Here is a 142,712-nt window from a genome sequence, read left to right as displayed (position 1 = left end):
AGGTATCAATCAGGAAACAGTATGAAGTGGGCTCCTGGCTCAGGGGAAGATACTTGACTGCAGGCCGTGAGTCTGTGGTTCAGATTCCCGTGCCCCTGTGAGCTTAGCTCATTGAGTACCGGGTGCTGGGTGGGAATCATTTGGGTCATTTCTTGGGAAGACCTGTCTCATCCGGCCCAGCAAGGCTCAGCTATGAGGAGTGGGAAACAGCTGAAGGTAGCAGACCAGGTTGTGTCTTGCACCATGTTTGGGAGTGTGGAAGGAGCCCAAGACCATGTGGGATCTGGTCACACCTTATTATTAATTAGTATGTGTGCTTGGGCACATCTCTTAATTATGGCCTTTTTTCAAGCCTGTAACATGTGGCACCACATTAAACCGGTGGTTTCTAATCCTGACTTTCCACTAGGATCAGCAACACGCTTGTTAAAAATAGAGCCCTTGGCTCCATTCCCAAGCGCCCTGATTCCAGAGGTCTGACCTGGAGCCCTGAGCCGTGTTTCCAGGAGGGCACTGCGGCTCTCACCACCTCACACACCAGAGGCTGCGATGGGCAGGCCAGCAGGGGACTCGTGACCCTAGTTCGGCCCAGGGGCCTTTGACTGACACAGCCAGAGCTCTTACAAAGGTGTCCTTGGCCAGGGTCAGCTAGGCCCAGGGGATGGTGAGCAAGAACGCCTTCCATCTGCGGTAGAGCAGGTCCCAAGGACCGACTGGACAGAAGGGACAGCTCAGTACCAGGAAGAGTGCTGGATGTGCTTGCAGATGTCAGAGCTCTCCTCAGACTGTCACAGCTGATGAGATTTTAAGGACAGATGCTCCTCGCCTGTTCATGTTCTTACTCAATGGCTTGGGATGTGGTTCTAGCTTCCTTTCCCTCAGTGGAGCCCACAGTCCGTCTTCCACCTGCTCCCCACTCTCTCTCACTTCTTTGTGCCACCAGAATCCTGCTCTTCCCCAGGCCCTGGCCAGCAGGGCAAGGCATGCATCTGTGAGTGTGGAACAGGCCCCAGGAGGAGCTCTAGGACTTGGGAACATGAAGCCTCAGGTCAGGGCCTCTGACCTGCAGCCCCAGAGGCCGAGCAGCTCTCCCATCGTGAGATACACGTGGTCCTGTTGGCTCAACTACCTCTATGTGAGGGACCTGTACCTTGTCACCTGTAAGGTAATACAGATCACCTGAGGGAACAAACATCTCCAGATTTAGATTGGGTCTATGTTGCCGGGGGGAACCTAGTAGTGAGGGTCCCACTTGTGATTAAAGGCTAGGTGCAGCAGGGGACACCCAGATTTGAACTGGGGACCTGTTGGTCTATACTCAAATGCTCTGCCAGTGAGCTATACCCTCAAGGACTAGTGTTATTACTTGGGACATCCCAGTCAGTTCCACCTCTGTGACCTCTGGCCTCCCTTCTGCCAGAAACAGGCCTTCTTCTTCCCCATCTGTGCACCTGGCTGAGGATGCCCTGGTAGGCTTGTTGACCCTTACAGGTGGGGAGACCTTTAAAATCATCTGGATAACCCTTTTTGGGCAGTTAGAGTTATCAAGCATCTACTGAGTATCAGGTATACTGGGATGGTGACGTACCTATGACTAGGTGACAGTGCCTTCTCCCACTGAAAGGAGGTTGGAACCCATGTCTGAAGGTTATTCAGTTACCTAAAATAATATTCCTAATAATTCATCTAGTGAAAAGGCAGGGTTCAAAACAGTGTGTCTGAGAACCGTAGGTGATTTCAGCTTTTGTATGTGTTTTTATTTAGGTTTCAACTTTTCCATACTGAGTATGTTGCCTTTGTTTAAAAAAAAAAGTTACTTAGGCAAAATGATACTCTAGAAGAGTTCCATGTTTGGGACTTTATCCTTTAGAAATACCCATGAGGGCACAATGACACGCACGCGTGGAGAGTCAAGGCAGTGTTTTTTTCTCCTGGCGGTAAACTGGACACCACCCAAGTACCCACCAGCAGGGAATAGGTTACACGCATGGTGCGGTCACAGGATGGGCATGACACGATGGTAGAGGGTAACGTCGGTCCAGAGCACTAGCGTGGAAAGACGCTTAAACGAAGCCAGTAAGCGACAGAGCACAGTGCATGATGTCTGTATGATGTGAGCTCATTGGGGCTTTTAAAAAGATACTACATATACAAATTATTATATAATAGGAAAGATTATGCACACATATGAAGATATTTATGTATAAACATATATATATAGATATATGCATGGAAATAAACCAAGTAGTTATTCCCAGGGAGTAGGTGGGGATTCTTTTGTTTTCCAGTCTACACATGTAATAACCCAATGTCTACACTTTCTCAGCCCTTCAGGTACTAAGTGGTTAAAAGTAAAGGAGAGAAAGCACTACAGATATTCCTGGGAGTCTTCCCTGCCTTCTGCAGCCACAGGCATGCTGATTCCTCCATTCCTCAAACCCCAGGCAGTCAGCTCCAGACCCAAAACCCCTCCTGGCCTTCCCTTCGTCCCTCGCCTCTGCCTCAGTGGTTCCCAGCCTTCCTCAGCACATCGCTCCGGGGTTGTTCCACACGCTGGTCGTGCACCCCCACGCCCCCCAGCGAGGATGACATGATGTTCTTGGTTGATCTGAGGGCAAAGGGCACTCCTGCATTGGGTTGGGGGCAACCCCAATGCCTGCAACCTGCACTCAGCACCGCCCTGGCCCCTTGGCCACCCCCTGAGGCAGCCACCCGCCCCCTGAGGCCCTCCAGAGGCCTCTGGACTCAGAGGAGCCGGTGCGTGAGGTGGTGCGAGGGCAGACCGGAGGAGCGTGCACCCTGCAAATAAAGAGGGCGGTGCGCACAGCCCAGGCCTGCCAAGTGTGACAGTCACAGCCACGACCACAGCATTCTTAACAGCAAAGAAAGATTTTCATATTCATACTTGCAGCAAGACAATCACAGAAGGGACAGCCACGAAATTACATACACGGCAGGAGAAATCAGCAAGGCCACTGCATGTGAGGGGGTGGGGACACTGGGGGCTGTCACTAGGGAACCCTGAGGAAGGGTAAGAAAGAGGCCAGTGCTGCTCTTGCACGATTCTGGCTGACCCCACGGGGAGGAGGGACTGAAGGCCTCTCTTCCTGAAATGGACCTACTGACCCCCAGCATGAGGGAACCCTGTCTTCTCAATCTGGAAATGCATAAATTGCCCCCCATAATGTGCCCATCATAGGGAGACTGGAGGGTTAAGGTGACAATAGTGGGGGGGGGAGGTCCTCACATCTGCTTGTTCGGGGCTGCAAGCTGGAACTCCAGGCATGAGGGACCTTGCCAGGGGGTGCCTCGGAGCCAAACCAGAGGTGGTAACAAAGACCCAAGATGCAAAGACCAAGGTGCAAGGATGGACGCAAAGAAGGCGGACAGATTTGCATTTCTCCCTGCCCCTCCTGAGGCTGGAATGCTGTCCCCTGCACAGGAAGAGGGTGGCCAGCAGCAAACACCTTTTGGGATGGCAAATTCCACTTTGTAAAAGAGAACTTGTCTCCTAGGGGCTAAGCATGCAGTGATGACTGGCTCCTGGTGTCCCAATTTGGCAGTCTGGAACATGCCAGGAACTATCTAGATACTGTCAGGATATAGAGCTTCTGGAACTACCTTCTCTCAGGGAGGCTGAGAGGGGTTTGGAAGAATTCAGTGCTCACAGGGCACATGCAGAGGCGGTGCTGGAGGAGACCCCAGTGAGGGCGAGAGCTTCTGGGACAGGGTTTGCATCACCTGCTTCCTCTTGGTGTGCAGAGGCCTCAGCTGGCCAAAGTTGAATTCCAGTGCCTGTGTCTGCAGCCAAAATGCACAGTGGGTGCCCTGCTAGAGGCAGGTGTGTGGCCTCTCCACCCACAAGAGGGAGTTTTCCACATCAGCCCCAGCAGGACACACGCTTCTTTGGCCTATTAACCAACATAAGTTTTTACTAGTGTGTCAAAATGAGGCGCATAAAACAACTTCTGCATCTCCTAAAATTGCCTAGATATCCAAGGAATACATGCTTACAGTTTCTCTGCATCTTCTCTTCTAACATTTCCCCTAATTTTCAATTTTTTATTTTTGTGAATGTTTGTGAATATCTATTTACGCAGCTATGATGCTGGGATTCTTGTTCTCAGAGTCGAAGAATGCACTTCGCAAACACTCAAGGTAGGAAAGCAAGGGAGAGGCTTTTATTTAGAGATAAAGTGAGAGGAAAGAGATCTTGGCTCATGCCGGGAGGGGACAAGAGAGTCTGTGGTGGTGCCTTGTCTAGGGGATTTATAGGCAGTTGAGGATGAATGTGATAAAGGGCTAGGGGTGCAGACCTGCCAAATGGTCCCAGAATGTTTATCTTTGATAAGACACTAAGTCTCTTTTCTCTTATCAGTTCTTTAGGTAACAGAAGAAACTTAGTGCTTTGTCATTTCTTTCTCAGGAGAACAGCTTCTTGGTCTGGGAGCATATCAAGACCGCCTGCCCAGTGCCCAAGGTGGGCTGAGTTATTGTCTGTTTGCTAAAGAGTATGTTAAGAATCTTACTTCTTAACTTCCTGGCTTTTAAAATGCAATCTTACCTTTAAGATAGAATCCTTCCTGTTTTTACTATGTTGTTTATGGATGGGCTTGCTTGCTACATCAATTGCCCAGGTTGCAAATTATTTGATTAGGGGCTGGAGAAGGAAAAGTAGCATATGAGTAAAGTTAAAAAAATAAGCTGGGCCTTTTTGCAGGCTAAAGTAAATCTTACAATGGCATGATTTAATTGACACAATGAAGACATGGGCTATGCTGAGATGTTTTCTTATCTAGGGAATATTCAAACATTCCGGGCCAAGTTACTCTTGGCTTTTTGAGCTTTAACTGATTAGCTCATCACTTTTGAATCTTTTCTGGCTTTCTAGTTTTAACTCATTTCACTGAAGAATGCCTACATTCTTAGTTTGATATTTTCACCTTAGAGAATTAATGTGACTCTGACTTTGCTTGATGTTTAACACTGGAGTTTCGGTAGAGGTTTCTTTGCACGTTGCTATCGGTGACACAGTCATGAGGAGGTGACAGGGAGGCTGCCACTAGAGGTCATTATCAATATCAGAAGGTGGCAAATGAGGGCAACAAGCAACCAGGCTCTAAGCCAAAGTTCCAAGTGTTCATAAAAATGGAAAAAAGTACTAATTAAGAATTCTAGTCTGTCATGACTGAAGGAATCAGCTTTAGTGAAATAAAAACTGAAGCGCATCACTGAAGATCAAAGATGATTTTTCAGGCCCTTATGCCACATGCTGATAAGAGAACTCAGAGGACGCAGAATCCATACCACTCAGGGAGTTAGACAAAGAGCTACGTGCCAGTTTACTGAGCTAGACAAACCCTCAGGAATTCTAGGCTGGAGGTGGTCTGTTGTGCTCCCTGCCATTCAGTGGAGAGAGGAGAAGACTTTCTTGCTGTCAAACAGTTTTATCATGAGAACCTATTTTTAGCCCATCTAAAGTCCAGACTTCTGTTGTTTATTAAACCTGGAGAACCGTGAAGTGTACTTTAGGTAGTTGTGAGAAAGGTCATAAAAGATAATTGGTGTAAGGGATAATACAAATCATGACTTGTACTTCTGAATTACATGCTGTATCTCTGAAGCCACAGTGAATCCTGAGACTGTCAACCGAAGTGCTTGGCTGGCTGTTTCCCAAACCACAGAAACCCATCACATTCTTTAGTTTTGAGATGGTTCTGCTTTCTGTAGAATTTACTTTTAAAGCTTAAAGAAGATATTAACTTGCCTTTAATAGTTACACAACCTGAACTTATTCTTTAACGTGTTGATATTTCATCCTCCACAAATGCTCGCAGCCCCAGGAGAGCTCACTCCCTGAGCCACGGGTCCTGGGGGTTTGCCTGGAAATAGAAGGCCGGTCCTACCCTGTCCCCCAGAGAATGCCTGGATTGAGAAGGGAGAAAAATAAAGGAAACTAAGAAATGCTGAAACAGCAGTTGCTCCTGGAAGATACCATTACAGTCAAGTTACAAATGAGGAACACTTAAGGATGAATGAAAGCCTTCCGGAACTTAAGAGGCCGGGCAGACAGAGGTGGGACAGGCAGCTTGGATCTGAGGCTTTCTAGAAGCTCTACTAAAGCTGGTTCTTTGCCGAGCTGCAGACTAGGAGCCCTGGGGAGCTTCTACTTTACCTTGGCTCCACCCCAAGTATTCTGATTTAATTAGTCTGGGGTGGGGCCTGGGAAATGGTGCTTTTATAGACTTTTCAGGTCATTCTAATTTACATTTGGAGTTAAGAACCACCAACTACCATGTTAAAGCTTTCATCATTTGCTGGTTCAAAAAAAAGAGAAGATTTCATGTTAGTGTCTGACAAGGAAGTTGAATATAAAAGTCAAAGTTACAACTAAAGAGAGGGCACCCAGATTTAAACTGGGGACCTGTTGATCTGCAGCCAAACACTCTACCCCTAAGCTACACCCCCTTGCTCTTTGGTGGGACTTGATTCCTCTTCATCATCTGAGGAGCCACACCCGGATTACCTATAACCCTATGAGAAACTACTTCAGGGCGGATCTCTCTTGGGAACTGCCAGGCCTGTTTTAGTGACCTCATCAACATGCAACAGACCCCCTCCTTAACGCCCTGCATACTGTGATCTCCTGGCCTACACCCCAAAGTGTGGGCAGCAGCCTGGAGCAGCTCTGACATTGGCTGTTAGAAGGGCCTTCAGAGTCAAATGCCTGTGCCCATCACAGCGGGTACCTAAAAAACAGGACCTCACCGTGACGGAAGTGTCTGTCCACACCCACCGAGGGCCTGACCCTCATGGATCAGCATTCAGTTCAAAGTACTTTCTGCTAAACTACAATCCAGGGTGCAAGGTGCCCCTCCCAACTTCCACATCCTCAGTTAATATAGATGAAAAATGATGGGGAAGATCCATTCCAAGAGTCAGAAGTAGGTGGCTGAGATGTAGGAATCTCCAGAAGCTTATCAGTCCTGTGCTAACAGAGCTCAAGGGCCAGGGAATGCTGCTGGAAAGCCCCATTTGGCCCAGAGGCTCTTTGATCCGTGGGCAAAGGCCTCTCACGTCCAGAAGATAAACTTTCAGTTAGCACCTTCTCATCCCCGCAGTCACGCCTCGGCCATTTCTGGAGCTGGAACAACTTCCTCTCCTGCAAATGGTCTCTCTGTCCTGTTGGGATTTCTCCTGCCAGCCTTTCCCCTGGAGCCCTGCAGCCGCCCCGGAAGCCAGCCCAGCAGCTTCTCCCCTCCTCTCCCGGCTGGGAAGCTGGGGAAAGGCTAACTTCCCCCATGAGGGAAGTCCTCTGGATTTCTCTTTCCAGCACCAGTGTGGTAGGTAAGATGCCAGTAAGACGGACAGGATGGGTGCGCCCACAGGAGCACGGAGCAGCTCCAGGACTAGCTGAGTCCCGGGGGTGAGGACTGATGGGGCGCAAGCCTGGGACAGCTCTGGGTTACGGGGGCCTGGAGCGTCAGTAGTGTGGTTCCAGGGGCAAAGCCTCAGGCCCACACATGGTGAAAAATCAGAAAGGATTTGTTTACTGTCAGGCTTGGGGAGTAATTTGAGACATGGAACCTACAGCAATTTTTCTTCTGAGTCTAGTTTTCCCCCAGCCTCATGTTTGTGAGATTCATCTGTGTGTGCCCACCGTAGCAGTAACTTGTCCATTTTTATTCCTGTCTAGCACTCTGCTATATGATTATGCCATCATTTACTTATCTACCCTACTGTTGATGGGCATTTGAGTTGTTTCCAGTTTGGAGCTATTAAGAGAAATGCTTGTCTGCACATGTATACTCTCCGGGGTGTGTATCTTGGAATATATTTGCTGAAGAGAGTGCTCATATTTTCAACTTTAACTGATAATGCCAGACACTTTCCAAAAGTGATGACACTAAATTACCTACTGCCACCATGAGATGAGAGTTACTATTGTTCCATATACCCACCAACACTTACTACTATCAGTCTTCAGCATTTTCACCATCCTGGTGAGAATAGGTAGTATCTCATGGTTAATCTGGGTCTTCCTGAAGACTAAGTTTGAGCCTCTTTTCATATGCTTACCTGTCATTTGTGTCTATTTTTGTGTCGTGCCTGTTCAAGTCTCTTGTTCATGTTTCTGTTGGGTCATCTGTATCTTTCTTGTTTTGTGCAAGGTCTTTATATATTTTGGGTATGAACACTTGCTCAGTTATGTGTACATAGGTCATATATGTACAGGGAAGTTTGGAGGAACCGTAAAACAGTGGAAGCTGTTTGGAAGGAAATGACCTTGCTGGAAGATGGGAGGGAGAGCGTGGAGCTTTGCTGCTAGTACTTGCAGAGGAAGGTGGCCCACTAGGACCCGTCTCAGCTAAGACCTTGTATGTTTCCACTGAGCCAGCTTAGTCCTGAGGACCTAACTCAAGTGCTGGAGTGAGAAAGAGAAAACCAGGACCACCTAGCGGACAATGCATTCCTCTGTTTGTGTGAGTTGTATTTTTCTAGAAAATTTTCCATGCCAGCTAAATATTACATTTTATTTGCAAAAGCCATTCATAATATAATCTCGTGATCTTTTTAATGTCTTTGGAAATTGTAATGATGTATTCTTTTAAGTTCCTCATATTGGTTATTAGTGTTTTCTCTTTTTGTCTGATTTGGGTTATCATTTTTATTATTTGTTTCAAAGAACAACTTTTGCTTCATCAACCTTATCTCTTGTGTATTTATTTTCTGTTTCATCAATTTATGCTTTCATTAATCTTTATTACTCTCTTCTTTATTTTTCCTTGAGTTTGTACTCTACTGTCCTTTTTATACCTGGGATAGACGCCTAGTAGTTTTTCCTTTGCCTTTTCACAATAAGGCTGTAAATTTGCCCTCTAAGTACTGCCCTGGTTGCAACTGACAAGTTTTAGTATCTAGTATTTTCATCATAATCTAGGTCAAAATATTTTCTAGTTCATAATGCAACTGCAATTTCTTTTCAGACCCATGAGTTATTTAGAAGTATAATTTTAAATTTCCAAATATATAGGGGCTGTCTAGTTATTTGTTGTCACGATTTTCAACTTAATTTTATTTGGTAGAATACATACTCTATGATTTAAATACTTTAGTGTTTGGTTAACACTTGCTTTATGTTCAGAATATGGCCAATTTTTGTGAATGTTCCATGTGTGCTTGAAAAAAAGTATGTTCTTACTTGGGAGCGTAAGGGTCTTTACACGCTGATCGAGCCAAGTTGGTAATCATGTTCAAATCTTTCACATCCTTCTGATAATTATATCTGCCTGTTCTATCAATTCACAAAAGAGGATTTTTAAGACATCGCACACCATTGGAAGTTTGTCCGTTTCTCCTTCTTATTTCTATTACTTTCTGCCTAATGTGTTTTGGGGCCATGTTACTAGGTACATCAAATTTAGAATTGTTCTACTTGCCCCATGAATTGAACTTTTTATCAATACAAAACAGCTTCCCATCAAGGATTGGCCAGCCCAGGACCTACCCACACTTTCCACCATCACGGGGAATGTGGGATGGCAGAACTACACATAAATAAGGGGGCACCTGGATTTGAACCAGGGACCCTTTGATCTGCAGTCAAATGCTCTACCCCTGAGCTATACCCCCACTACATGTATATGCTCCTAATTAATAGTTTTCATCTGTGTGGTAATATAGCCCTACAAAATAGTTATAGCTTCCCTCTAGGACTGATTTTTTTGGAAGCTGCCAGACCTGTAAGACACCTTCCCTCTGTTTTGCAGCTTTCCAGGCTTTAGTCCCTGGGTGGGGTCACCAGTGACTGGCCCTTTACCTTTCTTCTTCATCATCTAGAGCAGTTCCTGTAAGATGCCCTGTAGAGGTGGTTTGTGGGAGGCAAATTCCCTCAACTTTTGCTTGTCTGGGAATTGTTTAATCCCTCCTTCATATTTAAATGATAATCGTGCTGGATACAGTAGTCTTGGTTCAAGGCCCTTCTGTTTCATTGCATTAAGTGTATCATGCCATTCTCTTCTGGCCTGTAGGGTTTCTGTTGAGAAGTCTGATGATAGCCTGATGGGTGACCTTTTTTTCTCTCTGGCTGCCTTTAATACTTTGTCCTTGTCTTTGATCTTTGCCATTTTAATTATGTCTTGGTGTTGCCCTCCTTGGATCCCTTGTCATGGGAGTTCTGTGTACCTCTGTGGTCTGAGAGGCCATTTCCTCCCCTAGTTTGGGGAAGTTTTCAGCAATTATTTCTTCAAAGACACTTTCTATCCCTTTTTCTCTCTCTTCTTCTGGTACCCCTATAATGCGGATATTGTTCCGTTGCGATTGGTCAGTTCTCTTAAAATTTCTTTCATTCCTGGAGATCCTACCTTTCTTCTCAATGAAAATAGAAATGGACTCTAATCCAGACAGTGTTGCAGAGCTCCAATAGCTTGGGTTTGTAGGAAGCACTGCAGACTCCCTGTCTCCCTTGGAGTGACTAAACCCAGCTTTTAGCCTCCGAGATTGAAGCAAATGTGTGAGTGAGCACTGGTGTGAGAGAAACCAGTTTCCTAGAGGGAAATGTCTTATCCGACAAGGAGAGCCCGGATGGTATGAGATGTCTCCATCTCTCTGACCATCACTCTACTGTGCCAAACTGTTTTGGTGGGAAGGAGAAATGAGGCTGATAATTTAAGGTTGCTATGTATGTTGTTACTAGGAGGCCTGCTGTGTCTGCAGCTCTCTGGTCTCCCCTGCACCACAGTGTTCTGAGGACCCAATAGAGTTGAAAAAAAGTGGTATATAAAGAAGTGTGGAGGGGGTGGGAGCGAAACGGCAAGAGGAGGAAGGACACCCAGAGTATTAGTGTAGGATGACATGGGACAGGGAGTCCACTCCAGATAGCAGTTGTGCAGATAGACCTGTGGCTTCCAATTTCTGGATGGATCGTGGTTGGCATGGTAAAAAGGAAAATGGAAGGTCAGCAACAGCTGTGAGTAGAAAAACTGGCAGGAATAGAAACAAATCCTGAAGATTTGAATCAGGGCCCTCTTGATCTGCACTGATCATGCTCCACCCCTGTGCTATACCCCTACTGTTGTCACAGGCTAATCAGGACCTTTCACCTTCATGGTCACCCCTAGAACTACAATGCATTGAAAGCTTTATTTATTTCCAGAAAGCTGGCAAGAGCAGCAAACCTGTCCCTCCACCGACTCAGCCCAGAGGAGTTCTCCCTCAGTCCCCAGGGGTCCCCAACCCTACCCCTTCACATGTCTGCATCTCCCCCTTTTCTTCAATCTGTGGTGACAGCAGCAGTCTGGAAGAGCATCACCATTAACCCCTGGAAGGGCCTTTGGATTTACTTGTCTGTTTTCTTTTGTCTGCACTACAAAACAGCCATTTGAAGAGATCCTGACTAACCTCTTTTGGGACACATGCTGTCCTTACACCTGAAGATGTCTGTCCAGTCTGTGCATGAGTGCATTAAATCCGGAGGTGGCGGTGTCAGCAGATGGGGAAGTTAGTCTCCTGAAGAGGTTCTCCGGGATGGACGAGGTGAGTCTCCTGAAGAGGAAGTTCATCCGGGTTCTCCTGGGTGGGGACATGTGCACCTCTGAGTCCCCGACAGGGATCAGGCTGTCATTCTGGGAAGCATCAGGGGGACAGCCGAGCATGAGAACCACACAGGGAACTCTTGAGCTACAGAGAAAAGCTCTACTTGAGCTACACCTCCACCCCCAGGCCATGGATGTTTTTAAAGTTATACAGATTTTTTGTTTTTATGGAAGTAGCTAGTATAGTTATTTTTAAAAGTCAAATATTGTGTTTAAAGCTTATTACAGAGACTCAGTCCTTTCTATCTCCCTCCTGCCGCCCACAGCCAACCACTCTCTACCCAAAACCTTTTGCTGTTCCTTCTAGTCGATTTCCCTCCATGCTTCCAAATAATATAAATATCTAACTTAGATTTAGGCAGGAACTGACTGACGTTTATGATGAGGATTATAACTCATATGCCTTCTTCTCATTTTTCCATGATAATTATATCTCAACTTCTGGTTAAATAATTTTCTGTTTCTATGTTTAATATTTTCCTAATTCCAGTGTTCATAGGGCTAAGTAGAACTAAGAATTTGGGCAGAACTTCTGTTTTCCTGAAGTTAGTTGATGCCTCGTGTTTTGGCTGCTTAGCTTTCTTTGAATACCCAAGATTTTCCACAGCTCGTAATCATGCCATAAAATGCCTTTCAAAACAGCTTTCCGCACTGTGAACGCTGGTGAGTGACATTCCCACTTGTGTTTTCCAGGAACTGCTCAGCTTCCTGCTCCCTCGGGTCTGGTTGCCCCAGAAGGCCTGCTATCCCCTCACCAGGACGCTCTTTCCACCTCTCTCCTTCCTGTGTGGAGTCCTGCTTTCTGGATTCCAGGTCTAGAATGTTTCTTGGTTTACTGCCTTATTTTGGTGGAGGGCCTCCTCCAATTGCTTGCTGTGAAAGGTGAATGTAGGTAAAAATGCTAAGACCTTCCATGTCTGGAAATGTCTAATTCTACCCCCAGACTTGATTGGTAGTCTAGGTGGACAGATCATAGTCCCTCATATTGTGAAGGATTTTTCCTGGTCTTCTAGTGTCTAGTATTGCTGGTGAAAGGCCAAATGCACTGTGAGTCCCTCTCCTTTGTATGGCTCCAGTTCCTTCGCTCTTTGAACTTTTAAGAGCTTCCCTTTAGTCCTGCTGCTCTGTACTTACACCACGACGTACTTGGCGAGGATCGTGTTCTATTCCTCGTTCTGAGCACCCGGAGGGTCTTCGCCAGTGGAAGCCTATGTCCTTTCATTATCGGCAGCTTTCTTGTGTAATGTGTCCCCCATTGTTTTTTTCTTTCTGGAACTTTTACTAGTTGGTTTTTGCACCTTCTGACTTCAACTTCCAATTGTATGATTTTTATATCTTACTATCTTTTCCTTCATCTTTTTGTTTGTTTTATTTACTGGGAAACTGTCTTAACTATTCTTCAAACTATTGAATTTTTTATTTCTTCTATCCTTTTAAAAATATTTCGTAAGAGCCCTTTCTTGGTCTGCAGCCTCCGTTTTCACACAGCATCCTCTTCCTTCTTTTGCAGATGGGATATTTTCTCACATCTCTCAGTATATAAATTCATTCCTTTGATGCTTTCCTCCACTCCTGGCCGATAAACAAGGGAACCAGTGACCTGCGGTTCTGCCTCTCAGGGATGATGACTGCCAATCAGACTTTCTCTCTTCAATATATTTAACATAATTGGTGCAGAGAAGGGAAGAGGAGCTGAAAGCAGAAAAGACCTACCGAGAGGGCCCTATGGCACACGAGTGTGTTGAAATGATTCCTGCTGAACTATTGTAGGGGTGGGGGTGGAAGGACACTCAGGAGCCAGTGGGCAGGAAGGCTTTGGGGAGCCCCTGGCTGGGAAGGGGTGCCTTAGGTCTGAGCCCTAAAGCTGTGTCGATGGTGTCAAGAACCCTGACCCAAACTCCCTGGGCCTCAGGTACCTGACTACTCCGGATCCCCAGGAAGGGTCTCCTGTTTTCTTCTTCCATGAGCCCCCGCCTGTGATGGAGCCTGGGAAGCCCCCCTCCTCTCACCCAGCGGCGTGTCATCAGTGAGGCAGGCAGGTGGCTCAGGGGGGCCTCCCAGGCAGGCTCTCAGCGTGATCGCCAAGGTAAGGCTTCATCTTTCTGCAATGTTTGACTTGGATCCAGAAAGCCACAATTTGAAAAAAAATGAAAGTCATTTCACGACTATCGATTTTCCGGTCACAGGACCACTCACACTCCCTGACCGGGGCTCCCGTTTCTGCATCAAGACAGACTGAAGGTGGCTGGCAGCCCCAGGAGCTTTGGCCCACGCCAGGCGAGCACCTCCCAGCGCCCACCTGGCCCACGGCGGAGTCCTCTCTGGGGATATTTTGGTCCTGCTGAGGTGGGAAAACACAAATAGTGACTGTAAAACGCAGTCACTGTAAATGTTCCCAGCCAACCACCAGCAATTCATTAGGTCGCCATCCTGACAGCCCTCTGTGGTCCTGAAGACCCCCATGGTCCCATCATCGTGATTAAACGAAGTCTTTCCCGAGTCCCCTTCACAACACATGCCCCAAACCACCTCTTGCACCGGGTGCCTGTTGCAGAGGGACATGCCCGCCCACTGCTCAGAGGACGAGCTTATTCCCAAATGACAGCAGCTGCCGAGGTATCAGAAGAGCCAAAACGAAATCCGGAGAAACGGTTCTAGCTTCTCCAGCCCCTCTCCCCCTGGCAGCTGAGGTCTGCAGGGCAGAGGAAGGTCTGCTGAAAGGGCCGGTGCTGGGGCCACAAGGGGAGCCAGGCGGCTGCTTAGCAGGGGACAGGCCTGCTAGGACACAGGGAGCAAAGGATGAGCAGCAAGCAGCTCGAACCTGGGCCTCAGTTTTCAGAGAGGAGGCACTGTGCAATGACCAGGGGCCCTTGGGCAGCAGCTGACCGGGAGGTCTGCTTCCAAGTGCCCCTCATCTGGTTTTGCTTAAAGTCCATATAAATGGTTCTGAACATATGAGTTTGCTGCTGCCAGGTAGCCTGGTCCCAAAAGCCCAGAAAGAAAACCCCACAGGCTGGAAGCCTAACAAAGCCCTCCCCAGCCGTGGGGGAGCTCTTCGTGCCAGGCTCCCCGCCCCCTTGGGGCCCCTCGTGTGGGCCCTCAGCCTACACCATCTTTCACTTCCCATCCCATTGTAAGGCCCTGACCAACACAGCTTCCCACACACTCATGGCTTACCTTGAAAATACACCTACACGTGGGCCTCCAGAAATGAGGGTTAGTTAAATCATATCACCCTGTGAGCCTCTGGAGAAGAAAGGGCAGGTCGTCGTAGGTGTGATGCACCATCCCCCCACCCAGAGCAGAGTGCCCTGACCTCAGTGAGAGGGGAGAGTGGCTGCACAGGGCAAAAGGGATAAAGAAAAGTCTGCAGGGCTGTGAAGGACGGAGGGTTTCAGTGGACTGAAACCAATTTCTGAGAGTGAATATAAAACCCTTCCACTGGCCTCTTGCTGCCCTGGGAGCCCCTTCCCACTCCCTTCTCCCCTCCCTGCATTCTTTGGGAGGGTAGGCACTTGGGAAACCTCGGGAGGCACTTTACATCACACCTTTGCTTATACTCTGTCTCCCATAGCACCTGCCTGCATTTTGACAAGAGCCGGGGGGCTTCCTGGAGGAGGCACCAACTTCCTTCCATACTCATCAACTTGCAGAGAAACTGTCTTGCCCCTCACAACATAATGTTAATTCTCTCTTAGGTGAACGTTTTACGTGAGCAAGCAGATTGCAGGTACAATTATATTCTTACGGACTATTAGTATTCCCTCGTTTGGGGGAAAAAAACCTGCCAGGGATTAGGCAAGATTGGTTACAGATTTTTGCTTTTAGCTGTTGCTGTTGAGTCTACAGAGAGGGCAAGTGGAGGGAGAGTTCTCTTGGTCCTGAGTAAAAATTTCAAATGGAATAAAACATGGTAGTAAATGAACACACTGAAGCCTGACATAGCTCACGGGAATTAACTGGCCAGAGCCCACCCCATGTGTTTGTGACATGGGTTTACTGACCTGAAATACAAACGCCCTCAAGGGACACCTGGTCCCCACCTAAGTGCTGCACAAAGAATACCTGGGCCCCATTACAACAGACCGGAAAACGCTGCCTCTGCCAGCCTTCCTCCAGCCTCTGCTGGAATTTCCAGGCAGGTGCCTGGTCCTGCCCCAGGCGGCACAAGGTCTCATGGCGGGAGGAGCCACAGCCCCTCCCTGTATGGAGCAGCTGGTCCTGGCAGGCAGGGTGTCCTCATCAGATCCCCAGCCACCCTTCCTTAACCCTCGGCTCTGTGCAGACCCTGCACGAGCAGCTCAGGATCAGCGGCCGTGGGCACAGCCTTGTGCAAGTTGGGGGTGCACACAAGAGGAGTCACAGTCCCCACTCTCCTCCCACTGAGGTGGCCTCATGTGGTGCAGACAGGACGGACACACAGCATCTCAGAGGGAGACAGAGTCGGCCCTGGAGAAGTTCACCCAGCACTGCAAGAAGCCAGAGAGGTTTTCCCGCTAACATCTCAACTGTCTGTCCTCCCCTCCTTTCAGGAAGACTCAGTTGCACAGGACCCAGAGGTGCAAAGACTTTCCTTCAGTAAGTTAAAATGAAAGGGGGTAGGAGGCTCATGGGTGTGCACCAGAGACCCCCTGATCTGCAGGCTGCCCCCTGCCTCCCCTGTCCCCCTCACGTGTAACTAACTAACAAGCACCCTGGGCAGCCTCAATGCCTCTGTATCTTTAGTCAGCCGGTGGGGACAGCTGCACTACAAACTAAACCCAGGCCTGCTCACTTGTCCTTCCCCAGGTAGTTCACGGCCGTGACACTTCTGACATTTTCCTAGAACGGCATTTAGAATGCTCGAGAACAGCAGTTGCAAGAATGTGAGAATCTTCTGCTTCTATGATGTGGACGGATGCAAAGGAAGCAAAGTGCTTACTGAAATACAGTGCTTTTCAGACCCCAGTTAGACCTCACTAATCAGGAACTCTGGGGAGGAAAAGCCCACGGCATGTGCTTTAGGTTACAATCCCACGTGCAGCGCCACCTACACATCGGCTTAACAGGTCAGGGACCAAAGAACATTTAAGACTCCAAATCCACCCCAGGACAATACCACCTTGTGTTCCTCTCCCCTAACCCTTTAGCAACCACTGCACCCCCTCAGTTTCCGAAAGGGGGAAGCCAATCTCAGTAGTGTAGGCTCTAAAACCAAACATGTACAGGGGGCACCCGGATTTGAACCGGGGACCTCTTGATCTGCAGTCAAATGCTCTACCCCTGAGCTATACCCCCAAGCACTAGCAAAGGACTTAATGAATTCCTTTTCACCTGTGTTGCAATGCCCTCTCACCACTGCACCAAAATTCTTACTATTTAGAAAGTTTTGGAGATTTGGAAATTTTGCCTTACAGCAAATTAGCACCTTTTAGCCGCCTTCTTCTTCATTGATCTTCCCTCCCAACATTGCCCCCTGCCCCCAATCCTTCCCCACTCACAGTCTTGCAGTCTCATTTTCGTTAGTAGGGCTTTGAAGGCACCTGCTTGAAAAATCATTGCTAAGAGCTGGGCCACCCCGCTCTCTTCCTCCCCTCAGCAGCTCCATCTACTTTAAACGCGTCCCCTCGTCCGAGGCGCCGCTGGATGCACTGGGGCCTTTATGCCCGTCTCCTCCTCCTCGCTCCTCTCGCCACGGCAACTTCTGGGCTCTTGGCCGGATCTTGGCTGAGCTCAGACAAATTATTTGAATTATTTGGCCTGAGTGGCCACAATCCCCACTGGGCCACAATCCTGGGGCCCAGGAAGCCGCTCCAGCTGGAGCTGAGCAGGGAACCCAGATCAGACTCCCGGGACACACTCCTGCGCCAAGGCCCAGCCCTGCAGCCCTAGGAAGGGAGCCTTGCCACCGGCAGCACCACCACCGAGGTCAAAGGCCACGTAGATCTCCCCCCAAAAGTGTAAAGACAGCCGCCCGGACGAGCACACGCCACGAAGAATCGCCTGTTACGTGGTGCCGGGGGACCAAAACTCAGAAGGCACGGCGACTAACACCAGGAACAGGGAACCGGCCCCCATCCTTGGCTCAATTTAATTCAGTGACTCATGTTGATTACACAGGTAATAGATGCCTGTTGTTCTAAAAAATCAAATGCAGTGTCTCTGTATCTTTCTACAGTGCCTAACACGACATTGAGAAAATAGGTTACGCTATAAGTTTCTTGGATGGAAGTAAAGATAGCAAAGCTAACAAAGTATATAACTATAAAGTAAACACAAATTATCTGAGGTACCACCTGCCAAACGAACAGTTGGTGTTTCCGTGTTCGTTTTTCCAGACTTGAGCATCTCCAGTCCCCTGGGCGCAGTCACCGGTTTCTCGCCGGGAATGAGCCAGTTCACAGACACATGGTGCACGCTCGCTGCTGCTGCAGTTGCTGGTCTTCCGGCTCCCGCAGCAGTGTTCCCCTCTCTTACTGAAAATGAAAAAGCAAGGAATTAGAGGAATCTCCATTAAAATTCCTCTTTGTTAGGAGAAAAAAAGACTCAAAAAAAATCCATCTGGGGGGTGTCTACAAACAAACTCTTCAGCAACCATTGGTGCTGAAAGGGTATCTCGCCGCGACCCTCCTTACCCAGAACGACTCAGGAGACACTGGCTGCCCCAGAGAGGGGGGGGGGAGAGAGAGAGGGAGCAGCAGAGACAGCAGCGGGACAGAGAGACAGAGAGAGGGCAGCGAGAGAGAGACAGAGACAGAGACAGAGACAGAGACAGAGACAGAGAGAGGGCAGCAGCGTGGTGCCTTTTATTGTGGCGGATCCGCTAGGCCTGTTGCCTTGGGGGAGGGTCGGGATGTTTAGAGAGAAGGCGGGGGAAGCCCAGCAAGCCCCAGGCAAGCCCAGGCATAATTCTCACCGGCTTATGTGCTTGGGACCATGGGGCAAATGGAGGATAAATTACTATATTCTTAGATTCCTCCCTTTTGTTTTATAAGTGGTAGAGGATTTGGGAAGGGGTGCAGGTCAGTCTTCAGTAACTGCTTCCTGCTGATTAGGGGCGATGAAGTCCATTTTTGTATCGATGGGGGGCGGTCCTCAGATGAGCCCTTGGTCTGCAGTGGCGATGGCATTTTCCAGGTTCAATAAAGACCATCGTCTTTGGAGAGGGGTTGGTAATCCTGTAATATAAGCTGGTTAAGGTTTGGTTAGAAATTGTTTGCATTTGGGCTGATTGCTATGTTTACATAGGGTGGCTGAATTATAGCATTGATGGGGACCTATGTGTAGGCAGAAAAGCAACCTGTAGGGCAAAGGGAATCCTTGATGGTGCAATCTTTTGGACAGTTGGAAAAAGAAAGGGCTGGCATTGGGAAGATAGGTCTGGTGAGAGAGTGAGTGTTGAGACCAGGGTTAATAATCCTGAGGCATGACCCATGGCGGTTGCAAAGGAGGTCTTAGGACTCTCTGCTGGCAGGAACTTCTTCAGTGATGAGTGGAAGCGGAGATGAGCAGCGCGAAATGCGGAGAGTAAGGTCGCGTCAGGGAGGAGTAGGAACCTGTGGGAGATTTGGTGGGAGGGGAATAAGGGGAGACAAACGGTTTAAGGTGGGAGTTGTGCATCCAATGGAGAAGACTGGAGTTTAACTGCAGTTGGCGTGGAAAGGATTACTGTGTATGGTCTTGGAATGGGCATGGTTTGGAGAAGTTTTTTCCTGTCTATGGTAATGGCCTTGTAGCGCGGGGAGAGCTGAACTCCCAGGTAAGTGACCTGAGCAGCAGACAGCTGCACTTTGGAGGGTGAAACTCGAAAGCTGTGTTCTGAGAGAAAGTTTAAAAGGAGAATAGTATCCTGTTGTGAGGTTTGGAGGGAGGGACTGCACAGGAGAAGATCATCTACATATTGAAGGAGGGTGGAGCTCTAGAGTATAAGGGATTTGAGGTCTTGTGCTAGAGCCTGTCCAAAAAGGTGAGGACTATCTCTAAAGCCTTGGGGAAGGACTTGTTAAGTGTTCTCTGAATATTAAAAATTAACTTAACATAAGGAATTTCCGGCCTTGATTTCTCTGGGACACCGGCGCCTTGGTCTAGGAGCATATCAAAAGGCTGCCTGCCCAGCCCCCAAGGTGGGCTAAGGCATTGTCTATTTGCTAAAGAATCCTGCCTCTGAAACTTCCTGGGTGTTAAAATGCAATCTTATCCTTAAGATGGAATTCTTCCAGTCCTTTACTATGCTGTTTACAGCTGGGTCTGCATGCTAAGTTAATTGCTCAGTTTGCAAAATCACCTTGTCAGATCTGAAGGAGGAAAGACAGCACATAGGCCTGGGCCTTTTAGTATGCTAAAGTGAATCTTACACATGGATACAAATGATTAGCATATAAAACATGTGCTGCTCTTCTTTATCTGGGGAACATTAACTGATGTCACTGAAGAATGATTCTAGAGCTCAATGTTTAACATAGAGTTTTAGTAGGGGGGATTCCTTGCATGTAGTTACACTGCTCTGACTGCAAATATCCTGCCTTTCTTTCTCCAGAGGCTCTCACCTTATTCTAAGCCTATGGTCCCTGTCTCATTCTCCCCTCTACAGATAGAGACTCTAGCTGCTGCTAGGGAAAAGGGGCGATGACTGCTCTGGCTGCTTCATGCTGAGAGGGGGTGCAGTAAAGGGTGCAGCTAGGTCTCCATCAGTGGTCAGTTGAGAGGGCCTCAGAAGGTTGGCACGTCTATTCCGAGTTTCATTTCTATTATTATTTGCAGTTTTGTGGCTTTTAGGCAAGATAGAACAAATTGTTATTAGGTCAAGTAGCAACAACTGGAGTTGGATTTTCCATTCTGGAAGGACAAACTTGATGAGATTAAGAATGCATGGCTGAATATGAGAACTAGAAATATGAAGAGTCTAATTGAGAATCATAGCCAGGTATCATGGGAAACTAGAATTCTGGATCGAGTTTACATCTCAATGACTAGTACTAGGATTTAGTATAGATAAGACTGCATTATTGAAACAATACTTTTCTCTAAAATCACCCTCATTTTTATTAGAAGTAGCCAAATTTAGAAAATAATTAACAGTTGGCTTGATTATTTGCATACGTGCAGCAAGAAGAGTAATTGATTATATGGGATCTTTTAAATGTGCTTTGCTGGAACTTTTTGCAAGGAATTTCAGATTGAACTCTTAAGGGCTTCTTGAGGCCAAACAGCCAAGCCAGACTTGCCATCAGCTTGTGCCTGCAGTAGCTGTAGGTTTGGGTGAATTCCTCTCTTCTTGAGATTCCCAAGACATTCCTGAGGTTCCCGCACTTGCCAGGAAGTGACCTTCCTTACTCACCTGGTCTGGCTGCTGGGAACTCTGTAAGCAAGGTACCAGGCCAGTTCTTCCAAGGGGCTTTATTGGCTTTATAAAGTCGATCTTAGTTCCTTAAAGCTGTCTGTTCATATCTGAGTTTACACACGTGTCTCTCAGGTATGACGTTCCAGTCAAAGCCTTGGTAATATAACTTGTGTTTTTAATTGGTCCTCTTACAAGGAAAGCAGATTCTTATTGAACTTACGCAAATAAACATACTGCCATGAAATATAAAAATAGTCACTGAGAGTTTTTAAATTCTGGAAGGATCAGGTAGAGGGAAAGATAAAGTTTCAATTCTGCTTATAAAGGCAGTCATTTACTAAACTGTTGGCAGCTTAAGAGAAAAAGCTTAAAACACTTTATCAACAACATTTGAAACAAAAGCCACAAAATTATCTTCCTTAGTTTACTTAATCCTATGTAACTAATACCTGTTCTGCTGAAATCTAGTTTTTTACTAGTTTAGGAGTAATGAAACAGTGAGTATAGATGACAAAAGACTTACAAATGACAATGGTTAAAGATCTGATGAGAGCTTACTGTAAGACAGTTGTCAAGGAAATTTGGATATTTCTGTAACATAAAACATTTAGTAACAAAGTTTAGCATCATTCTCTGTGATAGTGCCTTCTAGGTAATTAAGCAGGTAAATAAGCCAAATTAGCCAAATACTTTCTCCAATGAGAAAAAATTCCTCTGACATGTTCCAGGGGCCCCCTGGAACATATCAGAGTTAACTAGAGGTAAAAGCACCTTTTTGCATTTGATTTTGGGAAGCTGTTAAAAGTTTTAAGGCACTTGCTTAAATAGTTACTCACATTAAACAAAGCTACACTTCACTTTAAGCATTTTTTGAAAGATTTAACAGATACTATCAAGTTAAATGACTTTAGGTAAACTTAGGCAGCTGATAACCATAAGGACATGTCTATTCAGTTCAACTTAAATTAGCATTAATGCTTAATATCTTCTATTAGAATTTTCTGGAAATTTTAGAATGCCCAATTTTTATAAGTGCTTGTCTTTAAATCAATTTTTATTAATACCATCCAGAGGTAGAAAAATATTTTTCATTTGCACACTTAGACACAAACATACAGATTGAGATGTAATGATACAGTGAGAGGACAGACAGAGCTCCTGGCATGAGCCAGGAGGGGACAAGAGAGCCCATGGTGGTGTGTTGTCTAGGGGTTTTATAGGCAGTTGAGGATATTTGGGAACGTGAAAAAAGCTTAGGGGTGTGGACTTTAAGGCGCATAGTAGGTGTTTAGGATTGCAGGGGAGACAGAGAGAGAGCTTGGTTCGGAGGTAGGAGAAAGCCTGGATACATGGGATCTCTTTCCATTTGCCCGTACGCTCACAGAAGTTGTATAAGTCGCAGAGAATTTTAGGATCTAAAGAGCCATTGAGAGGCCATTTAGACTGGTTGTCCAAGGGATATTGTGGCCAGATCTCATTACAGTAGCGAACAGGTTTGAGGTCTGGAGTGAGGTGGAGGGGCTTTAGATTATTGAGTAAGCACCCTAGCGGTGACTCTGCGGGAACGGAGGGGCCAGATCCCATGGTGAGAACGAGACTGTTCAGAAGTCGCCGAGGCGTCCCTGAGCGATTGAGAAGGTCACAGAGAAGACCAGGCACAGTTAGGGGGTCGTCACCACCTCTAACTGTGGGGTCGAGGCGAAAACGCCGGGGAGGCTCGGTACCTGGTACCAGGAGTTTTCGAGTCGAGTAGAAATGTAGATAAAGGGAGACCGGGCCTCAGTGGATGAGGATTCTCACCATGGGGAGGCAGAGAAGGGTCGACTATGGGGATCAACCGTGACTCTGAAAGTCGTGGTTGGGGGTGCCCCTGTCCCGGCGGAGCCCTTGGGGGTGCCGGACACTCAATGGTCACTTCCCAGGTTCCAAAGGGACATTTAAGTCGACCATGAAGGGGAGACTCACCAAATCGAAGGCCGGTGTTGGGCGAGAAGACGAGCGACCGGGGAAGTGGATGGTGAGCCCGTGGAGGAGGATCAGGCAGTGAGGGTTCCCAGAGCAACTCAGGTTCCCGGAGAAAGGGCAAAGTCAATGGGAGAGCCTCATCCGAGTCACGGCACCAATGAAAGGGTATCTCACCGCAACCCTCCTTACCCAGAACGACTCAGGAGACATGGGCCCACGCAAGGGACTTTATTATCTTTAAGAGAGAGTGGCTGCCCAGAAGGGGGGGTGGGGGGAGAGAGAGAGAGAGAGGGAGCAGCAGAGAGAGCAGCGGGACAGAGAGACAGAGACAGAGAGAGGGCAGCGAGAGAGACAGAGAGAGAGCAGCGAGTGAGAGAGACACAGAGAGAGAGAGGGCAGCAGCGTGGTGCCTTTTATTGTGGCGGATCCGCTTGGCCTGTTGCCTTGGGGGAGGGTCGGGATGTTTAGAGAGAAGGCGGGGGAAGCCCCAGGCAAGCCCAGGCATAATTCTCACCGGCCTATGTGCTTGGGACCATGGGGCAAATGGAGGATAAATTACTATATTCTTACAGGTGCAGTGTGAGAAGCCTTCTCTGGAAGACTGGAAACAAGGCAGGGATGCCCGTTGCACTGTTTCTATTTAACATTGTACATAAACCTGAGACAGTGTATTAAGGCAAAAAAAAAAAAAAAGTGGAATAGAAGAAACAAAACACCTATTATTCATGGATGCTATGATTATCTCTGTAGAAAATGCAAAATAATCTACAAGTTATTTGAATTATCAAGTTTAATAAATTGCAGGATAAAATATAAAATTATTGAAAATCAAATCTATTTCTACATACCAGTAATGAAAAGTTAGAAATGAAATATTTAAAATGATGTCACTTAAAGGGGGCGGAAGATGGCGGCGTGAGTAGAGCAGCGGAAATCTCCTCCCAAAACAACATATATCTATGAAATATATAACAAAGACAACACTTCCTAGAATAAAGACCAGAGGACACAGGACAATATCCAGACCACATCCGCACCTGAGAGAACCCAGCGCCTCGCGAAGGGGGTAAGATACAAGCCCCGGCCCCGCGGGAGCCGAGCGCCCCTCCCCCCAGCTCCCGGCGGGAGAAGAGCAGGCAGAGCGGGAGGGAGACGGAGCCCAGGGCTGCCGAACACCCAGCCCCCGCCATCCGGGCCAGAGTGCAGGGCGCTCGATACTGGGAAAACAGGGCAGCAAGAACAGTGAGCGGGCACTGGAGGCTGGGCGACAGAGGACATAAGAAAAGCGCGCGACCATTTTTTTTTTGCTTTTTTGCTGTTTTGTTTTGGCGAGCGCTTTTTGGAAGTCTTAAAGGGATAGGGACCCCAATACTAGGGAAACAGGGCAGCAAGACCGGTGAGCAGATGACTGAGGCTAGCGCCGGAGAATAAAGAAAAATGAGCGGCCACCTTTTTTTTTTTTTTAATTAAAATTTTTTTTTGTGTGGTTGTTGTTTTGTTTTGGCGGGTGCTTTTTGGAAGTCTTAAAGGGGCAGGGTGGGTCACTTAATCCAGAGGTAGGGAATCCGGGATCTCTGGGCACCCTAACCCCTGGGCTGCAGGGAGCAGGGAGGCCCCTTACGGAGATAAATAGCCTCCCAGCCGCTCCTGCTCCAACGCGACTCCACCACTTCGGAGCAGCTGCCCGAGCCAGGCCACGCCCACAGCAACAGCGGAGATTAACTCCATAGCAGCCGGGCAGGAAGCAGAAGCCCTGTCTGCGCGCAGCTGCGCAGCACAAGCCACTAGAGGTCGCTGTTCTCCCAGGAGAGGAGGGCCACAAACCAACAAGAAAGGAAGTCCTTCCAGCCGTCACTCGTCCCAGTTCTGCAGACTATTCCTATCACCATGAAAAGGCAAAGCTACAGGCAGACAAAGATCACAGAGACAACACCAGAGAAGGAGACAGACCTAACCAGTCTTCCTGACAAAGAATTCAAAATAAGAATCATAAACATGCTGACAGAGATGCAGAGAAATACGCAAGAGAAATGGGATGAAGTCCGGAGGGAGATCACAGATGCCAGAAAGGAGATCGCAGAAATGAAACAAACTCTGGAAGGGTTTATAAGCAGAATGGATAGGATGCAAGAGGCCATTGATGGAATAGAAACCAGAGAACAGGAACGCATAGAAGCTGACATAGAGAGAGACAAAAGGATCTCCAGGAATGAAACAATATTAAGAGAACTGTGTGACCAATCCAAAAGGAACAATATCCGTATTATAGGGGTTCCAGAAGAATAAGAGAGAGGAAAAGAGATGGAAAGTATCTTAGAAGAAATATTTGCTGAAAACTTCCCCAAACTGGGGGAGGAAATAATCGAACAGACCACGGAAATACACAGAACCCCCAACAGAAAGGATCCAAGGAGGACACCACCAAGACACATAATAATTAAAATGGCAAAGATCAAGGACAACGAAAGAGTTTTAAAAGCAGCTAGAGAGAAAAAGTTCACCTATAAAGGAAAACCCATCAGGCTAACATCAGACTTCTCGACAGAAACCCTACAGGCCAGAAGAGAATGGCATGATACATTTAATACAATGAAACAGAAGGGCCTTGAACCAAGGATACTGTATCCAGCACGACTATCATTCAAATATGACGGTGGGATTAAACAATTCCCAGACAAACAAAAGCTGAGGGAATTTGCTTTCCACAAACCACCTCTACAGAACATCTTACAGGGACTGCTCTAGATGGGAGCACTCCTAGAAAGAGCACAGCACAAAACACCCAACATATGAAGAATCGAGGAGGAGGAACAAGAAGGGAGAGAAGAAAAGAATCTCCAGACAGTGTATATAACAGCTCAATAAGCGAGCTAAGTTAGGCAGTAAGATACTAAAGAGGCTAACCTTGAACCTTTGGTAACCACGAATTTAAAGCCTGCAATGGCAATAAGTACATATCTTTCAATAGTCACCCTAAATGTTAATGGGTTGAATGCACCAATCAAAAGGCACAGAGTAACAGAATGGATAAAAAAGCAAGACCCATCTATATGCTGCTTACAAGAAACTCACCTCAAACCCAAAGACATGTACAGACTAAAAGTCAAGGGATGGAAAAACATATTTCAAGCAAACAACAGCGAGAAGAAAGCAGGGGTTGCAGTACTAATATCAGACAAAATAGACTTCAAAACAAAGAAAGTAACAAGAGATAAAGAAGGACACTACGTAATGATAAAGGGCTCAGTCAAACAAGAGGATATAACCATTCTAAATACATATGCACCCAACACAGGAGCACCAGCATATGTGAAACAAATACTAACAGAACTAAAGGGGGAAATAGACTGCAATGCATTCATTCTAGGAGACTTCAACACACCACTCACCCCAAAGGATAGATCCACTGGGCAGAAAATAAGTAAGGACACGGAAGCACTGAACAACACAGTAGAGCAGATGGACCTAATAGACATCTACAGAACTCTATATCCAAAAGCAACAGGATATACATTCTTCTCAAGTGCACATGGAACATTCTCCAGAATAGACCACATGCTAGGCCACAAAAAGAGCCTCAGAAAATTCCAAAAGATTGAAATCCTACCAACCAACTTTTCAGACCACAAAAGCATAAAACTAGAAATAAACTGTACAAATAAAGCAAAGAGGCTCACAAACACATGGAGGCTAAACAACACGCTCCTAAATAATCAATGGATCAATGACCAAATCAAAATGGAGATCCAGCAATATATGGAAACAAATGACAACAAGAACACTAAGCCCCAACTTCTGTGGGACGCAGTAAAAGCAGTCTTAAGAGGAAAGTATATAGCGATCCAAGCATATTTAAAAGAGGAAGAACAATCCCAAATGAATGGTCTAATGTCACAATTATTGAAATTGGAAAAAGAAGAACAAATGAGGCCTAGGTCAGCAGAAGGAGAGACATAATAAAGATCATAGAAGAAATAAATAAAATTGAGAAGAATAAAACAATAGCAAAAATCAATGAAACCAAGAGCTGGTTCTTTGAGAAAATAAACAAAATAGATAAGCCTCTAGCCAGACTTATTAAGAAGAAAAGAGAGTCAACACAAATCAACAGTATCAGCAATGAGAAAGGAAAAATCATGACGGACCCCACAGAAATACAAAGAATTATTAGAGAATACTATGAAAACCTATATGCTAACAAGCTGGGAAACCTAGGAGAAATGGACAACTTCCTAGAAAAATACAACCTTCCACGACTGACCCAGAAAGAAACAGAAAATCTAAACAGACCAATTACCAGCAACGAAATTGAAGCGGTAATCAAAAAACTACCAAAGAACAAAACCCCCGGGCCAGATGGATTTACCTCGGAATTTTATCAGACATACAGGGAAGACATAATACCCATTCTCCTTAAAGTTTTCCAAAAAATAGAGGAGGAGGGGATACTCCCAAACTCATTCTATGAAGCTAACATCACCCTAATACCAAAACCAGGCAAAGACACCAACAAAAAAGAAAACTACAGACCAATATCCCTGACGAATGTAGATGCAAAAATACTTAATAAAATATTAGCTAACCGAATTCAAAAGTATATCAAAAGGATCATACTCCATACCAAGTGGGATTCATCCCAGGGATGCAAAGATGGTACAACATTCGAAAGTCCATCAACATCATCCACCACATCAACAAAAAGAAAGACAAAAACCACATGATCATCTCCATAGATGCTGAAAAAGCATTTGACAAAGTTCAACATCCATTCATGATAAAAACTCTCAGCAAAATGGGAATAGAGGGCAAGTACCTCAACATAATAAAGGCCATCTATGAAAAACCCACAGCCAACATTATATTGAACAGCGAGAAGCTGAAAGCATTTCCTCTGAGATCGGGAACTTGACAGGGATGCCCACTCTCCCCACTGTTATTTAACATAGTACTGGAGGTCCTAGCCACGGCAATCAGACAAAACAAAGAAATACAAGGAATCCAGATTGGTAAAGAAGAAGTTAAACTGTCACTATTTGCAGATGACATGATACTGTACATAAAAAACCCTAAAGACTCCACCCCAAAACTACTAGAACTGATATCGGAATACAGCAAAGTTGCAGGATACAAAATCAACACACAGAAATCTGTGGCTTTCCTATACACTAACAATGAACCAACAGAAAGAGAAATCAGGAAAACAACTCCATTCACAATTGCATCAAAAAAAATAAAATACCTAGGAATAAACCTAACCAAGGAAGTGAAAGACTTATACTCTGAAAACTACAAGTCACTCTTAAGAGAAATTAAAGGGGACACTAACAGATGGAAACTCATCCCATGCTCGTGGCTAGGAAGAATTAATATCATCAAAATGGCCATCCTGCCCAAAGCAATATACAGATTTGATGCAATCCCTATGAAACTACCAGCAACATTCTTCAATGAACTGGAACAAATAGTTAAAAAATTCATATGGAAACACCAAAGACCCCGAATAGCCAAAGCAATCCTGAGAAAGAAGAATAAAGTAGGGGGGATCTCACTCCCCAACTTCAAGCTCTACTGTAAAGCCATAGTAATCAAGACAATTTGGTACTGGCACAAGAGCAGAGCCACAGACCAATGGAACAGACTAGAGAATCCAGACACTAACCCAGACATATATGGTCAATTAATATTTGATAAAGGAGCCATGGACATACAATGGCGAAATGACAGTCTCTTCAAGAGATGGTGCTGGCAAAACTGGACAGCTACATGTAGGAGAATGAAAGTGGACCATTATCTAACCCCATATACAAAAGTAAACTCAAAATGGATCAAAGACCTGAATGTAAGTCATGAAACCATTAAACTCTTGGAAGAAAACATAGGCAAAAACCTCTTAGACATAAACATGAGTGACCTCTTCTTGAACATATCTCGCCGGGCAAGGAAAACAACAGCAAAAATGAATAAGTGGGACTATATTAAGCTGAAAAGCTTCTGTACAGCAAAAGACACCATCAATAGAACAAAAAGGAACCCTACAGTATGGGAGAATATATTTGAAAATGACACATCCGATAAAGGCTTGACATCCAGAATATATAAAGAGCTCACATGCCTCAACAAACAAAAAACATATAACCCAATTAAAAAATGGGCAGAGGAACTGAACAGACAGTTCTCCAAAAAAGAAATACAGATGGCCAACAGACACATGAAAAGATGCTCCACATCGCTAATTATCAGAGAAATGCAAATTAAAACTACAATGAGGTATCACCTCACACCAGTAAGGATGGCTGCCATCCAAAAGACAAACAACAACAAATGTTGGTGAGGCTGTGGAGAAAGGGGACCCTCCTACACTGCTGGTGGAAATGTAAGTTAGTTCAACCATTGTGGAAAGCAGTATGGAGGTACATCAAAATGCTCAAAACAGACCTACCATTTGACCCAGGAATTGCACTCCTAGGAATTTACCCTAAGAATGCAGTAATCAAGTATGAGAAAGATCAGTGCACCCCTATGTTTATCGCAGCACTATTTACAATAGCCAAGAATTGGAAGCAACCTAAATGTCCATCGATAGATGAATGGATAAAGAAGATGTGGTACATATACACAATGGAATACTACTCAGCCATAAGAAAAGGGCAAATCCAACCATTTGCAGCAACATGGATGGAGCTGGAGGGTATTATGCTCAGTGAAACAAGCCAAGAGGAGAAAGAGAAATACCAAATGATTTCACTTATCTGTGGAATATAAGAACAAAGGAAAAACTGAAGGAACAAAACAGCAGCAGAATCACAGAACTCAAGAATGGACTAACAGGTACCAAAGGGAAAGGGACTGGGGAGGATGGGTGGGTAGGGAGGGATAAGGGGGGGTGAGAAGTAGGGGGGTATTAAGATTAGCATGCATGGGGGGGTAGGAGAAAAGGGAGGGCTGTACAACACAGAGAAGGCAAGTAGTGATTCTACAACATTTTGCTATGCTGATGGACAGTGACTGTAAAGGGGTTTATAGGGGGGACCTGGTATAGGGGAGTGCCTAGTAAACATAATATTCGTCATGTAAGTGTAGATTAGTGATACCAAAAAAAAAAAAAAAGGGCAGTTCCTGTGTGGTAACCTCCAATGAGTTCTACGCAAGAGTATAAAGGGCATATAAAAGTGTAGGCAAAGGGTCTGTTTGTGTTTATACAGAGGATCAAAGCCTAATTGGGCTACCCCGAAAATGAACTAAGATACGATATAAAAAAGAACTTCCAACATCAGCACTCTCTGGAAGACTCATGCCAGAAGATGATCATCAAAAAACCCCAACAAAGATCCACGCACTGCTACAGCTGTAGATGCACTCATCCCACCAGTTCCTGGACTTGCCATGGGAATGAGGAAGGAGATATCTAAGCTGGCCTGTGCATACAGTAAAACAACAAATTTGACTGGATCTATACTGTTGGAACTCAACCAAGAATTAGGAGAAGTGCAAATTGTAGCGCTCCAAAGTCTTACAACTACAGACTATTTACTGTTAAAAGAACATAAGGGATGTGAACAGTCCCCAGGAATGGGTTGTTTTAATTTGTCTGATTTCTCTCAGACTGTTCAAGTTCAGTTGGACAATATCCACCATATCATAGATAAGTTTTCACAAATGCCTAAGGTGCCTTAATGGTTTTCTTGGTTTCACTGGAGATGGCTGGTAATTACAGATATGCTTTGGTTACATAACTGTACTCCTATTATGTTAATGTGTGTGCACAATTTAATTAGTAGTTTAAAACCTATACATGCTGAAGTTACTCTACAAGAAGATATGTCACAGAAATAATCAATCTTCCCATGTTTTCTTCCACCTGCTACTTCTATAGCTTTTCTTCTTCCTTCCTAACTACAACCCTTAAATAGAATTCGTGCCTCATATCAAATTTACCGAGTATCATAATTCTTCCAAGTGGTAAAGATACCTCAAGACAAGTGCTGGGCATAGAAGCTACAGGGCATAAATATGCAAAGAAATAAAAAGCTAACCTTTTCAAACAATAAGGCTTCTCTCTCACTTACCAACTTTACATTTCCCTGTATGGCCCCGGAAGATGACTGGTTAGCCAGAGACGGGTAAGATTCCTCAAGGGAGGAACAACCTAAGACAGGCACAGTCTCCGGGGGGCCATCAGGTGAGAAATTGGGGATCAACAGAGGTGAGGCTTAGAACCTCACCCCCCCTGTTCTGAGAGAAATCTTCTGCATACGTGGATGTTTTATTGCCCTGGTCTAGCTTGGATTAACACATAGTCTACAGGCACACACCTGATCATCTACATTTGCTCTCTTACAACACTAAACTATGTTTTCTACCTTTATCTTGTATCTACCTACCACTTCAGCATTTTATTAAAAATAATAATAATAAAGAGAGAAATGTGTTATCCACATATAAATCAAGTATAAAAATCAAATGAGTATTCATATTTGAACTGACTGTTTATAGTTCATAATGCATGAGCAAAACCGAAGGTTTCTGTGATGACTGCCCTTGTACTGTTCACCATGTAAGAACTTATTCACTATGTAAGAATTTGTTCTCCATGTAAGAACTTGTTTGTTATGCCTCAGAAGATTGGAGACTGACGAAAATTAGGCTTGGAGTGGATTAATGATTGTGCATTGAGCATTGACTCCCCTATACAGAATTTTGTTGTTGTTAACAACCATTTGATCAATAAATATGAGAGATGCCCTCAGAAAAAAAAAAAAGTATACACTTCCAATGGTAAAATAATAAGTAACCGGGATGTAATGAATATAGTCAAGATATTGTAACAGCTTGGTATGGTGATAGCTGGTACCTAGAATTGTCATGTATATAAATGTTGAATCACTATGTTGTACACCTGAAACTAATGTAATGTAATACTGTGTGTCAACTACCCTTCAATAAAAAAAATTTTTTTTAATTAAAAAAAAAAATTGATGTCACTTAAAATAGTAACAAAAATACAGGGTCCTACCTCACACCATTTAGGATGGCCAACATCAGAAAGACAAACAACAACAAATGTAGGCGAGGATGCAGAGAAAGGGGACCCTCCTACAACTGCTGGTGGGAATGTAAATTAGTTCAACCACTGTGGAAAGCAATATGGAAATTCCTAAAAAAACTAAAAATAGAAATACCGTTTGACTTCTACTTCTAGGAGTTTACCCTAAGAAAACAGGATCACAGATTCAAAAAGGCGTATACACCCTATGTTTATTGCAGCACTATTTACAATAGCCAAGATATGGAAGCAACCTAAGTGTCCATCAGTAGATGAACGGATAAAGATGTGGTACAGATACAGAGTATATGTACTATCAGCCATAAGAAGAAAACAAATCCTACCATCTGCAACAACATGCATGGAGTTAGAGGGTATTATGCTCAGTGAAATAAGCCAGGCGGGGGAAAAACAAGTACCAAATTATTTCCGTCGCTTGTGGAGTGTAACAAAGAAGCAAAACTGAAGGAACAAAACAGTAGCAGACCCACAGACTCCAAGAAGGGACTAGTGGTTATCAAAGGAGAGAGATGGAGGAGGGTGGCTGGGGAGGAAGGAAGAAGGGGAGTGAGGGGTATTATGATTAGTACACATAGTATGTGGGGGGGTCACAGGAAGACAGTGTAGCACAGAGAAGACAAGTAGTGACTCTGTGGCGTCTTACCACACTGATGGACAGTGACTGCAATGGGGTATGGGGGGGACTTGATAGTGTGAGTGAATGTAGTAACCACAATGTTTTTCATGTGAAACCTTTGTAAGAGTGTATATCAATGATAAAAAAATCATTGTATATTATTAAAAAAATACAGGGTCCCCAGGAATAAATATAAGCTGTAGAAAACCTTTATTTAGAGCATTTTAATGCTATGTTTTTGGATAGGACAAAACAACAATTTTGCAAAGAGGTTAATGTTCCTCAAATTGATCTGTAGATCTAATGCAATTCCAATCAAAATCCCAATTGCAATTTTCATAGTATTTGACACATTAATGTTATGTAGGAAAAGTAATGTGGGTAAAGGAAGAGCTGGGAATAGCTAAAGCTTTCCTAAAATAAAAGTGTTAGGCAAGGAAAGTAACCCCATCAGATATGAACTTATTATAAACCTGTAAGACAGTGTAGTATTGGCACAAGGATAAAAAATAAGACCACTAAGAATGTAAATTAGTTCAACCATTGTGGAAAGCAATATGGAGGTTCCTCAAAAAACTAAAAAATAGAAATACCATTTGACCCAGGAATTCCATCCCTAAGGAATTTACCCTAAGAAAACAGGATCTCAGATTCAAAAAGACATATGCGCCATAGGGGATATGTTTATCGCAGCACTATTTACAATAGCCAAGACATGGAAGCTACCCAAGTGTCCATCAGTAGATGAATGGATAAAGAAGATGGGGTACATATACACAATGGAATATTATTCAGCCATAAGAAGAAAACAAATCCTACCATTTACAACAACATGGATGGAGCTAGAGGGTATTATGCTCAGTGAAATAAACCAGGTGGAAAAAGACAAGTACCAAATGATTTCACTCATATGTAGAGTATAAGAACAAAGATGAAGGAACAAAACAGCAGCAGACCCACAGAACCCAAGAATGGACTAGCGGTTACCAAAGGGAAAGGAGTTGAGGAGGGATAAGGGGATTAAGGGTTATTATGACAGCAGTGACTGTAATGGGGTATGTGGTGGGGACTTGATAATGGGGGGATGTAGTAACCATAGGGTTGCTCATGTGAAACCTGAGCGTAAGATTATATATCAGTAATACCAATAAAAAATAAATAAGTAAATAAGACCACTAAGGCAAAATAGAAATTCAAAAATGGACCTATTCACAGAGAGAAACTTAATATATGAGGGAGGTGGCACTGTAGAGAAGTGGGGGAAGGAGGACCTTCCAGTAAATTGTACCAGGACAGTTGGATAGCCATACACCTTAGAAATGCCAGGAGGAGTCAATACTTAAATATAAAAGGCATATCTTTACAACTTAAAAAAATTTTTTTAATTTTAATTTAAAAATTTAAAGTTTAGGTGACATACAATATTATACATATTAATGTACACATAATTGTATTATATTATATTCAACAGTTATACACATAAATGCTCACCACAGTAAGTGTAGTTACCATCTGTCACCATACAAAGTTATTACAATATTATTGACTATATTCCGTATGCAGTACTTTTCATCCCTGTGACTTTTTATTTTACAATTGGAAGTTTGTACCTCTTTATCCCCTTCACCTATTTTTAAACTTTTAAAAGAAACTATAAGAAAGCCTTTATGACCCTGGAGTAGGAGAGGATTTCTTAATAAAGACACACACAAAAAACCCGTAAAGAAAAGGATTGATACATTCTAGTTCATTGAAGTTAAGACCTTCTGTGTACTAAAAGTCCCCAGACAGAAAGTGAAAAGATGAGTCACATATCAGAAAAAAGGGATTTATCAATAATGTATCTATCAGTCAACAGACAGTCAGAAAACAGGAACTACACTAGGCATTTCAACAGAGAATTTAATACAGGAAATTAGCTAAATAGGTGTTGAGTAAATGGAAAGGCAGAAGAGAAGAGCAAGGTGATGCAGAAATAACCACTCCAGGAAGCACCTCTCACTCCTGCTGCCGAGAGATAAAAGGGAAGAGGTGGCAGTTATCCCCCTGGAGGAGCTGGGACTCCGACTTGTGGGGAGAGGGCACTGCCCAGCTGGCGCTGGTCCCTCAGCACAGACAGCAGCTTCCCAGAGGAAGAGCGCTGCTGATAAGGCCGGGTCTAGGGGCACCCACAGAAAGCCGGAGCCCAGAACCCGTGCTGCCAGGGTGGAGGACCATTTTGGGTCCTACCCCACCAGGAACTGGCGGAACAAAGGAAGTTCTGATCTGCTTTCTGGTACTACCGATTACCCTGCATTTTCTACTGTGTTATAACAATGGAATTATTCAGTAGGTACTCCTTTTTGTTTAGGTTCTTTCACTCAGCTTAATTTTTTTTTTTTTTGGTAGCGCAAACACAGTCCCCCACTACCACAAATATACAGTCGAATTTTCCACATTTGGGGGAATTGCAGGGGTCAGCACATCGGAGTGCAATGGATCTGCCTCGCCCTGGGAAAACCACGTTCTTGATCATGGCTTCATTGTTTAGGGATTCACCCATGTTCTTGCACGTATCAATCCTTGATTTCTTTTCACTGCTGAGTAATAATGTAGTGTATGGATATATTGTTTTGTTTTCCCGCTCACCACTCACAACTCACCTGTTTATGGTCATTTGTGTCATTTCCAGTATTTGGCTATTACAAATAAAGCTACTCTGAACATCCACATACAAATCTCTGGATAAAGGCTTTTATTACTCTTGGATAAATACCTCCAGATCGAAGTGGTTGTAACATTTTACATTCCAGCCAAGCATGTATTCCCACCAGCAGTTGCTCCACACCCTTGTCAGCACTAGGTATGGTCAATCTTTTTAGTTTTAAATATTTTAATATGTGTGCAATTATATTCGGTGGTTTTAATCTCACTGTGGTTTTGATTTGCATTTCTCTAATGACTAATGATATCGAGCACCTTCACCTTGCTAGGTGCAGCTGGATCTACTTTCCCAGAATCCTTTCCTAGTACAGGTTCAAGTCAGCCAAAAGAAGGACTGCGCTGACGTGAGGGAGGCGGAAGTGAAGCAGCAGCCATTACCCTCTGAAAGTTGTCGTGGGCAGGTGTTGTGACATACAGACGCAGATACAATGGATTCCAGCTTCTCTGGGCTCTCCCCTGCTGTGTCTAGCTTTTTCTCCCCAACCACCAGCTCTGTCTCTCAACAGCAATCCCAGTGTCACCACCAGATGGCTGAGGACCTACAGAAATGGTAGCTAAGCAGAAGCGGTAATTTTCTATCAGCTTTCCTGCTGGCAACTTCTTGGTCCCCCTCCAGGGGCAAGATGTGCTTGGCTTCCCACATTCCCTTCACCTCCGATGTTTCCGCTTGGCCATGCTTTAGAAAGGCTTCTAAGTGACTGTTCTTAAATCCTCCAACTCCCCCTTCTGGACTATCACTTCTCCCAGCTCATCATATAACTGTGCAAGGTCCTTCTTCTATATAATAATTCCCTTATCCAATAATACTTACAGTAATTCCACTCTTCTAATCAAGTACTGATCCGCACATCTCACTGGGGGTTTTTTTTTTTTTAGTTTTTCCTTCATGTATGAAACATACAAAAATACACAAATCATAACTGTTCAGCTTTATGAAAAATAAAAATAAATACACCCGTGTAACCGCACATCCAATTAAGAAATAGAGCATTTCTTGGAGGCAGATGGAAATGAGATGTAAGGGGTGGAGTAGGGGATGGTTCTTCCCTGAATACACATTTTTATATAGTCTCAAATTTTGAATCGTTTTAATGTTTTACAATTCCAAAATAACCGGTGTGAGGAGATAAACCTAAAAATAAATATGAACAAAAGCTTAAAAAATCTGATGGTATATATCACATTGACAGCATGACCACAAAGAAGAAAGCATATGTATATTCCAAGAAGAAAAAACACACGTTGAACTACAATGTGATACTGAACTTTACTTGGTAAGTTGTTTCAGCATACACCTTACAAAGCCTGTCTTGGGACTGGAATTACGTATTCACGTTGCTACTTATAATTCCAGCTCTACTCCGCGATTCTGGCTTGCCTTCCTTCATTTCGTATTTACATCTCCTCTCTTCCACAACTGGAGCTCAGCTTCACCAAAATATCAATATATTTAGTCATTTGCTCAAAAAACAGGCTTTATGACTTACATGCGTGTGCATGTTTCCTAACTCCAGCCTCCAAGAGGGGCTACAAACAATTCAGTTGCAATGAGTTCCAGAGCCCATACCGTGGTTATGAAATACTGTTACAGAGCACAGGCCAGCTTGAAGAGGCTCGGCACTAGCTAAATTTGGGACAATTTGAGCATCAAAACAAATAAAGGTAGGAATGTGTGATAGCTCACTAAAGAACCTGTGAATCTCTATCAGTAGTTTTTTTTTTAAGGTGGAGAAAGGAAAGCTCTTCTTCACAGAAAAGTCAACTAATAAATGTAAAAGAAATGATAGAAATACAGAATCACCATTTTATAACCATCTTTGTAATAACTGATTTAGGTAAGAATCCCTAATGGATGCTAAATCTGTAAGGTGACAAGTGTTGGGGAACAGGCTATAGAAAAACCTGGCAAACATCACTTTCACTGAATCATCGAACTCACTTCATCAACAGTGCTGCAAACTGACATCATTGCCTCCTGATGTAATGCACCAAGTACATAATATCATTTGTATGTAGTCATTTGACAAAATATTGAACTTTAAATGATGAGGTAACACTCAGACAATCCTTCTCCCCCAAAGTAGCCACTATCCTAATTTTTAACACATTTGGGTGGCTATTTTTAAACTTCACATATTCTTCCCCTCAACCTGATGTTTGTGGATCCAGCCATACTGTCATACCTATGTCGACTGCAGGGACAGCTCTGTCAAATAACTAGCTCAGACTCTTCAAAAATGACAGTTTTAGGGAAGAAAGAAGACTAGAGAACTAGTCTAGATTAAAACAATCTAAAAACACATAACAACCATGAAACAAACATATAACACAAACAAATACATGACCTTGGCTGGACCTTGTACCAGAAATAAAACACAACTATCAATGACATTACTGGGACAACTGAGAAATGAAGACTAAGGATCCTGTAATGGATGATCGGACTGTATCATTGATAAACTTCCTGGGTGTGTTGTGGTCATGCAGCAGAATGCCTTTTTCTCAGAAAATACATGTTGGAATATTTAGGAGTGCCAGGATGTTTCAACTAACTTTCTAACAACTCAGAAAAAAATAATATACATATATTTAGAGAGAGAGAGAGAGAGAGAGAGAGAATGATAGTAAATATGGCAAAATGTTAACAATTGGTGACCCAGGTAAAGAGCAACAGGATTTTCTTTGTACTATTTTTATAACTTTTCTATAGATTTGAGGTTTTTTTTAAAGTTAGAAGAAAATTCTTACTAGAATTTTGAAACAAAAAGAAGGAAAACATTACCAGCACTCAAGAAAACAACCCCCTTTGCACATCCTCCTAGTCATAATGTTCTCTCTCTAAAACTAACCACTATTCTAACTTCTGATGTTATTTTTGAACTTTATATATCTTCCTCCCTTTATTATGTCTATGACATCCAGCCATACTGTTGTAAGGATGGTTGGTCCATGTTCATTGCTGTATAATGTTCTGCTGTATGCATATTCATTACTTATTTATCTAGGCCACTGATGAAGAAATTGAGGCTATTGCCACCTCGGGGCTATACGAATAAACAGCTATGAAAATTCTTGTACATGTCTTTGGTGAACACATGTATGCATTTGGGGGAGTCCGGTACTTGGTTGTAGAATTGCTATATTATGTGTGTGCAACTGTTTCGTTTTGGTATTTAATGACATACAATTTCCCAAAGTGATTGTATGGACCAGTTTATTGGCCGTGTAGACATTGCCTTGCCTCTAGAGGGAGTGAAGCCCTGCTGACCCCTTGATTTCAGCCCAGTGAAACTAATTTTGGAACCCTGACCTACAGAGGTCTAAAATAATGAATGTGTTTTTTTTAAGCCACCAAGTTTGTGGTTATTTGTTACAGCAACTATAAGAAACCTTCTATAGGATGCTGAGTTCTTTTTATCATGAGCAGATGTTGAATTTTTCACATGCTGTTTCTGCATCTATTAAGATGATTATATGATTCTCCTTTATGAATGTAGATAAATTATTTGATTTTCAAATATTAAATCAACTTGAATTCCTGGAATACATCTGACTGGTCATGAAGTTTTTATCCTTTTCAATATTGTCAGATTTATCTAGTTCATAACAGAGATTGTCATATAATAATCCATTTATATCTTTGCAGGTTTTAATATTTTTCATTATTATAGATCCTATCTATGAACATTTGTTTTTTGTTCTTATCTTTATTATCTCCTTCCTCTAATGTCCTATTCTTTAATGTTATCTTGGCCTCATGAAATATGTTAGGAAGTATTCCCTATTTTTCTAATTGTCTAGAAGATTGTATGGAAGATTAGTATCACTTCTTCCTTACATATTTGGAAGAATCCAGCAATGAAGCCATCTGAGCCTCAAGTTTTCCTTCTGGAAAGGTTTCTAGTTATAGAGTCTATGTATTCGATGTAAAAGTACTCAATTTTCTATTTCTTCTTGGTCAGTTTTAATAAATTATGTTTTTCAAGGAATCTGACATTTTCCTTGAAAAGCTTGTCTTTTTTTTTCCCCCTTAGCATCAAATTGTTCATAGTATTCCTTTTATCTCTGATGTCTCAAGGATCTGAAGGGCTCATTTGTCTTTCCTCATATGACTCAATGGGCCTTCTTCCTTCTCTTAATCAGTCTTTCTGATGGCTTATAAATTTTGTCAGCTTTTTCACTGACCAACTTTGGCTTTGTTGATCCTATCTATGAACATCGTTTTTTGTTTATTATCTCCTTCCTTCTACATTCTTTGGGTTTAATATAGTGCTCATTTTCTAATTTCTTGTAATGGTTGCTTACATCCTGGATTTTTCAGCCTCCCTTCCCTTTCTAATATGTGAATGTAAGTATTAAATTTCCATCCAAGTATGATTTGAGCTGTAACATGCAATCTTTGCCTTTGTTCTGTTTTCATTATCATTCATTTCAGAGTATTTCCTAATTTCTTTGAGTTATTAGAAGTATATTAATTTCTCATCCCACCATGCTTCAGACATGCTGATTCCTGTCTGGAATGAATAGTCTTTGTCCCGCTTTGTCGACCGACCCAACTCCTACTGACCCTTCGCTGTTCAGTTCAAGTTACGTGCTTTGAAAAGCCTTCCTTGACTCCCAGGCAAGACCTAATACTCCTGCATTCCTCGAGGGAGCTTTGTGTTCACATCCACCCCTCTTTGTTGGGGAACAGGTCCATCACCCACGAGGCAGTGGGCTCTTTTTAGGCAACGACTGAATCGTTCATCATATGCTTGACCCCAAGTGATTGTTTTGAACAAATGAACTTGCCTGCTTGTGTTCTTGAACAGTTATCATTTTAGGTATTCTCTTTTATCCAGATGACTATAAATTGTCCCAGATTTTTCTATATTGGGGGTCCAAGTTACAACTCCCAGACTCTCTCTTTGCACCAATAAGTGACATAAAAATCTCTCATTATACTAAAATCCCTGAGTTTTTTGTTTAGAAAATATGGTTGCCTCAATTATATACTCTATGCCAACAGCAGGCTGCAGACCCGTCAGGCACTCAGTGTGGACTTGTTGACTAATTTCTATTGCGTGGGTTTTGTCTCTAGCCAAGCTAGAAAGGACTCAGTGCCCTATAAAATATTTCTGATTTCATCTGACCAGCCTTTGATGTGGCAGGCTCCCCCGGCACCCAGAAAGCCATAGCCGTATTGTATTCATTATAAGGTCATCAAAAACTGATGATTCAAGGGTCAGCCTTATAAAACTTCAAAATCTCTTGTAAACATGAGTCAGAATCTGAGTAATAAGCTTGTTTCTATTATAATTAATAACGTCACTGCTGGGGTGGGCCAGGTTCTACACCCCAAGTGTGCCTGAATACACATGATAAGAAATCTATTTTCTGTAACTATTTACAAATAACTAAGTGGACAACTTAGTTAAGTACATCTAAAAACAAACTCTGGATTTCACTTATATGTGGACTCTAAAACAAAACAAACTAACAAGAAATAGACCCATAAATACTGACAACAGACTGTTGGTTACCATAGGGAGAGATCGGGGGATGGTTGAACGAGGTGAAGGGGATAAAGAGGTACAAACTTCAAATTACTAAATAAATTCATCATGGGAATGGAAATACAGCATAGAGAATATGACCAATAATATTGTATGGTAATAGGGGGTAACTACACTTACTGTGGCAAGCATTTAGTAATGTATATGATTATTGAATCACTATGTTATACATCTGAAACCAATATAATACTGCATATCAATTATATTCCAGTAAAAAACAAAATGAACCTGGTGCTTATTTCATGTAAGTCTGGATTTTTCCACATTTGGAGTTTGCATAAAGGCCCACCTACATTCTTTTGCTGTACTCCTCAGCTTTCCTGGCTCAAGGTGACCTCACTTCTGCCCAGGAGAGTACAGGCCAGGGGGAGCCTTGAATGCTCTGGGGTTCCGTCCTTCATTCCTGAGGCACACATCTCCCACCCCAGGGAAGAGGCAGGGGCCCTGGGGTTGGATCACTTTCTAAGTTGTCATCACTCACGGACATCCTCAGCATGGGCAAGTTTTGACATTAGCATATCAGAATAACAGGCTTCAGAAGGTTCTAGAAAGCCTGAAGGACACTCATGGATGCCAGGGCACTGAAGCTTCCTCCACACATTTGCCACATGCCTCTAAAGCTCTGTAAAGCCACGTAGGGGCTTCCCTCCAGGTTGGCTGAGGATAATGTCATCATGGAAACTGAGCAAGACCTGAGCCTCCCCAGACGTGCTTCTCAGGCTGATGCACTGACCCTGGGGGGGAGGCCCCAAGTGATGAGGGGTGTGAAAGCAAGAGAGCGCTCTGGAAGCGTCCCATCACCAACTCTTCCCAGTGGTCAGTAAGTCAAAACAGTTTTTTGAAATTCGAACAAGCATGTTAGTGTTATAAAGGGACTACAAGTTTAGGTGGATGGCTAAAGTATGACAATTCAGTACGACTTCTGGCTTCTTCCCAGGGGCCACGTAAGGTAGCGTCCAGACCCGTAAGACACACACTTAACTTTCTCTGTCTTTGAGGGCTGAGGTGTTAGATGTGAGGCACTGATCTTCCTTCAGCTGATCCTAGAGACTTGCAGAGCCTCCAGGCAAAAGAGCTGAAAAGCACCCCCTCTGAAGCTTTCCCTGAGCCATGCTAGGAGCCGTCCTGGCCTTTGCCCTGCGGAGGAGCTGCGGAGCCGCGTGCAGGTTCTTCAGCACTTGCCACTCCAAGAGAGGAGGCCAGCGTTCTCTGCAGGAGCCCTTAGACAGTGCGTCCTTTCTCCTGGGTTGGAACGGCTCATGTGAGAAGTCAAGCTTGAACAGACACCACCTGGAGCCAAGAACACCTGCCCCCTCCCTGCCCCCCCGCCTGGCCAGCCTTCACCAAGTCTCGGCACCAGTCAGGATGGGCTAGGCTAAGCTGCGGTACCAATGAGCCCCCAGACTATGGGACTTACTACAGCAAAGGTTGGTTTCATGCTCAAGCTACACGCTCACCAGGGGTTGGCCGGAGACCCATTCAATGTCTCCTCCCCATAGAATGCAGGCTAATAGAAGAACCACTTTCTGAATATTCCTGGTCATCATTGAAGAGGGAAAGAAATCTATAGTTAAGTGGTCAGCCCCAGAAATCACAACTCATTGGCCACCCTCAGCCAGAAGAGGCCAGGAAGCACAATGCAGCCATGTCCCTCAAGGGATGCCAACTGGACATATGTGGTGAACAGCAGTAATGACTACCACAACCTTTTTGAAGGGCCTTGAACTAAATCTATAGTCTGTGTGCCTGGTCCCAAGGGAAAACTTCAGGCCTAAGGGAGCAGCTGGAAAAATGGAGGCACAGGCATACTTCTGCACATGCCCAAGCACAGGACATACCCACAAGAGCAACTGGGTCAGCAGCCCTACACGGAACAACCTGGATGCCATGAACCATGTGCTTCCAGCCCCTCTGATCCCCTAGGTTGACATACGGTCTCACGTTCACCAGTCTTCCCAGGCTCCTTCTGAATGAGCTGCAGATGCTCAATGGCCACCCACCTTGGACTTTTCTAAAAAGTGGAGGTAATGGGAGAGGCAGTGGTAACAAACCAGAGGAGCCTGATGAATTCTTGGGACCATAGTTTATCGCACTACATAGAACAATCAGGGAAGACCAGTACTAAGTAATTATTCTATGTTCTGTAAACCTACCCTGCCTCGGGCACTGCAAGGGAGAGAAGAGGGCTAAGAAATTGCCTCTGCTCTCAAGAAACTTATAATCTATGAGGTGAGTTAGGACATTATTACCTTGTGTTACAATTTTTCTCTATGTGCCAAGTGAACAATACCAATATTAAAGTTATGAGCTTGGCCAAGGCAGTTTGCCTCAGCCTTCATTGGAATGGAAAGGCTTTGTGGAAGAATTAGGGCATGAAGTGGTCTGGGAAAGATGGGGGCTTTGGGTGGGTAAGAGGAGGGGGAAAAATTGGAGGAAGGCACAGGTGTGGAAATTTTCATGCCTGCTAATGGCACATCTATGGATAGACTGGGCCAAAAAGTCGAAGATGGGGGGAAAGGCCATGGCAGGTCTTGAATAGCAATCTAAGGGGTGGTGTCTTTATTCTTTTTGCAAAAAGAGGCTTTTACCAGGGATGCTTTGCAATGGATCCTCGTACTAGGTGGAAAGTTGGGTGAGTCACCATCTCCCAAATTTGGCTGTGCCTTAGAGCCCCAGTGTCACCATGACCCCAACCTCTACTAAGAGCTTGTTAAAAATAGGCTTTTTTTTTCCAAATAGGCTTTTTATGAAGAATTACGGTATCATTGATATACAATCTTATGAAGGTTTCACAGGAGCGACACTGTGGTTACAACATTCACCCATACTATCAACTCTCTGCCATACCCCGTTGCAGTCACTGTCCATCAGCGTAGCAAGATGCTACAGAGTTACTACTTGTCTTCTCGTGCTATACTGCCTTCCCTGTGACCCACCTACATTATGTATGCCAATCATAATACCCCTCAATCCCCTTCTCCCTCCCTCCCCACCCACTCTCCTCAGCCCCTGATAACTGCTAGTCCCTTCTTGGGGTCTATGATTCTGCTGCTGTTTTGTTCCTTTTCAGTTTTGCTTTGTTGTTATACTCCACAGATGAGTGAAATCATTTGGTACTTGTCTTTCTCCACCTGTCTTATTTCACTGAGCATAATACCCTCTAGCTCCATCCATGTGGTTACAAATGATAGGATTTCTTTTCTTCTTATGGCTGAATAATACTCCATTGTGTATATGTACCACATCTTCTTTATCTATTCATCTACTGATGGACACTTAGGTTGCTTCCATTTCTTGGCTATTGTAAATAGTGCTGCGATAAACATAGGGGTGCATCTGTCTTTTTCAAACTGGGCTGCTGCATTCTTAGGGTAAATTCCTAGGAGTGGAATTCCTGGGTCAAATGGTATTTCTACTTTTAGTTTTTTGAGGAACCTCCATACTGCTTTCCACAATGGTTGACTAGTTTACATTCCCACGAGCAGTGCAGGAGGGTTCCCCTTTCTCCAAATCCTTGCCAACATTCGTTGTTGTTTGTCTTTTGGATGGTGGCCATCCTAACTGGTGTGAGGTGATATCTCATTGTGGTTTTAATTTGCATTTCCCTGATAATTAGCGATGTGGAGCATCTTTTCATGTGCCTCTTGGCCATCCGAATTTCTTCTTTGGAGAAGTGTCTGTTCAGCTCCTCTGCCCATTTTTTAATCGGGCTATTTGCTTTTTGGTTGTTGAGGCGCGTGAGTTCTTTACATATTTTGGATGTCAACCCCTCATCAGATATGACACTTACGAATATATTTTCCCATACTGTAAGATGCCTTTTTGATATAATGATGGTGTCCTTTGCTGTACAGAAGCTTTTTAGTTTGATATAGTCCCACTTGTTCATTTTTGCTTTTGTTTCCCTTGCCCAAGGAGATATGTTCATGAAAATTTGCTTATGTTTATATTCAAAAGAGTTTTGCCTATGTTTCCTTCTAAGAGTTTTATGGTTTCATGACTTACATTCAGGTCTTTTATGCATTTCGAGTTTACTTTTGTGTATGTTGTTAAATAGTAATCCAGCTTCATTCTCTTGCATGTAGCTGTCCAGTTTTGCCAACACCAGCTGTTGAAGAGGCTGTCATTTCCTCATTGCATGTCCATGGCTCCTTTATCATATATTAATTGGCCACATATGTGGGGGCTAGGTTTTTTATTCTTTTTGATGCAATTATAAATGGAATTGCTTTCCTGATTTCTCTTTCTGCTAGTTCATTGTTAGTATATAGGAAAGCAACAGATTTCTGTGTATTAATTTTGTATCCTGCAACTTTGCTGAATTCAGTTATTAGTTCTAGTAGTTTTGGGGTGGATTCTTCAGGTATTTTATGTATCATATCATGTCATTTGCAAACAGTGACAGTTTAACTTCTTTACCAATCTGGATGCCTTTCATTTCTTTGTGTTGTCTGATTAAAAATAGGCCTTCTTATTGAGCATTGACCCCCCCATACAGAATTTTATTGTTGTTAACAACCATTTGATTAATAAATATGAGAGATGCCCTCACAAAAAAAAAAAGTATATATATATATATATATATATATATATACACACACTTCCAATTGTAGAATAAATAAGTAACCGGGATGTAATGTATAGCATAAGGAATATAGTCAAAATATTGTAACAACTTGGTATGGTGATAGCTGGTACCTAGAATTATCATGTATATAAATGTTGAATCACTGTGTTGTACACCTGAAACTAATGTAAAACTGTGTGTCAACTACCCTTCAATAAAAAATAATTATCTGGAAAAAAAAAAATAGGCCTTCTTTTAAAATAGTTTTCCCCAGAATACTCAGGACCCATTCTCAAAGATTTTGATTCAGAAGATCTGGGATGGGATCCAGAAATCAATATCCTTCACAAGTTTCCCAGAGACTCTAATGGAGCTGGTCTGAGAACCCACGACCAAGAAATGGCCCTGGCACATATCAGGACTTGAATTTGTAAAACCACATTCCTGAAAACTAGCTCTGGCTTCCGATGACTTTGTTTCTGTTGCAGGTAAGCTCTTCCCTCAATCACACTCAGATCTTAGCCCTGAGTACCTAGTACCTGGGACCTTTATTCACTGTCCTCACATAACTATGCGTCCTGCTGGTTCCCACCTCTTAGTGCATGTTGTTCATAGCCCTCTCAGTTCTGTTTCTTCCTTTTTGTTCCCGCTCCTGCTTCATTTCATCAGAGCTTTTCTCACCTCATGCTTGGACACTTGCAGTAGGTTCCTAACCAACCTCTTATCCCTTTCAATCCTTCCCCAGCTCCTCCAGGGAAGTCTCGCCTAACAGCACCAAAACTAGCCTATACCCTGCCCAACCACAGTTGTCAAATTCAGCACCTTAGCCTGAACAAAGGTCATACAGCTTGTTACAATATGGCTCGGCCTGTTTTCCTTTGTGATTCAAAGTCCTAGCCAAATTGGGCTGTGTTCCTTCTAAACTTGCTTTGTACCAATTTTTCCCTAGGCTGTCCCCTAGCCCATGCCTCTGCTCTGAAATGCTCTCTACCTATTAAAATTCTGCCCATCCTTCAAGATGCACTTCAAATCTCATCTACTTTATAAAGTCTGCCCTTCTTTGAAAGGAAAAAAAAAATATATATATATATACAACACATGTGCACACATACACCTTATTACCAGTTGTGCGCTGAGCAGTTTGCAGTCTTGGGGAATATAAAAATGACCAAGCCCTGTGGGGGAGTGGGCTTTCAACCCTGCACACAAAGGGGCACCCACTATCGGTGGTGAGAACCAACCCAATCAGATCCATTTGAAGGACACACAGATGGTCACTTAAGCCTAGGCTGCACCCTGCCCTGCTCACATCCTCCACGAGGAACATAATACATAATATATCCCGTCATGGAAGCACAGGGTTCCAGAGGGGCCATATCACCATGGAGATACCATCTCTGTTTCCTTGGAAAGGATGATAGCCCTGTCTCCAAGGTAGTCCAGGAACTGACCAGCACATGGTGTCATGAGAATATAAGGAATCTATATGCAGAGTCACCAGCACATAGCCGCAGTGACAGCAGACACAGTGGTCTTCAGTTGCGTCCAGCGTCCATGAAGATCAGTGTGAAAGGAAGGCCAGTGCAGGAAAGTCACAGAACAGCCCTGTCCAATCTCCTCTTTGTACATATGAGCGAGGAGAGCCTGAGAGGCGGGCTGACTTGCCCAAGGACCAGGAACAGACCTTGCAGGGCTCCGATCCCCACCTCCTCCCACAATACTCTCAGTATGTCCCAGCCTGGCCAAGGCTCAGGTGTGTTCTGATGGCTTTTCTTTTTTAATCGGGGGTTTTGCCATCAAGCTTACAAAGCTTCAGAATGCCTGCCTTGCACCAGTTCTGTACCTACTTTTAAGTTTGTAATTTTGTGAAGTTTTTTCCTTAATAATATTCCCCAAATTATACAAGCTTCAGGCCCACCAAACATGGGTCCACCCTTGGCAAAGGGGAGGTGTTATCTGGGAGGGGAAGGAATCACCTAGAAGCAAAGCTAGAGGGAAAAAAAAAAAAAAGAAACTAACCTTGGGCAGGTTCAGGAAAATTCTCCTACAGTGACTGGGTCAACTCTGCCCTTTTAGGGATTTACTTGAAAAGGCAAAAGGGTGCCAGGGACACCAAGCCGGAAATCCCTATCTTCCTGGCTGCCCATCTGAGGGGCAGTCTTAGAGTGTTGGGGGACATCAGAAGACAGCTGGGCTAGCATGAGTGAGGAAAAATCAGGCTCAGGGATCAGACTACTGAAAGAGCTAGAGTGAAGTGTGCCCCATCACCACTCCTGGGAAGATCCTACATTTATACACAAAGAAGAATGCATTCGGAATGAGCCCCTTGCTGTGCAGCCCAGGCTGATGAGAGAAAGCAAAGGGCATGTTAAAATTCCTGCCTGCTGGACCCCCAACCCCAGCAGACGTCCTGGGCCCTGTGGGGCACAGGTTCCTCTTTGACCAGAGGAAATTCTGAAAGGAAATGCATATTTGTAACCACATGGGGGCCCCATTCAAAGGTTCCTTCCATCCTCCCCTTCCTTCCCCACCCCCATCACCTCTTAAGGAGTTTTTCTATTTATGTACTTAAATGTTCTTTCCTTGTTTAAAATGTTATTCTTGTTCACTACAAATGAAAACATGAATTGAAAAAGAGACAATGTATAGAAATGGTCTGTGGTCTCACTGTTAAAGAAAAACTGCTTATACTATGTTGATACTTTGAAATATATAGCATTTTTTTTAAAACCCAGATTCTGGACTTCTCTTAAAATATCATGAACATTCCCATGCCAAGTTATTCACCAAAATAATTATAAATGATGGTATTGTGTTCTATTGTTCATTCCATTTAAAAATATTTTTTATAAGTAATAAACACACTACAGAAAGTTCTGTGGCTAGCTACCGGGATTTACTGAGCTGTATTCCTATTGTTCGAAGAATTTGTTCCGTTTCAGACCAAAGTCAGACGTTGAGTTACAGCTGTCCAAATAAATATGCAAACAGCCCCAGTCGCCTGGCAGGACCTCGAGCAGCAGAGGCTACGTGGCGGTATCCCTGGGGGAAGGCTCGGGTCTCCCGGGGGCTCGGAGGGAGGGCGAAGGCCTTCGCGGCCGGGCCGGGCCGGGCAGTCCCTGCAGCCGGGAGATCCCTTTGGTAACCGAGTCCCGGGGGCGCGTGGGGTCCAAAGCCCGAGCCGCTCGCGACAGCGGCCAGTGACTGAGCGCGCGCCCGGCCGTGGACTGGGAGGGGTCGTCGGGGTTAGTGGCCAGTGGGTTCGGGGACCGGTGGCCCGGGGGATCGGGGAGCCCGGGGACTGAGGGGGCTGGGAACCCGCAGCGCCAGGGGGTCGGGGGGCGGAAGGCGGGGCGCGGCAGGGCGGGGCGGGGAGAGGTGGGGCGAGGCGGGGCGGGCGCCGCGCCTGCCGTTCGCCTCTCTGGGCTGCAGGTGGGGCTGTGCGGCCGCGCTGCCTCCAGGAAGCCTCACGGGCCTGCGCCGGCTCCCAGGATGCAGTGTGGACCGGCCGGGCGCTGACGGCAGCGGCGCGTCTGCGGGCGGAGCGGCGCGGGCCGGCCAGCGAGGAGCGCGGCGACGCGGACGGGGAAGCAGGGCCGGGCGGGCGCCGCCTGCGGAGAGGCCGGGGGCCGGCCTGCGTGGGGCCGCGCGCGGCGGCGGCGACTTCCTTCGGGCCCGGCCGGACAGCGCAGGGCCATGGCCGAGGCGGCCGCGGCTCCGGTAAGGGCGGCCCGCGCGCACGGACGCGCGGACTCGGGGCCCAGGCGGCCCGGGCCCAGCACACAGCGCCGCAGGCCCTGGGGAGGGGCTGCGGGGGCCGGGCCGGGCCCCCGGGCCTGGGGCTCCGACGAGCGGGGCGCGGGGGTCCGCTGGGGCCTACGGCACGCGCCGGCTGGGCCCCCTATTCCGGGCCGAGCCCAGCAGGGCGGAACCTGCCGGCCCCGCGCCAGAGGCCGCCCCACGCCGAGTCCCTGCAGCCCTCCGCGGCTTCTTGCCCCAGCCCCATCCGCCGGCCCCCCGGTCCCCGCGCCCCCACCCCGCGTCTCCTTTCTCTGCCCACCGCTCTGCCCTGCGTTCCCTGCCCCCCAGCTCCCCCCAGCGGCCTGGTGGCACCTGGGAGGTGTCCGAAGCGGCTAATTCCGCAGATACCCTCCGAGTGCCCAGCTCGCTGGGGGCTGGGGCGGAAGACAGCTGCTCGCGTTCGTAGAAGCAGGCGCAGCCACCCCTGTTAGGCATTATTTTGTCCTCAAAACAACCTATGGGGTAGGTCCTCGTTCTGTCTGTCATACAAAAGGACACCCTGAGGCCTAGAGAAGTTAACTTGCCTAGGATCCCACAGCTAGAAAGTGTGAGAAGACAGTCGCTCTGTGCCAAAGGGCACATTGTGTGTCGGGGGAAGCAGACAGGCACACTGGCAATAATAATGCAGAACAGAGGGAGGTGAGAGCCTGGCAGGGAGGTAAAGGTGGGCTGGGGGAGTGCGGGGGAAGGAGAGGGCAGGGCTGGCACCCCTTCTGGCCTGTGCTTCTGTGATGTGAGCTGGGCCTTAGGGAAGGCTAGGATTTCATCGTGCTGAGCTGGACTCGTGTAGCTGGTCAGGTCGGGAGGACGGCTTGGGCACGGAGACCTGCAGTGCTAGGCATGTTCAAGGACCAGAAAAGAAATCCTGCTCCTGGAGAAGGTTTTGGTAGGAGGTAGTGGGAGAGGAGGCTGCAGGGAGAATTGGGAGAGGCTTGAATGCCTGGACTTGGTCGTGTGGGTGGGAGCCCTTGGCAGATGTGGCACTCAGTTACCATCAGCTCCTCTGAAGCGAAGGGTTTCTGCTTGCCAGGAAGGAGGCTGAGGACAGCCTCGTGTCCACCCACCGTGTAACAAGGAGCTGGCCTTGAGCAGAAACAGTTGCCACCTCCCACCAAATAGTGTGATGGCCTTACACTGGGCTCCCTGTCCCAGTGGAAGTGGTGAGAAAACTGTGTGTGCCTTATTGTTTGTAAAGCGGGAGTTGGCACAGTTGTCCTTGTTCTGAAACTTGAGGACTGTAATAACGGAAGTCAGCCGTACCTGGAGGCTAAGTAGTATCTCAGTGTCTGAGGAGCTGGGTGATGAAGTGGAAGGTCATTTCTGGAGCGACTCTTGGAGGTGGGCGACATGGCGCTGGTCGATCAGAGAGGGTTGATCAAAGAGGAGAAACGAGGGAAAGGGAAGGCACAGCCTGGGGCTCTGGCAAGGCTGGCCTCTCACCCGGAGCCACCAGAGCCGGCCCAGCCTAGCAGGCCCTGAAGCCTCGGGCCAGAACAACCCACCTCTAGAGAGCAGGGGCCCCACCCACATCCACCTGCTCCCGGCAAACAGTGCCTCCCCATCCTGATACCTGCTGACCTCCTTCCTTTAGGTCAAAGGTCATCGAACAACTACAGAATCCCCCCGGGTTCCATCCTTGAGGCGTGGAGTCTGGCCTCTGCTCAGACCCTCCTGTCAGTGTTTCTGAGGTGTCCAGCATGCTACAGTTCTCAGTGACACCTCTAAATGAGCCCACACTGGTTCCTACTAGTCACTTTTTCGTTTTGCAAATAGTCACCAGCCATGTGTTCAGGAATAGTTTCCAGAATGTCATAAGAAGCTGTCGATCCTCAGGCACTGCCAGAAGAAGGCACAGATGCCAGGGCCTCCTCTCTGACCCATGGGTCCCACCTTCAGATGTGTGTGGGTCAGCTGGTCCAGCCCCCACCCAAAACAAAGTCACCCTCTCCTCAGGGTCCCAACTGCTGTTCATTCGAGTTACCTTGTGAACTTTCCACCAACGGGGAGGTCAGCACTTGGGGAAGCGCCATGTGCTCATGATCATTGCTGCACTTACAAAAGTCTAACCTTAGGCACATATCTTACCTTTCTCCCCAGTCTGTAAGATGTGTCATTGATCCAGGAGCAGCTACAAAAATGTCTGAGACCTTATTTCTTCTCTGAGGAGAAGTAGGAACAATGAGAGAAAAAGTCAGAATCCCATGAGGCCCAGAGGCCTCATGTTATATCAAAAAGTCTAACTTTCTGCAGTAAATTTTGAAGTAAATTTACAGTAATGGTGATTTTTAGTTGGGGAGGGAAGAAATCAAGTTGGGGGAGAGGAATTAGCCATTAGATTTTTATTTTTATTTAAAAGTGGCATGAGATGCTTTTTAAGAAAAGCAGTTGAGCAACCCTCGTGTTTGTGCCATTTCAGGGGAACCAGCCGTGTTTTTGGCTTGCTTGTGATCAGTAGACTGTTCTGGGCGATTATGATGGAAGGTGCTGGCTAGGCTCTAGTAAATCTGCAGTTTACTACTCCACTAAAATGCCCCAGCAGTGCTAAGTCACTACCTAGCAAAATTGCAGGGTGCCTACCACCGGCCACACTCCGTGTTGTGAAAAAATGCAGTACCACCTTCAGAGACTCGTAGGGGTGGATGGAGGAGATGACTGTGTAGGGTGAGGGTGACGGCCATGACTGGGGTCTGCGCCATGTGCTCAGGTCTGGGGAAAAGGCACCCACCCAGATATCTAAGGTGCCCAGAGGAGCCGACTGCTAGGCTGTGATTTGGCCTGTAGCAGAGGACAGCCCCACTTCCCACATGTGACCTCCTGGCTCCCAGCCCAGCTCCCCGATGCCCAGGGGAGGAGATGGGCTCAGGGAATATGGTGCATGGAGTGAATGACGCTGGTCTTCTGTCTTTGTTTCTGAAAGATCTCTCCGTGGACAATGGCAGCTACGATTCAGGCCATGGAGAGGAAGATCGAATCGCAGGCTGCCCGCTTGCTTTCCCTGGAGGGTCGAACCGGGATGGCTGAGAAGAAGCTGGCCGACTGCGAGAAGACGGCCGTGGAGTTCGGGAACCAGCTGGAGGGCAAGTGGGCCGTGCTGGGCACCCTGCTGCAGGAGTACGGGCTGCTGCAGAGGCGGCTGGAGAACATGGAGAACCTGCTGAGGAACAGGAACTTCTGGGTCCTGCGGCTGCCCCCGGGCAGCAAGGGGGAGGCCCCCAAGGTATCCCCGGGGCACCTGGGGTGGGACAGCCCGAGGGGCCGTGCCTCTAAGTGCGTGGGTGAGTGTGTGGGACTTGTGGTTCCAGGTGCCCGTGACCTTTGATGACGTGGCCGTGTATTTCTCTGAGCAGGAGTGGGGCAAGCTGGACGAGTGGCAGAAGGAGCTGTACAAGCACGTGATGAGGGGCAACTACGAGACGCTGGTGTCCCTGGGTAAGGCGTGATACTCACTTCTCTGTCAAAGGTGATTTTAGGCATTCTCAAGCCTCTCTCTTCGTGCGAGGTGTGTTGGCTCAGAGATACATACATCACTAGAAATCCTGACCAAGCAAAGCGTTACCTCCTCTTACCAGAGGTGAGCGCTGGCTGACTGCGGGGAACGGCCTCCTGCTGCCTGGTGACTCCATGGGCTGCGGGACAGAGCAGGGTGGCGGCCCTCTCCTGACCAGGCACGGAACACGCGCGTTTCTGGTCTCCTGCTGAGATTTGGAGTGGAGAAGCCTCCTCCTACTCTCAGATCCGAGACATAGCCAACCCCGCTCTGAGGCAGACCTGTTCCTGTAGCCTTCTCTTACTGTGGAACATGGCCTTGACTGTGACACGCCTGCAGGTCTGTGGAGAGTATGGGCAGACCGTGCTTCTTGTGCCAGCACTTCCTCGCACCCCAAGGCTCTGCTCCCCCAGGCCCTGGTGCTGCTGCTGGTACCCACGTGAGGCCTGGGCTGATTCTTCCTGGGCATATTTCCTCTCGGGGTGGTTTCTGTGTGACCCCAGATGTGAAGGCATAAGGCATGAGGGTGGGAGCCCGTGCAGGTGTGACATTTCAGATTAAAGAAATGCACTGCTCTTAACATAGAGGCCCTCCCGGAGTGTCTTCACCTGGGCTCCGGCATTCTTGGGGCCATCCTGCACGGTGTGCAGTGTTGAGCAGTGCCCTGGCCTCCACCCACCACCCACCAGGAGCACCTCACCCCCAGCCGCGACAGTCAGAAGTGTCTCCCAACTTTGCCAAGTGTCCCCTGTGGTTGAGAACCAGTGCTGCCAGTCTTGGCTTCCCAGGCAGCCTGTCCCCAGCTCTGAATGGAACCACATGGCAGAAGCTAACTTTTCTGTGTCTCCTCAGACTATGCCATCTCCAAGCCCGAAGTCCTCTCCCAGACGGAGCAGGGGAAGGAGCCGTGCGGCTGGCGGCGTGCTGGTCCCAAAGTTCCGGATGTTCCTGTGGACCCCAGTCCAGGTGAGGGGGTGGGAGAAGGCCAGGAACACACCAGGCAGCCAGACGGATCAGAAAAGTAAGGGGCCAGGGAGGCTGTGCCCTTCTCCCCAGGAAGAGCCGAGGAGAAACATCAAATTTGGATGTTTTAAATCCAAGATCTTTAGTTGATTTATGACCTGTAGGTGGTCCAGCTAACACTCTAGGAATACTTCCCAGCATGGACACCTAGTCTTTTAGAAAAGAGACAGAGACGGTGGCACATAATGAGGGGAGGTGGGAGGAGGCACTGATAGAGAAGATAGGAGGCTATTAAAGACAAAACGTAATTCCTTCGGTTTCACAAAGAGTCAGCCTTGCCCCCATCCAAGAACCAAACCTTGTTTAAGTCCACTAGTAGTTTCTGGACACTAGCCCTTTGGTTATCCACATTTCAGTATGCTTGAGGCACAGATTTATTTAATGTGATTCTGGACAGCTGGTGTCAGTGACTCAGGTTTTCCTGGAGCCGCTCAGCACCTGTCAAGTTATGGCAAGGACAGGTGGATGTGTGAGAAAAGCCAAGCAGAAGTGAGACCCTAACTGGGTGGTGGGGTGAGTGACAGTCTGTCACTCGAGGGAGACTCCGCCTCTGCAGGCCCATGCCTGTTTCCTGCACACCCACCTTGTCTGTCCCACCTGCCTGGGGTTTCCCTGTCTCCCGGCACCTGTGTTACTCAGCAGCCTTACTCTCTTTCATTCGTGATTAATGAGATGTGTCTTCTGTGTTTGTTCATCGCTGTTAGATTTTCATTCTGCCAAGTGCAGACCATGTCAGGACTGAGCCCTTGGTCATGTTCAGGGAAGCGCTGCCCAGTAGGAGAGCCCACCACCGGGAGCCAGGACAGTGCAGAGAGCCAGAGGACGGACAGATGGCCAAGAGCAGTGTGCTTTCTGGTTGCAAAGGGCCATCATAACACCGGGGGCTTCTAGCCTGGGTGGGAGGCTCACAGTGGGTTTATTACAGTCCTAACAGCTATGTGGAGGCCTTTTGTTCCCACACCGTCATTAATGAGAGTGAATAGGGGCCTGGAAGTACGGTGGCTGCTGCCAAGACCCCCACTACTCCTGTCCCTCCGGCACCCATATCCTTAGCTCCTGGCCTTGAGCCCTTTAGTGGCCTTTATCCCCACCTCAGTCTAACAAGCCTGGACCCCCTGCTTGCCCCTCAACCCCCTGGCCTCAGTGCATCCCCTTGTCAGACCTCCTCTCCCTTTCTGAACTCCTAAATCTCCCGCTGAACTTTGTGGATCTCAGTCCTTAGCGAGACCCTGAATGCTCAGCTCTCCAGAGTACCCCGGCCTGTTCTTGCTCAGCTGAGACCTGGTTCTCCCCAGGGGCACTGCACCCTGCAGGCCACCCCCTTCCACCTCATCTTAGCCCAGCTGAGGACTCATTTGTTGCCTCTGTGCTGGTCTCCCCATCTTCCCTGGAAACCCCCACCTTTGAGTCAGATGCCTCGTCTTTACCACCTTCTGCAGACCTCTGGTCCTGCCCGCCATCTCTCCCCTGCCCTGCCATCCTCGTCAGTGGTGGAAGGATCCGAGGATGGTCTGTCCAGCACCCTGGCCTCTCCGTTCCATTGCCTCCCACCCTCCGTGCCCTCCTGGCCGCCCGGCCGGGGCTGTTCCCCGACTGCTGCACCCCTCCTGTCCTTGCAGGTCCCTCTTCCTAACACCCTTCGGCACCTGCTGCCTTTTTCCTGCCCAGCTGGCCCACATTTCCCCTTTGCCTCCTTGGGTTCTGGGTCCATGGGCCTCATCCCTGCCTTGCACAGGCCCTCCATGCCCTCACCTCTCCGAGTTCATTCGGTTCACCTGGCAAAACCATAATCCTGGTTAAAGCTCTCTGGATGTGGCTGGAGAAAGCCCCGCGAGGCCTCTTTGGCTCACCTGACGGTCAGGTGGGAGTCACTGCTGCCCTGCAGTCTCTCAGCCCAGAGTTGACAAACTGGTCCACGGACCAAACCGCCCGTGTGTGTTTTTGGCTCACAAGCCTAGTGTGGTTTTCATTGACAAAGCATTGTTTAACTGAAAAACACAAAATGAAACAAAACACAGCCCTCGCCACCCCCTGCCTGTCAGCCTTCACCTTTGCCCCGTTGGCTGTGTTCACTCCTGTCACTGCAGTGAACGTTGCCCTCTGATCAAGGGCCTGCCTCCCCCTAGTACTAGGTGCCCCTGGGCCCCCTTCACCAGCTGAGGTCATTTCCCCACAGAGCCCACACGCCTGCCTCCGCTGCCCAGTTCTGCTCCTCGTGCCTGCCCCCCGACGTCCCAGCCTGATGCCTCGGGTCGTCTCTCCCCACCCAAGGCCCTTCCCCCATGACCTCCCTGGTGCTAGAGGTCTGGTCTCCCTTGACCCCACCTGGTCTCATTGGCCACCGTTGGTCAGTGTCTCCATAGACTCACTTCTACTGATGGGACAGCCCTCTAGGTCCTCCTCCTGTGACACTCGCTCCCTTGCCTTTGCTGTTCCCTGTCGCTCTCTCTGGCCTTTAGGCGTTGGGGCCCCGCCTCCCTCCACGCCCCTGGAGGGCTCCACGGAACCCCTGTGCGCCGACCCCTGCAGCCTGCCCCACGTTCTGCACCTGACGCGGCCTGGCCTGTCTCCACTTGGATGTCTGCTGTCTGCTTTGCGCCGGGCGCGGGCCAGGCTAAGTGCCCCATCCCCCCTCAGGACCCTTCGCCCCGTCCGCAGCAGGGAGCCGCTCCGTCCTCACAGACCAGCTCAGGACCCAGCTCTGATCCCCGCTTTCACACCCCCACCCACCCATCGGGAAATCCTCCCAGGACCACCCCCTCCAACACCAGTCCAGGCCCCTTCTGCCTCATCCCCTCAGCCCTGCCACCCAGGCCTAGCTCCTCTCCCAACCAGCTGTTGTTCATGCAGCAGCCACAGTGATCCCTGCATTCTGTCCGTACCCCTCCCTGGCTGTCCACCTGCACTCATGCCCCTGCTCCTCTCACTCCCTGCTCAGCCTCCCAGCCCCCGCAGTTGCACTGCCCTCTGCCCGGAGTGCTCCCCAGATGTTCCCCGGGTGGTGTCCATCCCCTCGCTCAGGTCTATGCACAAAATGGACCTTCCGCAGTCACCCCAGTGAAATCGCAGCCCCTGGCCCGCCTGGGATTTCCAGTCTCCCCTTCCTGCTGGTCTGTTCCCTGTCAGGTATTAGCATCTGTTACAGGTATTTTGTATTTGTAGATTATTACATAGAAAAAATATTTACAAATGATACAGATATTATACAGGTCTTCCTTGACTCTCAGTGGGCTTATGTCACGATTAACCCATCGTACGATCAAAATACCGAAAGTCAAAAATGCAGTTAATGCACCTAAGCTGCCAGATGTCAGAGCTTTGCCTGGCTCAGAACACTCACATTAGCCTACATTTGGGCAAAATCGTCAAACACAGTGCATTTTATAATGAAGTTGTTGAATGCCTCATGTGATTTACTGAGTCCTGTTCTGAAAGTAAAGAGCAGGATGACTGTCGGTGGGTCAGTCATTAACCTGGTGATTGCGTGGCCGACCCGGGGCTGTGGCTCCTGTCCTCCCAGCATCATGAGGGGATTGACTTCCATCACCGGCCCAGGGAAAGATGCAAAATCAAAATTCAAAGTAAGAGTTTCTCATGAATGCCTATCGGTTGCACAGCATTGTAAAATTGAAAAATTGTAAGCTGGGGACCATCTGTATAATGATGGTAGATACTACATAAGTTTGATAGAAGGAGATTACATTTCATATTTATAGATTTGTGTATGTCTTCCCACCCCATTAAGATGTAAATTTCAAGAGACAAGAACTTTAATCTCTTTTGTTCAAATAATCATTCCAGGCACCTAGAATACTGCCTAGAACAGAGTAGGAATTCGGTAAATATTTGTTGAATGTATGCTGTTTTCATAATATAACATGTGTGTATATATGCAATAATGTATTTCTGATACAATTTAAATTCCTTCTAGATCTTCCTGTCTCATTCCTTCTAGATCTTCCTGCCTCATACCTCCTCAGGGTAGCTAGTTGTCCTCAAGTTGATGTTTATTCTTTCTATCCATATTTTAAAACTTCTATTAATGTATATACATAGCTGTAAGCAATATATAATAATGGTTTTGTGTGTTTTGAAAAATTACATAAATGTCATATTGATCACTCAGTATTCCATATTTCAGATGTTTCTCCTTTGATGCATATAGGTCAAGTTCATTTATTTTAAGAGATGCTTAATATTATAAAAACAACTTTATTACCAATTATTATCCATTCCTCCACTGAGTTGCACTGGAGTTGTTTCTAATTTTGCGCCATCACAAGTGGCACTGCAGTGGACATTCTCACCGGTGTGTCTTTGTGCCCACGTGCTGATGTCTCCAGGGAACAGAGCCGAGGTGGATGCCTGCACTGCAGGGCAAGCTTGTCTGCCCCTCTGCCGTTGCCAACTGCTCTCCCTGGTGGCCCGCCAGCTCCTGCCATTCCCACAGCTGTGAATGAGGACCCGTCTGACATCCTTACTCACTTTCAGAATTTGGTTTTTGCCAGTCTCATGGAGGTGAAAGGGCATCTTGTTTTCATTTGCATTTCCCTGACTCTTAGTGAGGTTGAGCCTCCTTTTCATATGTTTATTTGGTCTCTTCTCTAGTAAATTCTTTTTCTGTTTTTCTACCGTTGTTTTTCATTTTCTAATTGATTCAGGACTTACTTATGTAGGTTCTAGATACTAACACTTTACCTGTGATTTGCATTACAAATATCTTCTCCCAGTCTGTGGCAGGTCTTTTAACTTTGTGGTTCTTGTATAGAAGTCTTAATTTTTTGGTGGAGGCAAACCTATCAGTCTTTTCCCTTGAAACTGTGCTTTTTCTATCTTAAGATAGGCACCCCTGCCTCCTGCAGGTCAGAAAGGCATTCTCCTGTATTTTCTTTAAAAAATTTTTTTTGAAGTTTTGTTTTTCTTATTTAAGTCTTTAATTCATCTAGAATTATATTTGTGTATGTTGCAAGGGAGAATTTAAACTTCGTTTTCTGACTTTCCAACAAAGTTTGCTGAGTATTTCTTCTCTCCAGTGATTTGTAATGCCAGTTTCGTCGTGAGCTAGGTGTCCTTACGTGCATGCACGGTTGCTGGGCTCTTCATTCTGCTTCTTTGATCCACTGCCTGGCTCTGCCTACTGCGCCCACGCCCACCATTCCAACTGAATGATAAGCCTCGATATCCAATAAACTGAGCCTTGCCTACTTGCTCTTCCAAGCTTTTCTTGGCTATTCTTGGACTGTTGTTCTTCCAAGTAAATTTCAGACGTTTTTGTCAAGTTCTCAGAGAACCCAGTTGAAATTTTGATTGGAATTGCAATTAGCTTTATAATTTCATTTCTGGAGAATTGCTCTCATTACAATATTGGGCCCCTTTACTCATAAGTAGACTTATTTATTCAAGGCCTCTGAGTGCTTGCATAAGGTTTTACAACTTTCTTCTGATAACTTGTTTCTGTGTGACTGGGATTTTTAACTAAGTGTACGTTTTAGATAGTTATTACAGGTATATGGCTATGCTGTTGACTTTGTTTAGTAAAAGAAAAAATTTGCTCAGCTCTCTTCTAATGACTTGTCATTTTAGACTCTCTTGCATTTTTTTATACAGATAACTGTACCCTCCACAGATAACACAAAGTTCTCTCTTCTTTTAAATTTTTATAGCTTTTCTTGTTTAACCATCTGGCTAGGACACTGTTGAATAATAGCAGTGATAGCTAGCTAGCATCCTTGTCTGTGGAATCTTCTAGACTTTCAGCATTAAGGATGATTTTTGTCATAGACTTGAAGATCCCCTTAGTTTTAAAAAGTTTCTTTCCACTCTCCCTCAAGTTTTTATTATGAACAAGTGTTATATTGTATCAAATATTTTTTTCTTTAAAAATATTGTGTTCTATTTCTTTAAACCATTGTTATCATATATATACATAACATAAACAAAATGCATGCAGAGCAAAATTCAAATCAAGTTTAGAGAATGATAGTAAACATCCGTTTTCCCAAAATCCCAGCATAAGAAATAGATCACAGCCAGAACCTTCTAAGACCCCACTGGCCCGCCCAGCTCCCATACTCCTTCCATCCTCTTACAGGTAAACAGAAAATTCAGAAACATGTGATCAGTCCCTTGTTTTTCTTTACATTTTTATTCCCTGTGTATGTATTTCTTAAATAACACTGTGTAGTTTTGCCCGTTTTTTATCTGTGAATGAGATCGTAGCATATAGTCTTCTCTAAATTGCATTTTTCATTTGCCATGTTGCTGAGTCATCCATGTTGACGTAGTGCAGCTGTAGTTAATTTTCATGATTCCCTCCACTTTACAGCTTCCTCTTCCGTGAGTATAACATAATGCATTTATTCCTTCTGTTGATGGGTGTTCGTGTTGTTTCTAAATTTTTTGCTTTTAGGAACAGTGCTGTTGTAAAAATTCTTACGCATGTGTAAAAGTTTCTCTAGCTACCTACCCTGGAGTGGAGCTGCTGGGTCATAGGAAAGGTGCGTGTTCGACTTCCCCAGGTAACGTCTGAGGTTCTGTGAAGCACTGGTACCAGTCAGCTCTCACCAGCAGTGCCCAGGGTGCCCACTGTACCTCTTCCTCACAGCCCTGGAAATGCCTTATGTTTTAATTTCTGCGCATCTAGTAGGAGTGAAATGGTTTAAAATCTGTAATTTAAAACTTGCCTTTTCCTAATGAATGAGATTAAACATGTGCTCAGTTTATGGGCCATTTGTCCTTCCTTTTCTATGAAATGCCTGTTATGTCTTCTGTCCATTTTTAAGTTGTTTTCCCTTTACTTACTGGTTTGTAAGGATCTCCACGTGTTTTGCACGCTAATCTTTCCGTCATGTGTGTGTGTCGCTGATGTTGTCCCTGTTTATGGTATGTCTTAAAGGGCAGGTGTCTTTAATTTCAATGTACTCAGTTTCGCTAGTTTTTACCTTTATGGTTTGTCCTTTTTATGTCTTAAACAACTAAGAAATTTCCCCTACCTCAGGGTCGTAATACATACTATCTCTTATTTTTTTCTGAAAGTTCTGCCTTTCGTGTTGATGTTCTTATTCCATCTGGAGTGGATTTTTATGGTGATGGGAAGTCAAGTCTCAGGAGCACCGTGGGGCTGCTTTGTGCCTCAGGCAGACCGGCTCCATGGGAGACCCACCTAGGACTGTAGTTGGGATTGCATTCATTCTGTGAATCATTTTGGAGGGAACTGCCCCCTTTACTGTTTTTGAGGCATGTGATTTGTGAGAATCCTAAGGCCTTCCATCTAGCTCATCTGTAATGTCTCAGTGAAGTTTTACAATTTTATCCCAAAAAGGTCTTGTACGTTTTTTTGTTAGATATATTCTTAGGTCCCTTGTGGGGTGTTTTAATCACTGGTCTCAGTGGTGCCTTTTCCTAACCTGTTTTCCATTTGTTGCTGCTGGATGCTGGAGTCCCCTCTCCTGGTGCATTTTCTCGTGCGGCAGAGAGGGGCTCAGCTGCGGAACTCCCCTGTCTCTTGGCTGGCCCCGGGAGGCACTTCACCAGGGGCCCCACCAGGATCATGGCACTTGGGGGAGCTTGGAAGCGAGGGCTAGACAAGCACAGTCCTTGCCCACCTTTCCTCCCTTGGGCAGCTGGCCACCTCCAAGGTCAGGCAGTCTTGCTCCGCGGAGGGCAGCCTCCTTCCCTGGGGTCCAGTGGGTGACTCCCTGATGCTAGGATCCGTCCTAGGAATCCTCTTGCTCACAGATAAAAGCTGCACCCTTACTTGTCAGGAACACACTGGCTTCCTGTAACGCAGCTGCCTTCTTCTTTTTCTCTTTAAGATCCATGACAGGGAAGAAAAATGGTAATTGATGGGCTCTTTTAAAACACTAAAAATACACAAAATTGCAGTTGTCTTTCATTTATTGATATTTCTGTCTAGGAACCTTGCTAACACTCTCATTAATACTAAAAACTTTTCTCATATTTGATGATTCTCAGATTTTCTGAAAAGATAATCATATCCCCTTCGAGCAATAGGAATTTTTTGTTTTCTTTAAAATCTTTATGGTTTATTTTTCTTTTGCTTTATTGTGCTGGCTGAGAACTCCCAGAAAATCCTTAAACAGAGGTAATAACAGGTATCCTATTGGTTCATCATTTTAAAGAGAATGCTCTTTAATTTTTCACATTCAGTCTAGTATTTAAGAGTTTTATTGCTCAGTGCCCTATATCAGGTTTAAAAAGTTTCCTGTATTTCCAGTTGATTAAATGTTTCTAAATGAGTAACTGTTGAATTTTTATAGAATGCTATTTTGGTGTCTGTTGAGATGATTTTATGATTTTTCTCCTTTAAGCTGCTAACATGGTAAATTATGCTATTTTCTAATGTTGAACCATCCTAGCAGTCTTATAATAAACCTAACTTAGTCATGATTCATCATATATACTGCTGGATTTAGTATGAGAATTATTTTGTTTAGGATATTTGAATCTTTTTGTTCATGAGTGAGACTGCCCTGTAGTTTTCCTTTCTCAGGCTGTCTGGCTAGTTTTGATATTAAAGATTTAAGCTATCATGTATTCCCTCTTTTTATTTGCTCAGAGAGTTTGTGTAATATTGGAATTATTTACTCCTTGAACATTTGGTAGAAAACACCAGTGAGGCTATCTGGGCCTCAAGTTTTCTTTGTGGGGGAGATTTTTGGCTATTGATTTAAGTTAATTTATAGGTAGAGGACTGTTTCATTTTCCTATTCCTATTTGAGCCACTTTTGGCAGGTTCTAGTTTTCCTAAGGAATTTGTCCATTTCCCCAGAGTTTTCAAGTTATTTAACATTCATACTAGTCTCTTTATGTTTTTAACCTCTGCTGTGTCACATGCCCCCTTTCCACTCTGCATATTGGTCAGTGAGGTTTTCTCCTTTCCTCTCCATAACCTTGCTAGGGATATACTGGCTTAGTATTCTCCTTAAAGAACCAGCTTTTGCTCTCTGCAGTCTATCTTTGCTTTCTGTTTTATTAAATTAACATGCTCATATTATTTACTTTCTGCTTTTTAAATGGTTTTGTTGTTGATGTCATTTCTTTTCTAACATCTTGCATTTACTGCATGACCCACTAATTTTCAACCTGTCTCCTCTTTTTTAGTATAAATGTACAAGGCTGTAAAATTTCCACTAAGTACTGTTGTAGATACAGCCCACACATTTTGATAAATAATATTTTCATGAGCATTAGGTTCCAAGTATCTTCTCATTTTCATTGTGGTTTGTCCTTAGACCCTTGTATTATTTAGAAAGGAAATACGTATATTTTAAGTTTTCATCTTTATGGGGAGTTTAGATATATTGTTATTAATGTCTAACTGAATAGTGATATAGTTAGAAAATAGGTGTGTAAAATACTAATCTCTTAACATTTACTGAAGTTTGTTTCATGTCCTAGAAAGTGTTCATTTTTCCTTATTGTTCTTTGGCTTGAAAAGCATTTGTTTTCCTTGTCTTTAGATTTTGTTTATATCCATTTGATCAGGTTTGTTAAAAGTGTTTAAATTTTCTATAACCTTTAGTCAGCTAGATATATCAGTTACAGCAAGCTGTGTCCTCTCTGCCCCCAAAAGTGGATTTGTTCATTTCTCTAGAGTTCTGTCAGTTTTGCTTTATGATTTTGAAGCTATGTTATAGATTAAAAATTTAGAATTATTTACCTTTGTGGTCCATTTACCATTAAGCAGTGATCCTTTTAATTTCTGTGAATATTTTTCCTTTTAAGTTCTGTTACACATCGACATCTTTTTTTCTAAAAATTTGTTGTGGCCTAGTGTAACTGTTGTTCCCTTACACTGCCTTTGCATCCTTCTGTTTTAGCTCTGTCTCTTGTGAACAGCATACAGCAGGTCTCTTGTTTGGTGTAATCTAATCATCTTTATCTTTCAAATGTCCAGAACAGTAGGCACTAGCTACATGTACCTAGTGAGCACTTAAAAAGTGCTGTAAAGATGGAGTACATGTGTATTGAAATGAGCGTTTTGGGTATATTGAGTTCAATAAAGTCTATTGTTAAAATTTTTTTTTCACTTTTTTTTTTTTTTGGTTTCGTTAATGTACAATTACTAGAACAACGTCATGGTTACTAGACTCCCCCTATTATCAAGTACCCCCCACATACCCCATTAAAGTCACTGTCCATCAGCGTAGTAAGATGCTATAGAATCATTACTTGTCTTCTCTGTATATACTGCCTTTCCCATGTCCCCCCCTACATTATGTGTGCTAATTGTAATGCCCCTTTTTCCCCCTTATCCCTCCCTTCCCACCCACCCTCCCCAGTCCCTTTCCCTTTGGTAACTGTTAGTGCATTCTTAGGTTCTGTGAGTCTGCTGCTGTTTTGTTCCTTCAGTTTTTTCTTTGTTCTTATACTCCACAGATGAGGGAAATCATTTGATACTTGTCTTTCTCCACCTGGCTTATTTCAGTGAGCATAATACCCTCCAGCTCCATCCATGTTGTTGCAGATGGTAGGATTTGTTTTCTTCTTATGGCTGAGTAATATTCCATTGTGTATATGTACCACATCTTCTTTATCCATTCATCTACTGATGGACACTTAGGTTGTTTCCATTTCTTGGCTATTGTAAATAGTGCTGTGATAAACATAGGGGTGCATATGTCTTTTTGAAACTGGGATCCTGCATTCTTAGGGTAAATTTCTAGGAGTGGGAATCCTGGGTCAGATGGTATTTCTATTTTTAGTTTTTTGAGGAACCTCCATACTGCTTTCCACAATGGTTGAAGTCCCACCAGCAGTGCAGGGGGGTTCCCCTTTCTCCACATCCTCACCAGCATTTGTTGTTGTTTGTCTTTTGGATGGTGGCCATCCTAACTGGTGTGAGGTGATATCTCATTGTGGTTTTAATTTGTATTTCTCTGATGATTAGGGATGTGGGGCTTCTTTTCATGTGCCTGTTGGCCATCTGAATTTCTTCTTTGGAGAACTGTCTGTTCAGTTCCTCTGCCCATTTTGTGATTGGCTTATTTGCTTTCTGTTTGTTGAGGTGCGTGAGTTCTTTATATAATTTGTATGTCAACCCCTTATCGGATCTGTCATTTATGAATATATTCTCCCATACTGTAGGATGTCTTTTTGTTCTATTGATGGTGCCCTTGGCTGTACAGAAGCTTTTTAGTGTGATATAGTCCCACTTGTTCATTTTTGCTTTTGTTTCCCTTGCCCAAGGAGATACTGTTCATGAAGAAGTTGCTCATGTTTATGTCCAAGAGATTTTTGCCTATATTTTTTTCTAAGAGTTTTATGGTTTCATGAGTTACATTCAAGTCTTTGATCCATTTTGAGTTTACTTTTGTGTATGGGGTTAAACAATAATCCAGTTTCATCCTCTTGCATGTAGCTGTCCAGTTTTGCCAACACCAGCTGTTGAAGAGGCAGTCATTTCCCCATTGTATATCCATTGTTAAAATTAATTTTACCTGTTTCTTTTGACTATTTTAATGTAGCTGCCTGACCTAAAATTAGAGAGGTATCTCACATTGTATTTCTAATGCACAGAGCTGCTCTGGACCACTCAGGTTGATGTGGTCACCAGTGCGGTGGATTCTTACCCAGTGTCTCACATTGGGCTGTCAGACCCTAGTCCTGCCTTTTCTGTGTTTCTTTATTTCCTACCCCACCCTTGAGAGTTACTCATGTAGATTTTTTTCCTCCCCAAATTACTATGTTTAATTGGTTCAGAAGCTATACGTTCTATTCTTTCAGAGGTAACCTTAGGATTTTTTCTTCTCCAGTACCTCCTTTAGTAGTTGTTTTTTGTGGGCTTGTTGGTACCGAATTCTCAGGGTGTGTGTGTGTGTATGAGTTTATATCTTTCTGAAAATATCCTTCTTCTATTCCAATATTTGAAGGATATAATTCTCATTCGATTGTTGTTTTCTCTCAGGCCTCTGAAGATAATCTGCTGCTTTTGAGAAGCCAGTTTTCGGTCAGGCCGCTGTTACTCTGTGGGAACCTGTCTTTTCCTCTGCCTTTTAGGTCTCTTTCTGGTGACCTGCAGTTTTCCTACGGTGTATCTAGGTGTGGGCTTCTTTATCCTGCTTAAATCACTGATAGTTTTCAACACTTTGGGAAATTTTGCAAAAGTTGACACTTTGAATATTTGCCTTGCCCCAATTTTCTCTTTTATTCTGGAACTTTTTCATATTAGCCTCTCTGACTTTGAAAGTCCCTTCCTATCTGAGCTCTGTCTCTTTGCCGAGTCCTGAATCACTTCTCCTGAGCCCTCTTCTGGTTAGTTCTCCATTCTCTGTTCAGTTGTTCCCATTCTGTTGTTTAACCTATAGATTGTTTTTCTAAATTCCAGTTATTTTATTTTACAATTATAAAGTTCATATTTTATTCATTTTCAAAATCTGATTGGTCAGTTTTGATAACCGCTTATTTATCATACTGACTCCCCCTTTCTATTTCTCTAAATATATTAAACTTTCTCATCTGTATCTGGTGATTCCAGTATCCCAAGTCTTTGTGGGTCATATTCTGCAGTCCATGGCTTCTGCTGGCCGTCGGAGGCGGCTGGTTTTCTTGGTGAGGTGGCCCATTCACGCCTGCAGGCTGCGAGCGCTGGCCCCGAGAGCGGTGTCGGCCTCGGCTACGCACAGTGCCCGTGCGGACCCAGGGCTCCCTCGGAACCTCCAGCCACCCCGCAGTATGAGACCTGGTACAAGACCTTGAGCCCCAGCCTGTGGTATGTCAGCACCCAGGGGAGACTGTCCTCCCGCCCCAACCTGCAGCCCAAGCCAGAGTGGGCACACTCCTTCTGCGGGGCCAATTTTCACTTTGGTTTGAAGTCGAGCCCACTGGGAATGTTGCTCCTTGGGGTCCCAGGTTTATGTGTGTTGGGGAGGAGCTTCCAACCCGGCCCCCCGCCCTGCTTGAGCCCCAGACTTGCCATGCTTCTTCACCCCAGAAGTGCCTGGTCCTTCGCATCCCAGGCAGGAGGGGAGCAGGAGCTGCTCTGTTGACCGAGGCTTTCTTACAGTGTCAGCTTCTGTTTTCCTTTATTTCTAGGTCGTCCGTGCTTTAAAGTTTTCTGTATTTTTATACTTTTGCCCAGCATTTTTAGATATTCCATACAGGGAGGACTTTCTCTGCACATTCAGCCAGCTGTATGCCAGAAATAGAGGAGCTGAGTGCCACTTCTGCATCTGTTGAGATGATCATATTGTTTTCTCCATTAATGTGTTAACTTGTGTGTTATATTACTTTTATTTTCTAGGATTGTTTTGATAAATCTAATTTGTTCATAATGTATTATCTGTTTTTTTGAAAATACATTACTGGGTTTGATTTGTAATTCTTTCATTTAGAGTCTTTGCATATCTATTCATAAGTGAGATTATTTTATAAACTTCTTTAAATACTGTTCTCTCTTTTGTGCAGTCAAAATTATACTTTCCCTGGGAAATGTATAATTGATATTTCCCTCAATGTTTTGAAGATACTCCATAATCTCCTGATACTGTACTTGCTAATGTGAATCTGCTGTCAGTCTGAATGTCATTTTTTTCTCTTTGGTACCTTTTAAGATTTTTCTCTTTGTCTTTGCTATTATTCCATTCACATGAATGTTTAAGTTTATATTCTTTCTTATTTTCTACTTAAGAATTGGTGTGTTCCTTCAAACCAAGGGCTCATAATGTCTTCAGTTTTAGAAAATCCTTAGCCATTATTTCTTTCTGTATTCCTAAGTACCCATTTCTCAGTTCTCTCCCTCTGGGATTTTTACCAGCATGTTTTGGAACTCTGCCCATCTTCCATGTTTCTTCACTTCTCTTTCATTTGTCATTTCTTCATCTCTCATTGCTGAACTCTGGATTATTTCCCCAGATCTGTCTTTCAAATTACTTATTTCCTCTTTAGTGATGTTCAGTCTGTTGTTCAGCCATCCATTTCTGTGACTGTTTTGTTTAAATAGAATGCCTATTTAGTTCTTTCTCAAATCTGCCTTGTTTAAAATGACACCCTGTTCTCACTCTAGGGATTCTGTTCCTTCCTTTACTTCTTTGAACACTTGAGACATACTTATGTTACCATATCGTTCAGCTTATTCTTTTTTCTATAGTTCTTGGAAATGAATTCTGCCATGACTCTCGTGCCATTTGGATCCAATCCTGGTTTGTAAGATTGGTTTTTTAAGTAGGGGCCCCTTGTGGCCTGCGTTATGGGGTGATGCTGTGGGACAGGTTTGCATCTGTCTGTGCAGGGGACCTCCTCGGGTGCCGTGGTTCTCCATTTTTCTACGAGTTTCTCAGCTTAGGGTCTCTGCATGTGGGTAGCATGAACTCAGTGTGGTCATGGGATCCCAATTTTGGGTGGCTTTCCCACCCAATGGCCCTGGACGCATGCCAGCTTCCTTAAAGCTCCTCTCAGGTAGATGGGGTTTTCCTGGCCCGCATCTCACAACTGGGACAGAGCTTCAGGGCCCCTGGCTTCATGCAGACAGCCCCACGCTGCTCTCAGCTTCACTTGGACATCAAAGCCTGGCCCCTAAAGCCTGCATCCTGTTCCAGCAACTCCGTGGGTCACTTGGATCCTGCTTGAACTCTTCATTTGATTTTCATTTGCTTCTTTGATTCCTATATCTGGAATCTTTCTTGCACTTGCTTAAATACATGTGGGGGTAAGGTTTTGGGGGAGATTTGGAGTTACATTTTATCTAGAATTTCTGTGTTTAAAGTGAGAGCAAGACCTCCCCAGGGCAGCTCAGGATCCCACGGACCAGAGGTCTAGCCCTGAGAATGTGTTTGCATTGGTGCATTCCTCACCCTTCCCCACCCTGCCGGTGTGCTCAGTACCACGTGGCCTCCTGCTCTGCCTGGAAGGCCCTGCAGGCCTTTAGATCTGGGGCCTTCCCTTCCCACCAGGCTCTTCTGCCATTTGACCTTTGCAACGCCGCCATGTCCATTTCCTTAGAGGATGTGTGTCCGCCCCAGGGCTGAGAGGCCCTGATGCTCTCTATACTCATGCACTTTTCCTTTCTTAGGCTCAGGGCCGCCAGTTCCTGCCCCTGACCTCTTAATGCAGATCAAGCAGGAGGGCGAGCTCCAACTCCAGGAGCAGCAGTCTCTGGGGGTAGAGGCATGGGCAACCGGGCATCCCGATATCGGAGAGGAGCCATGGGGCCTCAGCCAGCTGGACTCCGGAGCAGGAGATGTCTCTACAGATGCTGCCTCCGGTGAGTGGCAGATACTGGGAGCAGACAGAGAAAGATGTGCCAGGGCCAAGGGCCCAGCCTGGGGGAAGGAGTTCCTGGAAACATCATGGTGGGCTGTGGGCTCTCAGACAGCTGGCCTGACTGGTTGAGAAGTTTCCCACCTTAGGGCAGGGACTGCACCAGATGACATCTCACGGGCCCCTCCGGGTGTGTGATGCCCTAGTCCTGGTATTTCTCTGTGCTGCTGCTTGCCCCTAGCGTCGCACATTTAAATCCCCAGTAGCCTCATATTAAAGAGGGGCTATATGAAATAGATGGGTGACATCCAAGCTTCCTGGTACCTCAGAGAAGGGGGCAAAGAAAAACTGGTGCCAGGAGAGGGGTTTCTCAGGGTTTGCCCACTCTTCCTCTCCAGGGGCTTCCGGCCCCTCTTTCCCTAACACGTGGGCTCTGGTCTCTCTCCACTGCAGGCGTCCACTCCAGCTTTTCAACCACTATCCCTCCCACCTCCTGGCAGGCGGATCTCCCTCCCCATCACCCCTCCTCCGCATGCTCAGATGGGACACTGAAGCTCAACACAGCAGCCTCCACGGAAGGTACAGGGTGACAGAGAGGATGGGGACACTGATGTCCGCCTAGGGGACTGCCTCAGCCCGGTCCCCTCATTTTTATTGGCAAACTGCCCTGACCCTTCAGCCAATGGACAGGTCGGTGTCTGTGGTGTTAGGACGCATAGGGTGTGTCCTTCATCTAGTCCTTCCAAAGTCTTTCTTGGGAATGTCCGTGTTTCCGACTGTTCCTGTCTCGCATTAACAAATCAGTGCTGATACGCTGACCCCTTGAAAGGGTGAGCACCCTGCCCAGACCCAGCAACCCTGGCTCCTCTCTGGGACAAAACGAACCCAGACCAGAACCCTTCTTAGGTATCAGCACTTCTCAGCACAGGAGTGTCTGAAGACCAGCATTGAGAACAACTTCAAAATTTATGTATTAATTTTCTATTTACTACTGTTTTCAAGGCCAGTTATTTGTTACTTCAATGAATACTGTCCTACTTTAGCACCCAGAAGATGGGCTAGAAGCCTAGATCCTGGATATAAAACTTCAGGATGTAAAATTCAAGTACATTTACATAGAACCAAATGCATTTTTACTATTTCACTAACACTTTTATCATTAGCTGGCTACATTTATTGAATGCCTGCTGCATGCCAGATAGCATGCTGAGTGCCCTCAGATGTGTTACCTGGATTAATGTACACATAACCCTGTGTAATAGGGTATTCACAGACGCGCTGTTGGCAGGAAATTTACCTGAATCCACAGCTGGTCTGTGGGGGAGCCACAGAACAATCTCAGGTCCACTTGAACCCCAACCCTGTGCTTTCTCCCCTGGCTTACATAGCCACCAGTGACCAGAGTTCGTTCCTTAGGATGAATTCGTGACTGGCCTTTCAGCCAAGGTGACAGGGGCCCTGGGTGAGTGGGTGCAGTGGTGGCTTTATCCGTGCAGAGGGCCCTAGAGTGTGAGTGTCCCCGAGCATGGCTTGGGCAGCTGCGTGCGCCCCTGGGGGGTGCCCTCCTGAGCTTGGAGACTAGGGTACAGAGTGGTGGTCGTGGAGCAGGGAGCTGCCGAATGTCCAAAGAAAGTGTCAGATCTTCACCTTCGAAGTAGGTGAGGGGACAGAATGATGCCTGGTCTTTCTGTCTTTCTCAGCAGATGTAAAAATCGTGATAAAAACAGAAGTCCAGGAAGAAGAGGTGGTGGCCACACCAGTGCATCCTACTGACCTAGAGGCCCACGGAACCCTGTTCGGACCAGGCCAGGCCACCAGGTTTTTCCCTAGTCCTGTCCAGGAAGGAGCCTGGGAGAGCCAGGGCGGCTCCTTCCCCGGCCAGGACCCTGTGCTGGGGCTGAGAGAGCCCGCCCGGCCTGAGCGGGACCTGGGTGAGCTTAGCCCTGCCGTGGCCCAGGATGAGGCCCCTCCAGGGGACTGGCTCTTCGGGGGGGTCCGCTGGGGCTGGAATTTCAGGTGTAAACCTCCTGTGGGCCTGAACCCCAGGACTGGGCCTGAGGGGCTGCCCTACACCTCCCCTGACAACGGAGAGGCAGTGCTGGACCCCAGCCAGGCCCCAAGACCCTTCAGTGACCCCTGTAAGTACCCTGGCCGGACAAAAGGCTTCAGCCACAAGCCAGGCCTGAAGAAGCACCCGGCAGCGCCCCCGGGCGGCCGGCCTTTCACCTGCGCCTCGTGCGGCAAGAGCTTCCAGCTGCAGGTCAGCCTGAGCGCGCACCAGCGCAGCTGCGGGCCGCCTGACGGGGCGCCCGGGCCCGCGGGGGGCGCGCGGGACAGCAGCGCCCTGCGGTGCGGCGAGTGCGGGCGCTGCTTCACGCGGCCGGCCCACCTCATCCGCCACCGCATGCTGCACACGGGCGAGCGGCCCTTCCCCTGCACCGAGTGCGAGAAGCGCTTCACCGAGCGCTCCAAGCTCATCGACCACTACCGAACGCACACGGGCGTGCGGCCCTTCGCCTGCACGGTCTGCGGCAAGAGCTTCATCCGCAAGGACCACCTCCGCAAGCACCAGCGCAACCACGCGGCGGGCGCCAAGGGCCCCGCCCGCAGTCAGCCCCTCCCGCCGCTCCCGGCCGGCCCCCCGGACCCCTTCAAGAGCCCTGCCTCTAAAGGACCCTTGGCCTCCACAGACCTTGTGACCGACTGGACTTGTGGCCTGAGCGCCCTGGGACCCACCGACAGCGCGGACCTGTGAGGCGCCCTGATAGCCGGGCTGCCCCGGCGCCCCGCCCCCTGCAGGCCGCAAGTGTAAAAAGCCCCGCTTCCAGCCGTCGGTGTGGTGGCCCAAGCTTAGAGGCAGGAGTGGAGACTGGGAGAGGCCAATTTCCTGGTCGCTGAACTGATCACTGGAACGAGAAACTATCAAACAGTGCAGCTTCCACCTCTGAACAAAGTAGAATTCTTTGGTTGCAAAACTGAGCAGCATAGAAATTTAAGTAATTTAATTATGAAACTTTTTTTTTAACTCTTGAAGACAGCTGGAAAGTAGTAGTGGCCCCAGTTCAGACTTCACAGCGTACTTTTGGTTGCCCGAGCGTGTGTCTGCGGGCTGGGTCCTTATCAAGTCTGACTGGGTGCTGAGAGGCTGGTCAGCTGGGGGTGCGGGCGAGCAGGGACCTGGACCTCCCCTGGCCCCACTGACTCCTAGGGATGGGCTGGTCCTAGCACACAGTCCCCCAGGGCATTGAGCCTCCACCTTGCCTGGGGCAGGGCTAGGCCTGGGAACAGCCTGGGTGCTGTGGAACCCCAGCCCCCATCCACCGGCAGCCAGTCCCACTTTCCAGCCTGCCTCTCAGAAAAGGCCCCCAAAATGTGCTGGCCCTGTTTGTGTTCCCCCGTAACTGGCCGTTTGCTGCCCTCTGTGGGAAGGGAGCTTGGCAGTGTGGCCCTTGGGACCACACTGGGACCTTGCACGTGACTCTGGGACCTCGTAGAGTTGTCTGAAAACGGGGTGGGGGCTGCAGAGAGGACGCGGCTAAGGCACGGGTGATGGAAGCCTTCAACATGAATTGCAGCAGAGCCAGGGACAAAGCCCGGCCTGCTGACCCCACGTGGGCAGCGTTCCACTCCAGCAAGATGCTTCTATTTCCTTTTCTCTCTGTAAAGTGTTTCTTTTCATTGTCAGAATGCTTTCACATCACATCTCGTTTGATTGTTACCGTGACCTTGTGAAGCACGCAGGGCAAGTGTTCTTGCTTGTTAGAGATGAGGAAATAAATTACTGAAAGGGGACATCTCTGGGCCTCGCACTGCAGGTGCATGGTGGCACCAACAGTTGGGGAAAGCCCCAGGTTAGACACGGCCCCTCCTCCTGTAACACCAGTTTGGGGGAGGAAAGCTTTTTGTTTTTGCTCTCTTAAAAGATGGGTCCCACGTGTACAGGGGCAGAATTGTCAGGCCTCAAGCTTTAGCTGAGCATTGGCTCCTTGGTGTGTGCGCTTACTGGCTGGGAGGGCGCACAGCGGCGCAGTCCAAGGGGCTGGATAAGGGATATCCCCCTCTGGGACATCTGAGGGGTGGAATTATAGATGGGCCAGGGTTTCTTGATTCTACCCCAGTGCCATCCCTACCGCACAAGTGTCCATTCTGTTTTGTTGAAGCAGTCGCTGTTCCCTTATCCAGAACGGGTAACTCGTTCTCCCTGCGGAGGGAGAGACCGTGGCTTCCATTCATTCAGCTCCCTCATGCATACTTTTATTAGGCAATAGACTAGTTAAGATAATTGTTTCTATGTACTGTATATTTTGTACCTGTTTACACTTCTAATATTGATATAACAGATATTTTGAAAAACAAATGAAAAGGAAACATCCTGTTAAAATAAAACCTAACCAGCACCGAGGTAGTTTGGCGAGTCCCATTCTTAGACCTGTGCCTTTCGTGCTGACGCATGCAAATACATCCCCCCGGAGCCACATGGTCGGCTTCCCCAGCGCCGCCTCCTGCGCTTGGTTGCCTTGGACCCAGGGAGGCGACAGTCCCTAAGGGCTGGGAGGGGAAGACTCCAGAGAAGCTTGACTGTGTGGAGACAGACTAACATTGGGAGGGAAAATCAGAGTGCGTCCGGTCACTTTGCTTCAGAATATAATCATAGTTTATGTAATTTAGGTTTATGTAACTTGATTATGAAGGTAGGAAGGTCTGGAAGGAAACAGCAGCATGTCCAAGAAAAGCAGGTGCTGGCTGTCTCCTCCTCGCAGCCTTTCTTAGCTGGGCAGAGGTGGAGGGAGGCTCGGCGAGGCCTGCAGCTGTACTCCTGGCCCTGGAGTGAGGTCTGCCCAGTGGCGCCTAAGCCGGCCTGACACCAATATTCCCATCAACCAGAGTTAACAATTAGCATTTTAGCTCATGTTTTCAATCTTCGTTTTGATCATTGTCTTTTTAAGAAAATGAAAATATGAAATAAAACCTGCTTTAATTTACCCTGAGGGTCTGGGAGCAGGACACAGGGAAGGGGCAGGAGGAGGCCCCATCCAGGCCCAGTGTGGCGAGGATGTCTCCTTCCTTGGCTGCCTGACCTCTCCTGCTCTTCTTGCCCATCTTCCCCTCTGGATGTGTCTCTAGCACTTGGACGTCCACCAGGGATGCTTCTGGCATCCACTCACCATACCTCCCCCCCCCCTTCCCGTCCTGGTGGGCGCCACATGCCCTCCAGCCACCAGCTCTGTTAGCAGAAATCTTGCGACTCATGCCAGTTAGTGGTTCACTAACTGGATGACCCCTAAGGTTCTGGCCCAGGTGCACCCTCTGAGAGAAGGCAGGGAGACGATGACTCCCATCCTACCTGCCCCACACCAAGGTTAGGAGTGCGGGTTCAGGTTGAGTTCAGTTTCAGACATCCAGAAAGGTGCCCACTCAGTAGTTCAGGACACCAGACAAGCGCTGTAGACTGGGGGCCTCACCACTGCTCACAGACTCCCTGGGGACCCTTGCCCTGCCACTGCTCCAAAGCATCCTGCTCAGGCCAAAGCACACGGTGCCTTCTGGTATTAGTGCCCTATTGCTGCTTTAACAAATTTCCACAAACTGGCTTAGACCAACACAGATTTATCTTACAGTTTTGGAGGTCTGAAGTCTGAAATGAGTCTGATGGAGCTAAAATCAAGGTGTCAGCAGGGTTGCATTCCTTCTAGAAGGTCCAGAGGAGAATCCACTTCTTGCCTTTTCCAGCTTGTAGAGACCACCTGCACTCCCTGGCTCTGGGCTCCTTCCTTCACCTTCAAAGGAAATCACTCCAACCTCTGCTACTATCTTGCAGTTATATGGGGCCATCCAGAACCACCTCCCTCGGAAGACCCCAATGTAGTCATATCTACAGAGACCCCTTTGCCACGTAAGGTAATATTGGCAAGTCCTGGGGGTCAGGATGTGGACATCTTTGGGGAGGCTGTTACTCAGCCCACCACACTTCCCACATCTCAGGGCAGGCCTCAGCACCTCTCTGAGGCCAGGCCAAATCCTTTCTGGGATGCTCAGGTGTTCAGGCCCCAAAATAGCTTGTGCCTGTGTGAGAACCTTAGAGTTTCACCACTCCCAGCCAGTCCTTCATCTCGGCTGCCCTTGGTTCCCATCTAGACCTGTCCGTCTGCTGCCTGCCTCCTCTTGACATATTTCTTTATCTTTTGACAACTTTGTTCTCTTATTCCTGATGCTTCCAAAGATGGCCCCCATCCCTTCAGACTCTCCATTGTTAAGCAGTGGTGCAGCTTCATTTGTGTTCACAGACAGACAAGACCAGCGGTCAAATGCGCCTTCATCGTTTCAACAGCATCACAATATCTGCAGGTGTGCCAACCCCCGGCAACTGTTACTCCTTCCGGTCTCTGTCCTTGGAAAGACATCCCTCCTCCTTTGAGGTCCCGTCACCTGCCCGCTCTCCTGTCCTCATTTACCAGGCTTTCTTCCACAGCACTGAAGGCTTGCCAGATGTCCTTCTGGGCCTCAAGTTCGTGACTCCTGTCCTTCCTGCCCCACACCATCCCTCACACTGATCCAGGGTGACCTCACTGGGAGACCTAAACACTTGCACTCCCTGCCTTAAAGCCCTTCAGTGACTCCATCCCCTGCGGCTGGTATCCCAAATGTGGGCACAGCATGTCCGGCCCCTCGTGAGGTGGCTCCTTCCTCACCTGCATCTCCTGTAACTTGCACCCCACCCCTCATCCTCGAGGTGAACACTACCACCTGCCTTCCCTGAGCACCGTGCTGTTCCCCTGCACACAATGCCCTCATTCCCCTTGCCCAGTCCACCTGGTGCACCCTTCCTCACCCCTCAGGTCATGGTCATGCCTCAGCATCACCCCGCTGTCCCTGATCAGCAGGTAAAAGTGATGTCTCCCTTGTTTCTCCACAGAACCTTGCTCAGACTCCTATCATCTTATCTGACTCTCCCCTACTTTTATATAATGTGTTCCTAGAAAAAAGGGTGTAAAGGTGTGCGTATAAAAATGAGGCAGTAGACTTACAAATCATAAGGAAAGGAAGGCCCTATTCCCTGACAGCTGTAAAACAAGTTTCTGGTTTGGTGTCATTGTCAAGTTCCTTTTAACCCTGAGTATTGTACAATTTATGCATGATTATCTAAAAACATTGAGAACACAATTTAGACATCAGATTTTATACTTAAACAATTTCTTTCCTAAACATTTTTGATCAAAAAGTAATAAATGCAAATACTGTGGATTGTATACCTGACCATACTCCTGATACAAACATCTGGAAATTCCATCGGCTATAATAAACGTAATTTTAAGTGTAGAGCTAGGAGAGAAAGAAAGAAAGGGAAATCCTAGTGTGTGAGAAATGAAGACAAAATGGAACACCTAGGTTAGAGCACGTGGGCAGCCGCTGCACCGAGCCAGAGTAGAGGTGAGGAGCAGGGCACGGAAGACTTGAGCCCATGAAGATAAGAAGTTGGAACTGCTGCCTTCAAATAAAGTCCCTTAACGGCCTTGTCTTCAGAAAACACAAGGTTCAGAAAAAAAATGCATTCCCACCCCAAAAGATGATGTGTGTGTTAGCTGGGTCCCCAGGATGCAGGTACTGAGCCATAGTTTGAAGTGCAAGAGGTTTATTAGGGAGTAATACCTATGAAACGTAAAAGGGAGAAGCATGGTTTTGAAGGAAAAGTCTCAGACCAGGGCACAAGATACCATTCATGAAAGAAAAGAGGAGAGGAAACAGGACTGGATAACAGGAGCAGAGCGTGATACGGTTTTGCAAAGTTTCGGCCAACTGAACAAAGGTTCTAGAGCAAATACTGCCTGTTAAAGGAGTTCTGTGTTGGACAGAAATAACCTGGCCCTAGGACCCCACCTGCTCACTGGTGGAGCTGCCCAAGAAAAGCATGGCTTTAGCTTGAAAGCTGAGGTGTTTCCTGAAGATGTTAATAACTGGAGCTGTCAGCCAACCGTACTGTTTGTAGCTGAATGGTAAGTTCTTGAACAGAGATCTCAGTGGCATAGCTCTGTGGCTGCCACAAGTAACAAAAAGCTTATCTGTCTCAGGCTGGGCTCTGGGTGATGGTGGTGGATGGGGCTCTATCTTCCTTGGAATCCAAAACCACAGCTAATACTTTATGGAGTTTGGGATTCAAATTTACATTACCCATAGGGCTGATGGATTGATATAAAAACTGGACCTAGGCCGATGATAACACCTGAGGTTTCCAACTGAAGGAATCTCAGAAACAGGAGGAACTATCCCACAATCCATACCAGAAGCCTGGCTCAGTATAAGCTCACAATCACAAGCTGAAAAACTCACAGACACAATCCACCAATTAGTGAGAATACGGCGAACAGCAGGATCAGAATCCAAGAACTTGAATTCTGTAAAGATCGTCCAAAATATAAAGTACTACATATTTTGTGAATACTTTTATAAGATACACAACTAAGAGCAGAAAGTGGAAGAAAAAAGCATGGAGAAAAGGAATCAAACCTTGAGAAAAATCAAGATAATATTAAAAAGAAAGTAACATTTGAAAAGGAAAACAACAGAACTAGAAAAAGGCACTGAAATTAAAAAACTCAATAGACTGGTTAAACAGTGGGCACAGCTGACAAGAATTAGTTAAATGAAAGACACATGAAGAAAGTACCCGGAGTGAAGGAGAGGTAAAATGATGGCTGGAAGCATACAGTAAGAGCATAGTCTAGGACTACCTACCATACATCCATCTTCTCTGATTTTCTCATCTAGAAAGAGGTAATTAGGAGATTAGGAGACATACATTTTTGAAAAGAATGGAGGACAAGCATCAAGAATTGATGGAAGACATAAATCCTCAAATTCAAGAGGCACAAAGGAATATCCACACATAGAAATACTGTGCTGAAACTAGAACACCAAAAATAAAGAGTAGATCCTAAAAGCAATCAGAGAAAAAGACGGGTTGACCTCAAGAGAAAAGCTAGTAGATTGATGATAGACTCTTCTAAATAAAAACAGAGCTCAGAAGATAATAGACTAGCCCTGCAAAGTGGTAAGGAAAAATAACTGTCAATTTAGGTTTTATATACACTGATCAATTATTATACATGAGCAAAACCAAATAAAGATGTTTTCAGAAAATAAAGCCTGTGAGTGTACCATTCATAGATACTCACTAAAAACAACAGAGGACTCCCCTTTGGGAAGAAAAAATTTGAACCCAGTAAGAAAGAGAAGGATGTAAGGAGAATGGTGAACAAAAAATATTTAGTAAACATGGTTAAATCTTTACACCCACTGACTTTATAAAGCAATGTTAAAGACAAAGTTGGGGGATACAAAACAAAGTGGAACCAAAATGCTAGATGACATGTAAGAAGAATAGAGCATGATTTCCTGGTGATTTCAAGAGAAGGGCAGAGATATCAATTACATTTAGACTTTGCAAGTCAAACATATGCATTTAAAATGTTCATCATTGCCTCTAAAAGAATAGAAGTAAAATGCTTCTAGCAGAGGGAGAAAAGGTAAAGAAAGCTTGATTAATAGAAAGTAGGCAAAGGGGGAAAGAAGCAAAATTAGGGTAAACAAAGATCACAAAATAAGATGATGGAAAAAAATCTAAATATATCTATGTCACTAAAAATAGAAAAAAAGCTCTCCAGTCAAAAGACAAATTGCCAGATTATAAAACAACAATCCAGCTCTATGCTTTGAGGTTTTCATGAGAAAGTTAACTCATTAGGGCATAAACATAAAACAGTTTCCTTTCTCTAGTGACGGCCCTGTAATTGTGTTATGTCAACCCTTTTTCTCTTACTGGATGTTTGGTACCATAATGACATCTTATTGAAATTCTAAAATGTTATTACAATTTCTTGTTATCAGAGAAGTCTCATTCCAGCCTCACTCTGAACCATACTTGACCTTCGGTGTCGTACTCAATGAGCGCTGGTGTACCCTCCACCCTGGTTTGGGCCAGATCTGGCTGGCTGGGGTGGAGAGAGCGCATGGTCTGCTCCTCAAACCCTCTCTCCTTTGCCTCTCTGGTCTTCCCAAGCTGCCTTCACCCAGAGCTGGCATCAGCCTTCACAAAGCCTCCCTTTTGTCCAAGGCGTGGAGAGTTCAAACAGGAGGTGAAGGGAGACATGGCCATGTGTGTTGCTGTAGAGCCTTCATTCAGCCTGGCTCTCCCGGGGACTTCGGGCCTCTGCCGGCATGGGGCGTTTCCAGGTAGGTGTATGTGAGGTCATCTCAGGGTAGTGCTCAGCGTCACTCTGCCCACCTCTGACCTGGAGAATCACTCCCAGAGGGGCAGCCAGAAATGTCTGCCCCAACTCTGCCCAGGGGTAGGCACCCACCTCGTGGCCTGTGGCTGTATGGGCACGTGGGCAGCCTCAGAGTTCCCACTCGGCCCTTCTAACCACTGTGCTCTTTACAGGAAGGTAAGGAAGCTGCTCAGGTCTCATTTCGGACCCCTGAGTTTGGTGGGGGGCAGGAATGGGGTAGGAACAGCCCTGCCATTTCCCTGTGATGCTCTCAAGGCTTCAGTAATCTCTGTCTGAAAAACCACCTGTCTCCACGTTCAGCCTGTGCCCACAAACTTCAGGGGATACAAATCAAGTGCCTGTCTCGTCTTCTCTGTAATCGAAGAGGGAGACTGGAAAAGGTCAGTGGGTCGCGCTCCTGGGCTCCCTGAAGGGAGAAAGGAGACTGAGGACTCTCTCACGCGGTAGAAAGGGGAGGAATGGCTGGAAGCCCCTTCTCTCTTGGCCTCCTTTTATGTGTCAGTTCTGAGCCTCTTAGCAAGCTTGGTAGGTGAGTGATGTCCCAACTCCTTCTGGCCACAGGAAATTAAAATGTGGGGTAGCTTATGCCTTTTGTTCTCAACTCTGAGCCTTAGCTTCAATTCCCAGACAAGGGCAAGATGACATCTGACATCTTGTCACATGCTGTTTACAAGAGATAGACCTACAACTTAAGGAAACACTAGAGTTCAAACTAAAGACTTAGGAAAAGAAGATATACCAGCAAACAATAACCCAAAGAAAATGGATTAGTAATAATATTAGACAAAACAGGCTTTAAGGAAAAAGGCATTATTAGGATAAAAAGTGTCAGTATATTCTGAAAAAAATAAGGTACAATGTACCTGATAGCATGGTCTCCAAATATATCAAGCAAAAAGTGACAGAATTATAAGGAAAATTTTAAAAATATCACAATGGGAGATTTCTATATACCTTTCTCTGTAATTGATAAAACAAACAAAAAATACTAAGAATATAGAAAACTTGGAAAGCATATTTAACAAATTTTATTCAGAGATCTTAATGTTTTTTTCAACTGCACAGGGAAATATTTGCAAAAACTGGTTGTAAAGCAAATTACAACAAATTTTAAATAACCAATTTTATTTAGACCTTTTTTATAACCACAATGCAAAAAATTGGAAATAAATAATAAATGATATACAAAATGTTTTTAAAAGAAAATGACCATTTAAGAAAAAACAAGGCAGTGTTTCATTCACTTCATTTTAATACAGCTTTACATGTTTGTATCTTGCAACAACTCCTACTGTAAAAAGTTCATAAGAAAAATTTTCACCTGATTACAAAATATTTATGTGTCAAATACACAGGTGGTAAACTTAGGGGGAAAAATATACCAAGAATATATATAATTATAGAAGTAAATTTGTATTGAACATGCCAGATATAAAGTATATTTTATTATTCCACTTTTTATATATTCTAGAAGATGAAGAAAGATAAATTCAAATCAGTTAATTAACTATTCAGGTGGTTGAAGTCTTTCATTTTATTTTGGTAACAAGAAAATCCAAAATTATTAATATTGAATGCTCACCACACATCCATCTGTAAAGAATGATCATCGATTAATCTAGGTGCTTCTTAGCGGGCTTTTAGCTGTTTAGCTGACTTCAGGGCTCCATCAAAATTCTAGCTAGCTTATTTGCAGAAATGGACAAACTGATGCTAAAATTCATATGGAAGTTTAAGACATCCTGAATAGCCTAAAACAATCTTGAAAAAGAAGAGGTTAATTGGAGGACTCACACTTCTTGATTGTACCATAACATGTAGAAACATAAAATGTATGCCAACAATAGCACAAAGGGTGGTGGACGACTTGTCATAAGGTTAGGGGGCCATAGGTGAAGTGGTATAATTATATGAAATAGCGTGTTAAAAATTTAAGATCTCTATTTTACAATTTAGGGCAACCACTAAAAATGAGGCATAATAATAAATGAATGGTGAAAAACAAAATTATTTTTAAAATACTCTATCCAAAAGCAGGTCAAAAAAAGGAGGTGGGGAGAAAAGAGTATCACTGAACATCTGGAACACACAGAAAACAACTAGTAAGGTGGTGGACTTAAACGCAGTCATATCAGTCAGCACATGAAGTGTTTGGGGATGGGATTAAGATCCAGAATATGTTTTTTAAAAACACTTTTAAACCAGTAAGAAAAAGACTTCACAACAGAAACACTGGCAGAAGATATGAAGAGGAAACTCAGAGGAAGAAACCAAATGTCTAGTAAATATGAAGAGATGTTCCATTTCCTTAATAATTGGGGAATTACAAATACAATACAAAGTAAAACAACGAACCACCATTTCACATCCATGGGGCTGGCAGAGGTTCCAAGTCCATTATCGAAAGTGAAAACAGGCCCCCCTGCACAGCTGGTGGGCGTGTCACCAGGTGCCCCTCTCTGGTGAGCAGTCTGGCAAGTCTAGCGAAGATGAAGATGCTCCTGTCCCCCAGCACTGGGGGTCTCGGCGTCTCTGGGAGAGAAGCTTCCACAGGGCGCACAGTGAGACGGGTATGTAGATGTTCCTGAGAGCAGGTTTGTCTTCCTTCCTCTTCAGGGGAATGGAAAGTAAATTGGAGTTTATTTATTCAATGAAATACTGCATTTCAGTTAAAATGAATGAACCAGATATACTTGTTTGAATATGACTGTGTCTCAAAAATGATTCATGGGGGAAAAAAAGCAAGCTGCAACCAGATATGGACTGAATTATATCATTCACATAAAATTTTGAATCCCCAAATCAGTGACATGCACTGTTTACTGATACCAGGTTGGAAATGCACCCAGACTGGGGAACTCTAAACTGTGGGAAGAAAGGACGCCCTTCATGGCGCTGGCCTTATCTCTGTCCATAACTTTGCATTTTAGAGAGAGGCTGGGGTCCTGCTCCTGTTGCCTGCCGAGGCAGCCTCATCCCTGACCTCCCTGGGGCCCCTTTGGGTGAATAAATATATTCTACTTTTTCCCCTCTAAGTTAGTTCCAGTTGGGTTTTCATCACCTGTAAGGAGGAAGCCTGCTTGTACTCTTTCCTTTTATTTCATTTCCAGTTCTTTCCACCTTGTAGGTATTCCATAAATATGTGTGTACAAGTGGACCTGTCCAGGAAAGGAAGTCGCCAACTCTACGCTCCTCCATTCTTTGGGGATCTCTCGTGGTTAGAAAGAGCCTCCATACGGGAGACGGAAACTGCAACGTAGGGTAAACAAGTCACTTGCCACTCGGCCTCAGTTTCCTCCCAAATGACGGGCCTGGCCCCTTGCGGCCCTGGCACTCTATGATTCTCGGAATCCCGGCCTTTCATGTCAAAAACAACACTCGGGCATTTCACAAAAGCACCCAGCCCCCGTGCCACCCTTGGAACCAGAGCCCGCTTCCCTGGAACCCGGACTGCACAGAGCCGGTCACATGAACTCCGGGCTCCCTTTGGTGTGACGGGTTTCTTAGATCCCTTTGTGAGCGCAGGTTTTGAAAGGCAACGACCCGGGTTCTGGGTTTGAGAGGAGCAGGGGGATCCGGCGGGAGGAAGGCTGTCGGACCAATCAAGCCGCCTCCAGACCCCAGCACGTCGCCTCGGCTGCGCGCTTTCTTTCTCCGCGGCTCGCCCGCCTCCCGCTCTCGCCCCAGGGTGCCCGGGGAGGCGAGGACCCCAGGTGAGAGGCCGGGGGGCCTGGGGGCGGGAGGCCCGTGCGGTTCGGCCCGGCTCCACGACGGGCTGGCCCGGGGCTCAGGGCGTGTCCGCCGCCGCCTGGCTGCTCGCTCGACACTGTTCGCTCCTACCGGCTGTAGATGGAGCTGTCTGGGTTCCGGCAGCCTCCGACGAGCCTCGGAGTGTTTCTCTTTAAACGGCCTGAGAGGGACATGCCTCCCAGGATGCAGTTTGTATCAACATGGCAGCTGCTGTGCAGCTCCCCTGCTGAAGAGGCGCCGGGACGGCAGCGCAGCTCGCAGCCGGGGCCGGGGCCGGAGCCGGGGTCGCAGCCGCGGCCGCACAGGGGCCGCGCGCGGGCCGGGGGCCGGTGCTGAGGGCCGGGGCCCAGCTCGCGGCCGGGGCGCAGCCTGCCGGGCGCCCGCACCGCCGCGCGCCCCGCTCCGACGCCGCCGCCGGCTCGGCCGCTCCGTCCCCGCCCGCCCCGCGCGCCCCGAGCAGGCCGGGCCCGACGGCCGCGCGAGCAGGGCGGGGAAGCAGGGCCGGGCGGACGCCGCCTGCGGAGGGCCTGGGGGCCGGCCTGCGTGGGGCCCGCGGCGGCGGCGGCTCCGGGCCGGGCGGGACAGCGCGGGGCCATGGCCGAGGCGGCCCCGGCTCCGGTGAGGGCGGCCCGCGCGCGCACGGACGCGCGGACTCGGGGCCCGGGGGACGGACTGCGCGTGCCGGGCCCCGCGGCCCGGCCTGGGGTTTCGGTAAGGGACAGAAACGCTGCGACGCTGGTGGGGGGCGGGGGCCGTGCGCCCCTGGGCGGAAGGGGGTTGCGGGACTGGGAGCCGGCCGCCGTCCGGGCGAGGCCGCGGGACGCCAGGGCCTGGCACGCACGCGGGCCCGGAGTTGGGCGTCCGAGGCGGCGCGCCTCGCTCCCCGCGGCGCCGGCGCTGCGTCCGTCGGGGTTGCTGCCGCACGTTTTCCGCAGAGCTCGCCCCCGCCGAGCCTCCCGCGGCCGGAGCGCGGCGCCGACGCGGCTCTTCCCATTTCGCAGAGCGGAGACACTGAGGCACAGACACCTGGCGGCGACCTGCCCAGCCGGCCCCAAGGTCACGTAGCGAGCCATCCGTGGCGCGGTGGCCGCGTCCCCAGAAACGCCCGCCTCCCGGGCTGCGGGCCTGGACGGGGAAGGGGCGGCTGTGACGGCGGCCTTCCCCGGGGTTAGGAGCCTGGCCAGGCGCGCGGTGGACGCGGCCCGTCGGTGGGGAGGTGACGCCATTGGGAGGCCGGGCAGCGCCTGCGTCTCCGCCGTGGGAAACCGGGGACCCTCGGTCTCAGGCGCCTTGGCCTCCAGCCTCTGCGTCTGGAGGGCCCCGGCCACACTCAGGTGGCCAGACGGATGGGGTCTGGGGAGCGAGCTACCGAAGGTTTGGGAGTTGATGTGCCTCCTCAGTGGGCCATTCTTAAAAATCGGTCTTAAATATCCCCGCCGACCTGCTCTTTGAGATGCAGCAGCCGGGCAGGGGAGGATTGCTGCGTGGGAGTCAGTAGCCCTGAGCCTCAGTTTCCTGTTGTGTACAGGAAGGGGTTGGGATGTATGGCTTTATAAAGAGCCTACCAATTCCTAAAAAATAATAATAATATAAAAACTCTTGGAAAAATAAAATGATTTTTTAAATGCCGATCTCTGGGCGTAGGTCTCCAGGGCGCTTGAATAGTATGTAATTCTGGGTGAACCACACTGGGTTTGTAACAAAATATCATGGCTCCCTTGGTAAGTCAAATATATGTGTTTATGTATTTTTCTACTAATGTGGCATGAACCCTGGAGACCCCGTCCACTTAGGATACATGGGTAGGGAGGGTTGGTTAAATCCTGTGAAATATGTTTCAGAAGAATTCACCCCCTGCCCCCAACAATTTGAGAATGCAAGTTTATTAATCGTATATATTGTATTTACAGCTCCATCCCTCTCTTTGGCATTTCATTGTGCTTAGGGTAAAATCAAGCCACAGATTACTGGGACTGATGAAATTATAGCGAGGGGCTTTTATTTTGGGGCAGGGGAGGGGATGTGCTCCTGTGGTCCCTCCTCTGTCTACAGCCGTCCAAACCCAGAAATGGAGAGAGACTGTCTAATAATAGAGAGCAAAGAAGTGGTATTTTCCTTTGAGCTTTGCTTAGACTAGTTGGTAATGGTGTCTTGCCCTTCCGGCTTTATTTACTGTACTGGAGCTTTTTTCATTGTTTCGGTTAAACCCCTGAGTAATACAGAGTATAGAGACTAACTGGGCCTCTGGGGATTTTCCCTTCTTCCTAACTCCCCTCTGAGGACAGGGCCCTAATGTGCCTATTGTGTTACATTATGTTAGTCATTTCCATGTGTCTGAGGCTCCTATCCCAGAGGGCTGTCCAGCCTTGTCCCCCTCACCTATCGCCTATGAAGAGTTTAGAGGTGGCTCAGTTGTTGATGAGCCTCAGGTTTAGGGGTCTGTGAACCCCTTGACAGTGTTTGCAGAATTTTAAGTATGTGCCCATGTATATTTTTTAGGGGGAGAATCCATAACTTTCATTAGGTTTTCAAAGGGGTCCCTGATTCCAGCTTTAAATGGAAATGTGCTTAATGGACAGGGTCTTCCCACAAGTGTTTGTTTAGTCTCCAAGCCTCTGGATTTTAAGGGTAAAAGGATTCAGAACATATACTGGCCAGCTGCCTCAGCTGACAGATGAATCTCAGAGACGACCTACAGTGCAGGCTGAAAGCCCAGACCCTAGAGCTAGACTGCTGTGTGACCTTGGACAAGTCACTTAATCTGTCCATGCCTGCAGCATCTTCCCAGGCTAAGGGTGGGTAATAATTCTAGTAGCCTCTGTTTCATAGGGTTTTGTGAGGATTAAATGAATTAACCCTTTAAAATGCTTAACATGGTTCATGGCACCTAATAAATGCCAAATAATTGTGAGCTGTTTGCTGCCTGATTAACTCACATCTGGTTGACCCCAGGCACAGCTGTTGGAGCATACTACCTCAAAAACCTTTTGCCTAAACAAGATCTTACATCTTCAGTCCTTGGCGTAAGAGTGTGATGCTGTCTCAATTAAGCCACCCGTAAGTCAGTGATGAACAAATAAAAGAAAAAAGTGTTAGAAGATATAAATAGGTTTAGATGGCCTTTGATAGATATGAAGGACCTTTGTCATTTACCCTAATAACTTCTTTTGCAACCCAATAATTTATACTATGCATTCATTCAGCAGACAGTTGTTGAGCACATACTATATCAGACTGGACTTGAGGGATGTGCTAATTTTCAAAGAAAATGGGAATTTCAGTTACTTTAAAGATCGCTTGTATATGGCACATCAAAATTGGCCAGTCAGCAGAGTCATCGAGGAAAGGGACAAGCATTGTTAGAGAGGAAATTCTATTCAGTTCCAATAAAGATGTTCATTGTCTGGGTAGGTAAATACAGAGCAGGCCTCTCAGAAGACCTTGGCTTTGCCTCCCTGATGACACAAAATTTCTCTAAACATGGATGTCCAAGGTGGGGAAGAGGGAGAGCGTGGATAATTGAAATCCCAAAAAGGATCATCTTCATTTTGGTTCAAGTCCCCACCAGTCTTGACACAAGCCACAAAACTGGCTGCCTTCATCTTTGCCTCCAGGCCGCCTTTTCTCCTCGTTCGCCGCCTCCTGATCCACACGGAGGAACGCAGGCTGCCAGGGTACGCCTCCCGCCGTGGGCCAGCTGCCGGGGACCGCGGCTCCCGCAGGAGTGGCTGAATTACCATCCCCTCGCCTGGCTCAGGCCCTCTCTTCTCTGCTTCATAGCAGAAGCCCATTCAGCCTCTCCAGTAGGGCCTGGGTCCCTATGACTTGTCTCAGTGTCAAACCCGTACCATATAAATTCTTTGAGAGATTTTATTGGTGAGTCACCAGTTCAGCTTTTATCAAAGTGTCTGGGAAACAAGGTAATTGTGTGTCCTTACTGTTGGACAAAGTGAGGGAAAGAACATGTCACTGTGACTGCCTGATGACAGAACTAGAAGCAGTGGGGCCACATGTCATGGTTACCTTCTAGGTAAGTCAGTTAAACAGCTCTGGCCCCCCCAGTAACCACCACCCATCTCGAGGGGGCCTTGGGAGAGTAACAATGCCTGGCATTAACAAAATTCTGCTCTATCATTTTTCAAGGTCTTATTTAGTGCTGAATGCTCGACTCAGGGAGGTATCAAGTGTGTTAGATATTGTTATCTTTATTTTATGGATAAGAACACTGAGAACAGAAAGGTTGAACAACAACCTGGCCAGGGCGATCAGGCAGCAAATGGTGTAGACCGGACTGAAAGCCACGCGTTGCCATTTGAGGCCAGCACCCTTCCTCCGTTCCTACACTACTTACTGTTCATGAGATGATTGCTGTGAGACATATGTTGTGAAAAAAGCAGGAAGTGGCTCTATAAAAAGCAGAAGGTGGTGTAAGCATCGTTTGTTATTAATAATTGTATTATAATTTGTTAATTAATAATCGTTTTATAATTGATGTCTAAATCACTGCTAGGGTCTCAAGAAAAGATTCGTGTCCATGGCCTATATGTTAGTACCCCCAAACGGAAGCCCTTTTCCTGTGGGTGCTTGTCTTTGGCGTTTATGTTGCCAGCTGGAGACTCTGGCCTTCACTCCTGTCCTTTCCTTTCCCTCCTGGAACACAGGTCCAGCAGCTGGACATGGAGACCCAGCGCTCGTCACCTCTGTCATTCCCCGGAGTTTTGCCCGAAGAAACCCCACGTCAGGCCCCTGCTGGCCTCCCCCGAGAGACTCTGCTCCAGTCCCGCGTTCTTCCCCCCAAAGAAATCCCTTCCTTGTCTCCCGCCGCTCCCCGACAAGGCTCCCTATCCCAGGCTCCCAAGCAAGAGACTTCTGGCCGAATGCCGCCTGTTCTCCAGAAGGGACCTTCACGCCTGTATCCTGCCGCTTCTGAACAAGAGACTCATTTCCGGGGCCCCCCGACTTCCCCAGAAGAGACCCAGTATCCACCCTCGGCTGCTGCTGAACAAGAAATCTCACTTCTCTCCCACTCCACCCACCACCAGGAAGCCCCCCTCCACTCCCCGGAAGTTCCTGAGAAGGACCCCCTGACCCTCTCCCCAACAGTTCCCGAGGCCGACATGGACCCCCTGCTCCAGAGCCCAGTTTCCCAAAAGGACACCCCCTACCCGATCTCTTCTGCAGCCCAGAAGGACACGCCGCTCCCGACGGCAGAGATCACCCGCTTGGCCGTGTGGGCTGCCGTCCAGGCGGTGGAGAGGAAGCTGGAGGCCCAGGCCACGCGGCTTCTGACGCTGGAGGGCAGGACCGGGACAAACGAGAAAAAGATAGCCGACTGCGAGAAGACGGCCGTGGAGTTCGCGAACCATCTGGAGAGCAAGTGGGTCGTGCTGGGCACCCTGCTGCAGGAGTACGGGCTGCTGCAGAGGCGCCTGGAGAACATGGAGAACCTGCTGAAAAACAGAAACTTCTGGATCCTGCGGCTGCCCCCGGGCAGCAATGGGGAGGTCCCCAAGGTAACTATCCCAGCTGGGGCTTCCCAGTTAAATTGGCTTGTGTTTAGAAATTTATTATGAAAGAGGGAGAAAGTGACAATTAAGGAAAAAAAAAAATCTAGTTGCCAATACAGCTTCACGAAGAACAGGACAGGCCAAAAGCAGGTGGTCGCTCCCATTGATAAAACCATAGGTTAGCAGATCAGAGAAACATCCCAGCGATAAAGAATTGCCCACTTAGAAGGATGTGCAAGGCCATGATGTCTGTGAGGATAAGGCAAAGCAGAGGCCCAGTGGTGGAGACGTAGGAGGCTTTGCAGTCAGTCACCCGTGAGTGGGGGTGAGTGGTTTGCCGTGGGGTACGGGAAGAACTCTGAAATGTTCCAGGGCTGTGTTCTGTTCAACGTTTTCATTAGTTGATTTGTAAATCATGTTGATGCCAGTAAAAATGTGATTTCAAGGGGTATCCTAAAAAACTAGAGAAGCTTTAGGTTTTAATAATATTTCCCAGAAGATTCTGAAGGAACTTGAATGTTGACTGGTTAACTTTGTAATTTTTTGTGCTACTACCATTTTTCATAGCCTTACATAGTAAAAAAGCCTTGGACTGTATCCCCCAGGCCAACTTCTCGAATTTTATTGTGTAGTTGAAATGCTGGGGGGGTCTTACTAAATGTAGAATCTGGCTTTGTGGGTCCAGAGGGGGCCTGAGAGTCTGCATTTCCAGTAAGTTCCCTGGTGGCGCCATTGCCGCTTGTCTGCAGACGTGTTCTACCACAGTGGGGATTATTGTCCTGACAGGAAGGGGACCAGGCGGGATGAGCCCTGAGGCTCTGGGTTCGGGTGGTGGCTGCAGCCCCGCCCAATTCTAGTCACGTCCTTGGTGAAAACCCAACCACTGTGCCTTTGGGCCTTTCCCACGGTCCTGAGAAGAGGTATCAAGCCAGGACCAGGAGGCTGGAGCCATTCACTGCCTCAGGATTTGGCGGCCAAGGGCCTGTGACTGCCTCCACCTGGTCCGAGCTGAGCTTGTTGTGTGGTTTCAGGTTCCTGTCACGTTCGATGATGTCGCTGTCCATTTCTCGGAGCAGGAGTGGGGGAACCTGTCCGAGTGGCAGAAGGAGCTGTACAAGAATGTGATGAGAGGCAACTACGAGTCTCTGGTTTCCATGGGTAAGGAGAAGGTGTGACTCGCTGGTGGCCTTCACACCAGCTTGGAGTTCACTTGGAACCTGTGGGGGTTCTGAGCTCCGGTACTACCAGTGATCAAAAGCAAAGAGATGAACCTAGAGAGCACGACAAATTAGAGCAAACACCCTTATAGGCCCACTTACGTCAGCGCAGCACAAGGTGGATGCCTTGTGAACAGATACCACTCCGCAGGGAGGCCACTGGGGCAAGCGGGGAGAAGACAGAATTAGACGTCAGTGATCTCTCACCTTTATAGAATATCCTCCACGGCTCCTATACAGTTAGTTTGTCCAGCAAACTATTATTAAGCAGAATATGAGGTGCTTTGCAAAAGTCCCATCATTTAATCCTCAGTCCTCTCCTGTGAGGGGGCTGGGACAGGTGTCGGTGCTCCTGTTGTACCATCAGGGGACAAACATTGTCATTGGCTGAGGGCTTACGTCCCCAGGTTCTTGTTACAGTTGTGCAGAGGAGGCTGTGACCAGGGAGGTTACATGTCTTAGGTCCCCAGCAGAAAGTCACACATTCACTGAGATCTCTCTTACTCCAGAATCTGTTTTCATTGGTAAGAGTATTTAAAGATGAAAACCTGGGAAAATATACTTTAGTTTCATGTGTCCTTTTCTTTGATATGAAACTCTTTGGACACATAAGAAAGTTAGACAAACGTTAAATATGCTATTGCATAGAAACTTGATTCTTGCTAGAATTAATACGCACACATACCTCCCTGGTAGGACACCTTTCTCTTTTTAATATGTTTTTTCTTTTCTTTTTAAAGGATATATATAATTGTGAAAGTTCAGCCATTTAGATTCATATAATAAAGAGCAAGCACCACCCTCCCACCAGTTCCACTCCCCAGATGTAACCACCGTGAACCTTTAGCCTATGTTGGTTCTCATTTTTCTGTGTGCATATGCAAACATACACTTGTGCACAAACAGTTTGCTGTTTGCACAAATGGGACCGTACGCTTATCTTACCTAACGGTAGGCCACAGATAACTTGCCACATCAGCACAGGTAGGTTTGCGGAGAAGGACAGGGCAGCTGTGCGAGTCAGCAGCAAGTCCTGCCTGTGCACTGTGGCAGGGGCTCTGCGTCTGTACCCAGACATGAGAGCACCTCAGTAGGGCAGAGTCCCAGATGCAGGCTTGTGGAGTAAAGAGGGTGCGTGTTTACATCATGGCCACTGTTGTGGCGCCCTCCAGAGGCTTGTGTGTACTTGCAGAGGCGCATGGCAGCGCCTTTTCTCCATACCCTGGCCAAACTATCTTCTATTTCAAAGAGTTGTCTTTTCCAATGGGTGAAAAACAACAACTCCTTATTTTAATATGCTTTTGTTTGATGATAAGTGAACTCATCCATCTTTTCCAGTGTTTACTGGCCATTTGCATTTCCTCTATGAATTACCTATTCATAGTTCCACTTTTTTTTTTCCCACTAATTGTAGAGGCTCTTTATATATAATTAAGAATATTAATCCCTTGCCTTATGTATGACAAATGTGTGTGTATGTGTGTATGTTTCCCCCAAGTTTCTTCATCTTTTATTTCCAAAAGCTTTAAACTTTAACATAAGGAAATCTGTCATTATTTGGCTTTATGTTGTGGAGCTGTGTTTTGGCTCCTAGGTTTTATCAGGATTAGTTTTTTACTCTATAAAATTTCAAATGTCTTGTGCCTTTGTCATGAAAAACCCGAGCAGGCGTTGGTCACCTGTGACCAGCAGGAGCCACAGATGTCAGAAGGGCCAGCCTCCATTGGCGGGCACGCAGTGAGCGCCCCCACACTGGTTGAAACACACGCCCGTGTGCGCACACACAGCGGGCCCTGATGTAGGAGCTGGACACCGGCCGTTCCTTGTCCAGTATTGCCGGCCATGGGAAGGGCAGCTGCACCTAGTGTCACATTCACACAGGTGACACCTTTGCCACATCCAGTGTGACCTCACCACATAGTGTATTTTCTTTCCTTCCTTTTTCCCAGACTATGCAATTTCCAAACCAGACCTCATGTCACAGATGGAGCGCGGGGAGAGGCCGAGCATGCAGGAGCAGGAGGACTCCGAGGAAGGCGAGGCGCCCACGGACCCCAGTGCCGGTGAGTGGCTGCCACGTGGCCCAGCGCTCTGCCTCCTGGATCTTTCAGCCTTCTGGAGGCCTGGCATGGGGTGTTACCATCCCAAGTAGACCCTGGAGGGATATGTCAGCAGGCTGTGTTGCAGGCAGGAGGCCTGTGGGGACCTGCTTGGGGCCTCCTATATCGCCAGTGGCCCAAGTCCAGATAAATCAGAATGCCATTGGGTCCGTTGTCTCGGGGGGTCTCTGACATGATGCAGTGGCACTTGGCTGTCCGCAGGGAACAACGGGACCCGAAAGGAAGGCAGCCCCTTGTCAGTGTGCTGGTGCTTGTGCGCCTGAAGCACCCCGGAGGAGGGCCGTGCCAGTCACTGGAAGGCGAGGGGTAGGTGTGGACTTTACCCGACACATCCCACAACATGCAGGCCGTGTCTAGACGAGGCAGCTAGATGGAGGCCGCAGGTGCCAGGCTGGACTGGCCACGTGGCTCAAGGGCAGACTCCGGTGTCAGGCTGCCTGCATTTGAATCCTGGCTTCTCTGCTTACTAACAGTGTGTTTTCAGTTACTGAGCCTTTTTGGAGGCCTACTTTCCTCACCTATAAAACAGGACAGGTGCTGCTATCTAGGGTCTGGGATGGTGACTGGTGTGTACCAGTGGCCCAGTAAACACCGTTCCTGTCATTCTGCATGGGATGTTGCCCCCTTCCACGGTGGCCACCTTGGGAGCCTACACACTGGCCCTGTGGGTGCTCGCGTGGCGCGTAGTTCATTTTTGGAGCTCCTTCTCTGATTGCCTTTGGACTTGCATCACTTACCTTGAAGGTCTTCAGTGGAAGCAGATCCTTGTCCTCTGTAGCCAAACATCATTGGGGATCATGTCTTGAAAAAGGGGCATAATCTCGCAGAACTCACTGGGGCCATGCGATAGAATGAGTTATAAGAAATACACATTTAGTCATTCAGATGACCAAAAATATATTCCTCCGCATATAGATGGTCTTCATCCACAGTTGCTGAAAATGCTTCGGAGCCATAAAGGTGAAATGGTCTCTTGTTATGTTAATGAGAGACTCTTGGACCCCACCTAGGGTGCGGGGTGGTTGCCAGGGGAACGAACCTTTTGAATGGAGGGTGGGAAGGCTCAGCCCCAGCCCCCAATCCCTGGGAGGGGAGAGGGCCGAGGGCTGGAGGTTGAATCAGCCAATGGCAGTGAGTCAGTTATGACTGCAGTAAAGCCGTCACAAAAACCCAAGAGCATTTTGCTCCCTCTCGTCTCTCTTTGCCTCCTCCTCCTCCCTTGGAGAAAACTTCCACGCTTGGGGAACTGGGACCAGAACACTTCCATGTCCAGGCCAGGCCCCAGGCTCCATGAGGACAGAAGCTCCTTTATTTGGGGCATGTGATCCACTCTAGCAAATTAATGGAGCCCAAGGGGGAGACCGTGGGCACTTCCCCTTTGTAGCTGGTGGGTCAGAAGCACATGTAACAGCCCCGGGCTTGCAGCTGGCATCTGAAGTCGGGTGTGGGGGGCCAGGGGCTGGAGCCTCCACTGTGGGATGGAGCCCTTACTTAACCTAGGGAATCTGGTGCTGCCTCTGGGCAGATAGCGTCAGAATCGAGTTCTCGGCACTCTCTCGGTGCTTGAGAATCACCTCTGCCATGCGTGGGAACACACACGTTGGAAATGGGTCCAGGAAGCTGAAAGGAGTTGGTGTGGAACACAGGCAAACAGCCAGCTTCTTGTTGTGAAATAATGTCACTGATTCTGGGACCTATAAACTGGCTCCCAGGAGGAGGTCCAGAAACATACTGAGTGACATCAGCCCTGTGGACTAAGAGCAAAGGTAACTTACCAAAGAGACAGAGTCCTGAGGGAGAGTAAGTGCTGGCCTGTTTCAGAGGATCCAGGATCTTTACGTTCTAGAGATTTAAAGTGAGGGGAGAGGCTGATCCTGAATTCATTTTGTCAGACAAAAAACATGGGTTCAAAAGCAGATGAGAATGGGGAGCTGGGGACAAAGTGTGGCAGGCGGCATGCCGACTGGAGGAAGAGAAGTCTGGATCTGAAAGGCTTGAGGGGCTCCATCCAAAACAACGGTCAAGTGGGAATAGAGAGATTCAAAGTAGGAGGAATAAGAAAGCAAGTGTGGGAGGCAAAGAATGAGAATATGGGAGAGGCAATTTGTGGTAAAAATCCTGAAATCCAGTCTGATGTTCCAGTGGGTTTGTGGTCCAGGCGCTACTCTTCTAGCATCTTCTTAGAAGCTCTAGGATGAGAACGTCAGTACTCCCCGCCTCTGCCTGTTCACACTGTCATCATGGATGGGCCTGCCACAGCGTGGGGCCAGAATAAAAAAAAACAGATAACTCGGCCCACTCTGCCCCAGGCCGGGTTTGTTCTGGCACATGCATGTCCGCGGCTGAGCCTCCACGGGGAGAACAGCCTCACAGAGGCCGCCTTGTAAGGCTGGAATGTGCCATTTGTTCCACTGTCCATCTCCAGCCACTTGGAGCCTGGACTGGCCGGAGGACAGGAGGACGTGGGAACCACTGCCCCAGAGGGCTGGCCTCGAACTCACGCCTCTCTGCGACCCAAAGGCTCGGCCTCTGGATAGCAGGGTGGTTCTGTGAACGTGCAGTGATCAGCCCCCAGCACATGAGCTGTAACCCGTGAGTTCACTGGATTTTCCCATAGAGGGTGACCACGAAGCCAGACCCACGTGTGTGGGAAAGGCTAGATAATTCAGCATTTTCTATTTGCAAATACACTGAACGTTAACAGTTTTATGACCTGGCTCAGTAAATCCATTCAATAAACTATTATTTATGGTATGGATTCCTAAGGCCAAGGAGATCCAAAGGTGATTCAGATACCGACCCAACTCTCAAAATACTCGGAGCATGGGCTTCCTTTCCCGGTCCTGTAAGGGTGGCCATAGAGGCTTAGAGAAGCCAGATACCATTCCATGTAATAAATGAGCAGAGTAAAGCAGACAAACCAAATGGCATGGCTGGAATCCAAGTTCTCATACATCGTATGTAGTTCCAGTCTTTTAAAAAAGCAGTTTGGTATTTTCTAGTCTTAAAGTGTTTTAAATATTTAAAATGTTCATATACTTAATAATTTCCTTTTTGAGAGTTTATAGTATGGAAAAGAATCCAAAATATGGATTAAATACAACATTACGATAGACTATTATACAGCCACTAAAATCATGAAGAGTTTTTATACCGTAAGCTTCATTGTAGGTTTATTATTTAGATCATCAGATGTTTATGCCAGGGCCTGAGTCAAGAGCCTTATGTTATCAACCAAAATGCCCCACATATATAGAAATACAGTCACCATGATAGTGTGTGAAGACAAGCATCAGGCCTGGGAGACATAAAGCGTGGAAGACTTACTGAGATTGGGAGATTCAAAAAGGCCTCTTTGAGGAAGTGGGATTTTTAGCGGCAGCCTAAAGAACAATAGGAGTTGCAGTTGCTCGGAGGAGAGACAGGGGCTGGGAGAACAGGTGGAGGCTCTTACTGTGGTCCGGGTGGGAGACTTCAGCAGGGCCCAGGGAGAGGAGCGGGTGTTTGCAAGCTGTGTTGTGGCCCAGGCCTGGAAAAGACTGTGTGATTGTGGATGAGGAGCGTGAAGGAGATGGAGGCGCTGAGGGTGACTCCCAGGCCTGTGACTTGAGTAAGAGAGCAGGTGGAGGACAAAAGGGAGTTTAGGTCTGAGAAATGACAGCAGCACGTTAGGTCTGAGGTCTCCATGAGGCCTCAAGGACAAGGCGTTGAGAAGGCAGCTGAATAAAGGAGCCTGGAGTTCAAAAAAGATCTGAGCTGGAGTCGGACACCTGCGCATTGGCACCACAGGCCGGGCGAGCTCCCCCAGGCTGCCGAGGGGGTGGAGAGAGCGCGGGCCGGGCCTTGTAGAGCAGCTTTGGAGATCTGGAATATTTTTGTCGGGGTGGGGCATGGGTGTTGATATTTTCTAAGAGCCTCCAAGAATGATTCTCATGAGCAGCCACGGTTGGGAATTTTTGTTGTTAGGTTTGAGAAAAACAGGAATGAGAGGAAGTGAAGGAAACAGGAGGAGCAGAAAGGCAGCAAAAATTAGCATCGTGCATCATTGGGTATTTCAAGAGAAGAGTGTTTCCAGAACGAGGGAGTGTGGTCAGCGGCACTGAATCCGCAGTGTGGTTTAGTAAGGCGTGTCTGGTGGATCTGCAAATTGGGAACGTGAGTGAGCTTCGCACGAGAGATGGTGGTGGTGTGGTGGGGTGGAGGCCTGCGAGAGTCGGTGAGGAGTGAGTGGGAAGGGAGGAAATGGGGAGGGACAGACACATCAGTTGTTCGAGTTTAGCAGGGAGTGGGGAGTGGAAATACGGGGCAGCAATACGGGGTGGGTCCTGTGTGCTTGAGATGGGGTTCACTAAAGCCTGTTTGGAATGTTGATGGGAATGAACCTGTTGATAGGGGGAGTTAATAATGTAGAAGCAGAAAACGTAAATACAATATGAAGTCAACAACGTGAACAAAAGATAGAAGAACATTGAATGGAAACATACCAAAATTATATTTCTCTATGCTTTGTAGTGAGCATATATTATTGAGTAAAAATAATAATAAAAGAACAAACATATGGACAAAGACTTCAAGTTAAGGATGGCAGATTGAACATATGTTTACTCCTACTTCCCAGACTCCCCTAAAACAAGAGTAAAGGTACTTTTAAAAGAAATGGACAAAGAGACAACCGCAACCAAAAATTGAAAGCCCGAAAACAGATGGCTGGGTAATTCCTGGTTTAGAAATTGGTAATAGGAAAGAAAGCTGAGGAGAACCCAGTTTTCACTCCACCCCCACCCCCACCTACTCAAGACTCTGGAGTCGGCAGTACCACAGACTGTAGGTGTCTTTGGAATTGGGGGTGAAGGTGAGACTAAAAACAGAGGATTAGCCGAACATCTTTTAAAGGGACATTTAAACACTACCGCTTTCCCCAATCCCTACAACTGGCATCGGCCTCTCCCAGCCCCGGCAGGTGACCAAGGCTCACTGGAGAGGGCAAAAAAGGGGATCTCTGAACATGGACACCAGGCACCGTTGAGGGTGGGGCACCATGTTGCAAATACGGGGCCAAGTGAAACCTGACGTGCGAGCATTGAGATCTCCAGCCTCTTCCCTAATTTGACTCCCACAACGATGCTGACATCCAGAATTAAAACCTCAGAGCAGGATATTGGAAGAGTCTTATCTGGAGACTTTTGGGACCCGCCCAAGACGTTTCCCACTGAGATGAACTAGTCATATCGTCCTACCGGGAAACCCATTGTTAGCAAGCTCTACCTGAATGCACCAAACTTTAAATTCTCTTATTCTGTGTTTAAATCTAAACGGACAACCAAGAACCATGAGACATTTTGGAAAAGCCTCTAATATAGAGACCAAAAGAAAAAAAAGTGGAAAAGTAAATTTCAAGGCTACAGACACCATGCAGAGAGGGGAAAAAAGTAGGGTTAAATGCATAGATACACATCTATATAAGTATAGGTATATACCATATATATATATATTTTAATATTCCTTAGGTAAAAGGAGTGAATGATCTCTGATACAAAAGTGTAATGCTTATTTTAAAAATAATAGAAAGGAACTCTTGGAAACTAAAAATACAATAATACAAATAAAAAGTTCAGTAGCCATGTTGGAAGGTATAATTGAGCACACTTCCCAGAAAATAGAGGAAAAAGACAGAAAATAGGGAAAGAATAAGAAAGTTAAAGGTTGGAAGTCCAACATCCAGATAATAGGAATACCAGGAAAAAAAAAAAACAGCAAAAACAGGGACAAGGGAATTAGCAATGAAATAATTCAAGAAAAATTCAAGCAAGATTTTTTTTTTTTAATTGCCAAAGCTTTAAAGATCTAACAGAAAGTGCAATGAGGAGGTTGGAAAGCCCATGTCAGCACTGGAAGACACAGCTTTCCAGACTGAAAGAGCCCACCAACTAGTCGGAACAATGCATGAAAATAGACCCCTGTCTTCGGTAGTTCAGCAAGAAATTTCAGAGACTTGTGGACAAAGGAGATCCTACAGGCTTCCAGAGAGAAAAAACAGGTTCATTCATAGGAACAAGAATTAGGATGGTTTGGAGTTATCAACAATATTGGAAGCAACAAGACATAGAGCAATGCCTTTAAAATTCTTTACATTTTAAATTTAGGAAATAATCTTCTAGCCATTCTAGAATTTGATATCTAGCCAGACTATTCTCATTAACTATGAGAGTGAAATTGAGATATTTTGAGATGTTCACAGTCTCCTATGCACCTTTTCTCAAGCTGTGGAGGGAGCTTTGCCAGAATGAGGAAGTAAACCCAGAAAGGCGTTGGGAGGTGAAGGGAACCCCGGAACTGCCGAAGGGAACCCACAAAGATAGCCGTGTGCCTGGAGACAGTCGGACTGGAGCGCAGCACCAGGGCCCAGGAAATTTTTCTTCAAGTAGAGGAAACTGAAAAGTTCCCATAAGGTCTGAATGTTTTGAGAAAAGGTTCATGGAACAGGGTTGGGGAGAGTTTGAAGCCAACTTAATGATAGTTGGTAGTAAGGTAAGCAAAAAAAAAAACAAAAAAAACTATTAGCTCCAGGGAAAGCAAAAAGGTTTACAGGCATAGAAAAGTCCTTCTCGTATACTGCATGATTCAATTTTAAATAATAATCCCTAATCTGATAATGTAAACCCAAGGTTAATCCAGCCAGAATTGCTAGAAGAATTGGAAGTGATTGCCTCTGGGGAGCAGGAAATAGGGGTGGGGGTGGAAGACAGCTTTTCAAAAACTAGTTTTGAAGAACTGTTCAGCCCTTGGCCTATGCACATAAGTAACTTTGAAAGCAAGATTTCTTTTTTTAATTGCTAAAATTTTAGAGATCTAACAGAAAGTGCAACTGGGGAATTGGAAAGCCCATGTCAATCATCATTTCTCTGCTTTGGGCTGGTACAGAAAGTTAATGTAGCAACTGGTTTTTATTCTACAATAAAACTCAGAAGTTTCATCAGCATAATTCAAAAAGAAAAAATAGTGTGGAAGTCCTATATAATTGTCTCTCAAGAGAACATTTATTCCTCCCAATTTTTGTGTATACAGAAACACACAGTCTTAATTATATTAGTAATACATAAATACATTCTCGTTTAAAAAAAAACAGTATAGGAGTACATTGTTTGGCAACTTGTTTTCAATAAAGTATCTCTGACATCTTTACATGTCATAACATATAAATCCTTTTTTCTAATAGCTGACTATAGTATTATGTGTATTGATTTCATAATTTATTTAAATAAACTCCCACTGAGGTACATTTAGAGTATTTACAACTTTCAGTGCTTCGTTAAAGATCCTTCATAAGAAAGTCTTTGTGCACTTCCCTGAAAGAAACTTACTTAGAAGTAGATTTTCTGGGCCAAAGGATATACCCATTTAAAAATTTAATAGATTTTAGCAAATGCCCTTCAAAACAATTGTGCCAATTTATACTTCTTCATTTGGCATGAGACTACCTGTTCCCCACACCCATGCCAATAATAGGGGGTATTATTATTTTTTATTATTATTTGCCAAACTGATGGGTAGAAAAGACAATATTTTGGTATTTCCATTCAATTTCTGTAAAAGTGATGCTGAGCATATTTCCATACTCTTATTGATCACAAAAATGTCTTATTTTATGAATTCCGTTTTGCCTTTCATCCTTCTTAGATTATTTATTTTTTATTATTGATTTGTAAAAGCTTTTTAAATATTAAGGATATTAGCTTTCATCTGCCCTATGTATGTGTTTCCAAGTTGGTTTACTTTTGTATATTTGTATGTGTGTGATAGAGCTGTTTTAAATTTTTATGTGTTCCCATGTATCAGTTTTAAACTTGTATATTCAGATTTACTAGTAATTTTCTTTGTATTTTCTGGGTTTCATATAAAGTGTAGGAATATTTATGCATCCAGTTTCATTCAGTAAAGGTTATGATCACAGGCCTTGGGCCTATGAGCTTTTCAAAAATCTAGAAATATTTGGAACCTGAAGTACAATATCTTTACTTCAGGAAAAAAAAAGGCAGAATATAAGTAATTAAATGTTTAAGTGTCTACAAATATAACATTCTGTCACCTCCGCTAGTTACTAAATTTAATGTTCACAAACATTTAATACGTCTGAAAACAGACTTTTTGTAGGACAGATTTTTCCCATTTCATGAGTTCTTAGGAAGAAATAAGATTACAGAGATTAAAAACCAAGCACAAATAAGTTTCTTATTGCCAAACAATCTCAAGGCAAAGCTACAAAAATTCTTTTGCAAAAAATAACAGTTGATGTGTATTGGGCACATTTAGTATGTTTGGTATGACTGATCGGCCAGTCACCAAAGGAATAACTGATGTCCCAAAGGTCTAGGAATAGCCTATTTCTCAGCTCAAAGTGGTTTAAAAAAGGAGGGGGGGGAATGAGAGAAACAAAGTTGTGTTCTTTAATACTAGTCTGGTTTCATTGTCCGAATTTTTGACCATTAGTAATTTAGCTTGATGTGAGACGTGTGAAGGTAGTTTTGGGATTTTCTTTCTAGTTAGGAAGCCAGTTGTCACCACTCCATTTATTTAAAACATTTTCCTGCTGGTTTGAAGTGCTACCTTTGGCCAGAAACTATATTCCCACAATATATGTGTCTTTGATTAATTTTTCACACAGGAGAACAAATCACTCCTAAATCCAATCTGGTTGTCAGTACTCTTTCAAATTTGTTTGGGGCGGGGAGACCTTCTGGTGGGAAACAGCTGGCTTCCCTACTGTCTAACAAATGGGGGAGAAGCATGAAAATGTGTAAATACCGCACATTTTGAGGGACAATTAAATGCCACAGAGACCAGCAGTTTCATCCAGCTGAGAGCATTTAAAAAGTTTGGTGGAGATGGAGAACAGGGTCCTGGAGTAAGGGGCTGACGGTGGGAGGCGGTGGTCTGCGAGCTGGAATACCCACACCCTTGAGGGTTCAAGACCTTCCAAGAGGTACGTAGCACAGACGGCCTTGAGGGCTCAGTTGCCGAGCCCTTAGTCCATCTGTTCTCAGGCATAAGTGCGTCAGCAGGAGCGCACCTCACAGGCAGCCCCTGTAATGCTGCTCCTCATCTCCTGTGTCTCCTGCTCTTACTGAAGAACAGGCCCCTCCCGCCATTCCTCTGATCATGGAGTGTTTCTCTGAAGTACAAAAAGCCCCCTGGGTCACAAGACAGACAGTCTTGAATGTTGGGGTACATGACCAGAAGCGCATTGCTCTGGGGCCTGTGGCGAATTCTTTTGCAAGTTAGATTGTTTGCAATACTTTGCTCTCAACAAAATTGAGAGAGAACCTAATTAAGTTGTCAGCTAATAGGTCATTAAGAACAATTTTTGATGATATGTTAACCACAAGCTTTAGTAGCATTATAATTCCAAAGAAGTTCAAAGAATTGAGTGGTGATTCCATAAAAAGCTCCTGCCAGCCCATCTACATATCCATGTAAATGAACTTTCCCAATGCTTGTATTTATAAAAATGAAAAATAGGAATAGATTTTGTTCTGAACTCTGTCTCATTCATGCAGTAAGAATATTCATTCTCAGATAAGTGGATTAATTGGGGGGAAAAAATACCTGTCCATCCTTATAGGAGATACATTTCCAACAAGTTTTTTGTTTCCTGTCTTAAGTAATTGTTTATCATTCTATAGTAATAATAACTAAGAATAACTTAAACCAGGAGAAAAAAAAATTAATACAGCCTTGTGGTTATTAGAAATGAAGCAAAATTACTCTATGTACACGTTTTCTGGCAGAGTGGCAGATGAAGTAATCAGTAAATGCTTCTGGGCATAAAAATATGTTCTATTAGGATAAAATTCTATGGGCAAAGTGGGGATAGAAAATTTCAACTCTCAAAGAACTTGTTCATGTACTTTGAAGTGAATAATAGTGGGTTTAAAACAGGATTCCTAATCCCATTGGCAATATTAAAAGCTGGCGGAAAAGTTTGTTTTAAATTATCAATATTTACAGTATTCCAGAAATTATATCTTTTGCAGTTACTGAAGGATTTTATATGTTTATTCAAAAAGATGCAAAGGGGTACATAGTTTCAAAAAATTATTTTAGGGAGGAGGCAAAGTATTTTAAGGGAAGATGTTTTTCTGATGCTGGAGTCATGGTCGTGCTTGTGAATCTAGTGCTGAGATGAGGGTTGATGATAGAGAAGAAAAGCATGCATCTGGTGGAGGAAAATGGGCCAGGGAAGCAGGCAGGGGGCTCGGCAAGAAGAAAGGGGGGCAGAGTGGTGGCTTTGAGCCAGAGCGTGGAGTAAGTTGAGGATTAAGCGCCAGTGACTTACCTCTTTTGTGGGAAGGAGACTGGGTGAAGATATCTTTGGAGACAGTTCTGAGGGAAAGTAGCCACGCTTTGCAGTTAAGGTCGTGGGGAACGCGACCTGGGAACAGGAAGTCTGCTGGATGCTCTGCGCCCAAGCAGGAGTGAGGTGATTGCCAGGCCTGGGGGAGAACCCCGGTTTAGGTCCGACGACATTGGCTGGTCTTTCTCAGCAGTGTGGTCCTCCTGAGGCCGGGAATGATGGGTGCGGTGGTGGGAGAGCAGTGGGGAGGCTTCCCACCGCAGGGACTGTTGGCTTTGTTCACTGGTTCCCTGCTTTCTTTTCTTTTTTCCACAGCACTTAACACCTTCTGCCATAGGATTTACTAGTTGCGTCTATTGCCTTATGTAAGATGAATGAGAGCTCGGTTTTGTTCACAAGCCATCAGAACACCGCATGGCACAGCTGGTGCTCAGTAAATATCTGTTGACATTCACTGAATGAATGACTGACTATGTTTGTGCATTACACATTTATGATTTCTTTAATTGACAGTAATTTTCAACCTGTAAGTGGACTTATGCTGGCATAATTCTTCCCATATGGATGGAAATAAAGCTGAACCCGTACCTCACACAATACACAAAAATAAATTTCAGGTGGAGTAGAGCCGTAAATGTAAATAACAAAACAATAAAAACCTTGGAATAAAATCTAGGAGGAAAGGTGAACCATCTAGGGCCAGAGGAGAACCTCTTTAAGAGAGCCCAGAAGCCATAAAAAGAAGGAGGGACATACTTAACAATATGAAAACTTTGAGACAGTTGTATGATAAAAGGTAACAAAAGCCAACAGACAAAGGATAGATTTGGGGGAAGTATTTGAAATGCTGACAAAAAACAATGGGTTATTATTATTTTTTTTATTATTTTAACAATGGGTTATTTTTAATATAGGAATAAAAGGATTCTTACCAGTTAACAAGAATAGAACACAGTTCACACAGAATCAAATCTAAAAGGCCAATAAATAAAGTTACTCTCATCAGGGAAGTAGAATTAAAGTATCAGCAAGTTACCATTATATACCCATGGGACTGAGGAAATGTTAAAGAGCAGTGTGTCTGTCGCAGGCGGGGATGTGGGGGGACAGCGTGTGCTTGTGCAGTTGATAGAAATAGGAATTGTCACAGCCTTGTAGAAAAGCAGTCTGATGACATTTATCAGAAATAAAAATACGGACACCTTTTGGCTCTGCATTCCTATTCCTGGGACTCGCAGAAATAAACCTGTTGTATAGTCAGAGGTACACATAAACAAGTGTTTACCGCAGTATAGTTCACAGCTGCAGAAGACGGGACCAAAATGAATTCTCCAGGAAGGGATGGTCTGGCTCATCACAGGACTTTCTCACTGTGGAATATGTAGCGCATTGACAAGGAAATGCATTAGCCCCATAGAAACTGGTTTGAGGGGATTTCTACAAGATACTTGAGTGAGAAAAGGAACACAAAGGACTATATTTAAGGCAATTTTAGTTTTTTAGAACCAATGGCCAGAAAATGAAAACATCAATGTAAATGTGTTGTAATATATAACTACGTAAACATATGGGGAAATGCCAAGTTACAGGGAGTTGCCTGGGAGGCACATCTGTGAATGGGAAGTCAGGCGAAGGGCAAGGCCAGGGGGAAAATGCTGCACTAAAAAGCAGAAATGTGTGCTGTGATCCCATTTAGGTAAATGATATGTGTGTAATGACATTTGAAATTCACCCACACACCTGTAGGCAAGTCTTAAAAATGCTCAGGACAGTGTGTGTAATCAGATGCTGTTTAAGTAAAAACAACCCCAAAGCACTGTTGTACACGCGTGCATGCTTGTGAACGTGGGCAAGGAGGGGGCTGGGTGTCGGGGCTGTCGGTGGCGCACACCTGGCGGGGTGGGGGCTGACAGGTGCAGGTGGGGAGGAGGCAGCAAGCCTTTCCTTTATTCATCCTGATGGTGAGGGAGAGAGAGGAGCTGTCTGGTAACTCTGGCTGGCCTAACCTGGCAAAGGCAATTAGGATTTCTTTTTAAAATACGTCACAAAAATAAATTGTGCATATATATATTAACTTTAATCCAGTTTGTACTGATGTTCAGGACTACAAAATGTCCAGAAAAGTCTGTATCTACTCACTGCCAATTCAGTATTCTATTTCTTCAGGGTCCTGAAATGAGAATTTTTGCAGTGTAAATTCTAGGGCTGCAGAAACCTTGGCAGGTGGAATGAACATATTTTGATTCTTTGTCCTCCCCACCTACCCCTCCCGACCTCTCAGCACACGATGGGATTGTGATTAAGATCGAGGTGCAAACTAATGATGAAGGCTCAGAAAGTTTGGAGACGCCGGAGCCCCTGATGGGACAGGTGGAAGAGCACGGCTTTCAGGACTCGGAGCTGGGTGACCCGTGCGGAGAGCAGCCAGACCTGGACATGCAGGAGCAGGAAAACACATTGGAGGAGTCCACGGAGGGCTCCAGCGAGTTCAGCGAGCTCAAACAGATGCTGGTGCAGCAGAGAAACTGCACAGGTCAGTGAGGGGCAGGTGGGGGGTGGGGAAGAGGGGCTGCAGGCAGGTCCCTGCCTGGCGGGCAACTACCTTCGGAGAGGTAGTTTGACACTGATGGGTGGACAGAACCCCAAGCATGGCTTCAGGATTTATAAGAACCCATTGGGGCTAAGAAATAAGGTATTACAGCCAAAGACTAGGTCAGACGAAGACCCACAGGGACTTGGAGATCATCTGTCCAACCCCCCTCCTTCACCAAGCAGAGAAGGTCAGATCAGTTGCCCAAGGTCACAAGATAGTGGCACAAGATTTTGATCCTGATGTGTCCTTGATCATTCTTATGTCACACTAGAAGCCTCAACAGACTTAAAGATCTCAACCCTTGGAGAGCATGTTTTTTAAAATAACCAACTGATTTGTCTTTTCTGGGTAGAATCTAGGCATCTTTTTAAATTATATAATCTCAGGGTCACCATTCTGCAGACTCCTGCTGCTTGTGTGAGCACGAGGAGCACAGTATGGAAGTGGGCTTGCAGCGGCCTGATCCTGGGACTTCTCTTGTGGTCAGTTTTCTGATCCTGAGCCATCCTCACAGTCCTGAGAAAAGCCCGACCTTATCGTCATGGTGCAATTTTAAAGTACACTATTAGGCTTAACTAGCAACGATTTTACTTGGGAGTTTACAACCACATTCATAAATGAAGCTGAGTTTTTCTTAAATCATCCTCTAGTTTTGAAAACAAGATTAGACATATCAACTGAAATAGAAAGTTTTTGCTCTTTTCCTATATTCTGAAATAAAAAGTGAGAGAAATTGTGTTCCTTGAAGATTTGGTAGAACTCACTTGGATTTTGGTTTTTGTTTGGGTGTTTTATGTGCAGAAGAGTCATTACCCATCATATCAGACTAATTTATTCTTAGAAGTGTATCCTACCCATTTTATTTGGGTTATCGAAAGTATTATGTTGATGATTTTTTTAACCAACTGACAATACAACTGGTTATTTTAAAAAAACGTGCTCTCCAAGGGTTGAAATCTTTAAGTCTGTTGAGGCTTCTAGTGTGACGTAAGAACGATCAAGGACACATCAGTTTTCTCATTTTATCTGTAGATGATTCCTTCGCAATTTGCCTTTTTGCACTTCGTAACAAAATATCATGAACATCCTTCTTGGTCAAAGATGTGGATCTGACTCCTTATTTTTAAATAATTACATGATATATTCCACAAATCTTCTTAATATACCAGAGTGTCTTTCATAAAAGAATAGTGAAAGATGCAAGGCAAATTGTGAGTATATGCTAAATTGGAGCTTCATAACAGAAATTCCAGATTGCCCTTTAACAGTCCATTAATTCTAGTAGAACCTTGGAAAAAAACAAACAGCACTTTGGGATTTTGAATCCTGAATTTAAGGGCCAGCTGTTTCATTCTTATTTCATTAAAAAAAAAAAACCAACTTAGTCAAGGAGAGTTAAAATCTTCCCAGGCCCTTATTTCCCTTTCTGTCTTCCATAAACACCCTTATTTTCAGGATAAACACTAAGGCAATCAGTTTCCAATCTCTGAAGCTGCTTCCTCCTTCCTGATCTTTTAAGCACCATGTTCCAAGAATGTTCTGGGTTACTTCCTGCTGAGACTCTTAACAGTGCCAAGGCAGCACCATCTCATGAGAGGCCTAAGCTGGGATTCGGCACACCTGTGTTCTAAATGTGACCCTGTCGTTTACTGGGCTCAGAGGAGGATTGGAAAGCACTCGGGCCTAGCGGTCACTAACTTACCAGACCTTGGCCAGGCCACTGCCAGCTCCAGGTCCCCTGTCAGTTATGGGGTAGACTAGATGTCCCTAAATTGCAAGCTCTTTATTGTAAAGGCCTGACTTGACTTTATTTGGAAATATATCTCAGGACCCAGATGCCCCATGTCACTGAAATGGGGTATTCTGTAAGAAGATACTGTGAATATGAAAAGAGAACAGGTGTAACATGCTCTGAAAAAGTTCTCTTTGGGTGCTCTTAAGAATTCCACAAATGCAGACTATTATTGCATCTTCCATCTCACAGGTGGGTTCAGAGAAGTGAATGACTTTCTCGTCACTGACACAAAGTCACTGACTAAAAATAGAGTTCCCCAATTAACAGTGTTTAAAGAGTGCCAAAAAAGTACAAGACATCTGAGAAAATTCAGACTTGCGGGACACTGTATGGTAGCTAACATCTTAGGTCCTAAAGAGCTGGGCTGGACTAGGGTAGAGGGTGGGGAAGGAGGAGGACGTCCAGCAGGTGGGGTGTTCGTGGGACACTTACCGTGTGTGTGGCACTGCACACCAGAGCCTGTGGGAGAGGCCAAGGGAATCCTGACCCCCCAGCTTCAGGGTTGCTAGAGACCGTGCAGATGAGTCACCCACCGTGCAGGTGAGGTGCCGCAGGAGAAGGCTGAGGTCCTGGTCCATGTGCTGCGAGCTCAGGAGGGGCTGCGGGTTGGAACCATCAAGGGAGGTTCGAGGCAGGAGACAGGAATGGAGCTGGGTGTTGAACGATGGGTACGATTTTCAGACATGGAGGGGAGGAGAAACGGCCAGGGAGAAACCTCCAAGGGAGTTCAGGGAAGAGTCAGACCAGTGAGGCTGAGCAGGGTGCAAGTGCCGGAGATCGTGGGGGAGGAGAGGTGGAGAATGTGATGGGTCCAGAGCCTTTTGGTGCAGGTGGTACGTCCCAACCTTTAAGTAGCTTAAATGAAAAAGGGGTGTCGGCGGCTCAGATCATTGGCAGGCCCACCATCATGCCAACCTCGGGCGCCCTGGGTCTGGGCACCTTCCAGGAGGGCTCTGCCTGCCGGGTTCCTTATCTCCTGCTGCCCGCTGCTCGCCAGCAGCCCAGGGAGGTGGCACAGCCGCAGTTCCAAGAGAGGGTTCCGACTGGCCCACGTCAGGGCTGCGCTCACACCCCAGCCCAGCCCGAGGAGGGGGCCGCGGCAGCAGAGGGCGGAGAGGGGTGCTTTCCCAAGAGGATCGGGGCCCAGAGCAGCTGTGCCCCGCTTGCGGTGAGGATGCAGCGACGCTCACGTGCGTCAGGGTCGGGGGCGCCAGGCCTCGGCTCACATCTCTGTCTCTCTCCCTGTCCCCGGAGCAGAGGGGATCGTGATCAAGACGGAGGAGCAGGACGACGAGGAGGAGGATGACGACGAGGACGAGCTGCCGCAGCACCTGCAGACCCTTGGGCAGCTGTCCAGCAGGTACGAGGCCAGCATGTACCAGACCCCGCTGCCGGGGGGGCTGTCCCCCGGGGGCGAGGAGAGCCCCCCGGCCTTGCAGCTGGGCAACCCGGCGGTGAAGAGGCTGGTGCCCGCGGCCCACGGGGAGCGGCACCTGAGCGAGGGCCGGGGCGCGGCCAGCCAGCAGCAGCGCAACCGGCGCGGCGAGCGGCCCTTCACGTGCATGGAGTGCGGCAAGAGCTTCCGGCTGAAGATCAACCTCATCATCCACCAGCGCAACCACATCAAGGAGGGGCCCTACGAGTGCGGCGAGTGCGAGGTCAGCTTCCGGCACAAGCAGCAGCTCACGCTGCACCAGCGCATCCACCGCGTCCGCGGCGGCTACGTGTCGCCGGAGCGCGGGCCCGGCTTCGCCCCGAAGCACGCGCTCAAGGCGCGCCCCAAGTCGCCCAGCTCGGGCAGTGGCGGTGGCGGCCCCAAGCCTTACAAGTGCCCCGAGTGCGACAGCAGCTTCAGCCACAAGTCGAGCCTGACCAAGCACCAGATCACGCACACAGGCGAGCGCCCCTACACGTGTCCCGAGTGCAAGAAGAGCTTCCGCCTGCACATCAGCCTGGTGATCCACCAGCGCGTGCACGCGGGCAAGCACGAGGTCTCCTTCATCTGCAGCCTCTGCGGCAAGAGTTTCAGCCGCCCGTCGCACCTGCTGCGCCACCAGCGGACTCACACGGGCGAGCGGCCCTTCAAGTGCCCCGAGTGCGAGAAGAGCTTCAGCGAGAAGTCCAAGCTCACCAACCACTGCCGCGTGCACTCGCGCGAGCGCCCGCACGCCTGCCCCGAGTGCGGCAAGAGCTTCATCCGCAAGCACCACCTGCTGGAGCACCGGCGCATCCACACGGGCGAGCGGCCCTACCATTGCGCCGAGTGCGGCAAGCGCTTCACACAGAAGCACCACCTGCTGGAGCACCAGCGCGCGCACACGGGCGAGCGGCCCTACCCCTGCACGCACTGCGCCAAGTGCTTCCGCTACAAGCAGTCGCTCAAGTACCACCTGCGGACCCACACGGGCGAGTGAGCGCGCCCGCCGCCCGGCCAGGAGCGCCGTCAGCGCCGCGGCCCAGTCGGCCTGACGCCTACCGGCCTGACGCCTACCTGCCTGGCCGCCGCGGGGCCGAGTCCAGCAGGCGGGGCGCCCCCCAGCCCCTTTGCTGTGAGCCCCCCTTTCTCCCTTCGTCCCTCCTCCCACGGACACGGGGGTAGTGAGACCAGGTCGCTTGCTGCCGTGTTTACCGGGCCCCGGGGGTAGAGCGCGGACCTGGGGAACCCCTTCGGGCTGTTAATTTCCTTGACAATAAAGTGGATGAAACCAATCAGCACGGGGGGAGTGATTTGGCCGCCGGCCACTCGGAGGGGCGGTTCAGGGCCACTTAGTTGGGGATAGAACTTTATAATTACCTTTTGGATACTGTGGTTCTATTTGATAATAATAGAGTAATTTTTAAAAGACGAGCGTTTCCTGTTTGCCGTTTTTGTTTGGTTTTGAAGGGGAGGGGTTGAGAAGGTGGACGAGGGACATGTGCCTAGTGTCTGTTGACAGGCCCCGTTCAGCCCCTTCTGTGCGCTCGCTCATTCCCCATGTTGGGTGCCGCCGGTTGTAAATGAAGGAGAGACAGGACTGCCGGGCTGGAAGCAGGGAGTGAGTCTCGGGAAGGGTAGAAGCCCCTGGCTGTAGACCCCACCTGTGCCCCGGTGTGGTGGGCCTGGGAGTTCAAGACGGAGTGGATTCCAGCTGACTGATCAGGGAGAGTGAAGGTTTGGAATGGACTGGAAAGGGGATCCTGTGACAAAAGTTGGGTGCTTCTCTCAGGATCAAGCATGGCCAAGGGCTCAGGGATGGGTAGGGAAGGGGTGCAGAGTCCCTGGTGCCAGTTGGGGAAACCACACAAAAGGCACCAGTCAGAATATTTTTTATTTGTAGTCGCACCAGAGCTGTTCTCTTTAGGTTTGTAGATGCACGAACGCACCCTCCTTTTGCTGGGCATTCATTCATTTCCAATGGCCTCCCAGTGAGGGGTACAAAGAGAAACTACAGGCACGCTGTGCTGCCCACAGCAATTTCCTCTCACTCTGCTGTGGGCTTGGCAGTGAACCAGAGAGAATTCAGGCAGTTTGAAGGGACAGCTCATGGAGGCTAGCAGAGTGCCCGGCTCTGCCCGTACCTGGGGGGCGTCAGCTTCTGCTGACAGGCTAGAGCTGCTGAGGGAGGCAGACTGTGTGAGTCTGGGGGTGGAGAGGAGGGTACAGGAAACTGAGGGGGCTCAGAAAAGGAAGTTTGAGGGAGGTGTCCCATCACTGGCTCTGAAGTCAACCCCCTTCTCTCCTTCACAAAGTTGCATAAACTGAGGTACAGAGAGGGAAGGGGTGCGCATGATCCCACATTTGAAAGCATATGGCCTCAGTTTACTCGGAAAACGTTTTGAGGGTGGTTGGACATCACAGCAGGCAGCCAGAGGAGGGCCCGAGGCCAGGACTGGCGTGGGGGGCTGGAGACACCAGCCTGGTGCGCGGGACCGGCTGCACAGGAGGCAGATCCAGGACAGCAGGCTGGTGTGCGGGGTGCAGTAGGCCTCGAGCCCGAGACGTGCTCTGCTGGCCACAGGAGGGGCCTGGGAGTGGGAGGGCAGCTCCTCCGTGCAGGCGGAATCCGAGCACATCTGCCAGCTGGGAGAGGTCCATGGATGGGAGGACGGAGGAAGGCCTTCTAGGTGGGGGTATTCTACAAGGCAGGGGTATGGAAAGTGGGCTCCAGGGATTGATTAAAGTCACCGACTGCAGCAAGGCTTGTGTAGAAAAGCAAGGTCAAAAAGATTGGCCCGGAGCAGCCTTGGATTGCAGAGAGGGTGTTGGATCTAAGACTTCAAGACTGTGGAGTTTGAGTCGATCTTGTATGAGAAACCATTGAATATTGCTGAGCAGGAGATGGGCCTGGTGGGAAGGGGAGCCTGCTGTAGTCAGGTGTGGGAGAGACGGCATCCTCCAGGGACAGGCCACTGATGCTGGGGCTGGGGGCTGGGGTGAAGGGGTGACAGGAAATGATTCTTTTGAACACCAGGATATTTGGCTCCTGGAAGGGATATTAGCAGAGGTGTTTTGGAAATATGTGATGGAGGATCTTTACTAGGCCTGGAACCTGAGGACCAAAGAGCTGGAGATGTTTAGACTTGAGAGGCGACTGCGGTGGTTCGTGGTAGAACCACGTCAGGGCTGGGGACGTAACTTGTACGCAGTTACCAGGCCATCCTCAGAGCACCCATGGGCTCAGTGGAAAGGTGCTTGTAAGGGATTACATGTAGGCAGGACAGGTACTTCTCCGTGGAGCTGGGCTGGCAGCAGCTCTCTGGGGCTCTGCCTCCCCTTCCTTGGCTCTAAAGCCTCTTCGTGCCCCTTCCTCCGAGGGGCCCAGTGCCTGGACTCCAAATCGTCCCCCCTCTTGTCCTGACCCCCCACACCATCATAATTCTCACCCTCCATGATCTCCCTAGAGTCAGAGGCCAACATCTATTAGAGCACGGCCCTAACGTGTAGACACTCTGGAGTCAAACAATGGGGATTTAACTTGGTAGTGTAGCCTTCAACAAGTTAACTAACCCAACATCAATTTCCTCATCTTTTCAGTGGGACCAGTAAAGGTCCCACTGTTCTGAGGCTTAACTAACAGAATAAACACAAAGCAAAGACATTGGTATACACTACATTTCAATAAAAGTATGCTAATTTTATTATTAGCTTATAGGTATTGACAGCCTAGTAAAAACAGAAGTTCTGGTAGGGCAGTGGGCTAGGCTAGTGTTACATGCTAAAAGAGTGAATCTCTGAGAAGGAAATTTTCCCCAGAGGCAGAAGCAGAAAATTACTTTGGTGTGAAGAAGTTCAAATCGAACAACAGAAGCAACCGCATCATGGCTGTGATGTTGGTGCGGACGAGGTGGAAACACCTTTCAGCCACAAGCCAGAGTCTGCAGTGGGCAGTACCCCAACTTCCTAGGTATCTGTTACTCTTTCGTTGTGCTTTTCGAGAGTGCCCTTAATAGGATACTAAACTGTCAAAGTCCTCCATTGCTGGCTCCCATAGGCCCCATGGAACTGTGTACCAGAAGGAATAGTTGTCATTTATTGAAGGCTTCACACCTTTGAAGACTTTGATACATAACTCTGCATCTGCATCATTATACTCCTTTGAAGCATGAGGAGCTTCAGTAGGCCCAAGTCACCCAGCAATGAAGTAGTAGAGCCGAGGTTTGAATTCATCTTTTTACTCCAAAGCTCTGTGCTTGGCCACGTAGTTCTTCCTGGGATCTGAATGGTTATTGTAAAAGAGAAAGCCAGCATCTCTTCCAAATTATCCCATTTTACCCTCAGATTTTTAAATTTAAGACAAATTGGGGGAAACAACGTATCATGCAGAACATGCTCTGCGCCATGTTTGCCAAAATTATGAATGTACTAAGGAAATAAAGAATTTTAGAGGCAAAAAAGGCCTACTGTGGAGTCTATCATTTAACAACTGGGGAAATTAAGATGGAGAGGAGCAGTGCTGTCTGCTGGCTCCTCGCTCAGGTGGAGGGGCAGCCAGTGGAGCAGGCCTGGGTCTGGTGCCTCAGCAGTGCTCCTTATCATACATCCCCAGGTGTTTATTAAGCACCACTTGGGTGCAAAGCATTATACTGAGCTCCATGGAAAAACAGAAGGATTAGGAAACCATCCACTGCCTTGTCAGCACTTAGCATCTGCTGGAGACTCTGTAGCCCAGTTCTGGGGACAGAGCCTTTGAGGGCCTGGGAAGCTGGGGCCATCACAGAGACCTTTAAGGAGCCATCTTTGCAGAAAGAGCCACACCTCCATCTTTCCTCGGTGCCTCCTGCTGGTGAGGATAGCTTCAGCCAGGTGTCTATGGGAGACCTTTCCCAAGGCACTGCTGTGGAGGATCCTCAGATTAAGGGATCAGGGGCAGAGGCCTCCAGGCCCTGCTGTTGCCAGGGTGACGGTGAGTCAGGCCACGGCCTGTCCTCCAGCTCTGGAAGCCTCACTGCTCCCCAAGCAGAGTCGGAACTCCTAGGTTCACATTTTTAAAAAATCAATTCTGCATTTGCCACTTCTAGTTGGGTTCCTTGAAGTGAGTATTTTTAGTTAAAACATAATAGAACTTAACTCTTTTATTTCTATTTTCTATAAAAGGTAACTCCAGGCTAAAATAATTTTTTAAAAAGAAAAGAAAGGAAGGAAGTGTGTGGGGAGGGAGAGAGAAAAGAAGGAAGAGGAAAGAAAGAAAAAGAAAAAAACACTGGTCCTACTGATAGTGGCCTTATATGAAAATTTTCAGTCAGCAATCAGACCTAGACTTGAGCTTATTAGGGATAATAATAATAATCAGCATGATTGATTGGGTCTTAACATGTCCTAGGCACTGTGCTAAGTAAACACTTTCATTTCATCTTGTGGCAATCTGTGAAATCAGTATTCATATCTGCTTTTACAGATGAAGTTCTGGGAGGTTAAGCAATTAGGCCAACATGACATGACCAGAATTTAAATCTAAATGTGTGGGGCCCAAAGCGTGTGCTGTTAACTGCTGTTATATACTGCCTCCTGGTTTCGTCAATGTGGATCCTTAATAAAAAGGCAAAATGGTACTATTTCTCCCTGATTTGCAGCTCTGACTGTCCCGTGGACACTGTGGGTAAGTTCTGTACAGGGCAGAGAGTAGAGAGCTCTCTGGTCAGCCAGCCAAGCCCAGCAACCCTGGGACCAAGGCCAGCTCACCTGGCGAGGGTGGAATAGCAGGGCATCTCTGGTGGGTAGGGCAACCAAGCCAGCCCGTTTTAAACTGAGCCCCTCTCTTACTTAGAGAATTTGGGAAGCGAGCAAGGGGCTCCTTGTCTGTTTGTTCCTGAGGTGAGGACCCACGAAGCCAATTGTTAACAGTCAGAAGGGTTGGGTGAGGGGGAGTATTACAGGGAGAATGCACCAGCTCCCTAATCACACACACACACACACACACACACACAGACACGCACGCACGCACGCACGGACTCTGATGACCAGGCTCACACTACTTGTCCTCACTGTTCCTTCTACCACATGAATTCTCTTTATGGGATAATATCCAGGCTCTCAAATAACTCAAGCATGATAAAGATAGGCGCATCACTACTGTCTGTCAGCTAGGGTAATGGAAAGTTGAATTTCAATGATAAAATGTACCAATGAAAATTTATCATCACTAGTAATTTTAATTAATGAATAGCAGGATGACGCACTGTTTCCTTTCAGAATCAGCATAGTCTAATAAGTATACAACCTTTTTCAGAACTACATTCAATCAGTTCTTTATTTATAGGATACATAAATGCTAAAGTGGTGCCCTCAAAGGGTTGCAGCTGATTGGATATAAGCTAAATTCAATTAAGAAAATGAAAGATGAAACATGACTTTTGCCATTCTTCTGCTGAAGGTCTGATGCAAGAACCACATGGTCCCATGATCAAATTTTCTGCAGGTAAATTATTTATACAAATTCTGAAATCTAAGATAAAAATTTTATGTTTGTATTATCCTACTTGGATTGATTGCCATCACTGAAAATCAACATTAACTGTCCAAAAGTAAACGTAGTCAGTTTGCATAATTACCCCCTGAACAATTTAATAACGAATGTCCAACTAAAATTATTACTGTTCCTTTCCCACTTTAACTCTGTAGTTTCCTTAGTTTATCTTGAATTAATCGATGGCTTATCAAGCCTAAGTTTTGCGATACATCTTGATATAAGTTTGGAAAAATTAAATCTCAAATGTTTCCAAGTACTGCTAAAAACGGAGTCAATATCCAGACCAAATTAGGCCAATCTCTAGTATATTTAATTCAAACAGTAGACATATTGAGAAGAAATAGACACATTTTTCTTGCCCGAATGTGTGCCAGCTCTTCTGAGCCTTGGAAGAAGCATAAACTGCATACAAACATGCTCGGGTGTTCATTTTACCAAAACGATGAACTCTCATTAGCATGTGATAATCACATAACAATTTCTGAATTTAATTTAAATCCATTTTCCCCCCAAATGAAAATAGCATTGTTTTTTTTTTCTAACTTTAAAATGAATTTCTGAATTCTAAACAATAAAACTTAGAACTTAATGAGCCCTTTATTTCTCCAAAAGAAGATATCAAGTCTCCTCCATAAATGTAACAGAATAAATCATTTTATTTACCACTCCATATAAGGACTTTTAACCATCTCCATGCCTGTGAAATTAAGTGGATTACTTGAGAGTTCACCCCTTCTCTGTAGACACTAAATCTATATTTAGAATGGTGTTCTGATTCAGGACACAAAATCTTCATCAAATTTATAATGATCAACCAAATTTTCTGTGCTTCATCCATCAATCAGTGTTTTCATGCTTTTGCTTTTAGCTCCAGAATCCCTTGTTTAAATAAAGCCACTTTCAGAAGGTAAACATGTAAAATAATTGGGGGCAGAGTGCTAGGGCTGAAGGCAAGCTGGAGGCAGGGAAGCCCACCTGTTCCACCCTCCCCTGGCCCTGGGGTGGCCCTGGAGGAGGCTCTGACAACCCTTCTTCCTAACTTCAGTTTTTCTCAGTCTCAGTCCAATGAGTATGTGTAATTTATCCAGTGACACAATCCATGCTTACTTAATTCTCTGATAGAGCACAGGATTTCTTAAATTTATTTCTTCCTTTTAGGGTATATGCATTTCTATTCTCTGTAACCTCTACATTCCTAGGTGATGTTCTTACCAGACAATGGTGAGCCCCCGTAACTCACCAGGGAAATCTAGTGAGCTGACACCCACCAAGAATCCCTGGAAAGCAGGGAAATAGCAGCACAGATGTCCAGAAGAGCCTTGCCAGAAGCTACAAGGATCCCTGAGGTTATTTTTACAGCAAACGCCTACACTGTAGAGGGAAGAGAAGATCCGGGCGCAAGTTACAGCCCTGCAGGACCCTTGGCCACCCAACAGGGCTGTGGGCAGCTTTGGGTGTATCCCTTCTCCGGGCCTTTCTGGGCTTTGCGCCTAGAGCGAGCGCTGGGCTGCGTGTGTTCGATATTCTCAAGGGGGCTGCCGCCCCTTTCCGTCCTGCTCTAGCATCTGGTGCCGGGTCTGGCCCATGTGAGGTACACAATAAAAGCTAAATGATTGGGTGAATAAGCCACAGGTGACAATGGGCAGAAAGAAACCCTGGTAAAACCCCGAATCTCTGCCCCATTGGGATGCAGATGATTCCTTCCTTAAAGCTAATCCAAAACCTTTAGAAGATAAAAGTGTATTTTATTATTCCCTTCGCTATCTCGGCCCAAATATTAGGTAGAATCCCCGGGGCACTGCCAAATCCTCTTACCGCGGTCGTAAACCCTCTGGGGTGCCCTACATTTGAAGGAAGGTCATCCAGCCCTCTCCTAAGGAGTCCAAGGGAGGGCAGGCAGCAGAGCCAGATTACAGGGAGTGGAGCCGTTGGCATCTCCCTGGCATCCAGGGAGCCCTCCCACCCTTCCTTGGCTGGCTGTGAGCTGTCAGATGTCACTCCTTCTGCTTGCACAGGCCAGCGGCGACTCCGAGGCTTTTGAACGACCTGGCTCTGCTGTGCCTCCCTGCTCTCTAAGCGGCGGCACATACACACAGATAACACCGTCGGGACCCCTGGGAAGCGTCCTCTCCCAATCCTAGGCCCCCCAACCCTTGAGGACTTTCCTTGAGTCCCGCAGAGAACCGTCCCGGGTGCCCTGGAAGGGCCGTGTCCCGTCCTCTGCCTCCTTCGCCGGCCTCGCAGCTCCATGCCTTCCTGTCTGAAACTTCATCCCCTCCCTCGGAAGTCGGGCCCCGAGTCAGCACCGCTGAAGGGCCATGCAGTGTCTGTCTCACCTGGGCGCTGTAAGAGCGGCAGCGACATCATGGAGCCAAGGCTTAATAAGAAACACCGTTTTATTTTTTTAATCGTAAAACTTTGTTTCTACAGATTTCTGTATGTGTATTTTAAAGAAATGTGCATGCATTTTGCAATTTTAAAAATTCCTGGGCCCGAACCCAGCTCCCCACGCCGCCGCAGCCGCCGAGCGCGCCCCCTGGCAGGCCTCCGGGGCCTCGGCCTGGCTCCCGCGCCCACGCCACGTGGGGCCGCAGCCCGGCGTGCTGCCCCCTGCCGGCCGGAGCCGAGGCCCGGAGGCCGCCGCGCCGCACCTGGCCGCCCGCGGCCGCTCTAGGAACGCGGGCCTCTCGGTGGTGGCGCGGGGCCGCCTCGCGCGCCCAGGAAAGGGCTGCACCCGGAGCGCGGGTTTGCCGCGCGGACGCGGAGGGCGGCCCGCCCCGGCCCCTGCCGAGCGCGGCCTTTCCTCCCGGGCCGGCCCGGCCCGCCTGCTGCCCACCCTCCAGACGAGCCCTTCCTTTCTGCTCTGGGCGCTCGCGCCGGCCCCGCGCGGCCCTGTCCCCTCGGCTTGGTGGGGCCCGAGCTTTGGGCAGGAGCCGCCTGGCGCAAACACAAAGGCCAGGCCTCCGCGCTCGGCAGAGCTCAGCCGGGCTGAGCGTGCGCCTCCCGAAGGCTCAGCGCCCGGCCGTGCCGGGCCCCGAGGAAACCCTGGGGACGCGGGCGCCCCGAGTATACCCCGCGGTAGCTTGTAGACCTCTCCCGGGCAGCGTTTCATTTTACCCGCTTTTCTCAAGCTCAAGTCGTTTAAGCGTGGCAGATGTGTGTACACCCTGCGGAGGTGGACCTTGAGAAGGGCTCTGACGATGGGCTCGACTGTTTGTTTCTCGATAAATATTCAAATATTTGTCGAGTTATTTCCAAGAGGTGGAATAACCCCGTCAAAGCGTATGGACTTTTAAAAGCCTTTTGATACATACTGCCAAGCTGTTATCTTCATCAAATTTATAATGATCAACCACGGCCGCCAGTGTACATTTGCGCTCTAAAGGAAGTAGGGTGCACCGGGAAGGGGGTCAGAATCACCTGGCATTTAAGGAACAGCATGTGGTACAGCGTGAGTGACAATCAGGCGGCAGCGGCATTGGAACGGTGGCATATGCCCGACTCTCAAGGGATTTGAATGTTTTGGGAACATGCCAGAGGAATCCTTTGAACTTGCAGATTTGACCGTGGTCGTCTCTGGCTTGATACCCTAGGAGCAGTGTCTCCCTGTTACTCCTGAGGTGACATCCAAAGCCCAACAAGGCCCACCACCCCTGTCTGCCTCCCCACCCCTATCTTGGGCTGTGTACTAGTTTCCTAGGGCTGTTGAATTAAGTACCATAAACTGGGGGGCTACACACAACAGAAATTGGCAGAAACCCAACATCAAGGTGTCACCAAGGCTGGTTCTTACTGGAGGCTCTCAGGGAAATTACACCAATGTCAGCCTCCATCAGCACTTAAGCATTTTCTGTGTGTGTGTGTGTGTGTGTGTGTGTGTCCTTTCAGGACAACAGTCAGATTGGATCAAGGATCCACCCTAATCCATTATTACTTGTTAATTTAACTAACTGCATCTGATATGACTATTTCCAAATATGCCATATTCTGTGGTTCCTGGAAGGACATGAGTATAGGAGGACACCAACCCACAAGAGGCTGTCTCCCCCAGTCTGGCTCCCTTGCCTGCCTTCCCCTCTGGGAGGTCAGGCCTCCACCCATACTGCCCCATCTCCTGGGCCTCTCTCTCATCTCCATCTGACTTTCCTTCCTCCTGCAAAGTGTTGTGGAAATGTTGCTGCACAGAGAAGCTGTCCGAAATCCTGCAGACTGAAGTCACCTTGCCCTGTTTTATGGGCTCACAGCACCCATCACAATTTATAACTGAAGTACAAGTGACTGTGTGTCACTCTCATGAGGGCCTCCACCGAGGCAGGAACCAGGCTGACCAGATGAACACTAACAACTTAAATGCATGGCCAAAAGGGACTTACAGACTGACACCAGAAGCCTGGCTCAATAGACAGGCCAGAGACGGAGATAGTATGTGGAGTCCACCGCAGAGAGCCCATCAGGAAGGTCTCAGAGGCGGTGGCCCCTGTACGTGGGAGGAGACAGATCTTCATTCAGTCCTGGCCCCACCCTTCCCTAGGTGGCACATGAAAAAAACGCGCCTCTGACCGTGATTTACAAGGCCCTGTATAATCTGACCCAGCCCCGCCTCCCTGACCTCTGCCTGAATCCCTGTCCTTCTCTGTCCCTTTGCCGCAGCCATACTGGCGTTGTTCTGGCTCCTTGACCCTGCCAAGATAGTTCCCACCTTAGGACCTTGGCAGTCACTCTATCTACAGCCTAGAAGGCTCTGCATTCAAATTTTTGCACACTGGCTTCTTATCAGTCAGACTTCAGCTCAAATGATCCCTTTCCTTACCACCCCATTTTACCCCGTCATCGTCCATCACATCACCTTGCTTTATTTCTCTCCAGTGTTTTCATTATCTGCAATGATCTTGTTCATTTATTTGTTTTCATGTTGGTCACCCTGCCCCTCTGGGAATATAAGCTCCATGTGGTCAGGGCCCTTGTTTGTTTGCCTTGATTACTGCTGAGCCCTCAGTGCTTGACTAGAATCTGGAAGGCAGTGGATGCTTTCACTGTTTGTTGAAGGACTGAATGAAGGTTACTCAGCCTCTCTAGTCTGTTTCTTCATCTACAAAAAGGGGATAATCTTAGCTACTTCATAGGAGATAATAATTGTACCTACTTCAGAGGACTCTTGGGAGGATTGAATGGGAAGATGGACTTGCACTGTCCCCAACATAGTAAATACTTCACAAAACTGAGCCTTGAGCCCTTATTCATATCTTAGATTGACACACATCCTAATATGGAGGAAATGAGACAGTAAATCCTATAGATCCTCAATGATTCAACCCTTATGTTCTTCTAGTTACCCAACCTTTACCACAAAAGGACAGAAGAAGTGTGGAATTGTGGAAACAGCCCTGAACTTGGACCTAGAGGTCCTGAAATAGAATTTCTTGGAAACTTTCTGAGGCTGTGTCCTTGTCTACAAAATGGAAATAGTTTCTCCTATAAAAGCTTAAGTGAGTTTACATGTAAGTTATAATACATATTTCCCCAATAAGTATTCCATTGATTCCTTTTGTCTTAAAGCAATTATTTATTAATCATGTCAGTAGGAAATGGTATTGCTTGCAATTAGTAGATAGGAATAAGCTTAAATTTGTAATATTTATTGCCTTTTCTGATTTTGAAATAATACATTTTATTGCAGAAAATTTAGAGGATAAAGAAGAAAGTTTAAAAGGCACCTATGATTCCCCCTATTTATTTTTTAGTCCTCTCCTTTATGCCAGGGAGCTGACACGATGTTTAAGTGCATGCGGAGAGGAGCTGTGATGCCAGCAAGCTGGGCTGCCCTGCAGGGAGGTCTGCTTCCCGGAAGGCCATGGACGGAAGGGCTGGACAGCGCGTGGAGTCCCGGGCGTGGCTGGGAGGGGAAGGAGACCCACCAGAGAGGACTGTTTTTTTGTTGGGTGCGGCTCTCAAAAGAACCCCATTTGAATTCAGAGGTGCTTTTTCCTGGTCCTTTTTTTAAAAATTTCTAAGTAGTTTATGAAAATAATACATTACTGAAAATACAGAAAACTTGAAGAAATAATCACTAAAATTTCACCATGGAGATAAGAGCTGTTAGGATTTCAAAATATTTCCTTTCAGCTGTTTTGTTTCTGTTTATTTTATATTTGAGGTAATGCTCTCTGTTGTTTAAGACAGTGATTTCCAACCATGGCTGCACACTAGAATCCCCTAATTTAAAAAAATATCAATGTCCTTGTGACTCTAGATATTTTGCTTCAACGGACCGGTCCCCACCCCCTCCCTGCATTAGCGTTTTCAAACCTCTCTGCGTCATTCTAATACATAGTCAGAACTGAGAACCATAACTTAACATGTAATGCACATTTTCTTGTTAATTATATTAAACATTTTAAATGGTTACATAGCTTTTGCTCACAGGGAGCTACCATTCTTTGCTCTAACACTACCACTCTAATACTAGGCATGTGAGTTTCTATTTGTTTAAATATTTTAAATAACCCTGAAGAGCACTTACATATCTTTGAGCCAACATTTGTTCATATTGCAGGCTTTTTCTAAGGTTGGATTCATTGAAATAGAATTACTACAAGGTCAAAGAAAAGTGTTATAACTAATCTCTTGTTTTATATTGCCCTTCACCCTCAAGAATGATTGTACCAATTTACAGTCCTAATTTACAGTACTAACATGACAATTATTATTTTAGTTTTTTCTGACTTGATACGTGAAAATGTTCTAATGTTGTTTTAATTTGTATTTCTTTGGTTTATTTGTTCTGATTTGCTGAGATTGAACACATCCTTGATGGCCTTTGTTGTTATATGTGGGCTCTTCACATATTAAGGAAATATTTTGTCTGTCATAGGTGATAGAAATATTTTCCAAACTGGCTTTTAACCTTTCGATTTTGTTCATATACCTAAGCTCTTAATGCTTAGGTAGCCAAATCTGTTGGTATTTTCTGTTGGGATTTCTTCCATTGAAATGCCTTCCTTGCTGTTCAAAAATCAGTTAGATATTCATTTATATTCTCCTATGCTTTTATTTGTTTGGTATTTACACATAATGCTTTAATCAACTTGGACTTTATTTTTATATACAAAAAGAAATTGAGTTGCTGCGTTATTTTTCCCAAATGGACAACTAAATTCTCTCGGTATAATTTATGTGAATAACCTTTCCTTTCTCCGATGGGTTTATGAGTGCTGTGACTGTCAGACAGTGAAACACTGGGGTTAAGTGTGTGCGCTCTCCCGCCAGACTGCTTGAGGTGGCAGCCCCGCTTACTGGTCATTTCTCCTTGGACAATGTAGGTAATATCCGAGCACCTCAGCTTCCTCATCTGTAAAATGGGGTTAGCGATCACAGCCCCTGTATTCAGTGTTGCTGTGAACATGACTTCCTGGTATACATTTGTGGTTATCTTGTATTACACTTGTATATAACAATGTACACTATTCTGTGCACCTCATATATACATCATGTACACGATGATGATTCCCAGGTCTGGACTTGAGGTGTTCTGACCCGGCACTGTTCTCAGTCTTGTGTTTTAGCAGACTTTCTAATATTTACCGGGTCATGTCTTCCAACGTTGCTCCTGTTATTTTCATAGTTTTCTAAGCTTCTGTCACTTATTTTAGTTTTTGAAATAAATGGTCTGCCCTTCCCTTTCCGTCTCAGGTAAGGATTTGGCTTGAAAAAAGAGAATACTTTGTGTAGGTGAGAGACAAAGGAGGTGGTGGTGGTTAGAGGGGAGCAGGTGGGGACTTCAGAGAACAGTGACAAGAGGGGGACAGGTGGCACATAAAAGGAGGGCCAAAAGAGAAAAGGACGGTAAAGGGCAGGTAAAGATGACAGGCCGAGGATAAATGACGTGGGCCGGGCTCCCAGACCCGGGGCTTGGCGAGGACAAAGAGCTGCCGGTGGCCGGGCCTGGGCGACGAGAGGGGCCCTGGGCGTCCGCTGCCTCGGCCGCTCCGGCTCTGGGCGGAAGGCCGTGACCGGATCGGTGGACCCACCAGACCTGGGGGAGGGGGCGGGCGGGAGTTCTGAGCAGAAAGGCCAGTCGGAGTGATGGTGGCCCCCCGAATTGGTGGCGCAGAGGCTGCGGTGGTTTTGCGACTATGAAGGTTTGAATGAGGAAGCACTGGGGAGGTTGGGGGCGTAGCTCAGGGGTAGAGCATTTGACTGCAGATCAAGAAGTCCCTGGTTCAAATCCGGGTACCCCCTGCCGACAGTCCGTTTTGCAGTTGCCGGAGAAGCCGGCCTTGGCGTTTCCGTGCCTGCCCCGTCTTGGCTGAAGAGGAAGCTCAGATCGCGTGCCCATCGCAGTACAGCCGCGTGAGGGTGGCTGCGAAGAGGACCGGCGACATACGCCACTGCCCTTTGTACCTCTGCCCACAACGCGGAGAGCAGGATCCCACGTGTCAGAGCCGGAGGCAAACACGAAGGCTCTTCTGCCCGTTGAAATCTGGTGCCCCAGCCGAGGGACTGCAGGCCCTGGGGTCATGGGCAATGCCCACCAGCTAGGTCAGCCTTGCCAAGGCCAAGGTCTCCACCGGAGCTCTCCCCAGAAACAGAATGCAAGCTACAGATCTAAGTTGACATTTGCTAGTAAGCACATAAAATATTTAAAGTAAAAAGGGGGTGGGGGATGGGTTGTACGGTGTCTACACACTTCCAGTTACAAGTCCTGGGGTGCACGGTACAGCTTGGTGACTACAGCCAACAATACCCGATTGTATAATTGAAAGTTGCTAAGAGAGTCGATCTTGAAAGTTCTCAGCACAAGTGAAAGATTTTTAACTATGTGTGGTCATGGATGTAAACAAGACTGTGGTGATCGTTTCTCAACAAATACAAATATCAAATCATTATGTTGTACACTTTGAACTAATACACTGTCATATGTCAATTATATCCCAATAAAACTGGGAGAAATTTTTAATAAAAATAAAGTAATAAAGTGTCCATTAGTAGATGAATAGATAAAGAGGTGGTACATATACACAACGGAATACTATTCAGCCATAAGAAAGAAACAAATCCTACCATTTGCAACAACATGGATGGAGCTGGAGGATATTATGCTCAGTGAAATAAGCCAGGCGGAGAAAGACAAGTACCAAATGATTTCCCTCATCTCTGGAGTAAAAGAACAAAGAAAAAACTGCAGGAACAAAATAGCAGCAGACTCAGACTCCACGAAGGGCCTAGTGGTTACCAAAAGGGGGTGGGGGAGGGCGGGTGGGGAGGGAGGGAGAAGGGGATTGTGGGTATCATGATTGGTTGGTGGGTGTGGGGTCACGGGGAAGACAGTGTAGCTCAGAGAAGACAAACAGGGACTCTGTGGCATCTTACTACACCGATGGACAGTGACTGCAATGGGGTATGTGGGGGGGAACTCGATAATAAGGGTGAATGTAATAACCACATTGTTTTTCTTGTGAAACCTTCATAAGAGTGTATATCAATGATACCTTAATAAAAATTTTTTAATAAAAATAAAGTAATAAGAAATCAGTAGAACTAATTAATTTTTTTAACTCAATATATCCAAAACATTATCATTTCAACACGTAATCAATATAAAAATGTATAAATGAGATACTTCACATTTGTGGGGATTCTTCAGCTAAGTCTTTGAAGTCTGGGGTGCAGTTTCCTCTTAAGGCACCTGTCAGTCCCGCCGGCCACCTGTGCATGGTGGGCACCAGCCCCGGACCTGGGAAGCGCCCTGGCTTGCCGCACTTTGGCGGGGATGGGTGGCTGTGGGTAGACTGGTCAGGGTACAGGGAGGTTCCTCTTGCTCCCTAATGTGGGGTGGAGGGAAAGAGCCCCTGGAGGAGTCAGACGTCGGTTCTGGTTCCAGCGCTGCCATCATCCCACCTTCCTCACCAGTACGAGAGGTGTTAGTTAGGAGCAAAGAGGTCTCGCAGGGCAGGACAAGACCCGGGAAGCAGACAGCTCTGGGAAGGTGTGCGAAGCCCACGGATTTCCAGGCCCGGAGACAGCCAGCTTCAACTGACTTTCCTCTGCAGACCACAGTGTGTTTACTGAAAATACTTTTGATACAGGTGCTGAGGTAACTGGTGGTCTCAAAGCCAAGTATGCTAACTGAAAAGTAGTCCCAGTTCTTTCTTTTCGTATTGCAACATGCAAATATTTTAGTCACAAAGTTTTCATGGGTATTGTCTTTTTGCTACTATTCAAAGTACATTTCTTCCACACAATATTTATAAGACAAATATCTCCACAAAAATATTTATAAGACAAAGCCCCTCAAATGAGTATGATTCTTTTGACCATTGCACCAAATTTAGATGCTGCAAAACAAAAAACTTTTAAAGTTTCATTCCTTTCAAGTACAGGATGTAAATTTATACAGCTTAAACAAGCTCCAGCCAAAGATCTTTTACGATATTGCAAGTGTGATTTTAGAATTTCAAAATTAAATCTTATACACCATTTGAACTCTGTTTTATTCAGTTTTTCTCTTTCTTTTGCAAGAATACATATCAGTGTCTTCCTGTTCACAAATTTTTCATTTACTGCAACTCCCTAAGTGTCAAAAGCTGAAGCTTTGTTGAAAATTTTGATTAAATATTTCCAATAGATTTGTGCAAAATGCAACAACAATTTGGTGTCTTTTTTTTTTACGAAAAAAACTTTAATATCAATACCATTGTAGTACACTTAGGTTAATTTATGAAGATCTTCAAAGGCTCAAACAATTGTAACATCTTTGTGGTATTAGAGAGCAATATGTTTTAAGAAACTGATTATATTGTAGATCTACAAATAGTTCTTTTATTAGCTATTTGTACTTTCTCCCACAAACTGCCATAATGAAATCTTTTCTTGTATTAAATCAGCTCTGGCACAAAAGTAGTTTATTTGCATATGTATCACAATGAAAAATACAAATCCAGCTTCTGTATTAATAGGTAGACTATCACAGTCTGTTCGGATGCGCTGGCTAGTTGTGTCTGCGTCACAACCAGTTCCAAGGACATTTAGCTTTCTTAGAACTTACTGAAGACTTCCTTGCTAAGAACACTGTATCACAATGCCATGCCTTAAAAATTGCGTTCTTGTATTATTTTACTGCAAAAACGAAGAGTTCCATCTACAATGTTGAATTTTTAAACTGAATTTATAACAAAATTCACAATGATGTCAGGTGTTTCACATTTGACAAAATGAACTTCCAGAAGCTTCACTTTGATTTGATGAATTGAATGTCCGGACAACAGATGCCAAAGCAGGACTGCCCCCAATGGCAGACTTATGTGTCCCTCCTTATAAAGACTTGGTAATGCCTGGACTCGGTTATCACCAATTTACCAACTAATACTCTTCAGGATGGATGTTTTACTCAGAAAGGCTCATCAGCCTGGCTGGTCAAGAGGTTGGACGAGGAGGAGGAGAATGGGGAGAGAGGGCAGTCCACTGTGAGGCCTGAGGTATAGGTTCTGGAGAGAAATTGAAACTTATGAGTCCTGGTCCCAACTCTTGTTCAGCAGTGTGGATGTGCACAGGAGGCCCCTGAGGCTCTTTGCAGGTGGGTGGCACGAGGGGACAGCTACATGGGTGTTTGTCAGTGGTTCTTCAGTTCACCCAAGAATCTTTAAAGGCCTCTATTTGTATTTCAATAACAATCTTACCCTTTTAGATACAGGCCTACTCTGACTTGTTTGGATGGCCATCTGGTAATCCAGGCACCCAGTCTTGGAGGGCACCTGTGTTTATGATTAATTTGTCACCACACCGCACTAGAATACCTATGATGAAAGAAGAATAAGCGGACTTCAGCCTCCAAGAGCCATCTAAGCCGTGACCTGCCATCCTGGGTGTGCTGGGCGAGGCGGTTTCAGGGAAGAGTTGGGGCCAGCTGGTCTTCAGGCCTGGACAGCTTTGCTAGCCCATTACAAAGAGCCTGTTTTAGCAAAACAATCTCATCTGACTTGCTATTACTTTGAATGTTACTGAATTTGTTTGTGTTGATTTCCAAAATTGTTTTGTCTTAATAGTGTATCAAATTGTAATTACAAGGCATTTATATCTAGTTTTGTGTACATATTTGTATACAGACATGAGCACTCTAATCAATTAAAATTAAATTAACCCTGGGGCTCTAAAGGAAAATTTTCCCTTTTGAAAGTGTACACACAATAAGAAACCAGTGCACAGTTTACGTGGTGGCTGGGTGACAGGGATGGAACGGAGTCTTCATTTTTCTCTGTATGCTATTTTGTACTTTTTCAATTCTGTGCCATGTGACAGCATTCCTCGTACAAAAGCTAATTAATTCAGAAATTTAGAAAATCTGAGTTCAAGCACTCTGACTTCCAGAAGCCTCTATTGGGGCCTCTCAAGGCACTGTCTTAGTCCCTTCTGCTTCTCTGGGCAACCCCATCATAAAAAGACAGCACACCAGGCAGGCAGGAGGAGAGAGCCTGCTGGTTGTCGCAGTGCAGGGAGGACACTTCATGGCAACCAGGCCCTGCAGACCCATCCTCAAAGAGCAGCTGAGCCATGATATGGGGCAAGTTGCTTAGTTTCCTGTGTTATTGCCATGCACGATGAGGATGGTGGTGGTGACAGTACTCCCACGATGATTTTTAAAATTATACATAGAAAACTCTTCAAACAGTTTAGCACATTATAAGTGCTCAATACACACGATTCCCTAGCTATCACAGGTGTCTTGGTGTGGCTACCCAACTGAAAAGTCCTATGGAGGGCTCTTACTTTGCAAGGAGGGGGTATAGCTCAGGGGCAGAGCATTTGACTGCAGATCAAGAGGTCCCCGGTTCAAATCCGGGTGCCCCCTATAATTATCCCAATTTTCCCTCTCTCCTGCTATAGACCAGCCAGGCCCTATGTCCTCTCCTCATAAGCAGTATGGGAGAGAGTTGCCCTCCCTTGTCTGTTGCCACGGACCCTCTTCTCCACAGCGAGAAATGGCTGTTAAGCCCATTCAGGCTTCCTCACACTCACCTACATTAAACTGGATGAAGCAAGCCAGTGCAGTACATGAATAGGCTGCTATGCTTATAAAAAAGCCCACGTGCACCTGTGCGTTAGTTGCTCGCATGTACAGACACAGGAAGAACGCCTAGGGCACTGCTAATGTGGGCTTCTCCAGGGCCTGAACAAGAAGGCTTGTTAGATAAGTGGAAGGAAGACTTTCACAGCATACGTCTGCCCCCCAATTCCTCCATTTTATCCTTTAAATGTATTTATTGCTCACAAGAATTTTTTTTTTTAGTTGTAGGTTCACAGCAAAATTGAGAGGAAGGTGCAGGTTTCCCATATACCCGTTGCCCCCACATGCACACGGCCCCTCTCATCAACATCCCCCACCAGAGTAGCACATGTGTTACAGTCTAGGATCCCCCAATAACATGCCATTGTCACCCCAAGTCCATAGTCCACATGAGTGCTCAGTCTTAGTTCTGCACATTCTGTGGTTTGGACAAATGCACAATGACATGTGCCTGTCATTACAGCATCATACAGAGTATTGTCACCATCCTAAAATCCTCTGCACTCACCTGTTCACCACCCCCCACCAGCTCCTAACAGCCACTGGTCTCCTTATGTCTCCACAGTGTTGCCTTTTCTAGAATGTCATTTAGTTGCCTTTTCCAGCATGTTATACATTTGTGGGCTTGTCAGATTGGCTTTTCTCACTTAGCAACATGCATTTAGGGTTCCTCCATGTCTTTTCATGGCTTAATAGCTCATTTCTTTTCAGCCAAATAAGATTCCACTGTCTGGCTGCCCCACAGTCGATTCTTCCTATCACCCACTAAAGGACAGTTGCTTCCAGCTGCACCCTGTTTTGTACCTTTTGAGCACTGTATCATGTGAATTCTGGGAGCTCAGCATTTATCTTTTAAAAATACAATTTGAAATTTAAGAATAATTAAATGAGGTCTTGCCCACCAAGGCTGGTGGGGGTCCCACATGGGTCTGCTGGGATGCCCTCCCCTGCTCTGCTGCGTTTTGCCAGAACCTCGCGTGCGGGCAGTCTGCGGCAGACGCCACTCCTCCCAGCTCTGCTCAGGCCGTTCCCAGGCAAGCGGCTCCTGTGGGGCCCCAGTCCCAGGGTCCGAGCCCTGGCACTTGTGGTTCTGCAGGAGTCCTCGCCAAGACTCGGTGCTCTGCTGGGAGGCAGCCTCCTCCACAGCCTGGACCTACCCTTCCCATCCTGGGAGGCTATAGCCAGCACTGCTCCATCAACGCCCACCTCCCTGCACCCTGCAGAGAGGTGCCAGGCAACCTTGTGACTGGGTGTGATGCCTACTTAAAAGGCAGTCCACCTAGCCTGGCAACTTCATTTTCCTTGTGCAAATGCACACATGCCCTCTCCCCCCCATACACACTCATGTCATATGGAAAACAAGGAAACACTCAAACACTACCAGAGTCATGTTAAATGGACATAGAAGCCAAACTGGACAGGCTCCCACTAGCCAAAAGTCAGACAATCTGAGAATCAAAAAGAATAATGAGTGCAACTGATGGACACACAGAAAACATGCATTTTAAAAAATCTATTAATTCATTATGATATATTTTTAAAGGCCCCCACTGTATTTGGAGGTCGCTATGACATCAACTAGTCATCCTGAAAACTCATAAATGAAAGTGAAGAAGTAAGCATTTGTTCCACACCTTCTGTATCAACTTTAATCCAACAGAACCAAATAATTGATAAAGGAAAGTCTCCATATAAAATAATTTGAGCTAATAGAGAATTAGAATAAAACCATGTGAAACACCTAATGATGTCCTGGGTGTAAGCAAGTACCACCGATGCCTGCTGAACTATGAGATGAGTGTTTGGTGGGGGACTGATCGTGAGGGTGACGAAACTCAACACACCAGCTTGTCTTAATTTCACAAAAAGAGAAGCGAGCCGACGGGAGGAACACTCTCACCCAGAGGAAGAGCACAGTACTTTCAGTCACATCCTCTTGCCAAACACCTGACCTGAATCCAATCAAGCCTCTGGATGTTGTAAGCATGGCCACGTTGAAAATTGTTAAAGCTAGATACAATGGTTAATTTTATGTGCCAATCTGCCTGGGTCATAGGGCACACAGACATTTGGTTAAACATTAGTTTTGGGTGTGTTTGTGAGGGTATTTCCAGATAAGATTAGCGGTTGAATCGGTAATATCTGAGGAACGCACAATGCCCCCTCAAGTGTTGATGGGTACCTTCCAATTCTATGGCCTACACAGGACCACAGGACAGAGGAAGGGAGAGCACACGCCCCTGGCTGAGCCGGACACTGGGCTTCTGCCTCCCACAGAGCTCACACCGGCCGCTCTCGGGTAGTCGGGCCCTCGGGCTCTCACTGGAACCACGCCACCACTTCCCTGGGATGTGGCTTGCAGCTGGCAGATCGTGGGACATCTCAGCCTCCACAGGCACATGAACTGATTGCTTATAATTTATATATTATAATATATATAACATTTTATATATATAATCAGTTATATAAAATGACATCTATATGTGTGTGTGTATAGATGTGTTTATTTATTTATATAATTGGTTCTTTTTCTCTGGAGAACCATGACCAATACAATGGATGATGGATACCACTAGTTTTGTGTATTTTGAGATTTCTCCTTAAAAAAGTTAAAAAATGCCTCTCCTACAGATAAATATTTTTAAATACAACAGAAAGAAAATATGCTCCTCAATTAAAAAACACTCTTCATTTTCTGGCTTGCTTTGTTCTTACATTAAGAAACTGAGTATTGCCATGTGAGGGCAATCCTTTCTTTCCTAAGTCCTCTTAGCACCATGGAGATGGGCTGACGTTTCCAAAAGGCACTTTGCTGAAAGGCAGAGAGAAACAAAGAAGCACACTCGGAACCCATCACTACGGATTCCGGCTCGTCAGCAGCATCACTAACACCGCAGGGCCGGGAGACACGTGTATGGACACGTGGGTGAACACGAGCTGTTCTTCTGTTAGGCCGGCGGGGCTCTGGCCTCAGCGATTGGCTTAATGGCTCATCTTGCCCCAAGATTAGGTGGAAGTGCTTACCCTTACCTCCAGCTTTTCCTAGGGCCCTCCCACTTTTATTTATATTTGGGATGATAATACTGAAATCCCATAAAACTGAAACTAGGATAAGCATGCTTGGGGGGGATTGGCCATCAGCAGAAGGGGACCAGAAGCGGCGCTCCGAGTGACTTCTTTAGACTGGTACACCAGCAAGCGTGAGCTAGGCCCTGATGAACTGTATCAGAATCTAACAGCCTAAAGCCCTGGGTGACGAGCTGCTATCTCCTGGATATTTTAGAAGGGTAATCAGACAGTAAGGAATTGGCCCATGTTTTACCTAGCACTGCCATGCAGACAGAGACCCGGTTTAATCTGTGTGTTAGAAAGAATTCTTGCAATGTGGTCACAGGTTTTAGTTCTGGAGTTAGACTGGGTTGCTGGATTTCTGTCAGGATCAGTTTCTTCCTCTGTAAATCGGGGCTAGTAATCACACCTGTCTGAGAGGGCTGATGCGGAGACCAAAGGGGATGATTCCTGGAATGCAGTCAGTGCCGAGGTGGTAAGGCTCCTGGAAGAGTGTCTTGGAAGCCAGGAGAGTGATGGGGTCGTGGAGGGCAGGTGGGGAGGCCACTTAGGAAGCTGGGGCTTCCTACAGTTCAGGTGAGGCAGGTCCTGATGGAGATGGTACCCAACGTTTCCTGCCCTATGGCTGCTATTTCCCCCTTCCCCCATCCAGCCCGGTAGGTCCTGTGCCTTTAACACCACAGGAAGGAGATGTCATGTCTCCGTAGAATGCAAATGGTCAGTGCTCAGCTTTCAAATTCCCACAGTCTTGGTGTTGGGGGATCCGGGGAGCAGACAGTGGCCCCCGAGCAGCCGACGCCGTCCCAGGGAGGGAGAGCACTTGGGAGCGCGGTCCGGGCGTCCGCGCTGTGCCAGGGAGCCAGCAGAGCCGCTGGGACCAGCCTGAGATCGACGGTCCCCGCGCAAACGACGTGGTCAAGGCGACGCGAGGACCGGAGGCTCCCGCGCGCGCAGCGCTGATGCTGAGAGGCCCCCGGAGCGCGGGTGCAGCCCCGGGACACTGCGGGGCAGCCGGGGTGAAGTCATTAAATTTCTGCCACCCGGCAGGGTGCGGCCGCAAATAGCGACCGAGCTGAGCAGAAACAAACTTATACACCTGCTACCCTCAGTCTGTGGACTGGGATGTGCTCGGACTGCAGCGCAGACAGGAGATGGAGGGCACGGCGCGAGGGCTCCGCGGACGCGAGGCAGGACCCGTGGCCCCGCAGGCATGCGGGGGGTGGGGGGCGCCTGCGGGTCCCCAGTGCGGCGGACGTGGGCCTTCTGGCCTGAGAGGAGGCGCAATGTTTGGAAGTGGAGTGATTCATAGAAACTGTCCGTGGCCCGAGAAAACACCCTCACGCGCAGCGGATTCCACCTGCTCTGCTCGCAGCCCCGCTAAGCAGCCCTCTGAGGCCAAGCGGTTTCCCGGGCCGCCCCGGGCGTTCTGGCCTATGACGCGCCCCTCACTGAGCACTGAGCAGGGAGGTCGAATCTGGGGGCCTCTACAAATTCAGGGGCCTGGTGCTGCCAGGCTGGGAGCCAAGCGCCCCACCTTGCTGACCACCCCGAGGCTGTGCCAGCTCCGAACTTGCGGGCGCCTCTCTGGGGAGGGCTGGGGAGGGCTGTGCCAGGCAGGACCACATGGGAGGGAAGTGACGGGGGCTGCAGAGGAGTCCGGGGGCTGAGCTGCTACTGAGAATGGCTGCTGTGAGCCACGGGGCTGAGCCATGTCCTTGGAGCCCGAGAGCCCACTTTGGGGATCAGTCCCGGGGAAATCATCCGAGAAGCAGGCAAAGCTGTGTGTTCATGTTCTTTGAAAAGTCATCCACTTGCTCACAATCTTTTTTTTTTTTTAAAGAAAGGCAGCCTGCCACATAAAATGCCTCATTTGGAAGTGTCTGTAGTCTCGGAGGCTTGGCCAGTCTGTGATCCCCTCCAATGGCCCTTGAGAGCTTGCTTGGAGGGTCTCGCCTGGGTGCAGCTACTCAGACTCCCTGGAGCGGAGAACCATCCTCCTCTGTCAGGGAAGGCCAATATCACTTCGGAATTATCTCAGTAGCAGAAAATCTTATCCAATAGTTTAGTACAACATAACCAAGAAAGACTCAAAAAGAAAGGCTCAACATTAGGAAATGTACCACTCGAAGGCAGGGGTCTTTGAGCTCCAGAGCAATGAGGCAGAGCGCCCAGTCCCAGCCCTCCAGCTCTGCTGACATCTGCTTTGTCCTTGCCCGCTCCTCTTCCCCAAGAGCGGCAGCTTTGAGGTCAAGCCTCTGAGAGCCTCTGATAGGTCCTAGGCCTTGGTCCACCCGGGGAAAGGAAACCAAAACAGAGAGTGGGAGATAGAGAAAAGAAAGAAGAAATAAAGCACCTTAGATATTAAGAGAAAGGGTAGAATTCTTCCTGTGCCCAGTAGTTATAATAATAATAGTTTATTATTAGGGAGGGGGTATTACAGTAGGGAGGGTGTGAGAAGTGCTCTGGGGAGAGGGATGTTTAGGTGGGCATAGGTGCCCAGACTGAAGAAGGGGAGCAGCTTCTGGCAATGAGGAAGTAGGTGCCTAGGGAAGCGGCTCAGGTTGATAGGATGAGGGCACATTTTGGGGAAGCCTGCAGTCATAGAGACCTTGTAGAAAGGTAATACCAGCTGGGGGTATAGCTCAGGGGTAGAGCATTTGACTGCAGATCAAGAGGTCCCTGGTTCAAATCCAGGTGCCCCCTAAAACACTACCATTTTTACTCCAGTAGAAGCCTAGCTCTTCATTATCTGCTAGGCCCAGCTCTATGGAATCACAACCTCCAACGAGAAGTAAAGACCGAAGCATTCCTCTTGTGAGGAATGTATTTCTTACGTGCTTCATTTTTACCTCCTCAGCCATACTTCCTTCCTGGAGGGGTAAGGATGTCTGCCGTGTGCCTAATTACCACCCTGATTTTATTTGTTTATACCAAGCTTGCTTCAAAAAAATGGCATCCGAGACACCTTGCAATAAAGGACACAATAAAAGTCCAACCAGTCAAACAAGTATAAAAAGGCAGGGACAGACTTACATGGGGTAGTCAAAATCAGAGACAGAAAATAGAATGGTGGTGGCCAGGGCCTGCTGGCAGAGGGAAGGGTGAGTTACTGATTAATGGGGACAGAGCTTCAGTCTGGGAAGATGAAAAAGTTCTGGAGATGATGGTGGTGATGGTTACAGAACCTTATGAGTGTACTTAATAGCACTGAACTGTACACTTAAACATGGTTAGAAGGATACATTTTACGCTATGTGTATTTTACCACAATTTTTAAAATGGAAGGAAAAAAAAGGCAAGGATTGAATGTTTAGTAGGAGAGGAGGTAAATAATTATTCCCAAGATCCCAGTTTAGGAGAAGTTATTACTGCTGAATATAAAACTTTTCTCTGAGCTTCCTGGTAATCAAACAGAAGTGAAAACTTCCCAATTCATCAGCCCAGTAAAACATTTCATTATCTCTGAAAAACAACAGTTATTCATATGGTAGGTCTTTCTAGATGGAACATTGGAGAGAGGATGGCTCCTGCAAGAGCAGCCACGTATAGTCACACAGGTGTGTATTATACAACTTGACCAATTTTATTGTATTTTGGAGTTATGCAACCCTAGGCTACCAAGTTATAGTGACCCTAGATATTGGCCATATTTTGTCCCTTTGCAAAAATAAAGTAGAAACCATGCTACATACACATATGTGTGTGTGGAGGGGGCAGAACTCACCAATTAACTATCCAATACACATTCTTCCCTCTTCCTTGGTGTAGGGAAAATGGATGTTCCCATGGCCAGGAGCCTCACCTGACCCTGATATACTTTTCCACTGCACATGTGCAATGCTCCTAGGCACAAGCTTGCACACATGTTTGCAGTGAGCTACTATTGACTCTATATAAAGAGCTCCTCCCAGTGCTCTGGGGCTATGAGGCAGCAGAGAGGACCAGAGGCTACATGTTGAAATGTCAAGTAATTGGTCCCAGTGAATGTACAATGTGTCCTGGCTCTGGTAGACACAGGAGCGGAAGCCTCACTGATTTACGGCAACCTTGAGCGGTTTTCCCAGGACCCCCACTGTTATAGATGGATACCGGGGATAAGGCTATCAGAGTGAACTTGCCCACAGGCAAGACACTTGGTAATAGAACCCTGATTTTATACTGAGCAGTTATGTTCCCAGCTAAAAGACTCCCCTCTCTGGCTAGGGGAGACAAAAGCAGTCATTGGAAAAGACTTTTGGGAAAACTTAAGAGAAGGACAAACATGACACACTCCCTTATTGGCCTTTCCTCCTGCTTACTAGTTGGAGCACAGATGTGATGGCTGGAGGGCCAGATGCCAACTTGGACTCTGAGTCAACCTTGAGGATAGGACCCACATTTTAAGGAAGGCTGATCAGAGAGGTAAAAAGAGATGGGTTCCCTAAAGACACCCTGGGGTGGCCATGACAGCCCTAGTTTGCTCACCTCCATACACCCTCTATGAGAGATAGACCTTGAGCTTGTTTATACCTTGGAGGAGGCACAAATCCAGGTGATTCTGAAGGCCCCATCAACGATTTATCCAGTGCCTGTGTCAGTAGGTCTGAGTTAGTCATTAAAAGGAGGGTTTTCTAACACCGCTGTTTCCTTGAGCAGGAAACTCCCCTTGTTACAGTCCAGCAGGTGCTCCCCAGGCCTTCTCAGCTCCCCTATAACAACGTAAAGCTGTGCAGGGAGAGGTCCTTGTTCGGAGGCACGTTTAGTGGTGTGCCCAGCTGTGCCTGGGCCAAGCCCACTTCTCTGCGGGATAAAGTGAGCTTAGGGGCTGTGTGCATTTGTGCTGCTTCCTTGACTGTGAATTCCCCCAGGAACTTCCTTTCCTTTACTTAGAAATGCAGGGCTGCAGTGAATAAGGCTGCAGCCCTCAGCACAATAGCCACCCTCACGACTTGTCCGTTACTACAGCAGCTAAATGCAGCTCTAACTGGTGGAGTATGATCATTCTGCCAGTTGGAAAAGACAGTTCTACAGAGGACTCATGTAACGGACCTAACCGAGTGTTAGAGTCACCCCCAGGCTCCAGAGGAATTCCTGGTCACCACGTCCTTCAGCCTGGTGCTACTCACAGCGCCAGCCGTCTCTGAGCTGGGGCCGTCCATGAGCTCTCTGTCAACGCTTAGAAGCTCTACAACCATCGGACACCAGCCAGCAATGGTGTCGTGGGGAGTCTCAAAATCTGAAAGTCTGATGTCCTAGTATTGAGCCATGACAGAGTTTAAGGCAGTAAAAATAAAGGCTGATCCTCCAGCACAGAGAGCTGTGAAACCATGGCTTGGAGAAAATTCCCCCAGCAGTCTTCAGTGTGGAGCAGCAGGCGTTTCAGGATTTAGCCTGCTGTGTCCACACGGTCCTTAGGTGCCAGCAACACAGCTGGATTCAGCCATAAAGGTTTATTAAAAAAATACCTCTCACTAGGCAGGAGTGGTGGAAAATGAGTCTCCAGGCTCGGCTCCCAGGACAAAGCCCCCAGGCCAAGCTGCAGAACTGCCCTGGCCCGACGAAGGAACAACCGCCACCCGCTCACACCACCCACCCTGGGGGCCAGCGTCTGTTCCCACCAGCAGCCAACACGTGCGCCGCAGCCGGACCACACACACAAGCCCTGACAGCTGGACAACGACAGGCGAAATGGGCTCTCCGTGTACCGTCCTCGTCCTGCTCCCAGCATTACACAGGTGCGTCTCATTGAAACCTGGACCTACTCCAGAAACTCAAAGTAGCCTGGAGAGCAGTTTTCGAGCTCCTCTTTCAAGGGTGCTGGGCTTGTAAGGAAAGAAATTCCCACACACAACAAGGGTGTTCAAAGGGTTCTGCATGGACAGAAAACATGGAAATGTCCTTTGCAATCACATCAGATTTTTTAATAAATACCAAAAATAAGAAAGCAAACTATTTCACAAACTATTTCATTATTAATTTTACATGGTGCCATGACAGTATTTTAGATGTTTTGGATTAAATAAAATATATCATTAAAATTATTTTCAACAATTTCTTTTTCTTTTTTAATGTGGCTACTAGAAACTATAAAATTAATTTGTGGCTTGCATTCTATTTCTATTGGACAGTGTTGCTCAAGGGGAAGCATGACAAATGGTGTTACCATGTGGAAAGAGTGGACTATACAATAAATGGTTCTGGCAAAATTGGCTCCTAACAAAAGAATCAGGGAAGATCACTACCTCAATTTTTAAAAAATTCTAAATGGATCAAAAATCTAAATACAAACTCAAACTTTGAGAAGAATATACAAAAGAATATTGTCTTAGTCCGTGTGGAGTGCTATAACAGAATTCCATAGGCTGGGTGGCTTATAAACAATAGAAATTTGCTTTTCACAGTTCTGGAGGTTGGGAAGTCCAAGATCAAGGCGTTGGCACATTAGACATCTGGTGAAAACCCATTTCCTGGTTCATAGCCATCTTCTGGCTGTGTCCTCATGTGGCAGAAGGGACAAGAGAGCCCTCTGGGGCCTCTTTTATAAGGGCACAAATCCCATTCATGAAGCCTCTGGCCTCATGATCTGATCACCTCCCAAAGGCCTCACCTCCAAATACCATCACATTAGGGATTGGTTTCAACATGTGAATTTGGGAAAGGGAAGACACAAATGATCAGTCTATTATCTATAAATGTTAACATATACGTAAACCCAGGGAAGGACTTCTTAAACACTGCCCCCAAATCACAAACTATAAAAGGTAAATTTGATGATGTCATACTTTAAATTTTATATGACAAAAATTCCTTAAGCAGGGGGTTGACATCCAAATTAAATAAAGAGCTCATGCACCTCAACAAACAAAAAGCAAATAAGCCAATTACAAAATGGGCAGAGGAGCTGAACAGACACTTCTCCAAAGAAGAAATTCACATGGCCAACAAGCACATGAAAAGATGCTCCACATCGCTAATCATCAGAGAAATGCAAATAAAACCACAATGAGATATCACCTCACACCAGTTAGGATGGCCACCATTCAAAAGATGAACAACAACAAATGCTGGCAAGGATGCCGAGAAAGGGGAAGCCTCCTACATTGCTGGTGGGAATGTAAACTAGTTCAACCATTGTGGAAAGCAGTATGGAGGTTCCTCAAAAAACTAAAAATAGAAATACCATTTGACCCAGGAATCCCACTCCTAGGAATTTACCCTAAGAATGCAGCAGCCCAGTTTCAAAAAGACATATGCACTCCTATGTTTATCGCAGCACTATTTACAATAGCCAAAAAATGGAAGCAATCTTAGTGTCCATCAGTAGATGAATGGATAAAGAAGATGTGGTACATATACACAATGGAATATTATTCAGCCATAAGAAGGAAACAAATCCTTCCATTTGCAACAACATGGATCGAGCTAGAGGGTATTATGCTCAGTGAAATAAGCCAGGCAGAGAAAGACAAGTACCAAATGATCTCACTCATCTGTGGAGTATAAGAACAAAGGAAAAACTGAGGGAACAAAACAGCAGCAGACCCACAGAACCCAAGAATGGACAAACGGTTACCAAAGGGAAAGGGACTGGGGTGGATGGGTGGGAAGGGAAGGATAAGGGGGAAAAGGGGGCATTACGATTAGCACACATAATGTAGCGGGGGTGGGGGCGGGGATACAGGGAAGGCAGTATATACCGAGAAGACAAGTAGTGACTCTATAGCATCTTACTACGCTGAAGGACAGTGCCTGTAATGGGGTATGTGGTGGGGACTTGATAATAGGGAGAGTCTAGTAACCATAATATTACTCATGTAATTGTACATTAATAATAGCCCCCCCAAATTTTTTTATTAAAAAAAAATTCCTTAAGCAGGAGACTCTGAATTTTTGCCACACACATGATGGAGAGTGGATTTGTACCAGAATACAAATGAGATGAAAAAGTTGTGGAAATCTGTTACAATTTGCATGCAACAATGTGAATATACTTAGCACTATTGAACTGTACACTTAAAAATGGCTAAGATGATAAATTTTATATTATGTTTTTTTAACCACAATTTTAATGTTTTAAATTATTTTTCAAAGTAAGAATTCCTATAGAGCCATCAGAAAAAAATAGTTAAGCCAACAGGAAAATAGACACAGACAGAAAGGATAAGCAATTCCCAGTAAAGGTTATTTTTGTGAGCAGCAAATGTATGAAAAGATGCTCAACTTTGCTAGGAATCAGGGAAATGAAAATTAAGGCAAGACAAAGCATCATTTTTCACTCCCTTCTGAAAACTTAGGGTAAGTTGAGGTTTAACTTAGAGTTAGTTAAGAGTTGGTGAAGGGGGATGGCATTTCCACACTTGGCATACTCCTGAAGGACAGGTGAGCAGTGATACACCAGACAGAGCTAAAACAAAACTTCAGAAGTTGAAGTACTTCAAACAGATGTGGAATTTGGAGGCGAGGTGGGAGAGGGCAAGGTGGCTCCGCACTGTAGGTTATTTGAAGGTGACTTCAACTGGGAAGCTGGCAATGAACCCTCCAGCTGTTGCCCAGTAGGCAGGAGCCTACCTCTGGGCTCCATCTCCCGCCTGCACACCAGGCCAAGTACACACTCTGCTGTCTCAGATGGCATTGTCAGGGGCCTTCCAAGCTTGTGCCAAGAAGTGATGTGCCTTTTGGGGAAAGGAGGACAGTTATGGCATAAGGGGTGTATTTACAGTTGACTAGGACTAACAGCACTGCTAAGTCAGAAGGAGCAGCCTGTGCATATGTGTGGAAGTGTAAAGAAGTTTATTAGTTACACCCTGTTCCAAGAGAAGGGGGTGTAGCTCGGTGGCAGAGCATTTGACTGTATATCAAGAGGCCCCTGGTTGAAGTTCAGGTGCCCCCTCTCACGGTCCTCTTTTCCATCTTGAGCTGAATTAAGGCCTGTAGAGGCTGCACCGGACTCTAGTCTCCCCAGGGCAGGAGGTTGGCAGAGCCTATGAGAGAGCGCAGGCCAGTCAGGCACCCCGCACAGCCATGAGGGGCAAGGACAAGACCAACTCCAACCCCAGCACCCTCTTGAGGGTCTGTTTTCTGGGGCTCAGTGGTCCCAATTTCAGCATGGTGCAGGGTTCAGCCCAGAGACAAAAACTGCATGGGTTGAACAGAGAGAAATTAATATAAGTAATTGTTATCTAGTGTATCAGTTTCCTAGAGCTGCTGTAACCAAGTCCAGGAATGTCTGTCCCACAGCCCTGGAGGCCAGAGTCTGAAACGGAGGTGTTGGCTGGGCGGCACTCTCTCGGGAGGTCCCCGGGGAAGGCCCTGCCTCGCCTCTTCCTGGCACCTGGTGTTTGTTGGCAGTCTCTGGCATTCTCTGGCCTGTGGATGCACCACTCCAGTCTTGGCCTCCAGCCCCACGTGGCCGTATTCTCTCTGCGGGCCTCTCCCCTCTTCTTATGAGGACAGTCGTACTGCATTAAGGGCCACCTCATCTTAACTCATTATATATTTGATGAACTCATCCAAGTAAGATCACATTCTGAGCTACTGGGGGCTAGGCCTTCAACACATCGTTTGGGGAGACGCCATTCAACCCTTAACAACGGGAATTCAAGAACTGGAAAGGCAAAGGGGGGCCTAAAGCCTCATGGAGGGAGTGCATGGAAGCTACCGCTCCAGACCGGGAACCAGCGAAGAGGGTGAACCTCGTCAGTCTCACAGGGGAGCGTCTCTGGGGACCGCGGGACTCAGATCTCTAAGAAGGCGCTGGTGTCCCTGAAGAGTCGTGACGAAGCTGACCCTGTGAGCCCCAAACAGCAGGCGGCGATCACTTCGCTACTGCGATGGACGGGCGCTGCCCGGTGATGCCACGGGAACCGAGCAGCCAGGAAGGAACGAGGGCCGCCTGCTCCCGTCGCAGGCCAGGCGTCCTCTCAGGGCCCTGTTGGCAGGACCAACCAGGAAGCCACCTAGCAAAGGAGAAGGTGGTTTCCAGAGTCCCAGCATCACGGAGCAGAGCACAGAAAGGTGGGCTTGGAGCCTAGAAACAATAATTTCTTCGATCATTCCTTCAGATGGCTCGTCTCACCCAGCACTTAGGGGTTGAATATATGGAGATTTGGGGCAATGAGAGAGGGATCAGCTTGCATCCCAGAGTGTGGCCTTGTGTGGTGACCTCTGGCCTGTATCCAGTCAATGCATGTCCTATCTCTGAGGTGTTGCAGGCTTGGCCAGGCCATTGGGTATTTTAAGTCCCTTTTTCAGGTGCTCAGCATAAAACCACAATATAAATATCACTGTAGATCCTTCCAGCTACCAGGGCATGCTCCCCAGTTTATGATCCTCATCCAGGCACTGAAGGCAGAGAGGCTGCCGCGCAGTGGGAGGGGGGAACCTGTTGTTTCTTCTAACACAGGGACATGATTTACCAATAAAGCAGGTCTGGCAGCTCAGCCAACCCGCGCTGCAGGGGCATCTGGCGTGGAAGCTCTGGGTGTGGCCGCACAGGAAAGGATGTTAACTGGAGCTCACTGGCACAGCAGGGGGTGTAGCTCAGGGGTAGAGCATTTGACTGCAGATCAAGAGGTCCCCAGTGCAAATCTGGGTGCCCCCTGGCCTTTTAGTTGCTGAAGGTGGTAAAGGGTTCCAATCTCCTTTCCTCTTGCTGAATGTCACCCCAGGGCAGGGAAGCTCTGCTCAGGGATGTGTTTGTCCCCTCCTCTGGGTTTTCACTTTCCCCTCACCTGGTCCCTGTGCTCTCCAATGTGTACTTGACCTTGTGGCTAAGGGTGAAGACTTTGTCTTTTGAAGGTCGCCGGAGAGAAATCTGGGACCTCCTACAAAGGAATAATAGTTGGACTGCTGGCTGACTTCTCCACAGTTGCAAAGGAAGCCAGAATACAGAGCAATGAAACATTCAATATGTTGAGAGGAAATAACAGTCAGCTTTGAATTCTACTCCAAGTCAAACTATTTTTCAAGAACAGAAAAAAGCTGAGAGAGTTTACTACCAACAGACCCTCATTAAAGAGAATTTTACATATATACTTTTGAGAAAAGAAAAATGATCCCAGATGGGAAGTCTGAGATATAAGAAGGAATGTTCAACAAAGAAATCATAAGATATGTAAGTAAATCTAAAAATTGTTGACCATATAACATAATACTAATGTCTAATTTATAAAGCTTTTTTGGAAGATAGATGTAAAATACCTGTTAACAATAATATATAAGGAATGGGGTAATAAGAGTTAAAATGTATGCATGTAATCTGGAAAGAGGATAAAAATACTTACTAACTTTAGACTTCAAAATTTTTACTCAGAAAAGTCTAGTGTATCATTTAAAAAGTTATGGTTTTGCCAAGCAAATGGGGTAAGGACATGTAGGGTATATGACAGTGGTCTTGCTAAATACTCATTAACATCTGAGAAATTTATAAGTTTTATTTCTTCCTTTCCAGTCCTTATATATATTTTCTTTTTCTTACCTTATTGTACTGGCTAGGACCTCAAATATACTGTGTTGAATAAAGGTGTTGAGAGTAGATATCTTGTCTCATTCTGATTTCAAATGATTTCATTTTCAAATGAAAATGATTCACATGAACTCTTCACCATTAAGTACATGTTGTGGCTATACTTTTTGTAAATGGTTTTTATCAAATTAAGGATTTTCTTTTCTATTTCAAACATAAAAAAAATTTTAAATCATGGATTGATGTGGAATTTTATGAAACCACCTTTCTTTTTGCATCTATTAAGATAATCATATTTTTCTCCTCCACCCTGTTATCATGGTGAATTATAGATAAACAAAAGTTGAAGGAATCTTCCACCACTAAGCCAGCCCTACAGGATATGAAATAGATTCCTGTAGATGGAAATGACCCTGAGGCTAACTAGCTTTCACCAGTGAAAATAAACCCACAATAAAGGTAGTAAACCAACTAATTACCAAACAAGTATGAAATTAAAACAAAACAAAAAAAGCAAAATCAACTCCACACAAAATCAGTCAAGGGATACACAAAAAGTGCAAATTATGACATCTAATGCAAAAAATGTGAGGGAAGAAGAAGAAGGAAAAAAATAGGTACCTTTAGATTGTGTTTGAAATAGAGTAATCAGCAATTTAAGATAG

The 142,712-nt window shown here is 46.5% G+C and overlaps 2 protein-coding genes, 1 long non-coding RNA gene and 6 other non-coding genes across 13 annotated transcripts; 7 read left to right on the top strand and 2 right to left on the bottom strand.

Annotated features, from left to right (window-relative positions):
• Window positions 1–9,561: 9,561 nt before the first annotated feature.
• TRNAC-GCA (transfer RNA cysteine (anticodon GCA)) lies at window positions 9,562–9,633 on the bottom strand. Its single transcript has one exon. It is a non-coding gene; the product is annotated as a tRNA-Cys (tRNA).
• Window positions 9,634–11,291: 1,658 nt separating this feature from the next.
• On the top strand, window positions 11,292–16,374 carry LOC118919590 (uncharacterized). The gene is made up of 3 exons (XR_005027581.2): window positions 11,292–11,535; window positions 12,288–12,407; window positions 13,105–16,374. It is a non-coding gene; the product is annotated as an uncharacterized LOC118919590 (long non-coding RNA).
• Window positions 16,375–16,799: 425 nt separating this feature from the next.
• On the bottom strand, window positions 16,800–16,871 carry TRNAC-GCA (transfer RNA cysteine (anticodon GCA)). Its single transcript has one exon. It is a non-coding gene; the product is annotated as a tRNA-Cys (tRNA).
• A 32,056-nt stretch (window positions 16,872–48,927) lies between these two features.
• On the top strand, window positions 48,928–73,315 carry ZNF746 (zinc finger protein 746). 4 transcript variants are annotated; one of them, XM_036899586.2, is made up of 7 exons: window positions 48,928–49,103; window positions 52,102–52,401; window positions 52,487–52,613; window positions 53,524–53,637; window positions 68,726–68,917; window positions 69,367–69,492; window positions 70,617–73,315. In XM_036899586.2, exons 1-7 carry the CDS (start codon window positions 49,080–49,082, stop codon window positions 71,666–71,668), a joined length of 1,935 nt encoding a protein of 644 aa, XP_036755481.1. In that variant the 5' UTR covers window positions 48,928–49,079; the 3' UTR covers window positions 71,669–73,315. The 4 variants fall into 4 exon arrangements, with proteins under 4 accessions (XP_036755481.1, XP_036755480.1, XP_036755483.1 ...); XM_036899585.2 differs by having other exon boundaries at window positions 48,929–49,103; window positions 70,614–73,315; XM_036899588.2 differs by having other exon boundaries at window positions 48,933–49,103; window positions 52,532–52,613.
• A 9,305-nt stretch (window positions 73,316–82,620) lies between these two features.
• On the top strand, window positions 82,621–113,558 carry ZNF777 (zinc finger protein 777). 2 transcript variants are annotated; one of them, XM_036899559.2, is made up of 6 exons: window positions 82,621–82,909; window positions 87,608–88,459; window positions 89,485–89,611; window positions 91,620–91,733; window positions 104,423–104,674; window positions 107,787–113,558. In XM_036899559.2, exons 2-6 carry the CDS (start codon window positions 87,623–87,625, stop codon window positions 108,941–108,943), a joined length of 2,487 nt encoding a protein of 828 aa, XP_036755454.2. In that variant the 5' UTR covers window positions 82,621–82,909; window positions 87,608–87,622; the 3' UTR covers window positions 108,944–113,558. The 2 variants fall into 2 exon arrangements, with proteins under 2 accessions (XP_036755454.2, XP_036755453.2); XM_036899558.2 differs by lacking the exon at window positions 82,621–82,909 and adding an exon at window positions 83,527–83,657.
• A 9,083-nt stretch (window positions 113,559–122,641) lies between these two features.
• On the top strand, window positions 122,642–122,713 carry TRNAC-GCA (transfer RNA cysteine (anticodon GCA)). The gene has a single exon. It is a non-coding gene; the product is annotated as a tRNA-Cys (tRNA).
• A 4,534-nt stretch (window positions 122,714–127,247) lies between these two features.
• Window positions 127,248–127,319, top strand: TRNAC-GCA (transfer RNA cysteine (anticodon GCA)). Its single transcript has one exon. It is a non-coding gene; the product is annotated as a tRNA-Cys (tRNA).
• A 5,916-nt stretch (window positions 127,320–133,235) lies between these two features.
• Window positions 133,236–133,307, top strand: TRNAC-GCA (transfer RNA cysteine (anticodon GCA)). The gene has a single exon. It is a non-coding gene; the product is annotated as a tRNA-Cys (tRNA).
• A 7,804-nt stretch (window positions 133,308–141,111) lies between these two features.
• On the top strand, window positions 141,112–141,183 carry TRNAC-GCA (transfer RNA cysteine (anticodon GCA)). The gene has a single exon. It is a non-coding gene; the product is annotated as a tRNA-Cys (tRNA).
• The last annotated feature ends 1,529 nt before the right edge of the window (window positions 141,184–142,712 follow it).

This window comes from Manis pentadactyla, chromosome 7 (genome assembly GCF_030020395.1).
Source record: "Manis pentadactyla isolate mManPen7 chromosome 7, mManPen7.hap1, whole genome shotgun sequence".
Lineage (NCBI taxonomy): Eukaryota > Metazoa > Chordata > Mammalia > Pholidota > Manidae > Manis > Manis pentadactyla.
This window is presented reverse-complemented; position numbering and strand designations above follow the sequence as displayed.

Excerpts from the sequence above, each read along its gene's own strand:
- ZNF777 (XM_036899558.2), top strand. The coding sequence starts at position 83,541 with ATGGCCGAGGCGGCCCCGGCTCCGGTGAGGGCGGCCCGCGCGCGCACG. Across the intron at positions 83,658-87,607 it reads CGGCCCGGCCTGGGGTTTCG|GTCCAGCAGCTGGACATGGA; the intron begins GTAAGGGACAGA and ends CCTGGAACACAG. Across the intron at positions 88,460-89,484 it reads GCAATGGGGAGGTCCCCAAG|GTTCCTGTCACGTTCGATGA; the intron begins GTAACTATCCCA and ends GTGTGGTTTCAG.
- ZNF746 (XM_036899585.2), top strand. The coding sequence starts at position 49,080 with ATGGCCGAGGCGGCCGCGGCTCCG. Across the intron at positions 52,614-53,523 it reads CGAGACGCTGGTGTCCCTGG|ACTATGCCATCTCCAAGCCC; the intron begins GTAAGGCGTGAT and ends GTGTCTCCTCAG. Across the intron at positions 69,493-70,613 it reads CACAGCAGCCTCCACGGAAG|CAGATGTAAAAATCGTGATA; the intron begins GTACAGGGTGAC and ends TGTCTTTCTCAG.